Consider the following 144179-nt stretch of genomic DNA (forward strand, 5'->3'; position numbering starts at 1 on the left):
TCAGGTGAGAATGTTGACGAGCACAAGGCTGGAGATCATTATGTCAGGCTGATTGGGTTAAGATGGCAGACTTGACCTGTTAAAAGGAGGGTGATGCTTGAAATCATTGTTCTTCCATTGTTAACCATGGTGACCTGCAAAGAAACGCGTGCAGCCATCATTGCGTTTCATAAAAATGGCTTCACAGGCAAGGATATTGTGGCTACTAAGATTGCACCTCAATCAACAATTTATAGGATCATCAAGAACTTCAAGGAAAGAGGTTCAATTATTGTTAAGAAGGCTTCAGGGCGTCCAAGAAAGTCCAGCAAGCGCCAGGATCGTCTCCTAAAGAGGATTCAGCTGCGGGATCGGAGTGCCACCAGTGCAGAGCTTGCTCAGGAATGGCAGCAGGCAGGTGTGAGCGCATCTGCACGCACAGTGAGGCCAAGACTTATGGAAGATGGCCTGGTGTCAAGAAGGGCAGCAAAGAAGCCACTTCTCTCCAAAAAAAACATCAGGGACAGATTGATCTTCTGCAGAAAATATGGTGAATGGACTGCTGAGGACTGGGGCAAAGTCATATTCTCCGATGAAGCCTCTTTCCGATTGTTTGGGGCATCAGGAAAAAGGCTTGTCCGGAGAAGAAAAGGTAAGCGCTACCATCAGTCCTGTGTCATGCCAACAGTAAAGCATCCTGAGACCATTCATGTGTGGGGTTGCTTCTCACTCACAATTTTGCCCAAAAACACAGCCATGAATAATGAATGGTACCAAAACACCAGTTTGGTGAAGAACAATGCATTTTCCAGCACGATGTAGCACCGTGCCATAAGGCAAAAGTGCTAACTAAGTGGCTCGGGGACCAAAACGTTGACATTTTGGGTCCATGGCTTACATCCTACAATCTGGGTGGCGCCCCCTGGTGGTGAGTTTGAACCATGCACCACCGCCCATTTACTATGTGCTTTTAATTAGATTGTACAGCTGTATTCTACTTTGCCCATATTGCAGGCTGACAGCCTGGGAGAGGCATGTGTAGGATATAGCTGGGTGCTACTTTGCCCAGATTGTAGGCTGTAAGCCCAGGAGAGGCATGTTAGAGTAGGCCCCATCTGATTAGAAGCCACCTTGTCGTCTGGTAGATGGGCCCGACATATTTTTGATCAATTATTTGCGCAGAGAGCTTCTAACTGCCCTTGCAGTAAGTATGGCCACCAAGCAGCTATTTTTTATTCAGTGTTTGCTTGTATCTTTGCAATTGACTAGCAGTGTGCTGTTACTTGTAGTTCTACTAATCCAATTGTGTTTCAGCCAAGGTAGCGTGCACCTGCGTTCTCAAATTCACTTATTATGGAGGTGCTGGTTCGTTTGTTTTTCTTCCCTAATGACATCTGACTATTGATGTGATCTATATCACGTTTGTGTTTATAATCCTAGGCTTGGGTTAAATCTGATTGCTGATTAGAGTGATCATCATGTTTTACCTTTATGTCCATGACCATACCATGAGTGAGAACATCTCCGTCCTAGCCAGGAAACGGGAACCTCTGGGATCTGAATTGTGGAGCAAATGTTAGGAGGTTACTTGCTGAAGTAATTCTCCAGGAGATGTTGGAGGGGAGGGGGGGGGGGGCGATTCCCTCTTCTGTGGTGCACCAGATGATTGGTGTCAAGTACTTACCTGTCCACCGCTCATCAGCAGGGGTCCTGGGTGTCGGACCACCACAGATCAGATACAGATGATGACTTATCCTGTGGATAGGGCATCAGTATCAAACCCCTTTAACCACCTAACTATTTTGCCCGTCCAGGCAACTGGTCTTGTTTGAAAGCTGACATTCTAGGCGATACCAGAATGACAGCAATCTGTTCAGTACAGGGAAGCTATCACTGATAGAAATTGGGATGCTGTGAATGCAGCTGAAAGTGAAAGTAAAAACAGGTTTTACCAGCGATTATTCCCGACTTAATTTCTAATTCTCTTTTCACACCTAAACTCCAGAATATTTCCAGTTTATCAGGTCTGGCCTTTCACACATGTAGCTATCACCCCAGAGATGTTCCTTGTTGGGTACGTTCTCACTACAGAGGAAAGGTTCCAGGTGCCTAGACAAGGGGCGGGGAACTTTAGGCATGGCCACTGTACTAGAGCTCTGGGGAGAAAAAGTTAGTACTAGAGCTCTGGGGAGAAAAAGTCTGGGACTGATATCGCGGATGTGTGCCTTCACATATACAGCCCCTCCGGGTAAACTCTAGAAAAAGTCAGGATTCCACTGTAAGTGTGAATTGGGCTTAACAGTGATTTCTCCTCTGTTGCTTGGACTTTAGCTGTTATTTTGGACTTGTATGAAAGCCTGGAATGTCAGCTTTCAAACAATACCAGTTGCATGTTTCTTCCATTCAGGAGATAGCAGCATCTAAAGCAGCCCTCCCCTTCCAGTTAGCTACTTTTCCCACTGCCGGAGCTGGACTTCGGCAAAACAGTTAGGTTGTTAATTACCACATATCCGGAACATCACACAAGATGGGAGGCTCTGGAGATGCGCTGACCCAGTTTCCTGCACATCACACTTTGCTCTTACCAGGATCAGCTTCAATATCTGACTGTTCACTTGCTGAAAAAATATACCCTCCCCCCCCCCAACAGACGACATTGTCACCAGATCACATCAGTGTTATTCTCTGCACCTGTCAGTAGTATTAATGTTATGGCTGATGGGTGTATATACTGACTGAGAAGGGTGTAGCTGTCCTAGTAATAAATGTTCCTACAGAAGAGGATGAGGAGTTCAGTGATCTCTCCAGCAGAGCGGCAGTCTCTGTCATGGAGCTGTCTTCCAGTAAATGTCATCAGATATGTTTCTCTTTTTCACACTCACCATAACAGCTCCTGAGGAGAAAGGAATAGTCTTCCCATGGAAAGGAGACTTGGAGAATATAGATGTAGAGATTTCTCCAACACCCTGGTACCTGGTGGAGGGGAGACTGGGAGTAGTTGTTTCTTCCTCCGTGTACTCGGTCTGACTGATGAAGGTCTTCACTGTGGGTTCTCTCGTTAGGTGCTGGGCCCTCGGCACAGGTGATGAGGAGCAGAATATTGTTATTTCCCCCTGATAACTAAACCTAGAAGTAAAGGAGCTGAGAGAAGTGTCTGATCTATAGACAGATCTACAGGAGGCCATGTATTCAGTCACTGTGTGCTTGTGTCTCCACAGATGGATCCAGGAGGAGAAATCCACCAGAGAGATGTCCCCGTCCTCTGTATTCCCAGAACTGTCCAGAGGAGAAGGTCCCAGAGAATCCTCAGGTAGATGGAGCTGAGCCCTATACACATGTATATAGGGGGGGTCCTGCGGTCATAGAGGGGTCATAGATTGTGGGGGTCTCTTCTGTGGATCTGTTAGATTTCCCACCTGTCTGCTGTATTGTACTAAATTGTTACAGATGACAAATCAGGGGGAAGATCTGACTGATATTAAGGTGGAGGATGTAGAAGAGAGGATGATGGGCGATCCCTCGTGTAAGAGTGAGGTGGAGGAGGACATTCCAGGAGATGTCACCACAGGTATGGAATCATGAATGGAGAATGTTACTTCAGATTTTGTCCTTGGTGCCTTCAGGGCAGGAGGATAATCTGATCACCGGCTGTTGCTCTTTGATTGGAGATGTCCCCATCACATCATGAAGTGTTCCCCTTATCCAGCTGACGGCGATCTCTGATCAGATTCTTCTCTGATCCCGGCTGTTCCTGCAGGACATGAAGGTCAGTCACATCCACTGGGGATTATGGGGGCACAGCTTTTGTGTCTGTACTGTCATGGTGAGCTACATGTACGCCATTGTGCAGGAATTACATGCCGCCAGTGACCTTCATGTACCTTTATTGTGTGGGAAAGGGTTATGTATTTGGGGATTGTTAGCAGACATAAAAAAAATTTTAAAACCATACATTTTGGTGATTTCCAGCTTTAAAAAACTGAGGACAAGTGAGCTAATAAGTACTAGATGTAAGCAAATTCATTTTGTGCTGATCCTAGAAACATAGAATGTGTCGGCAGATAAGAACCATTTGGCCCATCTAGTCTGCCCAATATACTAAGTACTATGGATAGCCCCTGGCCCTATCTTATATGAAGGCTGGCCTTATGCCTATCCCATGCATGCTTAAACTCCTTCACTGTATTTGCAGCTACCACTTCTGCAGGAAGGCTATTCCATGCATCCACTACTCTCTCAGTAAAGTAATACTTCCTGATATTACTATTAAACCTTTGCCCCTCTAATTTAAAACTATGTCCTCTTGTAGCCGTTTTTCTTCTTTTAAATATTCTCTCCTCTTTTACCTTGTTGATTCCCTTTTCCCTATACATATTAAGGTCCTTTAATCTTTCCTGGTAAGTTTTATCCTGCAATCCATGTACCAGTTTAGTAGCTCTTCTCTGAATTCTCTCCAAAGTATCAATATCCTTCTGGAGATATGGTCTCCAGTACTGAGCACAATACTCCAGATGAGGTCTCACTAGTGCTCTGTAGAGCGGCATGAGCGCCCCCCTCTTTCTACTAGTAATGCCTCTCCCTATACACCCAAGCATTCTGCTAGCATTTCCTGCTGCTCTATGACATTGTCTGCCTACCTATAAGTCTTCTGAAATAATGATCCCTAAATCCCTTTCCTCAGATACTGAGGTCAGGACTGTGTCACTGATTTTATATTCTGCTCTTGGGTTTTTACGCCCCAGGTGCATTATCTTGCACTTATCAACATTAAATTTTAGTTGCCAGATTTTTGACCATTCCTCTAGTTTTCCTAAGTCCTTTTCCATTTGGTGTATCCCTCCAGGAACATCAACCCTGTTACAAATCTTGGTGTCATCAGCAAAAAGACACACCTTACCATTGAGGCCTTCTGCAATTTCGCTGATAAAGATATTAAACAATATGGGTCCCAGAACAGATCCCTGAGGTACCCCACTGGTAACAAGACCTTGGTCAGAGTATACTCCATTGACTACAACCCTCTGTTGCCTGTCCCTCAGCCACTGCCTAATCCATTCAACAATATGGGAGTGCAAGCCCAATGACTGAACTTTATTGATAAGCCTTCTATGTGGGACAGTATCAAACGCCTTACTAAAGTCTAGATAAGCGATGTCTACGGCACCTCCTCCATCTATTATTTTAGTCACCCAATCAAAAAAATCAATAAGATTAGTTTGACATGATCTCCCTGAAGTAAACCCATAGTGTTTTTCATCTTTCAATCCATGGGATTTTAGATCCTAATAAAACAGTCGGAAGATTTGATTTGTATGTTAGTCAAAGTGACAGCTATGGGTAAACGCACAGTTGACGGTGCTATAAACCTGTTTAATAACACACTGCACTGTCAGCATTGTTTTTCAAATTTAAAAAAACATTCCAAAAATTATCCCTTATCAGGGCAGATGCCTGCTGGTGTTTATACACCGACAATGATGTTGGAGAAAGCATTTGCTTGTCCTGAACAAGCGGCCCAAAAAATTCTCCCATTTTTGAGAGCAGTAGTACAGTATGGAATCTGGTGGACAAGGCAGGAGATGTTCAGCTGTGTAGACGTAATAGTAGAGACAGCACAGTATCCAACCTGACGGGCCAAGCTGGTCCTGAGTGTGACTCTATACATGTCCAGTCAGGTTAAGTACACTTATTAAATACGGAAACAGACCTAAGGGTGTATTACACCTGACGATTTTTTGGCAGATAATTAGTAAGGAGCATTAGTAGTAATGCTCATTAGCAATCCTCTGGCAGTCTAATACTGCCGCTGTTCATTGGGCAATCCAAATCTTTTGACAGGTTAAAAAAATAATCGTTTGCAGACGGCAGATCGTGGTGTTTAATCGTGATCTGCTGCCGGCAAACCGTGATTCCTTATTGGGAAGAACGATGGTATAACAATCTCTCCTCCCTGTACTGTGGAGGAGAACGCTGCATGTAATTGTAAGTCTTCGAATGTGACAATGACGATACAAAAAATGACAACCAGGCATGGTGAGCCTGGTAATCAACCCCTTCATGATCCTTAACGTACTAGTGACTGACAGCCGGGCCCCTGCTGTATCCACCAGTATCGCTGTAAACATTGCCAAAACAGCCATTATTTTTGGTCACCTTGCCCCAAAAAAAAGTGTAATATTGAAAGATCAAAAAATCTTATTTACCCAAAAATAGTACCAATAAATAACGGCAACTCTTCCCACAAAAAACGAGCCCTATACAAGACAATCAGCAGAATTATGTTTTTTTAAATCTGATTTTAATAAAATGGAGACACAAAACCACATTCTTTTAAAAACAATGCTTGTTATGTAAAACTGAAACAAACAAATAAAAATAGGCCTATTTGGTTTTGTCACATCTGTAACAACCTGCTCTTTAAAAATAACACATGATCTGTCCTGTCAGGTCAATGCCTTAAAAATAAAAAACTGTACCAGAACAGCCATTTTTTGGTAACCTTGCCTCGCAAAAAGTCTAATATCAAGTGATCAAAAATCAAATGTACCCCAAAATAGGGCTGAAACGATTACTCGAATTAATCGAGTAATTTGACACAAAAAAATCCTCAATGCAAATTTTCTGCATTGAGGATTCGTTTGTGTCATGTGACCACGGAGCGGTAGTGAAGCGCTTGCTATTACTTACCGCTCCGTGTTCACCCGCAGGCCCGTACGGCACTGCACTTTCAGCCCTGACACATCGTCAGCCCGCGGAGAAGACTGAGGAGCTGTGGAGCGGCGCCCCTACAGGAAAGGTAAGTACTGGCACTGGGGGGGCAAGCTGATAGCACTAGGGTGAGGGAGAGCTGTAAGCACTGGGGGAATGGAGCTGATGGCACAAGGGGGAGCGGATGACACTGGGGGGAACTGATGCACTTGAGCTGATCGCACAGGGGGGAACGAAGGGTGTTGGGGAATGATGGCAGGGGGTCTGATGAGTTTTTATAAAGGAAAACAGTCTATTAATTCATTTTTTCTTATTAGAGTACTTTATTAATCGTAAAAATAATCGGTAGAATACTCGATTGCTAAAATAATCGTTTACTGCAGCCCTACCCCAAAATAGTACCAATAAAACTGTTACCCTATCCTATAGTTTCCAAAATAGGGTCACTTTTGGGGAGTTTCTACTGTAGGGGTGCATCAGGGGGGCTTCAAATGGGACATGGCAACTTAATATTATCCCAGTGAAATCTGCCCTCCAAAATCCATAGGTTGCTCCTTCCCTTGCGCGCCCTGCGACGCATCCATACAGCAGTTTACCACCACATATTTGAATAACTTGAAGGGTGTAGTTTCTAAAATGAGGTATTTTATGGGTGGCTTCTATTATGTAAGCCCCACAAAGTGACTTCATAACTGATCCTTTAAAAAGCGGGTTTTGGAAATTTTGTAAAATTTAAAAAGAAATGACATCTAAAATTGTACTCTATCTAACATCCATATTATGACTACAGCTAGAGATGCTCATGAGACCTGTATGCATAAGCTAAACTAAGCTCAGTCTCTGTCCACCTATAGCTTAATCGATCAGCTCCTTTCAGTGCACCTCCTCTCCTGCAATCTCACACATGCTCAGTACAGTGTGCAGTAAACTACAGCAGCAGATGGGATTCAAAGCTATAATTGTTATGGGCAGTGGTTGTGGTACCACTTTGTCATCCCACCTGTTTGATGTTGGGTTAATCCTAAGTGTGTTATCCTGGCAGACCCCGGGTTTTCACCCTTTAACCTGCTTCAGGGGTGCCACCACATCACAAGCTACCAATGTAACATGCAATAGAGCCAGGGAGACTGCAGCTTGTACTGAGCATGTGTGAGTTTAGCAGCAGAGGAGGAGGTACACTGAAGGAGCTTGTCAGTTAATCCCCAGGTGTACATTATAGGATGGATTTTCCATATTAATCTACAAGCTTCATAATGTCTAAGAGTCCTATTTAGTAATTAATTTAGTTTGTGGTGATGGATCAGTGGGGACAAAACTGATCAGGATGCATAAGTATGCATCCGTTCCGTTTTGGTGCCAGACAAAAAAAACGCTGCAAGCTGTGGTTTGTGTCCAGTTGGCGAAATGGAACAAACTGGATTTGTTAGGTTTTTGATTTAATACAACCGGATCCAGCCGAAACTGATGTATTAAATGACACGGATCCATTTAATTCCGGTTTTGAGATCCAACAACAGTGCAGGTGTCAATATAGTCTTAATGTGATGCCCACTTGGCATTGAAGGAAGGGCCAAATGTGTTGGCAGAAGGCAGGCTCGATAGCCAGAGAGTCTACTTTTTCACATTTTTAACTGGGTTTGTGTAATAAAAGTGGTGACCAGATGTAGACTAGAATTCTGAACTTTGTCAGAGTATTATATGAAAGAAGTGGATTCAACTGAATGGCTATACCCTGTTGCATCCACTTCCAGCCTATGGTCTGCAAATTGCAGATCCGCAAAACACTGATACCAGCCGTGTTCGTTACGCATTTTGCGGAATGAAATGTCCTTGACCCTAATAGAACAGTCCTATTCTTGTCCGTAATGCGTAAAAGAATAGAACATGTTCTATATATTTGCAGATGGCATGGAATGGACAAACGGATGAGGACAGCACACTGTGTGCTGTCCACTTACTTTGCAGCCCCTTTCAAGTGAATGGATCCGCATCTGAAATGCAAAAAATGTGGATCAGATGTGGACCCAAACCATGTTCGTGTGCTTGAGCCCTAATAGTACTGTTATCTGTTTGTGTAGTTTGCAAAAAACAAATATTACATGTTTTATCTTAACAGAAAATCCCGGTAAGAATTCTGAGCAAAACTTCGTGTTATCGCTAAATTATAAAGTGGAAGATGAAGATGTCATGCAGCACACTTCAGAAGAAAACCTCATTACCGTTAACGTAAATCCAGGACTTCACAGTACAAATCAGTCATTTAATCCCCCTAATTATGAGGAACCTTCTCCTGATAAATCACAGATTGTTACCACAATTACAGGTCAGAAAGGGGGTAAAGAGTTCACCAAAAGCGCACGTCTTTCTACACAGAGAGAAATTCACACAGGAGAGAAGCCATACTACTGTTCAGAATGTGGGAAATGTTTTACATATAAATCAAATTTTGTTATACATGAGAGAACTCACACAGGAGAGAAGCCATATTCATGTTCTGAATGTGGGAAATGTTTTGCAGGTAAATCAAATCTTGTTTCCCATCAGAAAAGTCACAGCGGCGAGAAGCCATATTCATGTTCAGAATGTGGGAAAAGTTTTACACATAAATTTAGTCTTGCTAAACATGAAAGAAGTCACACAGGAGAGAAGCCGTATTTCTGTTCGGAATGTGGAAAATGTTTTACACATCAATCAAGTCTTGTTAAACATGAGAGGTATCACACAGGAGAGAAGCCATATTCATGTTCAGTATGTGGGAAATATTTTACACATCAATCAAGTCTTGTTTCTCATGAAAAAATTCACACAGGAGAGAAGCTGTATTCATGTTCAGAATGTGGAAAATGTTTTACAGATAAATCACATCTTGTTAGACATGAGAGGCATCACACAGGAGAGAAGCCATATTCATGTTCAGAATGTGGGAAATATTTTACAGATAAATCAAATCTTGTTAGGCATAAGAAAGGTCACACAGGAGAAGAGTCATATTCATGTTCAAAATGTGGGAAATGTTTTAAACGAAAATCAAGTCTCATTACACATGAGAGAATTCACACAGGAGAGAAGCCATATTCATGTTCGAAATGTGGGAAATGTTTTGCTGATAAATCATGTTTTGTTAGACATGGTAGAATTCACACAGGAGAGAAGCCATATTCATGTTCATGAAGTCTTCATGGAGTTTATTGGTGTATCATCATAGACTGGGCTATTTTTGTCCTCCATCAATATTTAACAATAAAATGGCTTAATTTGTGTTACGCAGTGATTGTAGAACCACTGTGTCAACAGAACACATACAATTTGGGGCAAATCATAAGGGCGTTAACCTGGCATTCCCTGGTTTTCACTCTTTAACCCATTATACTGGGATCTAGACTTCACTGCAGGGAAACTACCAGGCCACTACTGTTTTGTTGACAACTCACTCACAGGGGGTGAATATACACCAGTGCAGAGCATATTGCTCAGGCACCTTCCCATTGGGGAAAGTGCCTTAAATACCCCAAGGTGGCCAGCCATTGGCTGGTCGAATTAAGGTGCGCGTGTGTTGCCTTTTAAGAGCTCTAAAAAAGTTTGTCAAAGAATGTGTGTTTTTTCTTAGTCCTGTTCCACCCAACAATTTCTGTAGCTACTGTCAATGTGGAGTTTGAGATACGGTAAAAAAATAGGCTTAAACAATGGCTAAGTGAAAAAATGATTTACTGAATAATAGCAGTGAGGCACATACAGATACAGCAGCAGTTATAGCATATAGAAAAATAATCGCTTAGTCCAGGTCTATTCTTGGCAATGTTTGTGTTGCGGTATGGAAGTGCCTATGATGGCGTATAACAATGAGACATCTTGCTTAATGCTTACCCTATGTGATAAGGAACATTTCTATAGCTCAGTGCCTTCGCTAGGGTGAGCACAAGATAGTCCAGGATATTGGTTAACAGGTGTGCGCGCGGTGTACTTGTGAAAACTTTAGAAATGTGATAAAGATCACATCTGTACTAGGGGCCAGTTTTGGTATCCGCCAACTGTTGAAGAACCATTAACCCTTTATTATACAACTATAAAATTAGTTTTGGCTTGAAGGGGTTCTCAAGAATTAAGCTTTTTTGTGAGCAATCTGGTATACTCACCCGACTAAAACCTCATGCACACGTCCATGGAACACGGACCGTGAGATACCGGCCTGGATTCCTGCTGAGTGCAGGAGCACACGGCGTCATTGGTTGCTATGACGCCGTGCGCTTCGTGACGCCGCTGATGTACAGTAATACACTCGTGTGATCTATACGAGTGTATTACTGTACAGCAGCGGCGGCACGAAGCGCACAGCATCATAGCAACCAATGACACCGTGCGCTCCTGCACTCAGCAGGAATACTGGCAGGTATCTCACGGTCCGTGTTCCATGGACGTGTGCATGAGGCTTAAGGATGGTTCCAGTCCTTGATGTTCATAAGAGCCGATCTACTGGTTATATTAACCACCTAAATGTTTTGCCCGAGTGGGACTGTGGGAAAAGTAGGGCTGCAACGATTAATCAACTTTATCAATAATATTCGATAACGGGATTCGTTGTCGATGAATCCAGTTATCGAATAATCGCGATTTGTTGCTATGCGGGTGGGCGGTTTACTTTAAATCAGCGCATCTTTATTTTACCTTACAATGAAGCTCCAGTAATAGGCAGAGCGGGCGGCGGCGTAACGTCACTTACTCACGTGACGCGCCTGCTTCATTCATGAAGTAGGCGGAGCAGGCGCATCACGTAAGTGAGTGACGTTACGCCACCGCCTGTTCTGCCTGTTACTGGAGCTTCATTGTAAGGTAATAAAGATGCGCTGAGTAAAAGTTACTGCCAGAATAGTCTGCTGTCGGCAGCGGGGCCAGGGCTGTTATGGGAGGGGGGTCTGTGGATGGCACTGCTATGTGGAGGGGGATCTGTGGATGGCACTGTTATGGGGAGGGGGATCTGTGCACTGTTATGGGGAGGGGAATCTGTGCACTGTTATGGGGAGGGGGATCTGTGGATGACACTGTTATGGGGAGGGGGATCTGTGGATGACACATATAGCATAAGGTGCTATATAGTGTCATCTATAGATCCCCCCCCCCCCCATATCAGTGTCATCCACAGATCCCCCTCCCATAACAGTGCACAGATCCCCCTCCCATAACAGTGCCATCCATAGATCCCCTCCATAACAGTACCATCAACAGATCTCCTCCATAAGAGTGCCATCCACAGATCCCCATAATAGTGTCATCCACAGATCCCCCCCCATAACAGCGCCATCCACAGATCCCCCATAACAGTGCCATCCACAATGTTTTTAATATGGCCTTTGAACATAATTTTTCAAGTAAAATCATATAAACCCTTTTTTTTGCCATTTTAGTGTTTTTTCCCGATTAATCAATGAAATTATCGACAACTAATCGATTATTCAAATAATCGTTAGCTGCAGCCCTAGGGAAAAGTACTTAAAGAGTAACTAAACTTTTATTTAAGTTTTTCTTTTAAATGTCCCAAATGCCCTAAAAATAATTTTTCTAATATATACTTTATTTATTGATTTGGGGTTTTACTAAAGATGTTTCCCCCTAAAGCCATGATTTCCAGCACACTTTAAATTCACAGTTCTGGCACATCGCTGACTTCACAGCTGTGTACGGAGTACGGATTATGCACTGTATCAATAGGGCCACAGAGAACGGAGTACAGGCAGGAGCACACATTGTTGCTCCTGCCCATGCCCCCCGAGTTTGGCTTATTGCTGGCATAGCACATGGGTATCCTTAACAACGTGCTATGCCAGGATTAGCTGAGCGGCACAGCCTCCTGCCTGTGCCTGCTTCGCTAAGCTTAGAGTCCTGCATGTAAGATTTTAGCTTGGTGAAGCGGGCACAGTGCACAGTCCGTACAACAAGTCAGCTGGTCAGATCAGCAGCACACACAGGGTCAAGAAGGACAGATTCATTTAAACGCCAAGTCCACTCGTGTTTGGAGAGAAAGGGAAGATTTAAGGAGCAAAATACTGGGGCATGGTCTGACCACAGGATATTACCTATTTGTCTGGAGTCCAGCCACGAAAGAGCCGGTTGTTGGAGCAAAATGTGATCTATGCGGCTATAAGAAGAATGAGGAGCAGAATAAAAAATATAATCTTTATCCACTAGGTGCTGGAGACGCCAGGAGTCATATAGTTGTAGTTGAAGTAGCGCTCTTTTGACTTTTTTGATGGGGAAGGGAAGCGCGTTGAATTATCTAGCATAGGGTCATGGGTAAGATTAAGGTTACCACAAAGTATGACTGTTTCACGAACCAGGGGAAGGGCAGTATCAATTAAGTCTAGAATAAAGGAGGCCTAATCTTGATTAGGGGCATAAGCATTAAGAAAGGTGAATTCACGTCCACCAATCATTAATGAAAGAATCAGGTATCTGGCCCACAGTCTAGCACTTGGTGAGGCAAAGATTTATGGATCGCTATGGCGGCTCCCTTTGTCTTATTCACCGGATTGTTTACAAAGTGCCAGGCTGTGTAGTGCCGATGTCGTATGCTAGGAGCACCACCCTCTTTGAAGTATGTCTCTTGAAAACCGACAATGTGTACCTTCTGACGATGAAAATGGTGAAGTACTTGGGCTCTCTTTTCAGGAGTGTTGAGGCCCTTTGCATTGAAAGACGCAATCTTGAGTGTCATCATATCTACAGGGGGGAAAAAACACAAGAAGCAAAGGGGAGGGTGACAAACAAAAGACCAGTAAGAAATAGAAGAAAGGTAAGAAGGAAATGCGACAAAGGAGAAAAAAAAAGGGGAGAATATATAACTAGTGTGAACTAGTGGTCTAAGGAGGAAGTCACCAGGGAACTTTGGGGGAAAGTAACAGCCAAAGAAGAGCAGGCCTGCTACAATCCCTAGCAAACTGAACTGGTAAATCAATACCACCAACCACTGAGAGAGAGCAAGGAGATCACATAAGTGCAAGGCAAACAGAAGAAAGAAGCCATTATGGCTACTGGTTAACGGTCCCGATTAGGAACAGCAGGAAGTCCCTCAGGTAATGGGATAAGATGGAGATCGACGTCGAGGACCAGCAGATCGTTTCTGTCGCCATTCGCGGGGGGTTGGCATGTTCGGTCCAGGTGTTTCGGTGTTGACGGCCTGTGATGGATGAGGGTATCTCTGTGATGCGGAGGCAGGTGGGAGGGTGGATGGCCAGGGGCCAAAGTCGACTGATGGCAGGTCTAGTTGTTGGAGAAAATGCGGTGAGTCCGAAGGATTACGGAGAGCAGCAACATGTCCTTTGGGACCTGCAAATAGGGCAAAGAGGTAGCCCCATCGATAGAGAATGCCTCGATCTTTGAGGAGGTCTAGGAGTGGATGTAGAGCCGCTCGCTATGACAGAGCATGGCGTGAAAGGTCTTGTAGCAGCGTGATGACGACTTCTTCATGAGGTAGGGGAGAAATTTGTCGAGCTTTGTTCAAAATCTGCTCTTTGATGACGTAAAAGTGGATTCTGCAGATAACATCTCTTGGTTTAGCGCCATCAGGGTTAGGACCTAAGGGCTCTGTGGGCCTTATCAATCTCTATGTGAGAGTTTGGCGGGCGTCCCAGAATTCCATTGAATATTCTCACAATTGTGGGCAGCAGGTCTGCAGTCGCTATTGACTCTGGAAGGCCTCCAATCCTTATATTATTGCGGCGACTGCGGTTTTCTATATCATCTAGGCATTGTTGTAGGACATGAAATTGCGCTTCATGGGTTTGGACTTTGTCTTGTAGCGCTTTAACATTTGCTGACAGAGTTGCATGGTCTTGTGTAACAGAATTAACTCTGGCATAAAGCGTAGCTATTCCTGAGCGGACTTGAGCAAATTACCTTTTACATTTTTGTATGATGTCGGTAGCGAAGCTAGACAAATCTGCTTTAGATGGTAGAGAGCACATAAGGGTACGTAAATCCGCCATTGTTGCTGGTCTAGAGTCCTCATCAAATAATGTAGCACAGGTTGGCAGTCTCGGAGAGGGATGTAAGGTGGATCCCTGGAGGAGCCGGGCTGCAGGGTGGGAAGTGAGCTTGATATCCATTGAGGTTGCTTTTGATAACTGCGGACGGGGGTCATCCCATGAGGATCCCATGGACCAGTGTGGAGATGCTCCCAAATAAGGACCTGGGGAGTGGGAAGGGGGATGGAAGGGTTCTTGTGCAGCAGGAAGAGATGGGACATGGAGGGTTGGTCGGCTAGAGGACCTCTGATGCCGATCCAAGGGCTGGCCTTGGAGATGGGGGGCCAGAGTATGGCAGTGCCCGGTCATAAAAGGGCTCTTGATAAGTGTCAGGGGCTTCCAACACTGTGGGTGGCTTGGGTGCATGACCACTGGACCACAGATGCTGGCCTCAATACAGAGCCTCCTGGAATGGCAAACTTGGGAGCCACTAATGCTGCAGCTGGTGGGAAGAGAGGAGAGCCTCCTGTACTGACCTGAGGCAACAGAGGTGAATCGGAGCCGTTGCGCGCTTCTGGAGAGCGCGGTTAATATGCAGCCAGAGGTACTTGTTCCGGGCTGTAAGAGGGCACCGAAGCGAAGCGTCGCCTGCTTGGTTGAGGTGTCGGGCTTCAGAGAGCGCGTCTGTTGGCCGCAAGGTCCAGGTGACGGCGCCATCTTGGGAGGGCATGGCGTGATCGCACAGAGTAGGGCCTGGTGAGGCTGACTGTCAGGCGAAGAAGTGGGGAAGGTCACCTTGGGAGGAAGCCAGGGGAGCTGATGGTCTGACTGTATCCTTTTTCAAGGTCTTGCCCATCAGAAGTTGCCGGTTAGTGAGAAATTATGCTGGGGATTTAGAGGAGCTCAAGCAGAGCACGTCCTCACTCACTCATGGCTTACCAGGCCCTCTTTTTATGCTTCACCAGGTAGAATTGGAGCGCCTGGTCCGAGAGGTCTACACCTCCCATACATTTATTATAGTCTGTCACACAGACCGGTTTGTGCTTGTCAGCAGTAACCCCCCACTCCCTAACTGCCACTGTGATGTCTGCATGCACGGTGGTGAGCATGTAGACATCCTTCCTGTCCTTCCACTTTACTGCAAGCAGCTGGTCACTTGCAAGGGGGAAGGATGCTCCTTTCGCCAAACGCTTGGACATCAGCGGTTGTGGGTATCCCACTCTGTTTTTACGGACTGTCCCACAAGCCCCTGAGTTTGCAGCATATAGGGATTTATAAAGGGGTATACTAGTGTAAAAATTATCGGTGTGCAGGAATGGCGCCAATAGATCCCACACAATTTTTCCAGATGTCCTAATATTTTTAGGGCAGCCAAGGGGGTTAAGTTGGGAGTCTCTGCCCTCATATACTGATAGACCACATGTGTAGCCGTTTGTGCTCTCGCACACCTTATATCATTTTACCCCATATCTGGCGCGCTTGGAGGAAATAAACTGACTGAAGGAGAGGCGGCCTTTAAAACTAAAAAGGGATTCATCGACAGATTTTTTTCAGGGGTTCATAGTTTTAAGAATAAATCCGTAAGGAGGGAAATAAGGGGTCGCAATTTATTTAGGCCGGGTCAGTTCTAGGGGGGACTTGGGACTTGTCCGAAAAATGCATAAACTGCATTAGGGCTTCATAGCGGTTTCGGGACATAACTGCTGCAAACACAGGGGTTAAGTGGACAGTACTCGCAGCCTAATACGATCGGACAGATGGCTTTTTTACAATGCCTATGTCCAGGGTAAGCCCGAAATTTATTTTTCATTTCAGGGACACCCGTGGGGGTCCACCGTCTTATATAGATAGACGTGGACTTTTGTACAGCAAATTGTGTGGCGTACAGATTAGTCTGCTGCACAATTAACTCCAGGACTTTATCGTCCACAAGAAAATGAAAAAAATCATAAAGGGTAAAATTGGGGTACTTGGGGAGAAAATGAAGTAGCAGGAACCCATGTAGTAGAAGGGACTGGACCGCTGGGTGGAGAATGAGGTGAGGTGGCAACTTCGACCACCATAGGGCTATGGGGTCCGGGGATGGAAGCAAAACTAGAGTCCCCGCTATCTGAAGATATTTCCGCCTCTGAAGCAGTGTCGGTGGTCAGAGCAGAGAAATTCATATGCCTGCTCTGCACTGAATAATCTCTGAGCCGTTTAGTTTTTTTATAAAAAGCTCAGAAAGCAAAAGAACTGACCGTCCCTAATAGACTAGTGACTGACTCCTAATGACGGACACCCACTGACCACCAGTAACAGACAGACACAGGGTCCCTAATGAAAATAATTGACCGTCACTGACTGACGCCTAATGATGGACACCCACTGACCGCCAGTTACAGACGGACAGTTTATAAAGTGATTTATATATTTTTATTTTTTTTACAGTAAATCGCATAGCCAGGACAGAAGTCTGATCTCTCTCTGTCCTCACAGAACAACTGCACTGAGGGGAGAGAGAAGCATAGCCCATGTTCTGGCTATGTTAGTAAATATAATGGATGTGATCTCCATGATAGGGTTATCATGGAGACCATATGATCCGAGACCATTACTATTGGTCCCTAATGGTTACTGGGCTGAAGGCAGAACTGTCAGCACAGTAACCAGTGCGCATGTCTGCACCATTTAGGTTTTTTTTGGGGGGGGGGGCTCCTGCCCTTTATTAACCACTACAGGACCGCCGTACGCAGGATCGTGTCCTGGAGGCGGCCCTGTAATTCCTCCTGGACGCGCCGGCGCGTCCTCTCGCGAGACGCGAGATTTCCTGTGAACGCGCGCACGTTCACAGAAACGGCAGGTAAACGAGTGGATCTCCAGCCTGCCAGCGGCGATCATTCGCTGGCAGGCTGTAGATGCAATATTTTTTTTTAACCCCTAACAGGTATATTAGACGCTGTTTTGATAACAGTGTCTAATATACCTGCTACCTGGTCCTCTGGTGGTCCCTTTTGCTTGGATCGACCACCAGAGGACACAGGCAGCTCAGTAAAGTAGCACCAAACACCACTACACTACACTACACTACACCCCCCCTGTCACTTATTAACCCCTTATTAACCCCTGATCAGCCCATATAGACTCCCTGATCACCCCCCTGTCATTGATCACCCCCCTGTAAGGCTCCATTCAGAGGTCCGTATGTGTTTTGCGGATCCGCTAAAAAAGACCGGCAATGTGGACACCGGCAATGCGCTTTCCGCATTTTGCGGATCCGCACATTGCCAGAACTATATAGAAAATGCCTTTTCTTAAGAATAGGACATGTTCTATAGGCTCTACAAAAAACGCAGTGTTCGCCTGATCAGGCCTGATCTTGTGCGCACACTTGCATTCAGTCCCACCGCAGTGACAGAATTTTTTTTTCTGATCACTGCAAAAACACTGTAAAATCGCTGCGGTGCTATAAAAAGATCACTTTTGAGGGGCATGGCGAGTTCATAGAAGATTTTTTTTTTTGGGGCGTTTTTTTTTTTTTTTTTTTTACAAAGTCTCATATTCCACTAACTTGTGACAAAAAATTAAATCTCACATGAACTCGCCATACCCCTCACGGAATACAAATGCGTAAAATTGTTTAGACATTAATATTCCAGACTTCTTCTCACGCTTTAGGGCCCCTAAAATGCCAGGGCAGTATAAATACTCCACATGTGACCCCATTTCGGAAAGAAGACACCCAAGGTATTCGCTGAGGGGCATATTGAGTCCATTAAAGATTGAACTTTTTGTCACAAGTTAGCGGAAAAGGAGACTTTGTGGGAAAAAACTAAAAAATATACATTTTTGCTAACTTGTGCCAAAAATAAATAAAAAATCTTTTATGAACTCGCCATGCCCCTCAAAAGTGATCTTTTTATAGCGCTGCAGCGATTTTACAGTGTTTTTGCAGTGATCACGGAATACCTTGGGGCATGGATGTCAAACTCATGGCCCTCCAGATGTTGCAAAACTACAACTCCCATCATTCCCTGATAGCTGTAGTATGCCCAGGCATGATGGGAGTTGTAGTTTTGCAACAGCTGGAGGGCCACGAGTTTGACATCCCTGCCTTGGGGTGTCTTCTTTCCAAAATGGGGTCACATGTGGGGTATTTATACTGCCCTGGCATGTTAGGGGCAGTAAAGCGTCAGAAGAAGTCTGAAATCCAAATGTCTAAAAATGCCCTCCTAAAAGGAATTTGGGCCTCTTTGCGCACCTAGGCTGCAAAAAAGTGTCACACATGTGGTATCGCCGTACTCAGGAGAAGTTGGGCAATGTGTTTTGGGGTGTCTTTTTACATATACCCATGCTGGGTGAGATAAATATCTTTGTCAAATGACAACTTTGTATAAAAAAAATTGAAAAAGTTGTCTTTTAGAGAGATATTTCTCTCACCCAGCATGGATATATGTAAAAAGACACCCCAAAACACATTGCCCTACTTCTCCTGAGTATGGCGATACCACATGTGTGACACTTTTTTGCAGCCTAGGTGGGCAAAGGGGCCCAAATTCTAAAGAGCACCTTTAGGATTTCACAGGGCATTTTTTACACATTTGGATTTCAAACTACTTCTCACACATTAGGGCCCCTAAAATGCCAGGGCAGTATAAATACCCCACAAATAACCCCATTTCGGAAAGTAGACACTCTAAGGTATTCGCTGATGGGCATAGTGAGTTCATAGAAGTTTTTATTTTTTGTCACGAGTTAGTGGAATATGAGACTTTGTAAGAAAAAAAAACAAAATCATAATTTTCCGCTAACTTGTGGCAAAAAATAAAAACTTCTATGAACTCACTATGCCCATCAGCGAATACTTTAGGGTGTCTACTTTCCGAAATGGGGTCATTTGTTGGGTTTTTCTACTGTCTGGCCATTGTAGAACCTCAGGAAACATGGCAGGTGCTCAGAAAGTCAGAGCTGCTTCAAAATGCGGAAATTCACATTTTTGTACCATAGTTTGTAAACACGATAACTTTTGCGCAAACCAATAAATATACACTTATTGCATTTTTTTTATCAAAGACATGTAGAACAATACATTTAGAGAAAAATTTATATAGAAATGTAGTTTTTTTAAAAAATATTTACAACTGAAAGTGAAAAATGTAATTTTGGTAAATTTAGATTAATAACAAAAAAAGTAAAAATGTCAGCAGCAATGAAATACCACCAAATGAAAGCTCTATTAGTGAGAAGAAAAGGAGGTAAAATTCATCTGGGTGGTAAGTTGTATGACCGAGCAATAAACCGTGAAAGTAGTGTAGTGCAGAAGTGTAAAAAGTGGTCTGGTCATTAAGGGTGTTTAAGCTAGGGGAGCTGAGGTGGTTAAATACATTGGGGGCCATATTTCCCTGATCTTACTTATTATCTCTCCTCTCCTGATGAGAGAGACATACTGCAGGGGCAACGTCGGCCGGCTTATATTGTGCGCATGCGCCGGGCTGCCGCTGCCATCTTTCTTGAGGGCGGGGGGGGGGGGTGAGGATCAGGACCCAGCTTTCCCTTATGGGGAAGCTGAGGGACCCGATCCCTGCATCGGAGACTTGGGGAGGTCAGACATGGCACTCTCTACATACAGTTTATGTAATAATATAACTCCCTGTGTAATGTACGGTCAGAGGGTCTTACCAAATATAGAAATCTCCCTGCTGACATTACCTCTCCAGGGGCACCGAAAATGTCGCTCTGTGCCAGGAGCGGGGGGCGCATAGTCAATTTGTTGGGCTGCGAAGGACACGCTCCGTCTGTTAAGCCCCGCCCACACTTATAAAAGGTACGGGAGGGAAAACCACAGAAAGTCACTAATGTCAAAATAATTCCACCCAAAAACTTGGAACCTCTGTACAACAGAATCCCTGGGCATAGGGACCATGCGTCACCACCAGAGTACTTAGTACCTTCACACTGGAGTCTGCGCTTCTCCATCAGATGATGCCTGTCTAATCCTATCCTATGTGATACTGTCTACTGAGTTGTGTATGTAATCTTATCCTGTGTGATACTGCCTACTGAGCTGTGTATCTAATCCTATACTGTGTGATACTGTCTGCTGAGCTGTGTATCTAATCCTATCCTGTGTGATACTGTCTGCTGAGCTGTGTATCTAATCCTATCATGTGTGATACTGCCTGCTGAGCTGTGTATCTCATCCTATCCTGTGTGATACTGTCTGCTGAGCTGTGTATCTAATCCTATCCTGTGTGATACTGTCTGCTGAGCTGTGTATCTAATCCTATCCTGTGTGATACTGTCTGCTGAGCTGTGTATCTAATCCTATACTGTGTGATACTGTGACAAATGGGATTAAGGCGGCTCAACTGCTCAGTAGAATGGCTGAGGTGCTGAACTGCTGGTTTTGACTCACCCAGTCAAAAAAGAGAAGATTTAGAATAAGAAGGTAGCAGGCACACTCATAAATGGGATAAATATAGTGGTTTTTATTTAGTTAAAATACTAAATATGTTAAAATTGGGTAAGTATGTTAGAGAAAAAGGTGGGTGTGGTGGTCTGGGCACTTGGTACGGGTGCCAGATGGGGGGTGACTGATATCAGGTAATCTTGGGGTAAATCCGTGGAGAATGGTGGGGAAAAATAGGTGGTATTCAGTCCGTTGACGTAGGTGGTGTGGTGGAAAAAGAAAGGGATGGTCGAGAAGTAGAGTCTTTTGTGGCTGGCTCAAATAGGTGGGATAGCCTTTCCCAGTAGTTTGTGAATAGTATAGTGGTGTAGAATAAAATGAATTAAGCTAAAAGGGAAAAAAATAATCGAATAATAGATGGAATAAAAAAATGGAATAAAAATGGAAAAAAGTGCAGTCTTATAAAATATAGTTCAGCATCAGGTGGTCCCAAAGGTAGCGCTAAAAAGAAAAATTTAGAATGGTAGAGAGGTACTATACAGTAAATATGTAACATATTGTCCCATAGGTAGCGCTTAAAACAAAATTGCAGTAGATAGAGAGTGGTGCTGTTCTGTATAATATAAGGTCTTGTGTTTCTGGAAAAATATATGGCTCCTGTGTGATACTGCCTGCTGAGCTGTGTATTATTATTATTATTTATTATTATAGCGCCATTCATTCTATAGTACTGTACATATTAGGGCTGCAACGATTAATCAATGCAATCGATTATAATCGATAACTGGATTCGTTGTCGACGAATCCAGTTATCGAATAATCGCCGATTCGTTGCTATGCGGGCGGGCGGTCACTGCATCTTTATTTTACCTTTTACAATGACGTCTTTTACAATGACGCTCCTGTAACAGCCAGGCAGAGCGGACGGCGGCGTAACGTCACTTACTCATGTGACACGCCTGCTCCGCCTCCTTCATTCATGAAGTGGGCGGAGCAGGTGTGTCACGTGAGTGAGTGACGTTACGCCGCCGTCCGCTCTGCCTGCTACTGGAGCGTCATTGTAAAAGGTAAAATAAAGATGCAGTGATTAGTCCGACTAAGCATCGGGGCCGGGGCTGTTATGGGGAGGGGGGGGTCTGTGTATGGCACTGCTGTGAGGAAAGGGATCTGTGCACTGTTATGCCCATAACAGTGCACATATCCCCCTCTCCATAACAGCGCCGCCCACAGATCCCCCTCTCCATAACTGCGCCGCCCAAGATCCCCCTCTCCAGAACTGCGCCGCCCACAGATCCCCCTCTATATAACTGCGCCACCCACAGATCCCCCTCTCCATAACTGCGCCACCCACAGATCCCCCTCTCCATAACTGCGCCACCCACAGATCCCCCTCTCCATAACTGCGCCACCCACAGATCCCCCTCTCCATAACTGCGCCACCCACAGATCCCCCTCTCCATAACTGCGCCACCCACAGATCCCCCTCTCCATAACTACGCCGTCCACAGATCCCCCTCTCCATAACTGCGCCACCCACAGATCCCCCTCTCCATAACTGCGCCACCCACAGATCCCCCTCTCCATAACTGCGCCACCCACAGATCCCTCATAATAGTGTCGTCCACAGATCCCCCATAATAGTGTCGTCCACAGATCCCCCATAATAGTGTCGTCCACAGATTCCCCCATAATAGTGTCGTCCACAGATCCCCCATAATAGTGTCGTCCACAGATCCCCCATAATAGTGTCGTCCACAGATCCCCCATAATAGTGTCATCCACAGATCCCCCATAATAGTGTCGTCCACAGATCCCCCATAATAGTGTCGTCCACAGATCCCCCATAATAGTGTCGTCCACAGATCCCCCATAATAGTGTCATCCACAGATCCCCCATAATAGTGTCGTCCACAGATCCCCCATAATAGTGTCGTCCACAGATCCCCCATAAGTGTCGTCCACAGATCCCCCATAATAGTGTCGTCCACAATTTGTTTTAATATGGCCTTTGAACATCATTTTTCAAGTAAGATCATATAAACCTCTCTGTTTTGTAATTTTGTCGTTTTTCCCGATTAATCGTAGAAATTAATCGGCAACTAATCGATTATTCAAATAATCGTTAGCTGCAGCCCTAGTACATATGATAAGCGGTGCACATACATAACACAGACAATTGCACTAAGCATGAAGAAGACGAGTTACAAACTGGTACAGAAGGAGAGAGGGCCCTGCCCGTGAGGCTTACAATCTACATGGTATGGGAGAAGGACACAGTAGGTGCGGGTGAAGTTGGTCATGGCGGTATAGAGGCAGCAGGGTCACTGGTTGTAGGCTTATCTGAAGAGGTGGGTTTTTAGGTTTCTTTTGAAGGACTCCACTGTAGGCAAGAGTCTGATATGTTGGGGTAGAGAGTTTTGAGAGTGTGGGGGGGATGCAGGAGAGAAATCTTGGAGGCGATTGTGGGAAGAGGAGAAGAGAGAAGGAGGTCTTGTGAGGATTGGAGATTGCGTGTGGGGATGTATTGGGAAAGTAGCTCAGAGTTGTATGGAGGGGACAGGTTATGGACGGCCTTGTATGTATCTGTTAGTATTGTGATACAGTGAGGGGTTGTGTCTGGCAAGGCAGGTATTTTCCTCTTAGCATGTGCGGCTGGGCTGGTTTCCAACCAGGTGATGTCAAATACCGGACCGGAGTTTAAGTACCGGACCGGAGTTTAAGTGCCGGTCCGGGTTTTGGCAGCACCTGGCTGTCCTTAAATAGGCAGCTGGGCTGAGCAGAGATGTCTCTGTTTTGGCATGTGAGGCTATGTGCCGTGCTGGAGGGCTGAGAGCCGCATGCCGGGGAAACAGGCCCCCTAAAGCCTGCTGTGGATTACTGGAGACTGAACTACCAGCAAGGTGACTTGTGTTATATGAACTTTCCATTGTGTGTGAATTAACACCAAGACTGCAAAGTTACTGCTGTTTTGTGCAATAGCCTCAAGTGTAAATAAACACTGAGGTTTTGAGTTAAGAACTTGTATTTTGCCTCTGTACTGCGCCCGCTTACCCTATATACCAGAGCGAAATTAAACCAGCTGTATTACAACCAGTGCCCACAACAAACTGGACGCTATTGTGAAGGCCCTCATGGAGGCTAATCTGCAGCAGCGACAGACAAACCTGTGATGCCTTTGAAGACAGCAGGAGCAGTCCCGAGCGTCCACGATGCCCGGAAAGCAGTCTGTGCTGCGATTCCTAAGATAACCACTAATCCTATCCTGTGTGATACAGTCTGCTGAGCTGTGTATCTAATCCTGTCCTGTGTGATACTGTCTGCTGAGCCGTGTATCTTATCCTGTCCTGTGTGATACTGTCTGCTGAGCCGTGTATCTAATCCTATCCTGTGTGATACTGTCTGCTGAGCTGTGTATCTAATCCTATCCTGTGTAATACTGTCTGCTGAGCTGTGTATCTAATCCTATCCTGTGTGATACTGTCTGCTGAGCTGTGTATATAATCCTATCCTGTGTAATACTGTCTGCTGAGCTGTGTATCTAATCCTATCCTGTGTGATACTGTCTGCTGAGCTGTGTATCTAATCCTATCCTGTGTGATACAGTCTGCTGAGCTGTGTATCTAATCCTATCCTGTGTGATACTGTCTGCTGAGCTGTGTATCTAATCCTATCCTGTGTGATACTGTCTGCTGAGCTGTGTATCTAATCCTCTCCAGTGTGATACTGTCTGCTGAGCTGTGTATATAATCCTATCCTGTGTGATACTGTCTGCTGAGCCGTGTATCTAATCCTATCCTGTGTGATACTGTCTGCTGAGCCGTGTATCTAATCCTCTCCAGTGTGATACTGTCTGCTGAGCTATGTATCTAATCCTATCCTGTGTGATACTGTCTGCTGAGCTGTGGATCTGATCCTATCCTGTGTGATACTGTCTGCTGAGCTGTGTATCTAATCCTATACTGTGTGATACTGTCTGCTGAGCTGTGTATCTAATCCTATACTGTGTGATACTGTCTGCTGAGCTGTGTATCTAATCCTATCCTGTGTGATACTGTCTGCTGAGCTGTGTATCTAATCCTATCCTGTGTGATACTGTCTGCTGAGCTGTGTATCTAATCCTATCCTGTGTGATACTGTCTGCTGAGCTGTGTATCTAATCCTATCCTGTGTGATACTGTCTATGTATTTAATACTATCCTGTGTGATACTGTCTATGTATCTAATACTATCCTGTGTGATACTGTCTGCTTAGCTGTGTATCTAATCCTATCCTGTGCGATACTGTCTGCTGAGCTGTGTATCTAATCCTATCCTGTGCGATACTGTCTGCTGAGCCGTGTATCTAATCCTATCCTGTGTGATACTGTCTATGTATCTAATACTATCCTGTGTGATACTGTCTGCTGAGCCGTGTATCTCATCCTATCCTGTGTGATACTGTCTGCTGAGCCGTGTATCTCATCCTATCCTGTGTGATACTGTCTGCTGAGCCGTGTATCTAATCCTATCCTGTGTGATACTGTCTGCTGAGCCGGGTATCTAATCCTATCCTGTTTGATACAGTCTGCTGAGCTGTGGTATCTAACCTATCCTGTGTGATACTGTCTGCTGAGCTGTGTATCTAATCCTATCCTGTGTGATACTGTCTGCTGAGCTGTGTATCTAATCCTATCCTGTGTGATACTGCCTGCTGAGCTGTGTATCTAATCCTCTCCTGTGTGATACTGTCTGCTGAGCTGCGTTTCTAATCCTATTCTGTGTGATACTGTCTGCTGAGCTGAGTATCTAATCCTATCCTGTGTGATACTGTCTGCTGAGCTGTGTATCTAATCCTATCCTGTGTGATACTGTCTATGTATCTAATACTATCCTGTGTGATACTGCCTGCTGAGCTGTGTATCTAATACTATCCTGTGTGATACTGTCTGCTGAGCTGTGTATCTAATACTATCCTGTGTGATACTGCCTGCTGAGCTGTGTATCTAATCCTATCCTGTGTGATACTGTCTGCTGAGCTGTGTATCTAATCCTATCCTGTGTGATACTGTCTGCTGAGCTGTGTATCTATCCTATCCTGTGTGATACTGTCTGCTGAGCTGTGTATCTAATCCTATCCTGTGTGATACTGTCTGCTGAGCTGTGTATCTAATCCTATCCTGTGTGATACTGTCTGCTGAGCTGTGTATCTAATCCTATCCTGTGTGATACTGTCTGCTGAGCTGTGTATCTAATCCTATCCTGTGTGATACTGTCTGCTGAGCTGTGTATCTAATCCTATCCTGTGTGATACTGTCTGCTGAGCTGTGTATCTAATCCTATCCTGTGTGATACTGTCTGCTGAGCTGTGTATCTAATCCTATCCTGTGTGATACTGTCTGCTGAGCTGTGTATCTAATCCTATCCTGTGTGATACTGTCTGCTGAGCTGTGTATCTAATCCTATCCTGTGTGATACTGTCTGCTGAGCTGTGTATCTAATCCTATCCTGTGTGATACTGTCTGCTGAGCTGTGTATCTAATCCTATCCTGTGTGATACTGTCTGCTGAGCTGTGTATCTAATCCTATCCTGTGTGATACTGTCTGCTGAGCTGTGTATCTAATCCTATCCTGTGTGATACTGTCTGCTGAGCTGTGTATCTAATCCTATCCTGTGTGATACTGTCTGCTGAGCTGTGTATCTAATCCTATCCTGTGTGATACTGTCTGCTGAGCTGTGTATCTAATCCTATCCTGTGTGATACTGTCTGCTGAGCTGTGTATCTAATCCTATCCTGTGTGATACTGTCTGCTGAGCTGTGTATCTAATCCTATCCTGTGTGATACTGTCTGCTGAGCTGTGTATCTAATCCTATCCTGTGTGATACTGTCTGCTGAGCTGTGTATCTAATCCTATCCTGTGTGATACTGTCTGCTGAGCTGTGTATCTAATCCTATCCTGTGTGATACTGTCTGCTGAGCTGTGTATCTAATCCTATCCTGTGTGATACTGTCTGCTGAGCTGTGTATCTAATCCTATCCTGTGTGATACTGTCTATGTATTTAATACTATCCTGTGTGATACTGTCTATGTATCTAATACTATCCTGTGTGATACTGTCTGCTTAGCTGTGTATCTAATCCTATCCTGTGTGATACTGTCTGCTGAGCTGTGTATCTAATCCTATCCTGTGCGATACTGTCTGCTGAGCCGTGTATCTAATCCTATCCTGTGTGATACTGTCTATGTATCTAATACTATCCTGTGTGATACTGTCTGCTGAGCCGTGTATCTCATCCTATCCTGTGTGATACTGTCTGCTGAGCCGTGTATCTCATCCTATCCTGTGTGATACTGTCTGCTGAGCCGTGTATCTAATCCTATCCTGTTTGATACAGTCTGCTGAGCTGTGTATCTAATCCTATCCTGTGTGATACTGTCTGCTGAGCTGTGTATCTAATCCTATCCTGTGTGATACTGTCTGCTGAGCTGTGTATCTAATCCTATCCTGTGTGATACTGCCTGCTGAGCTGTGTATCTAATCCTCTCCTGTGTGATACTGTCTGCTGAGCTGCGTTTCTAATCCTATTCTGTGTGATACTGTCTGCTGAGCTGCGTATCTAATCCTATCCTGTGTGATACTGTCTGCTGAGCTGTGTATCTAATCCTATCCTGTGTGATACTGTCTATGTATTTAATACTATCCTGTGTGATACTGCCTGCTGAGCTGTGTATCTAATACTATCCTGTGTGATACTGTCTGCTGAGCTGTGTATCTAATACTATCCTGTGTGATACTGCCTGCTGAGCTGTGTATCTAATACTATCCTGTGTGATACTGTCTGCTTAGCTGTGTATCTAATCCTATCCTGTGCGATACTGTCTGCTGAGCTGTGTATCTAATCCTATCCTGTATGATACTGCCTACTGAGCTGTGTATCTAATCCTATCCTGTGTGATACTGACTGCTGAGCCGTGTATCTAATCCTATCCTGTGTGATACTGTCTGCTGAGCTGTGTATCTAATCCTATCCTGTGTGATACTGCCTACTGAGCTGTGTATCTAATCCTATCCTGTGTGATACTGTCTGCTGAGCCGTGTATCTAATCCTATCCTGTGTGATACTGTCTGCTGAGCTGTGTATCTAATCCTATCCTGTGTGATACTGTCTGCTGAGCTGTGTATCTAATCCTCTCCTGTGTGATACAGTCTGCTGAGCTGTGTATCTAATCCTCTCCTGTGTGATACAGTCTGCTGAGCTGTGTATCTAATCCTCTCCTGTGTGATACTGTCTGCTGAGCTGTGTATCTAATCCTATCCTGTGTGATACTGTCTGCTGAACTGTGTATCTAATCCTCTCCTGTGTGATACAGTCTGCTGAGCTGTGTATCTCATCCTATCCTGTGTGATACTGTCTGCTGAGCTGTGTATCTAATCCTATCCTGTGTGATACTGTCTGCTGAGCTGTGTATCTCATCCTATCCTGTGTAATACTGTCTGCTGAGCTGTGTATCTAATCCTATCCTGTGTGATACTGTCTGCTGAGCTGTGTATCTAATCCTATCCTGTGTGATACTGTCTGCTGAGCTGTATATCTAATCCTACCCTGTGTGATACTGTCTGCTGAGCTGTATATCTAATCCTGTCCTGTGTGATACTGTCTGCTGAGCTGTATATCTAATCCTACCCTGTGTGATACTGTCTGCTGAGCTGTATATCTAATCCTCTCCTGTGTGATACAGTCTGCTGAGCTGTGTATCTAATCCTCTCCTGTGTGATACAGTCTGCTGAGCTGTGTATCTAATCCTCTCCTGTGTGATACTGTCTGCTGAGCTGTGTATCTAATCCTATCCTGTGTGATACTGTCTGCTGAACTGTGTATCTAATCCTCTCCTGTGTGATACAGTCTGCTGAGCTGTGTATCTCATCCTATCCTGTGTGATACTGTCTGCTGAGCTGTGTATCTAATCCTATCCTGTGTGATACTGTCTGCTGAGCTGTGTATCTAATCCTCTCCTGTGTGATACAGTCTGCTGAGCTGTGTATCTAATCCTATCCTGTGTGATACTGTCTGCTAGCACTTCATACTAAAAATCTCTCCTTCTCCTCCACATGCAGCACAGGAGCTCCGCCTCTCATGTCACCTATCATCACAGACACTACTCCACCTCTTATTCTTTCCACGGTTGAGCCCATCCCCTGCACTGATCACATGACAGTGACATCACCCCAGGTCCTTTCACCACCTCTTATTTTCTCCACTGCTGAGCTCCCCACCCTTATACACTGATCACATGACAGTGATGTCACCACAGTTCCTTTACCATATCTTATCATCTGCTGAGACCTGCCCCATACACTGATCACATGATGGTGACATCATCACAGGTCCTTTCCCCACCTCTCCACTGCTGAGCCCCGCCCCTTGCACTGATCACATGACACTGACATCATCACAGGTCCTTCCCCACCTCTCCTCCTCACCACTGCAGAGCCCCGCCCCCTGCACTGATCACATGACTGTGACGTCACCGCAGGTCCTTCAGCTCTGGCAGTGCAGCAGATACTGGGCAGGTCCTGGTCGGTAGTCAGGGCTCTTGTTCTCTCTGGTATCAGCCATTCCTCCAGCCTGCAGGTAAGATGAGCTGTGAGGAGACAGTGTGGTGGAGAGCTCAGACATGTCACCTCTGGAGATTCTCCTCCATTACACACAAGGAATCCTTCTCTGCTCCTCAGCTTAGTATGATGGGGGAGTAGTAGTGGAGATAGTGGGGGTTGTCATATGAGAAATATTCGGTGCAGACACAGGAATGTATGGCAGCCAGGGGGCGCCCATCACAGCGCCAGCCCCAGTGCCCATCATCAGGGACCGCCTCCCCGGGTTTATTAGGGGGTGTGGTTAGAAGACATGTTCAGAGCAGACGTGTCACATACGTGTTCCATGTAGAAATGTCTGTTCTCTGCTCAGTGGTGGGGACACTTTACAGAAGAGAAGTGCGGAGCGGATTCCGCCAGGACAGAGCAGACGCCGCGCTTCTCCTGGGATGGCGGGAATCTGGTCAGGAGAATGATGCGGTCAGATAGCGATCTCTTAGGCCTCATGCACACGGCCGTGTTCCGCGGCCGAGAGCGGACCGTGGAAACCCGCCCGGGATTCCTGCTGACAGCATGAGCGCACGGCGTCATTGGTTTCTATGACGCCGTGCGCTTCATGCAGCCGCTGCTGTACAGTAATACACTAGTATATAGCAACCGGCGTCATAGCAACCAATGACGCCGTGCGCTCATGCTGTCAGTAGGAATCCCGGCAGGGTTTCCACAGTCCGCACTTGGCTGCAGAACACGGCCGTGTGCATGAGGCCTTATTCCGAGCTCCTCTACAGATTCCTTGTCTCCTCAGATCCGGAGAGATGTCTCGCTGTCTGTCCACATTGCTCTGTGTCATTACTGGGGTCCTGGGGTCTTACTGGTGACTAGATGTATCCGGTTGGGGGATGGGAGAAGATGTGCGGGACGTCTGTAGTCTCCTCTGCTCCTGCAAAATTTTTTATTCTCTGACCTGTTAGAAAGGTGCATGATGTAATCTGTAGTGAATGTAATTTTCTCATCAGTGACCGTATTTGTGAGTTATCACCTCCCTTCTGATCCTCAGCTGTGTCATGTGACCAACTCTCTGCTTTCCAACTGACACAGAACAGGAAGCCAGTTACTTCTCTATTCATTCCTATGAGACTGAGGCTCCCATAGGAATTCATAGAGAAAGCGACTTCCTGTCCACACATAAGATGTTGTGTCAGTTGGAGAGTCTGATTGCTGGTCACATGACACAGCTGAGACGCATTAGGGAGGTTATAACACATTCTCTACAGATTACATCATGGACCTTTCTAGCAGGTCAGAGAAGAACTTTTTCTGCGGGAGTTCTTCTTTAATGATTTGCGCTTCTTTAGGGGTACTAGCAACAGCTAAGCAGGTGTGCATGCTGGGAGTGGTAGTGGCACCACAGCTGGAGTGCTGGAGGTTGTTGTTCTATTGTTTACATGTCATCTGTAAGAACAGGGCCCCCAAAGTAAACGCGGCCTCCTCTCCATTCACTTCTATGGGATCTTGGAAAATAGCCGAGCGCCAGGACTCTCATAGAAGTGAATGGAGAGCTCACTGCGCATGCGCCACCACCTCTGCACTCACCTTTGTGGGAGTTCCAGAAATACCCGAGCCAGCACTCCACTATTTTAATAACTCTCATAGAAGTGAATGGAGAGTTGGCGTGTTTGAGCAGTGGGCTCTCGTTCACTTTTGGGGCCCCGTTCTACAGATAGATCTGAGATTGATGGCATATCCTGGCAGAATGCTAGAATGAGGCGTTAGCCGAAACTTTTTTATTTTATCCATTCACATAGCGTAGCCGCATTATTTTACACGACATACGTAGTAGGATGCTGGAAAAAATCTGTCAAAAACCGCCTGTGTGATAAAACGGACGTTACTACGTTTTTGGTTTTCTTTGTGTTGTAATGCTTTAAAAATATATAAAAACTTAGAAAAAAAATTATAATTTTTTGCTTTTTATCTTCATATTCTGGCCCCTATAACGTTTATATACGTATGTGTACAGAGCCGTGTGAGGGCTATTTTTTTGCGTAAGTCACTGTGAATGTAGGACGCTAAAAAAGAAAACAAAAAAAAAATCTTTTTAATTTTGTTAATTAAGATAAAAATAAATGAAGAGGGGAATACAAATTTTAATCTTTTTAGCGTCCTACATTCGCAGTGACTTATTTAGAAAATAGCGACGTAAATATGCGTAGAAGTTGTTATATATGTAGGATCTTTTTTTGGGGGTGATCTGTACTTTTTATCGATACCATATTGGAGTGTGGGTGATTTATTTATTTTTTTATCCCTTTTTGTTAAATTTTTTTGAGAGGTGAAGTAACAAAAAAAAAAAAAAGCAGATTGGCCATTTTGATTTTCTTTCGCCATTACGCCATTCATGTTTACGATTTATATGTTTACGTTTTAATAGTTCAGATGTGATTTGAATTTTAATATCTTTTTATTTAAATTTTTTTCAAACCTCTTTAGTCCTACTAGGGGACTTTCACATACAATCATCTGATCGCTTCTCCCATAGAATCAGTTCATATCTAACGAGCCACAGTCAAGGATTGATGTTTCTGAGCAGGCGCCATCTTTTAAACCCGGACATACCTCTATTTTCACCCCGGCAGCCCCCCTGACTTGAGCATCGGAGCAGTTCATGCTCCAATGCTCTCCTTTGCCCGGCGCTAAATCGTGCAGGGCAAAGGCATTTTCTGGAGTTCCGGTGACGAACCGGGCTCTCCATGGGGCTGCCAGGAAGCCCGGTGCTGTCACCGACACTGATGGGCGGGCTTTAGCGCTGCCCTAGCCAGTAAAACGGCTAGGACAGTGCTAAAGCGCGCCCCTCAGAGCCGGTGACGTCACCAAACACACTGCCTGGCGGAAGCAAAAGAGCCCTTGCCCTGCGCGATCTAGCGCAGTGCAAGGGAGCGCATCGGAGCATGAGATGCTCCGATGCTAACATCAGGGGGTGAAAATAAGGGCATGTCCGGGTTTAGCTCTGAAACCCGGACAACCCCTTTAAGTGCGGACTTCTGCCATACATATATACGGTGGAAGTCCTGAATGGGTTAAATATGTCTTGGCGTAGATGGCTGCAGCTTTGGCAGGCTTCTGGAAGTTTCTGGAAGGAGGTGGAGATAAAGGAGCCTGAGCTCAGCCATTGCTTCCAGTGTGTTCAGCTGAGCGGAGTAAGGAATAGTCCATGAGGAGAAAGCTTAGGTGATGGGCCCCATAGCTTGGAGGCCGGTCCTCTTACACAGGCAATTATCAGGAAAGAACCAGACATTGCCAATAATTGCAGCAGATCTCTGTTCAGACAGGTCGATCTGCTGCACAGCTCAAAGACTTGATCTCCCGATGTTCTCGTTCATCCAGTGATTGCCGGCACTTTTTACAAAGACCAGTTATCGGGAACGAGTATTTAAACAAACCGCCTTCCCGGATAATTGGCCGGATTATTGGTCTGTTTCAAATTACCTTTAGACTTCCTCCTCGGCTCAGCATCTTCTGCAGCCGCCATTGCTGCCTGTGATTTGGAGTTCTCCTCCTCGCCCCTATAACTGCAGATAAGAGCAGTTATTTGTGCTCCCCTCAGCTGGAAACTACATAGGAGGGAATCACTATTTGTGGAGTTGTATAAGGAAAGGACTTGAGATTTGGGAAACCTTGCTTCAGCTCATCCAGAACATTGCTGGGAAACTGCCTTGTAAGACTGTGCGCCGCCATCTTGTGTGGTCATTCAGCAACTCACCGCCAAGTGATGGAAACTGGGAGTCACTTGTTCAACTTCATGTCTGTCTCCAGCACTACAACTCCCAGCATGCTCTATTAAATTCTGTTGGGGCTCCAAATACAGTCAAGCAATTGTGCATGCTGGGAGTTTTAGTTTCACGACAGCTGGGATGCTGGAGGGTTCATGTACTTACTGGTTAACCTGTATTCCTTTTATTTGTAGGGGCCATCCACAAAAACAATATATCCTTTTTCCTGAAGGACCCACCAAGGATGGACAGGAAGGAGATCAGCAGAAGAATATTGGACCTCACCTTGGAGATCGTCTCCCTGCTGAGCGGAGAGGTAAACTTTTCTAGATTTCTCTCCTCTTTATTGTATTCTGTAACAAGTCAGACATCGGGAAGGAGGATCCATCATAGGAAGTGATAGGAAGAGTCCAGGGTCCTGTAGAACGGCCTCCAGACCTTCCAAGTGATGGAAAACCTTAAAGAGGACCTTTCACCGATCCTGACGTTGTGAACTAAGTATACAGACATGTAGAGCGGCGCCCGGGGATCTCACTGCACTTACTATTATCCCCGGGCGCCGCTCCGTTCTCCCGCTATGCCCTCCGGTATCTTCGGTCACTAAGTTATGGTAGGTGGAGCCTGCCCTTGTTCTGCTGTAGCGCTGGCCAATCGCAGCGCAGAGCTCACAGCCTGGGAGAAAATAACCTCCCAGACTGTGAGCTCTGCGCTGCGATTGGCCAGCGCTACAGCAGAACAAGGGCAGACTCCGCCTACCATAACTTAGTGACCGAAGTCTCCGCCTACCATAACTTAGTGACCGAAATCTCCGCCTACCATAACTTAGTGACTGAAGATATCGGAGGGCATAGCGGGAGAACGGAGCGGCGCCCAGGGATAATAGTAAGTGCAGTGAGATCCCCGGGCGCGGCTCTCCATGTCTGTATACTTAGTTCACAATGTCAGGATCGGTGAAAGGTCCTCTTAAAGATCAGCCGCCAGTATGGTGAGTGATGTATCATGTGACCAGTGACCTTTACTCATGTTGTAGGAGCCATGAGAAGGTAAGTAGGCACGTTGTACCCAGGAGGGAAGGGCTGGGAACCAGATGGCGGAGTGCAGCCTGGAGGGAGGATTTCTACCGCTAATCTGAGATCTATATAGACACATAGAAAATGACAGTAGTAGGAGAGACCATGGTACAAGTAAGAATTTTTTTTCAGCTAGGTGTCTCTCTCCATCCACAGGAGTACACAAAAGTGAAGAAGAAATCGGGAGACTGTGTGACTCCCATCATCCATCTCCAGGAGTCAGGAGGGTGGAGCAGGACCCCTCACCCCATCACAGAGCCTCCCCCTCACCCCCTGATACATGAGCAGAAGATCCTAGAACTCACCCACAAGATGATGGAGCTGCTGACTGGAGAGGTGACACTGCTGGGAATGCTGGGAAATTCTCCAGTAACAGCACTGGAGGGGTCTGGGTGATGACGGTGTCATTGTGTTGTCAGGTTCCTCTAAGGTGTCAGGATGTCACTGTCTATTTCTCCATGGAGGAGTGGGAGTATATAGAAGGACACGAGGATCTGTACAAGGAGGCCATGATGGAGGAGCACCAGCCTCTTATATTACAAGGTGAGACCCGTCATGTGCAGTGTATACACGTGTGTGCAGTGACATGTAATGGAGGAGCACCAGCCTCTTATATCACAAGGTAAGAGCCATCATGTGCAGTGTATACACGTGTGTGCAGTGACATGTAATGGAGGAGCACCAGCCTCTTATATCACAAGGTAAGAGCCGTCATGTGCAGTGTATACACGTGTGTGCAGTGACATGTAATGGAGGAGCACCAGCCTCTTATATCACAGGGTAAGAGCCGTCATGTGCAGTGTATACACGTGTGTGCAGTGACATGTAATGGAGGAGCACCAGCCTCTTATATCACAAGGTGAGAGCCGTCATGTGCAGTGTATACACGTGTGTGCAGTGACATGTAATGGAGGGGGTACACACAAGTTAGGCTCTTTTATGATCATGTTAGGGCCCTTCATTTATCTTATGAGCTCAAATATCAATAGGGCTCCATTCTTCTGACACATTGGTAAATGGGTGTCCTATTGGCAGCGGCATCCCAGAATAAAGTATTATGATTAGAGATGAGTCCTAGGACATCATCGCTCCTGCTCCCATCCTCTATGACTCTCCAGTTCTGCTCAGGGACATACCACCTGGTAACACAACCCAGTTCCTGTGGCTAAGAGGAGACGGGTCTTGGCTTGGGGTCATCACTCTGCAATCGGTGGTCATCCACATCTCCTCAAAACTGCTAGCCCGACCTCCCAAAATTACTGGTGACCTACGATTGCAGGATTATATGGCCTCTTGTTCCCCAGAACAAGACTTTAAGACCTGCAGGACTCTTACTTCCTTTTCCAGTGCCTGATCCCCTTTCACATGTAGCCATGGATTGTTTAGCCGATCTTTCTCCTTCCCCGGGATTCACTCTACCCTGGGTGGAAGTTTACAGTTTTTCTAAATCGGCTTACTTCATGCCCCTGACTGGCCTCCCTTCTGGAAATCAACTAGAAAGCTTGTTTTTATAACTAATATTTTATCACTATATACAATCCACAAAGTAACAACACCTTCACCTGGCAGTAATACTCAATTATACTACTAAACCAACAGCGTATGAGCAATACTTTGTTCCTTTAAAATTCACTTTTTCTTAAACATAATAAAAAAAATACTAATTACCGTTTCATAATTACAGTAGGGTATCAAACATATTCAATCACAGAACCATAACGGCATGATAGTATAAAGGTACCAAAAATCTTTTAATGCCCTGCATCTCATTAAAGTAAGGTATGGCCAACTACCTCTTTTTAGTCAGTTACTGACAGCAATGATATTTGGGGTTAGCGTAACACATCCAGGGCAGTTCAATACCGCCTCTGAACCAACCCCTAGATCATTACAAGTCTTTCCTTACTGTGCAATGGATGATAAAGATATAATATCATATAGTTAGACTGCAGAAGTCTGATCAGACTAAGTAAAGTGAAAATACAGTACAGTACACTATATAGTGTACTGTACTGTATTATACAGACACCAGACCCACTGGATCTTAAAAATTAAAAAAATAAAATTCCCTACACATGTTTGAAATCACCGCATCCGTGACGACCTGATCTATAAAACGGTCATGTTACTTTCCCCGCACGGTGAACACCATAATTTAAATTTTTTTTTAAACTGTGATGAAATAGAAATTTTGCCTACATTACTTCCCAAAAAAGGTAATAAAAGTGATCAAAAAAGTCGTATGTACGCCAAAATAGTACCAATCAAGCCGTCGCCTCATCCAACAAAAAATTAGCCCCTACTTGAGACAATGGCCCAATTTTTTTTTTTAAACTATGGCTCTCAGACTAAAACATGATTTTTTTTGTTTCAAAAATACTTTGTTAAACGTAAAAAATAAATAAAAAAGTTGACATATTAGGTATCGCCATAAGAATCTGCTCTATAAAAATACCACATGATCTAAACCCTGAGGTGAACACCGTAAAAAAAAAAAAAACAACGGTGTTAAAAAAACATTTTTTTGTCACCTTACATCACAAAAAGTGTAATGGCAAGTGATCAAAAAGTAGTATGCCTCCCAAAATAGTGCCAATCTAACAGTCATCTCATCCCACAAAAATGGTACCTAAACTGAGACAATTGCCTAAAAACTGAAAAAACTATGGCTCTCAGACTATGGAGACACTAAAACATGATTTTCTTTTGTGTAAAACCTAAATTAATAAATAAAAGTATACATATTAGGTATCACCGCGGTATAACCTGCTTTATAAAAATAACACCTGATCTTACTTGTCAGATGAACATTGTAAATAATAAAAAATAAAAACTGTGGGAAAAAATTTTTAGCCACATTTTCCATTTTTATCAGTTTTTTCCAGTAACAAAGCAAGGGTTAACAGCCAAACAAAACCCAATATTTATTGCCCTGATTCTGTAGTTTATAAGCTGAGTCTCCTCCAAGAGCATCAGACTCAAAGTTGGCACCCCGTTTCATTGGTCCTTGTGTGATTTTTCAGTCAGTTGAATCCTCTCTTCCTCCTTATTAATCTCTAATTTTTTCATGTCCCCCCCCCCCCCCACCCCCCCTTTCCCAAGCCATTTGTGCTCATCCATTACTTCAGCTGGTCTGATCCTGATCCTACTTCCTTTGGCACATAGTGAGTATGAGGCCAAGGGTTCTATGGGCATGAAGAAAGTCAGAGGTAAAACCTTGCTTCTGGTGGACTGGAAAGGTGTTGACCCAGAAGAGAGATGCTGGGAGCCTGCTGATAGCAGTAATGCTCCAGCCCTTTGGAAGAAATTTTTGCAAAAGACTGGACCAAAGAAGAAGGGGCATAAGGGTTGTCTGTGCCGACCACCGCTCCACTGTCCCCAATGGGCATGGCTGCTGCACTGCTCACATCACTCCTTTCCTTGAAATGAATGGGTCAGGATTCAGTCTGGTTGATATGCATTTGCTGCACACATCAGAACAGAAAACTTGCTTGTATGAAAGAGGCCTAATACCCTCAGTAACAATGCTTTACAATACACGGTGCATTGTAGAAGAGATTAGACCCTCAAAAGTTGAAGTCCCATAGTGGGACAAGAAGAAAAAGTAAAAAAGTGTTTTATAAAAATAAAAGTTTCACAGAAAAATAAGTGCCCCTTTCCCCTCATGAAGCCATTTACAATTGAAACAATAAATAGACATACTAGGTACTGCCACATCTGTAATGACCGGCTCTATAAAAATGTCTCAGGTGAACACTGAAAAAGCAGATAAATAAAATATTTAGCTAGAGCAGTTTACCAGTGCCTCACAAAAATGCATAATGTCAAGCAATCAAAAAGTCATATGGAACCGAAAATGGTACAAATGAAAATATCACCTCATCCTTCAACAAACAAGACCTCGCACAAGACCTTCGCCTGAAAAATAAATAAAAATATGGTTATCAGAAAATGGTGACACAAACAGTAAAAACAAAACTGGTTTTATTGGGTAAGCTGATCATTGGGTCATGGGAGTCTGATGTCATGTCTCATATTGATGACCTATTCTAAAGATAGACCATCAATATTTAAATCCAAAAAACTCCTTTTAATGTGTCTGCCCATGTATGGCTTCGGCTGGAGCAGGTTTCTATTGACCTTCTGCTTAGAGGCTTCTGGAAGGAGGTGAAGATAAAGGATCCTGAGCATAGCCATTGCTTCCAGTGTGTTCAGCTGAGAGGAGAGTGCAGTGGAGATGACCTATGAGGAGAAGACACCCAGGTTATGGCCTCATAGCATGGACCAGGCATGAGACTTCCACCTCGGCTCAGCATCTTCTGCAGCCGCCATTGCTGCCTGTGATTTGGAGTTCTGCTCCTCGCTGCTAGAACTTCAGATAATAGGAGATATTTGTGCTCCCCTCAGCTGGGAACTGCATAGCAAAGAATTGCTATTTGAGGGGTTGTATAAGGAAAGGACATTGAGATTTGGGAAACCTTGCTCCAGCTCATCCAGAACATTGCTGGGAAACTGCCTTGTAAGACTGTGCGCCGCCATCTTGTGTGGACATTCAGCAACTCCACGCCAAGTGAAGGAAACCGGGAGTCACTTGTTAAACTTCATGACTGTCTCCAGCACTACAACTCCCAGCATGCTCTATTAAATTTTATTGGGGCTCCAAATACAGTCAAGCAAGTGTGCATGCTGGGAGTTTTAGTTTTACGACAGCTGGGATGCTTGAGGGTTCATGGACTAACTGATTAACCTGTATTCCTTTTATTTGTAGGGGCCATCCACAAAAACAATATATCCTTTTTCCCGAATGAGCCACCAAGGATGGACAGGAAGGAGATCAGCAGAAGAATATTAGACCTCACCTTGGAGATCATCTCCCTGCTGAGCGAAGAGGTAAACTTTTCTAGATTTCTCTCCTCTTTATTGTATTCTGTAACAAGTCAGACATCGGGAAGGAGAATCCATCATAGGAAGTGATAGGAAGAGTCCAGGGTCCTGTAGAACGGCCTCCAGACCTTCCAAGTGACGGAGAACCTGAAGATCAGCCCCCAGTATGGTGAGTGATGTATCATGTGACTAGTGGCCAATAGTCATGTTGTAGGAGCCATGAGAAGGTAAGTAGGCACGTTTTACCCAGGAGGGAAGGGCCGGAGGAGAGCACATGGCCCCTGAAGGGTTTATTCCCTAAGTGTCTCTCTCCATCCACAGGAGTACACAATAGTGAAGAAGACATCGGGGGACTGTGTGACTCCCATCATCCATCTCCAGGAGTCAGGAGGGCGGAGCAGGACCCCTCACCCCATCACAGAGCCTCCCCCTCACCCCCTGATACATGAGCAGAAGATCCTAGAACTCACCCACAAGATGATGGAGCTGCTGACTGGAGAGGTGACACTGCTGGGAATGCTGGGAAATTCTCCAGTAACAGCACTTAGAGGGTCTGGATGATGACGGTGTCATTGTGTTGTCAGGTTCCTATAAGGTGTCAGGATGTCACTGTCTATTTCTCCATGGAGGAGTGGGAGTATATAGAAGGACACAAGGATCTGTACAGGGAGGCCATGATGGAGGAGCACCAGCCTCTTATATCACAAGGTAAGACCCGTCATGTGCAGTGTGTACACGTGTGTGCAGTGACATGTAATGGAGGAGCACCAGCCTCTTATATCACAAGGTAAGACCCGTCATGTGCAGTGTATACACGTGTGTGCAGTGACATGTAATGGAGGACCACCAGCCTCTTATATCACAGGGTAAGAGCCGTCATGTGCAGTGTATACACGTGTGTGCAGTGACATGTAATGGAGGAGCACCAGCCTCTTATATCACAAGGTAAGAGCCGTCATGTGCAGTGTATACACGTGTGTGCAGTGACATGTAATGGAGGAGCACCAGCCTCTTATATCACAAGGTAAGAGCCGTCATGTGCAGTGTATACACGTGTGTGCAGTGACATGTAATGGAGGAGCACCAGCCTCTTATATCACAAGGTAAGAGCCGTCATGTGCAGTGTATACACGTGTGTGCAGTGACATGTAATGGAGGAGCACCAGCCTCTTATATCACAAGGTAAGAGCCGTCATGTGCAGTGTATACACGTGTGTGCAGTGACATGTAATGGAGGAGCACCAGCCTCTTATATCACAAGGTAAGAGCCGTCATGTGCAGTGTATACACGTGTGTGCAGTGACATGTAATGGAGGACACCAGCCTCTTATATCACAAGGTAAGAGCCGTCATGTGCAGTGTATACACGTGTGTGCAGTGACATGTAATGGAGGAGCACCAGCCTCTTATATCACAAGGTAAGAGCCGTCATGTGCAGTGTATACACGTGTGTGCAGTGACATGTAATGGAGGAGCACCAGCCTCTTATATCACAGGGTAAGAGCCGTCATGTGCAGTGTATACACGTGTGTGCAGTGACATGTAATGGAGGAGCACCAGCCTCTTATATCACAGGGTAAGAGCCGTCATGTGCAGTGTATACACGTGTGTGCAGTGACATGTAATGGAGGAGCACCAGCCTCTTATATCACAAGGTAAGAGCCGTCATGTGCAGTGTATACACGTGTGTGCAGTGACATGTAATGGAGGAGCACCAGCCTCTTATATCACAAGGTAAGACCCGTCATGTGCAGTGTATACACGTGTGTGCAGTGACATGTAATGGAGGACACCAGCCTCTTATATCACAAGGTAAGACCCTCCACATGCAGTGTATACACGTGTGTGTGCAGTGACCTACAGTTGAGGAGCTTCAAAAGTTAGGCTCTTATAGCATCATGTTAGGACTCTGAATTTGCCTTATAAAGTCAAACATATCTATAAGGATCCATTCCTCTGGTAAGTGGGTATCAGCAAATCTGAAGCTTTTGATTCTGGCAAATTGTTCAAAGTGACGTCCACCAGTTTACAGATCAGAAGCTGGGAAGATGAGGAAGAAGGATCATATGATCCCAGGGGGTGCCTTGGCCGGCAGGCTTGTCCATAGTGCTTTGAGTCAGCCTCATCGTATTCTATTAATTATTAATGTATAGCAGCCAGCTAGCAGCTCAATTAGCATAAAGAAATAATAAATGTATTGGCTGAAATATTTTTATCTGTCATAGTTGCACTGGACTCTCCAATTGTGCATTTGTTTTCTAAAAAAAACCAAAAACGGTTAAAACATTTTTTACATTAATAAGTCTATCAAAACTTGCTGGACATATTTTCCAGTGCCATAGTCACAGTATATTCAGTACATATATATATATATATATATATATATATATATACATATATATATAGTGATAATTTTATTATAAGAATTCTATTCATATCAGACTAGTATTATGGCGGTATTACGGTAGACACTGCTACCTCTCTGCTGCTCCTTGGCTCCTGCGGCTTGGACCCATCAGCGTTCCCCCTCCTCCCACCCGTTGGGCCTGGTCACTGGAGTAGCAAAACTCTGTTCCTGTCTACACAGGCCGAGGTCTGTTCACACGCTCCCTCTGGCTCTTTAATGGCCAGTGCATGCACCTTACCTTCCCCAACCAGTGGCTGGCCATCTTGGGGAACTAAAAGCACCTCCCTTTCAGAGATATGCCCCCATTGTCTGTGATGGGAATACCCCTTTAAGTTATGTCTGTGTATTACTGCTGTTATATAAGCAACAGCAATTCATACCAAAAATTGTGGTCCCTAACCCCTGAAGTATGATGGAATACCATCCCTTCTGACTGTCATAAGAAACTGGATCATCTCTCAGAGCAATAATTGGAATGTGGCTTCTGTCTATGGCCTCCAGTATACATAGGGTAACCTCACTCTGCAAATTCATCTAGGGTCTTCTGAAGTTGTTCCCCTTTCAGCAGGCAAATGAAATGCTTGAGTAGGTTGTTCTTTAGAGTCAAAGTAACTTCACGCCCTAGACAACATACAGTGGAAAGTCCCACATCAAAGAGACAGCAGAATATTGTTATTTCCCCCTGATAACTAAACCTAGTAGTGAAGGAGCTGAGAGAAGTGTCTGATCTATAGACGGATCTACAGGAGGCCATGTATTCAGTCACTGTGTGCTTGTGTCTCCACAGATGGATCCAGGAGGAAAAATCCACCAGAGAGATGTCCCCATCCTCTGTATTCCCAGGACTGTCCAGAGGAGAAGGTCCCGGAGAATCCTCAGGTAGATGGAGCTGAGCCCTATACACATCTATATAGAGGGGTCCTGCGGTCATAGAGGGGTCATAGATTGTGGGGGTCTCTTATGTGGATCTGTTAGATTTCCCACCTGTCTGCTGTATTGTACTGAATTGTTACAGATGAGAAATCAGGGAGAAGATCTGACTGATATTAAGGTGGAGGATGAAGAAGAGAGGATGATGGGCGATCCCAGTGAGGTGGAGGAGGACATTCCAGGAGATGTCACTGCAGGTATGGAATAATGAATGGAGAAAGTGACCTCAGATTCTGTCCTTGGTGCCTTCAGGGCAGGAGGAGAATCCGATCACCGGCTGCTGCGCTGCTCTTTGATTGGAGATGTCCCCATCACATCATGAAGTGTTGGCCTTATCCAGCTGACGGCAATCTCTGATCAGATTCTCCTCTGATCCTGGCTGTTCCTGCAGGACATGAAGGTCAGTCACATCCACAGACCCACTTGGGGATTATGCAGACAAAACTTTTGTGCCTGGTTTAATGTCTGCCATATGCGATAACCTCGATCGTAGACATTTAACCCCTTTAAAAGGTAAAAATCTCAAAATCGCACACTTTCCAGGCAGGAACGCTTTCCCCTAGGTGAGATTGGGGAAGAAGTTCCTTAGCAGTAATAGGCCAGAGCCTGTACAAGTGGCAGCACTGCATTAGAATATACAGATTTTTCTATTCCTTAATGAATAAAATCCCATTGCTGACATTGACATATATAGCTGTGGGTAAACACATGGCTAACATCCCGTGTAAAAACACATTGTATCATTGGATTTATTAAACTTTTTAAAATTATAAAATATTCCCAAAATTGTCTCTTATTGGGGCAGATGCCTACCAGTGTTTATACACAGAATTGTAGAATTGGAAAAAGCTGTGGTTTGTTCTGAACAAGCGATCTTAAAATTTTTTGGGGAAGCACTAGCAGTACAGGATGGCTGATAAGGCAGCTATGTAGGGGTAGTAGTAGCGGCAGCAGTAGCAACACGGTATTCATACAGGTTTTATATACTTATTATTAAATGAGGAAACTTTGCAACAGGCGTATTGGGGAAAAAATGAACAATTTGACAGTGTCCTGTGCACTTATGATACTTAAAACATCATCAGCTAGTGTGATTTTGTTTTTTTTAAATATTATTTGGACGGCTAAAAGATAAAATATCATTAAATCTGCAAACGTTTCTCAGTCCATCTGAGCAAGTGAAACACAAAAAATAGTCACTTCTCTAAAACGACCTTATCTGGATGCCATGCTTTTAATTCTTGTGATAGACGCTATTTGGTTGTGCTTTCTTCTACACTTTTGTTGCTTTGCCGCTTCTTACAGTTCCACAGGAAACTGCCCACCAAAAGCTTTCACTTCCCCATGCTGCCTCCCTTCGAACTCTTCAGACATCGAATGCAATCGCACATAGTGTAGTAATCAGCAAGAAATCCACAATGCGTGGCACACCAGGTATCTGCCTAACCCAGCTTCTTCAGGGGCATACAAGGTACTTACTAAGAACCCATGCCTATTTTGCTTGCCTTAACCAAAATTATTATACAAATAACTCAAACGAGCTGAAAAAAGAAACCTCAAATTACAAAATATATATATAATTACAATATCTTTATTCCACTCCAACCAAGGGTTCCTCAATCCTTTCCAATGTCAGATCCAGGCTTGGACTGGTCCACAGGGGAATAGGTGAATCCTCCGGTGGGCCCCTAGTCCTCCATCCCCTTCCCAAGTATCACATGACACAGTAGACTGCACTACATATAGATAGACAGCGTACAGCATCTCACCCAACCTATGTTCATATAAAAAACTAGGTGGATGTGATGACTTCTAAGTACAGAGGCTGGCCAGCCATTATCCTCTTTCATCGTGGACCTGCCTTCTAAAAGTCGCTGTAGAGACCCTCATAACCAACCATGTGCGAGCAGATAATATTTGCATGTAGTTTTGCAGCAGGTCCCCCGGAATGAATTTTACTGGTGGGCCTTAGGCATCCCAGCCCGACACTGGTCAGCTGTGCATATTCATTGATCTACTTCTTGCTTTTCCTCCATGTATCTTTATTGTGGATAGCTATAGAGTTCGAAGGGAGGCAGCACGAGAAAGTAGAAGCTTTTGGTGGGCGATCTCCTGTGGAACTGCAAGCAGCAGCAAAGCAACACAAATGTAGAAGAAAGATCAACCAACTAGAGTCTGTCACAAGAATTAAAAGCATTGCATCCGGCTAAGGATGTATGCCTATGTTCATATGAGACCTTTTTGGGACAGTCATTATTTTGAGCAGTGTGAATTTGAACTATTTACTTTTTATTTGGACTGCCAGCTGATGCCCGCATATAAAAAAGTGTACGGTCTCTTAAAATGCTGGCTATGCAGTGCAGCCGTCTGTATACACGTGAACAGTTCTGGTCCTGTAACACACACAATACACTAACTGACCCTGTCCTGTCCCTAATGATACAACCAGACTTTCTATTAAGTAAATTAGGCTACCTAGTTAACTATATCTTCACAGACCCTAACACTGTCCCTGAAATACCCTAAATTGGCTGTCTTCTGACCAACATGTCCTATCACATCAGTGTTGGAGCTCTGAATGGAGTCTCTAATTGGAACCTTGCATAGAGCCTAATAGACATGTCTATATCTTCCCTCCTGATTGGCTGTGAGGCTCACTGCATTGCATTATGGGCAAGCATGCTGGCTAGACATCCCCCCACCACCTCCTCCAGGGTTAAGGTCCCTGTCTTGCTTGTACAGAATTTGATATGCAAAATGGCAGACTCTGGCTTTGTTTTGTAAGCAGATAAAATTGACTTCACCACTAAATGCCAACCGGGCCTGGTGAGCCTGGTCGTTAAGGGGTTAAATAAGTTTGGAAGATGTGTTTTTGGCTTGCTTTTACTGTACTCCAGTCTTCAGCTCCATGATTATCAGGAAGCTCTGATGTCACATGTGGTTATTGCACAGACACAGACGTCTCGGTGATGGTGACCTGCAATCACAGGACACTTCATTAGCTCCACCTTCTTAATTCTTGATAGGACCATCGTTCCCCTGAACTCTTAGTGGAATAGATCCAACAAGGTCCAGGAAATCTTTATTCCAGATTCTGATTGATAATCTTGCCCTGTCTATTCCAAAAGATGTAGAATAGAACTACGACCTGTTGGCTCTGCTGCCATTAGTCTATACAGTCCTCATTGTCATGTCCACAGATTCAGCCTCGGACATCTGCTTTACCTTATGGCGCATTATCTTGGTAAAAGTAGACTGTGGTCATAATCGGATTGTTCATAACAATATAAAAAAGGGCCTTTTTCTACAAACTGCATATCGTGTTAAATAGACCGGATGAGGCCGGTGTACTTACTTTGAAACTCAATGTTAGAATGGCTGTATAATATTTTTTGAACATATTCTGACTCCAGCTAGAGAGTAAGAGTCCTCATGAGTCCTGTATTCACAATCTAGGCTTATTTTCCATTCCCCTATAGCTTAAAGAGGCACCGCAAAAAATACAACCATACATTACCCGGTAAAGGGCCCTTTTAATCATATATTCCAAATAAAGCAACATCCGGGTATAAAGTAAATAAATATGTCTTTATTGATATATAATTCATAAAATCACATAATTAAAAACTGGCCCAGAAACACATAGGGCGTACAACGCCCAAGCAGGTGATACAGGCATATCAAACCCCAACAGTCCAGATTACATCAGATAACATCAATACATGTTGCCATACAAAAAAAAAAAGTCTCTCCCGTGTCCCAACGCGCGTTATGCTTCATCAGGGGATAAGCATACCCCCTGATGAAGCATTAAGCGAAACGCGCATCAGTTTTTTATTGGTATGGCAACATGTATTGATGTTATCTGATGTTGTAGGTTTGATGTGTGTGATATATCTGTAAGCACTTTACTTGGTACCATATACAATACTGCGTGGTTTCACCTATGCCCTAATCTTACTTATTTCTCTAGTGATACTATTCTGTAGAGCCAATAGCCTGTATCACCTGCTTGGGTGTTGCACGCCCTGTGTGTTTCTGGACCACCAACAGTTTTTAATTATGTGATTTTATGAATTATATATCAATAAAGACATATTTATTTACGTTATACCCGGTTGTTGCTTTATTTGGAATATAGCTTGAAGAGGACCTGTCACCACTACTGACATGTCTGTTTGAGTAAATAATTGTATTCTACGTGAAATGACAATTCGGGAACTTCCATTCTTATGACTCTGTGTTGTGCCATTCTTCTACTATTCTTGATAGATATTTGTGGATAAAGGTAAAGATGGTTGGGGGTATGTCTCTGCAGAGTCTGCCATTGTTCAATCGGTTCTGCCATTGGCAGACTGAGCAGACACCCCCCCCCCCCCCCCCAACTGGTAATGTCCATCTGCACCTTTATCCATAAACTTCTACCAGGAATAACAGAAGAATGGCACAACACGGAGATATAACAAAAAATTCTCCAGAATCATTACATGGGGAATGCAAGTAGTTACTAAAATGGACAGGTCCTCTGAAACTAACCAGCTCCTTTCAGTGTACCTCCTCCCCTGCTTCTGCTATCTCACACATGCTCAGTACATATAACAGCAGATGGAATTTAAGGGCTGCAGTTCCACCCTGAAACTGTTGCTGTGTCAAACAACCACTTCCCCCTGGAGTAGTTTTAGTGTGGTTAACAGCTGACCTACGGGGTCAGAGACACCTGTTCAAAGCACCAAGGGATTAAGTGGAAAAGAGTCATTATTGTGATCGGACACAATTAAGGTTAGGCGAGAGCCAGAAACTGGAAATCGGGCAGAAGTCGTGCATTATAGTGCACTTTTGCAGGATCAAGCAAGCTCATAAACCTATTGCTCAGATAGACATTGAGACAAACAGCACGGCATGTATAGCAGTTTAACACATTAGAAACAGCCTAGCAGCTGCACACAGAACCCAATGAGGGGTTATCCCTTGCAGTACTGCAGAATGAGTAATGAAGAATATCCTAATACATTTACCCAAAAAAGACACACAACACCAGTGCCCTAGCCCACTGCCGGGCAGCTGAACCTGCAAAAGACCAGAAGTAGCGGGGAAGCAGCAGGCATGGGCCTCTGATATAACATGCTGAAAGAAGGGGGGATCTCTCACTACTGAGAGAGACTGCAGCAGCAGGGGAGGAGGTTCAGTGAAAAGTCAGCTAGTCCCTAGGTGTACATTATGGGATGGATTTTTCTAGTGAATCTACAAACTTCATAAGGTCTAAGAGGCCTATTTTATAATGCAGGCAGTTTGTGTTAAAGAATTCTGTGACAGATCCTTTTTTAGTGAAAAAGAAAATTGATTCCAGCTCACCAATAGTCGCACATGCAACGGAGAAGCCGGGCTGACTTCATAGTATCAAACTTCAACAGATGAAAAATTTCTAGCACGTAGTTGAATAGAATAGAATGTGCAAGATTTCTATTCAACTACGTGCTGGAAATTTTTCATCTGTTGAAGATACTTTTTTAGCTTCTATTAATGTGATGCCCCCTTGGCACTGAAGGAAGGGCCAAATGTGTTGGCAAAAGGCATAGTCCACAAAACTGAACTTTGTCAGAGTATTCTTTAAATCTTTATAAGGCTGGAATCACACATCTAGTTTTTGATGCAGTTCTTTTTTTAAACCAAAATCCAGGAGACGATTCAAATGAACAGCTTATACCTCTAGTTCTTGCGGGATCCACTTCCAGCCTAATATGAATGTTATAACTTTGTCTGCTCTTTAGTTAAAAAAAAAACTAATATTCTTTTTTATTTTAACAGAAAATCCCTGTAAGAATTCTGTGGAAAACGTCATGTTATCACTAAATTATAAAGTAAAAGATAAAGATATCATGCAGCGCTCTTCAGGAGAAAACCTCATTATCTTTAATGTATATCCAGGACTTCACAGTACAGAGGTGTCTTGTAATCCGAAAGGGGATGAAAGGTTTCAATATGGTAAACAGTTTACAAGAAGTTCAGGTCTTTCTACACAACGAGGAACTCACAGTGGAGAGAAGCCATACTCCTGTTCAGAATGTGGAAAATGTTTTACATATAAATCAATTTTTGTTATACATGAGAGAACTCACACAGGAGAGAAGCCGTATTCATGTTCAGAATGTGGCAAATGTTTTGCAGATAAATCAAATCTTGTATCCCATGAGAGAAGTCACACAGGAGAGAAACCATATTCATGTTCAGAATGTGGGAAAAGTTTTAAACATAAATTAAGTCTTGTTAGACATGAGAGAAGTCACACAGGAGAGAAACCATATTTCTGTTCAGAATGTGGAAAATGCTTTACACATCAATCAAGTCTTGCTACACATGAAAGAATTCACACAGGAGAGAAGCTATATTCGTGCTCAGAATGTGGGAAATGTTTTATTAAAAAATCTTATCTTGTTACCCATGAGAGAATTCACACAGGAGAGAAGATGTATTCATGTTCAGAATGTGGAAAAAGTTTTACAGATAAATCACATCTTGTTAGACATGAGAGAGGTCACACAGGAGAGAAACCATATTCATGTTCAGAATGTGGAAAACGTTTTACAGATAAATCAAATCTTCTTAGACATAAGAAAGGTCACATAGGAGAAGAGTCCTATTCATGTTCAGAATGTGGGAAATTTTTTAAACGAAAATCAAATCGTATTATACACGAAAGAATTCACACAGGAGAGAAGCCGTATTCATGTTCTGAATGTGGGAAATATTTTACAGATAAATCAAGTTTTTCCAGACATAAGAGAATTCACACAGGAGAGAAGCCATATTCCTGCTCAGAATGTGAGAAATGTTTTACAGATAAATCAGATCTTGCTAAACATGAGAGAAGTCACACAGGAGAGAAACCATATTCATGTTCAGAATGTGGAAAATATTTTACACGAAAATCAAATCTTGTGACACATGAGAAAAGTCACATGGGCGAGAAACCATTTTCAGGCTCAGAAACTGAGAAATGTTTTATTGCTGAAGACAAACTTATGGAGCACAAGAGAAGTCACACAGGAGAGATTTCGTATTCATGTTCAGGATGTGGGGAACTTTTTAAGCAAAAATCAGATCTCATTACACATGAGAGAAATCACACAGAAGAGAAGCTGTATTCATGTTCAGAATGTGGGAAATGTTTTAAACAAAAATCAGAGCTTGTTACACATGAGAGAAATCACACAGGAGCAAAACCATATTCATGTTCAGAATGCGGTAAATGTTTCAAAGATAAGTCAAATCTTGTTAGACATGAGAGAAGATACACTGGTGAGAAGTCATTTCCATGCTCAGAAAGTAAGAAATGTTTTATTTCAAAATCCAAACTTTTAGAGTATCAGAGGAGTCACACAGAAGAGAAGCAGTTTTGATGTTTTATCTGTGTAAATGTTATTTGAGGAAATTAAATTCTAAAACTCATCGGATCAGAAGAAACAAATTTTTGTGAAATATGGGAAATGATATGAGACAATTTTTTTTTTATCCATGTTATTCACAGACAGGTAGATAACTGGGGCTACATGGCAACCGGTGTCATGTGACAGCAGGTCTCTAAATAGTAGCGCAACTTGCTGTTGTGCCACTTTTTTACAGCTGAGATTTGACTGTAAAAAAAAAAAAGTTGCAGTGGCACATGACTTGTGTTCGATGATAGCAATGTCTCCATTTACTGTAACCTGAGACCAAAAATGCAAGCGTTGGATTTTTTGTGACTGTCACATGCCCCAGTTTGATATAGTTGACAATCATAAGATGCAGTGTAACAATGTGACATTTCAAGTTTTAGATTTGGTTTAATTTCAAGTTTTAGATTTGGCTTTAAAATGTTGATTAATGCCGCATGACTGCTTCTAAGAAACGTCTGATGAATCTTGTATGGGAAGATAATTATATATATAATGTAGGAGAGTCCCCGGAATAATAATGGACGGACGATACGTGCCACCAGAGGTCCTGGCCTCGGTGGAGTAAGAACCGGATCATTGCGGTTACAGCGGCGAATGCTGCTGGCGCAGCGTGTCCGGGCCGGTTCTTGCTGTTCCCCACGGCCAGCCCAGGTTTTTGGTGGAGCTGGGCCTTTAAGAACCCAGCCTGCTGATGATGGGGGTGGGGTGTGTCTTGCTGTGCTGGAGATTTCCACAGACAGAGTGAGTGCTGGTGAAGGAGAGTCTGGGCGCAGCACACATTGAAAGATAGCCCTGGGACCTGTGGTGCTACGAGCCGAAGGGGCTCTGGCCTGAGGGAGACAAAGGCAGATAGCCTAGAAGCCTGCAGAACTGCTGTGGTCTGTCCAAAACAAGGTGACTCAAACCTGCTGTTTATTTTCTATGGAAGGACTTTTGTTTTATGCACTATGTGGATATGCACCTGTGTGGTCTGCACATTGCCTGTTATGCCGTTGGTGTGAATAAAGTCACAGTGTATCACAAAGACTGTCTATGATTGCCTCAATACTGCCGCCGCTACCGTAGCCTACCACGAGCACATCCCCACAATTGGTGGAGGATGCGGGCATTCCTGCAGTGAGGCAGGCCTGAGGCAAAAGTTGTGTTGGACTGCATGTCATATATCAGGCCTGCAAGTTTTATGGTTCCTGACAAGATGGAGGAGGCCATTAAGCACCTGATTCAGAGTAATGTACAGCAGCAACAGGCATTGCAGGCTCAGGAGGAAAGACATGATGAGGCTATGTGTGCACAGCAGCAAACAAACAATCTCCTAATGCAGCAGCTGGTAGCCATGCAAGAGTCGGTGCGAACATCCCTGCAAGGAGTTTCAACTGCAACAACCCCGACTGTGTCTACCGCCAGGGACAAAGTCCGACCCGCCCGGTCACAAGCCTATGACTTACTTCACCTAGTAAAAAAATGGCTTCAGCCTGAAATATTGAGCACTTCTCAGATGGTTGAAAGGGTCGTGGTCGACAGGTTCGTGCGTACCCTCCCGAGAGCCATACAGCGCTGGGTGGGACAAGGCGATCCAGGCAACCTGGAACAACTGGTTAGCCTGGTGGAGAGGTATATGGCCACTCAGGATTTGGTGCGGGACTCAGCGGTACTACCGAAGTCACGTCAGCCCCCGTTGCCGACCCGGGATCCTGAAAAAGGGATCCCACCACATAAGGAGGGGAGTGGATCTCCAGTCCGTGGGAGGAATACCCTGGGGAGGAGGGAGGCTGCGAGGGTCAGATGTTGGCGTTGTCAGGACTGGGGACATGTGGCATCCAACTGCCCTAGGGCATCCGAACCCATGGACTGCGGGTTCGCTCGCCGGTCCTCTTTTTATGCCCAACCGGTGTATATAGCTGACCCCCTGCTGGCGGCGGACAACCCTCCGGTGTGTGATGTCGTTGTTAATGGACACTCCGTGCAGGCCCTGCTGGACTCTGGGAGCCTGGTAACTCTGGTCCATGAGTCGCTGGTAACGGAAAAACTCCCAGAAAGGCGAACCCTTACCATTGTCTGTATACATGGGGATCGCAGGGAGTATCCCACCACTAAGGTTACCCTGGCAGTGTGTGGAAAGGAGGTACCACATGTCGTCGGGGTGGGGAGACGGCTCCCTTATGCCGCAATATTGGGGAGGGACTTTCCCCTGTTCTGGACTTTGTGGAGGAACGGGTTGCCTACCTATGGGGAAGGAAAATGTCCAGGTCCCGAGCCCGAGGACCCCGAGGCAGGGACCCCAGCTGTAGGGGTCACCGTAGAGGAGGTAGAGTGTAACCCTGACCGGTTTCCCCTAGAAGTATTAGCGGGTGAGACAGTAGAAAGTTCGTCCATCCTGGATCTGGAGGTACCCCGAGAAACCTTCGGGACCGCACAGCTCCAGGATTCGACGTTATTGCGGGCTAGAGAAGGTGTGTCGGTGGTTAATGGTGTTGCCCAGCGTCCCGGCGCCGATACCGTATTTCCTCACCTGGCCTATAACCAGGACCTGTTATATAGGGTAGACAAGGTGAGGCAGGAGGTGGTGGAACAACTGGTGGTGCCCCAGCCTTACCGGCGAATGGTCTTGGATTTAGCGCATGCGCATGTGTTGGGTGGTCATCTAGGGGTTAAGAAAACGCTGGAGCGAATTCTACAACGGTTCTATTGGCCTGGGATATATGAGGAAGTCCGGAGGTTCTGTCAGTCCTGTCCAGTGTGTCAGCTGACTAGCCCCCAACCTCACTATCGCAGTCCACTGGTACCTATGCCCATTATAGAGGTGCCCTTCGAAAGGATCGCCATGGATCTGGTAGGCCCCATTATTAAGTCAGCCCGAGGTCACCAACACATCCTGGTAGTGTTAGACTATGCCACTCGCTATCCGGAGGCGGTCCCATTGCGCCATACGTCGGCCAAGGTAATAGCTAAAGAGCTCATGAGTATGTTTGCCCGGGTGGGGATACCAAAGGAGATTCTGACGGACCAGGGGACACCCTTTATGTCCAAAGTAACAAAGGAATTGTGTAAGCTATTAAATATTAAACACCTGCACACGTCCGTCTACCATCCCCAAACCGATGGGTTAGTAGAACGGTTTAATAAGACCCTGAAGTCCATGCTAAAAAGAGTCGTGGCTAAGGACGGGAGGGATTGGGACTTACTGTTGCCCTATGTTTTGTTTGCGGTACGGGAGGTGCCCCAGGCGTCCACGGGGTTCTCGCCCTTTGAGTTGTTATATGGGCGACATCCCCGTGGGCTACTGGATATCGCTAAGGAAGCATGGGAGCAACAGCCTACGCCTCATAAAAGTGTGATAGAGCACATAGGAAAAATGCAGGACCGAATAGGGGTCGTGTTGCCGATCATCCGTGAGCACATGGAAGCGGCACAACTGGCCCAGAGTCGGGTATATAACCGAACCGCCCGGGTAAGGACATTTCACCCGGGGGACCGAGTTCTTGTACTCGTGCCCACGGTCGAGAGTAAATTCTTGGCCCGGTGGCAAGGACCCTATGAAGTTAAGGAGAAGGTGGGCCCAGTTGATTACAGGATATACCAGCCAGGGAGGCGGAAGCCCGAACAGGTATATCATGTGAATCTACTAAAACCTTGGAGAGACAGAGAGAATTTGTTTGCAGACAGCCCGCCCTCTGTCGGGACGTCAGGGAGTGACCCGGGGTCACCAGGTGTTCCGGAGAGCGCCGCTGGGGTGACGATAGGGGACGGACTGTCGACCAAACAAGCACAAGAGGTGAAAGAATTTGTTAGTCGGAATAGGGACGTATTCTCTGACCTTCCTGGACGTACCACCTTGATCGAGCATGACATTATCACCGAGCCCCGGGTGAAAGTCCGCCTAAGACCATACCGAGTACCGGAGGCTCGGCGACAGGCCATTTCGCAGGAGGTAAGATCGATGCTACGTCTAGGGGTCATAGAAGAGTCAAAGAGCGAGTGGGCTAGCCCGATTGTCCTTATTCCCAAACCGGATGGTTCATTACGGTTCTGTAATGATTTTAGGAAATTGAATGAGGTATCAAAATTTGACGCCTATCCCATGCCTCGGGTAGACGAGTTGATAGAGCGGCTGGGAAAAGCCCGGTATTTTTCGATCCTAGATCTCACGAAGGGCTACTGGCAGGTACCTCTGACGGAGGCGGCAAAGGAGAAGACGGCCTTTGTCACCCCGGAGGGGCTTTTTCAGTATAGGGTGTTGCCTTTTGGGTTACATGGCGCTCCGGCTACGTTCCAGCGTCTGATGGATGTCGTCCTCAAGCCCCATCACCAGTATACCTCCGCGTATCTGGATGATATAGTCGTGTTTAGCCCAGACTGGGAGGGTCATTTGTCAAAACTTCAGGCAGTGATAGATTCTCTAAGGAAGGCGGGGTTAACTGCCAACCCAAAAAAATGCTCGGTGGGACTAGAGGAAGCTCGCTATTTGGGGTATGTGATTGGACGCGGAGTCATTAGGCCCCAAGTAAATAAAGTTGAAGCAATCCGGAATTGGCCCAGGCCTCGTACGTCCAAGCAAGTACGGTCATTTTTGGGCCTGATTGGGTACTACATGAGGTTCATTCCCCATTTTGCCACCTTGGCAGCCCCGTTAACCGGCCTCTTGAAGGGTAGAAAGTCGGTGATGGTTCACTGGGGGGAGAAGGAGGAGGAGGCGTTCTCCCGTTTGAAGTCGGCCCTATGTGAGTCCCCAGTTCTGGTGACGCCCGACTTCAAGCGGGAGTTTGTAGTTCAAACAGATGCCTCGGGAGTAGGACTAGGGGCTGTGCTTTCCCAAGAGCTCAACGGGGAAGAGCACCCCGTGGTTTTTCTAAGCCGCAAGCTTACCCCAGCAGAAACCCGGTATAGCATTGTGGAGAGAGAGTGCCTCGCCATCAAGTGGGCACTCGAGTCTCTCAGATATTACCTTCTGGGGAGAAGGTTCCGTCTGGTGACCGACCACTCCCCTCTCCAGTGGATGAGTCGGGCTAAGGAGGGGAGCGCTCGGGTTATCAGGTGGTTCTTGTCCCTCCAAAACTTTAAGTTCACTGTTGAGCACAGGGCCGGCCGCTTACAGGGGAACGCAGATGCCCTGTCCCGGGTACACTGCTGTGCGTGTGTTCACCCCCTCAGGCTTGAACGGTATGTTCAAGCCCTCAGGGGTGAACAAAGGGGGGGGATATGTAGGAGAGTCCCCGGAATAATAATGGACGGACGATACGTGCCACCAGAGGTCCTGGCCTCGGTGGAGTAAGAACCGGATCATTGCGGTTACAGCGGCGAATGCTGCTGGCGCAGCGTGTCCGGGCCGGTTCTTACTGTTCCCCACGGCCAGCCCAGGTTTTTGGTGGAGCTGGGCCTTTAAGAACCCAGCCTGCTGATGATGGGGGTGGGGTGTGTCTTGCTGTGCTGGAGATTTCCACAGACAGAGTGAGTGCTGGTGAAGGAGAGTCTGGGCGCAGCACTCATTGAAGGATAGCCCTGGGACCTGTGGTGCTACGAGCCGAAGGGGCTCTGGCCTGAGGGAGACAAAGGCAGATAGCCTAGAAGCCTGCAGAACTGCTGTGGTCTGTCCAAAACAAGGTGACTCAAACCTGCTGTTTATTTTCTATGGAAGGACTTTTGTTTTATGCACTATGTGGATATGCACCTGTGTGGTCTGCACATTGCCTGTTATGCCGTTGGTGTGAATAAAGTCACAGTGTATCACAAAGACTGTCTATGATTGCCTCAATACTGCCGCCGCTACCGTAGCCTACCACGAGCACATCCCCACAATATATATATATATATATATATATATATATATTATATATTTTTTTTATTATTACAGATTTTTTAAATCTTTGTTAAATTGTTCTTATCTCAGACATTTATGGAGTATCCTCAGGCTGAGAGAGGAGGCCTGGTTACAGATACAGCCAAGCTCACTGTACTACACTGTTTCTTTAACTCCCATTGACTTTTATGGGCCTTACAGAAACAGGTAGGGCAGGAAATTTAGCTGTTTTTATAAACCCAACCAGATCATGCAGCTTCGATAGAGCAGCCAATGGGACACGGTCTGGGGCCCCCATTCTAGAGATAGCTGAAAGGCTCAGAGGTGGGACTCACATCTCATATGTACCATAAATGTCTGAAATTAGACTAAAACTGCTTATTGAAGATAATTTTATGTATCGTTGCCCTGATGTGAAGTCCTGTGTGACTATCTACTGCTCTCACCATGTACTCCCACCTGAAACTGTGTTCAAGGAAGAATTCAGATTAAGGACACTCGGGGTTCCGCGAGGTTCTCTGTAACAAGCCATTGCGTGTATTGGTTTATTGTCATATACCAGACTATTTTTGTCTTCGACCAATGTGTAATTTAAAAAAAGTTTCATTTGTCAAATTCTTTTGTGTTTCTTTGTGACATTCAAGTATGTCCTCTCTTGACCCAATTTCTTACGTTTTAATTTTAGTTTTGGGCTTGTGGTTTCTCAAGAGTAATTACAATGTCATTTTAATTTCCTGATAAAGGGATAAGTCCTCGAGATAAAGCAGTGGTTCAGAGGCTGTAGTACATAGTAAGGGTGACAGGGAGCTACCCTGAGTCGTTTCCTTGGTCAGTTTAAGGGCACCAGCACATGTTGCGGAATAAATAAGTTTTTTCCGAGCAGATTCCTGTGCTTAAAAACCTCAGTGTATTACAGTACCAGCAAAATGCGTGATATTACACAAATCTCATGTACACTTTGCAGATTGACCTGCATTGTGAATATCCAAATGTGCAGCATTGTCAATTATGGTTGCGGATTTCACCCTTTTCAATGGAAGGGTGAGATCTATGGCAAAAATCCACCCCAAAAACCACTGTTAGAAATTGCAGATATGCTGCAGAAATGCACGCAAATCCACGCAGAAATTTATGCGGATCTTATGTGCGTGGCCTCAATGGTTCTCCAAGAAAGCCTAGAGTATGGATTCGAACTTATATAGGGTAAAGATGAAAATTCCGAAATTGCACCCATCTTCCATTCCCTTGGTCTACCTGAAATGATTAAAAGCTTTCTTTGTGTGCAATGCTAGCAATGTGGTATACTCGGTTGCCTAAGGATGATCCCAGGCCTGATCTAGAACTGTCAGGACCTTGCAGTTGTTTATAAGAGATCTTTTCCCCCCAAAAAAACCTACTTGGGATGTACTGATTATTTTAAGAATCATGGAAGACAATGTATTAGCGAGTAATTTTGACAGAAGATTCAACTTAAGTTCTATCAAGGAAATTAGCTGATATGTACTTGAGAACATTAGTAATTATGTTAACTTTTGGGTCGCAGTTTGCTAAAACCACCTATACAGGAATTTTGCATCAAGCCTCTGCATAAAACATTGTTGTGATAGTTCAACCAAGAAGGATCAATTCGTTCTACCAGCACCTTATAAATTCCTACTATGTAGTCATCGGCAGGCTTGAGCTACTCAAGCTTCGGTTCATAGATCCGAAGTCAATTCGTTCAAAAACGTTGTGGTTAATGCTGTTTCCGTACAGCAGTAAAATGTATTGGCTCTGTGGAGCCAAGCTTCATCTTGCCCTAAGTCACACAAGACTTCAGTGAATTACTACTATATTCATATCTGCGTATTTAAAATTGGAATCTGAAGTGCGAATATGAATATGATCATTTGGAATCCATTGGGTCTGATAAAACTATCCTGATCTATGTATATCTGTCCTGTTTATTACAGACCTTGTCCATTTCTATCGGATAAAAAGGACAAGAAGACTTTTTGTTTATTATATCTGATTGACTGATATACCAAGGTACCACTTGGAACCGAACCCGAGTTCGGAAAATGTTTTTTTACAGTACAAATTAATTTATGAAGTTATTGCGCAAAGTCTCGCGAGACTTTGCAAAGCAATAACTTCGGCTCATCGGAGCCAATACATTCTAATACTGTTTGGAGCTCCTGCTGAAGTTTTATGCAAATCGACTTTGGATGTTTCATCCGAAGTCAATTCGCTCATCCCTAGTAAAGACCATTAGTAGTTTGCTTCATTTTCTTAGTGATGTCACCATTCAACAACATGTCCTCTACTCCTCCACCTTGGTGCACTCTAGATATCGGCGTGTCTTGGACACATGGGTGCTTCTATCTCTTCATATAAGGGAACCTTCAAATATAGACCTTGTTGTAGCCATACAGTACTTGCATCCCTCTATTGTACCAATATACAGTCAGGTCCATAAATATTGGGACAACAACACAATTCTAACATTTTTGGCTCTATACACCATCACAATTCAGGTGAACGGTGTAGGAATTACAACAGTTTGCATATATGCCTCCCACTTGTTAAGGGACCAAAAGTAATGGGACTATTGGCCTTTCAGCTGTTCCATGGACAGGTGTGTGTTATCTCAATTAGAGTTCATTTCAAGTGTGCTATTTGGATTTGGAATCTGTTGCTGTCAACTCTCAAGATGAGATCCAAAGAGCTGTCACTATCAGTGAAGCAAACCATCATTAGGCTGAAAAAACACACAAAAAACATCAGAGAGATAGCAAAAACATTAGGCGTGGCCAAAACAACTGTTTGGAACATTCTTAAAAAGAAGGAATGCATCGTGAGCTCAGCAACACCAAAAGACACGGAAGACCACGGAAAACAACTGTGGTGGATGACCGAAGAATTATTTCCCTGGTGAAGAACATACCCTTCACAACAGTTTGCCAGATCAAGAACACTCTCCAGGAGGTAGGTGTTTGTGTGTCAAAGTCAACAATCAAGAGAAGAATTCACCAGAGTGAATACAGAGGGTTCACCACAAGATGTAAACCATTGGTGAGCCTCAAAAACAGGAAGGCCAGATTAAAGTTTGCCAAACGACATCTAAAAAAGCCTTCACAGTCCTGCGTAGTGTCATGGCGTGGGCATGTATGGCTGCCAATGGAACTGGTTCTCTTGTATTTATTGATGATGTGACTGCGGACAAAAGCAGCAGGATGAATTCTGAAGTGTTTCGGGCAATATTATCTGCTCATATTCGGCCAAATGCTTCAGAACTCATTGGACGGCGCTTCACAGTGCAGATGGACAATGACCAAAAGCATACTGCAAAAGCAACCAAAGAGTTTTTTTAAGGGAAAGAAGTGGAATGTTATGCAATGGCCAAGTCAATCACCGGACCTGAATCCGATTGAGCTGCATTTCACTTGCTGAAGACAAAACTGAAGGGAAAATGCCCCAAGAACAAGCAGGAACTGAAGACAGTTTGCAGTAGAGGCCTGGCAGAGCATCACCAGGGATGAAAACCAGCATCTGGTGATGTCTATGCGTTCCAGACTTCAGACTGTAATTGACTGCAAAGGATTTGCAATCAAGTATTTAAAAAGTGAAAGTTTGATTTATGATTATTATTCTGTCCCATTACTTTTGGTTGTTTAACAAGTGGGAGGCACATATGCAAACTGTTGTAATTCCTGCACCGTTCACCTGATCTGGATGTAAATATCCTCAAATTAAAGCTGACAGTCTGCAGGTAAAGCACATCTTGTTTGTTTCATTTCAAATCCATTGTGGTGGTGTATAGAGCCAAAAATGTTAAAATTCTGTTGATGTCCCAATATTTATGGACCCGACTGTAGATTCCATGTTATCAGTCTGGATGTAAATCATCACTAACTTTCATAGAGACATATCAAAAGTTTTGATTAGTGGGGGTCTAAGTGCTGAGACGCGCTCTCTCTCCTCGCTGCACGAGACGAGCTCCATAGCAGTCTATGGGCTCATCTGTTCTGAGCAGTGAGGAGAAAGCGAGCGATGTGCGTGTGCTTCTCACCCCTTGTTTTAAGGATCGGTGGGGGTCTCAGCACTCAAACTGATCTAAACTCTTGATCAGTCTCTATCACATATTTAACATTTCCCTCACTTGAGGGTGAGATTACTCAGTTCAAACCCTCAAAATAATCACATTTATTCATAATCTTCGAAGCTTCATTTGGCTTTTTTTCTTTGAATATGTAAGTTAATGTCCATAAATAATTAATTTGAGCAAATTAAAATAGAGTAATGATATTTGAAACTACTATTTCTGGTTTCATCATCGATTTAGGACTGTAGCGTTCAACTTACCTTAAATTTAAAACCACATTAAGTCTATATATAATAGGTTGGATTGTAATAGATGTAGATGATGTTGTACTCATCAAATTGTATCAAATTTTCCCCAATGACTAGACCAGCTCCGGCCCAGAGAAGAAACTGGAATACACGGAATGATTTTAAGAACACCTCTTTTGCACTTCATTCCCTGTCTTAAAGGGGTTGTCCGGGATCAAAGTTTTTTAAAGGTATTTTCGCCATTTCTGCACGGCTCCGACGGTCCCCCACGAGCTATTTACATCTCTGTTTATTTTTGTCTAACTTCCTGCCGCTCTGCACTGTGGGTCCCAGCTCAGCACAGAATCACGTGCTTTCAGACGACTCTCATCTCTGCAGTGACTCCCCCCCCTCATTGTTATTCCGCCTCCTGCCGCACATTGCCACGTCCACCATGCATCCGCCACCCTTGAATCATATTCCGCCTCCTGACGCATATTTTCCTCCCCCTTAGTAACGCCCCTAAACTCCTCCTGGCTCAGTCCTTTGATACGTTATTAGGTCCGAGTATTGCTTCTATCTCCAGCCTGTCTGCCGCCGCATTTTCCGGCATCGGAGGCGTTTACTATGCTAATTAGCATAGTTCTCTTGCCTCTGAGTCCTTCATTGTGAACAACACGCCCTGCGTGGTGACGTCACCGGACCGGAGGGGTGTGGTTTAGCGCAACCAGTTGCCGCCGAGGTACCGCCCCTTTGAGCGCTCTGCATAATGCCTGCGGCTGATGGTGATGTCACTGGGCTCCCTGCAAAGCAGAAGAAGCGGCTTCGCTCTGCAGAAGGGACCTGGTACGTCACAAGATGGCTTTAGGCCAACTTATGGCATTAAAGGGTTACCCGATGGCATAAGTCTGGAGCCTGGAGTCTTTCTCCTTATGCCCAGGAGGATATCTGTAATGTATCTGGGGCTTCCCTGGGATTCTGCATCCAGTTCTGTTCCAGAGTGACCTGCCATGTGGATCGGCAGGTTTGCTGCATCAGTTTTTAAGACTTTTCCTCCGTGTAACAGACTTCCGGTGGAGGCTTAATATATCACTAGAATGGCCCTCATCATCCTCCCCCACCCCTAACTCATCTGAATGCCGTCCAACCTCAAAGCCTGATGCTGTGGAGGGGCTATGGGAGGCCTCAGAATTAGGTGCCCACCACAACCATTACCCGATGAAAGGGGAGCAGTTTGGGCTGCTGTCTGTTGGGCCCAGTACCATTTGAGGGCTCACCAATGGGCTATCCCAGGGATCAGTAACCTTTGACAACCTTCAGCTGTTGTGAAACTACAATTCTCAGTATTCTCTATATATTTGTATAGTAGTTCAGAGAACAGTTGATTGTGTGCATGCTGGGAGTTGTAGTTTCACAACGGCTGGAGTGCCGGAGGTTGCTGACCCCTGGGCTATCCTATTGGTTTGGAATGTGCAGTCCTTTTTAGAATGTCTCCAAAGGTGTTTCAGAGAATTTGGCAGTACATACAACCGGCCTCACAACCGCAGACCACGTCCAGGACCTCCACATCCAGCATGTTCACCTCCAGGATCGTCTGAGACCAGCCACCCGGACAGCTGCAGCAACAATCGGTTTGCATAACCAAAGAATTTCTGAACAAACTGTCAGAAACCGTTTCAGGGAAGCTCATCTGCATGCTCGTCGTCCTCATCGGGGTCTGGACCTGACTGCAGTTCGCCGTCGTAACCGACTTGAGTGGGCAAATGCTCACATTCGATGGCGTCTGGGACGTTGGAGAGGTGTTCTGTTCACGGGTGAGTCCCGGTTTTCACTGTTCAGGGCAGATCGCAGACAGTGTGTGTGGCATTGTGTAGGTCAGCGGTTTGCTAACGTCAACGTTGTGGATCGAGTAGCCCATGGTGGCGGTGGGGTTATGGTATGGGCAGGTGTATGTTATTAACAACGAACACAGGTGTATTTTATTGATGCATTTTGAATGCACAGAGATACTGTGACGAGATCCTCAGGCCCATTGTTGTGTCATTCATCCACGACCATCACCTCATGTTGCAGCATGATAATGCACGGCCCCATATTGTAAGAATCTGTACACCATTCCTGGAAGCTGAAAACATCCCAGTTCTTGCATGGCCAGCATACTCACCGGACATGTCGCCTATTGAGCATGTTCGGGATGCTCTGGATCGGCGTATACGACAGCATGTTCCATTTCCTGCCAATATTATGCAACTTCACAGCTATTGAAGAGGAGTGGACCAACATTCCACAGGCCACAATCAACAACCTGATCAACTATATGCAACGGAGATGTGTTGCACTGTGTGAGGCAAATGGTGGCCACACCAGATACTGACTGGTTTTCTGACCCCCCCCCCCCCCAGAAAGGCAAAACTGTGCACAATTCAGAGTGGTCTTTTATTGTGGGCAGTCTAAGGCACACCTGTGCAATATACATGCTTTCTAATCAGCACCTTGATATGCCACACCTGTGAGGTGGGATGGATTATCTTAGCAAAGGAGAAGTGCTCACTAACACAGATTTAGACAGATTTGTGAACAATATTTGAGAGTAATGGGTCTTTTGTGTCTGTAGAAAATGTTTCAGATCTTTGAGTTCAGCTCATGCAAAATGGGAGCAAAACCAAAAGTGTTGCGTTTATATTTTTGTTCCGTGTACTTCGGAAGTCGGGTCTTTAAAAACAGCGCCCGCTCAGCTTCTGAGCAGGCACCATAGTTGCTTGGTGCCTGAACTATTTTACACAGCAGACTCCTGGAGGCAACGTCTGTGATAAACGATAATGCTCATCATAGACATTTAACCCCTCAGTTGTGACCACAGCATCTGTGAAGGCTTTCCCCAGGAGGGCTGCACCACCAGGGCCCAAATGGCTCCCCTGTGCGGAGCTCAGGGGAACCATTGAGTTGCTGTGGCCGTCTCAGGCCCTCTAAATGCTCGGAGGCCTGCCACAACTATGTTCTTATTATGAATCTCCTATCGACTGCAGTTTTTAAGAATACAAAGATTACTAATGCCTCAATGCACTATGGTCAAGGGTGCCGAGGTATAACGTCACACTCCCAGACAAATAACCAAAATACTCTGTGGACCGGGTATCTTAAACAACATAAAATATTACTTTTACTAGATATGCCAGAAAAAAATTACCAATAACAAACATACACAGAGAGTAAATCAACAGAAACTGAATCTCTATCAAAACACCAGAATGCTGTCTGGTCAAAGTGATAGTAAGGTTCAATCCTACCATCTTCAGACGTATGGACCATGGACCAGCAGCCGTTGTGTGATTGAAATGTATCCTTAACGGCAGTGGCCAAAGGATATTGATGACTGGTGCTATGGTTGTAGGTATATAGCATGGATATTACCTATTACCAAGTTCTAATACCCTCCTTAAACAGGGTGGGGGGCTATTTCATTATCTGCCTAACAAACACAGAGGACTATATGGGGACACTATACAGGGATTATTGCCTGGAGCACAATAGAGGGTGGTATTATTACTGGGGGTCTCTAGGGGACATTATAGCTGCTGTGGACACTATAGGGACATTTGGGGTAATTTATCGAACTGGTGTAAAGTAGAACTGGGTTAGTTGCCCATAGCAGCCAATCAGATTCCACCTTTCATATTTGACAGCTCTTTTGGAAATCCAGTTCTACTTTACACCAGTTTGATAAATTACCCCAATTATATCTATCAGGGTCACTATTTTTTCAGCAGTATAGTTCCTGGGGCATTGGGGAGCACAACGGGCACAGTATTGGGGGTGGCAGGATGACACTGTGGGGACACCAGGATGAGGAGATTGATGGAAAAATTTAGAAATCTAACGTGTCTGTTACAAACTGTAGAGACGAGATGCGGCTGAAAGAATTTGCCATGGTGGTCTCGGTCAAATGGAGGAGAAGAGGAAATAGAAGGTCTACATGACAGGAGATGTCACTGGATGTAACAGTTATGTGGTGCTGTATTCTCCTCCATGTCTTTTTTATTACAATTATATGTATTTTAAATTTGACGACCAAATTTTTCAGTTTAGGACCCAATTTGGGGTATTTTTTTTTGTCTGAAGATGTCATATGGCCTAAGAAGAGACTGTGGCGCTCATAAAGCACCGGAGCCTCTTCATACAAAAAAAAACAACTAAACTAAAATGGAGGAGGGGGGGGGCCCAAGTTGGGTAGACAGCCCCGGGCCTATCATGCACTTAATCCGCCCCTGGGTATGTATAAACCACAAACACAGACAATACTGAGTAAACATGATAAAATGGGGACTGATAGGATCATACATCACCCTCCACATAAGTGGAAGGGACGTTACATCTGTCTCGGGGTCAATTTCACAAAAACGCCTTAAATAAAGCAGCTAAAATTCTGCTGTTCATTTAATCCATTAGGATGTACAGTTTTCAGATAATAGATCCACTTTGCTTCACACTGGAGAATTTTCCGATCACAGTTGCCTCCTCTTATCGATCGTTTAGTCAACTCAATGCCCATGAATGAGAGACACTCCATTTTGCCCTCATGCTCATTCCTCACATGGCATGAGACGGAGGTGTCTCTTGAATTTGCAATGTCACCCAAGTGCTCTCCTATTCTCCGCCTCAGCTCTCGTGTTGTTTTTCCAATGTATTCTTTACCACACAAGCATGTTATTTTGTATATAACCCCTTTGGATTTGCACTTTATGAAATCCCTGATCTCATATGTCCTATTGGTGTTATTGCTTTCAAACATTTTCCCACATTTCATGTATTTACAGGCTATGCACCCCGGACATCTGCAATTGCCGCACAACCGTTTATCAAACCAAGTTCTTGGTACAGGAGCAGCAGTGAAATGGCTTTTGACCAGTTGGTCACGCACACTTTGTCCCCTTCTATAAGTGATACTAGGATGCTCCTTAATTACCTCACAAATATCAGGGTCCATTCTCAGGACATGCCAGTATTTGCGGATGATGTTCCTCACACTGGTCGAGGCCTCATCATAAGTGCTGATGAGGTAAATCTCCCATGTGTTACTTTGGGCCTTCACAGTTCTTGAATTAGTGGGATTGAGTAAAGACGTGCGGTCCCGGGCCAGAGCCGCCTGATAAGCCAGTTTCAATGTGCTTAAGGGGTAACCCCGCTCTAGGAATCGAGTTCTCAAATCCGCAGATTTTTCTAGAAAATCGGAGTGCTGTGAACAGTTTTGCCGCATCCTCAAGTATTGACCTTGTGGAATTCCCTTCCTCAGTAGGAATGGATGGCTATATCTCCTACCGCAGAAGGGAATTCTTAGATGTTGGTTTTCGAAAAATGGACGTGTCTAATGTACCATCCAATTTTTGGGTGATACAAATATCCAAAAAGGGCAATTGTGTCGCACTACATTCAGAGGTAAATCATAGGCCGAGCTCATTGATGTTTAAGTTATGTTCCCAGGCAGTGAATGACTCAGGACTGCCCTTCCAGACGACAAAAACATCGTCAATGAAACGTGCCCACATCTGAATCCGCTGTGTTTCCATTTTGGTGTCAGCCCTGAAGACAGATGTATTCTCCCACCAGCCCAGGAACACATTTGCATACGATGGGGCACAAGGGCTCCCCATCGCTGTGCCCCTGAGCTGGTGGTAGAATCTGCCATTGAACAAAAAGTAGTTTCTTTTCAGCGAGAATTCAAGCAATTAAAGGACAAACTGATTGTGTGCCTCGCCATCCACGCGAGGATAAAAAAAAAAATGCTGCACGTAGGTCGTGCTCATGTGGAATAGAGGAGTATAGGCCCTCGACATCTATACTCACCAATATGCATCCCTCTTCCAATTGGATCCCTTCAGTTTGTTTTAAAAGGTCACCCGTGTCCCTGACAGAAGATGGAAGGGAAAGTAGAAAATATAGATGCCTATATTCTGGCCTAGGCTATCTACTCCCGAGACAATCGGGCGACCCTTCAACGGTTTATACCCCTTGTGCACTTTCGCGAGGCAGTAAAAGGAGGCTATCTGAGGGTGCTGCGGTAAAAGGAAATCATATTCATCCTGATTGATGAGTTTATTCATTTTGGCTGTGTCTAGGATATTTTTTAATTCCTGTTTATATTCCATAGTGGGATCTCTTGTTAGTACCTCATAACTGTCCTGTGGGGCCAATAATGTTTCACATATAGATTTGTATTGAGATGTATCAAGAATAACAGTGTTGCCCCCTTTATCTGAGGGCAGAGCATAATACAGATATGTTGTCTCAAGTTCAGAACTGACGAGGTTCAAGAATACGTCAATGCAATTTGTATCTCCTATCGGAGGCGTTTTTGTACTCTTCTTCTTTAGTGGGGTGAACGGCCCTTCGCCTAATTCCGATATATTGGAAGTGGCGAGACTCTGCAGCAATTTGACATTGCCTACCATTTCCCTAGGGACCCCCATTTCTAGGCTCTGCTTCTTTTCAATGTTCCGAAAGTGTTTAAACCACCTTAATTTTCAATACTGTAAGTTGATACTACGGTTTTAAACCGAATGTGAGCCCTTTTTCCAATATTTTTGTCTCTGATGGGGTTAAGAGACGGGACGACAGATTAATTATTTTTGGGCCTGAGTTGTTGGTACTTGTTGTTGAGTACGATTGCGTAGGGGGTAAGACGAGCTTGGGTCTAAAAAAGTTCTATTATTGGCTCTATCGTTTCTCCTACTCCGACCTTTATCCTTTCCTAGATATTTTTCATTAATATGACCCGTGCTTGGTTCTTTGTCAGAGTCCGAATGCTCTGTGTCAGTAGAGGACACCTCAATGTCCCTGTCCTCCATCCTACCTCTTACGTTGTTATTCCGAGACCTCTTGGTACAATATTGTGCTCTAGGTAATTTTGTAAGCTCTGATCCTCCCACCACGTATAGATCTTGTCCAATTCTTTAATTGCTACCTTAAAGGATGGTGTATACTTTTTTTGCCAAAAGTTTTTTTTTCTGTAAAAACCTCCTTGGCTTCTGTCAGCCAATTGTCCAAATTAAAGCCTGTGCTGAGGCGAGATGGGGCGGTAAAGCCAGGTGCATTTTAAAAGGAGGGATGGCACGCAAGTCAGCGCTCTCCCCATACATTGACATCAGCGGTGAGGCGGCGGTACATAGTGGACATTTCCCCACGCCATGACACATTCGGACCACTGTCCCATTGTGCCCACCCCTTATCTGGGATGAGACGTTGTAACTTACCAGTAAGTAGCGGTGGTTTAATTTTTATTTTTTCTGTTTTGAGAGTGACTGAGTCTCCAGTTATGACGAAGCAATGTGCTGTTTGTTTTCCTTTTTTGTTTTACAGTTTTCTTCAGGAGGCTAAGTCCCCTGATGAGTCCCAATGCAGGGATGAAACGTGGCATGTAGGGAAATAGTGAGGGTAAGCATAGGGAATAGGCCCCAAGCGAGGGACGGGTTCCGTACGGGGTTGCCCCTATCGGGACGGGTGCTCTGTGTTTGTTAGGCAGATAATGAAATAGCCCCCCAACCTGTTTAAGGAGGGTATTAGAACTTGGGCGTCATAGGTAATATGCATGCTATATACCTACAACCATAGCACCAGTCATCTATATCCTTTGGCCACTGCAGTTAAGGATACATTTCAATCACACAACGGCTGCTGGTCCATGGTCCATACGTCTGAAGATGGTAGGATTGAACCTTACTATCTCTTTGCCCAGACAGCATTCTGGTGTGTTGATAAAGATTCAGTTTCTGTTGATTTACTCACTGTGTATGTTTGTTATTGGTAATTTTATGGCATATCTAGTAAAAGTTATATTTTATGTTGTTTAAGATACCCGGTCCACAGAGTATTTTGGTTAAAGGGATATTCCCATCTTAGACAATGGGGGCATATCGCTAGGATACGCCCCAATTGTCTGATAGGGGCGGGTCCCACCTCTGGGACCAGCACCTACAAGGACAACGGAGCCGGGGAGAGTTGTGGCTGGAGGACCCCGGGTTTCCCGGGGTCCGTCCACCACCAGGCGCAGCTCCCCGTCTCTCCCATTAAAGAGAGAGGGAGCGCACCTTACATGCGCGGCCACCGCTCCCATTCATTTCTATGGGGCCGACGGAAATAGCCGAGCGCTATTTCGGCGGCTCCATAGAAATGAATGAAGGGCGGCTGCGCATGCGCGGTGCGCCCTCCTCAACTTTCTCCGCTCCATTCTCCTTGTAGGTGCGGGTCCCAGAGGTGGGACCCGCACCTATCAGACAATGGGGGCATATACTAGCGATATGCCCCCATTGTCTAAGATGGGAGAACCCCTTTAAGTTTTTAATAATAAATAAAAGAATATAAAATTTAAATCACTCCCTTTCCCTATATTAACAAATGTATCCCCTTCAGTGAATGCGTAAAGAAAAGAAAGAAAAAACAAAATTACGGATTTCACACTTTAGTCGCTTCACCTGCCCAAAAACATTGAATATAAAGTGATGAAAACGTCATACACACTCCAAAATGGTGTCAATAAAAATGAACCCTCACACAGCTCCATAGACCTAACTGTAAAAAACGTTATGGGGGTCAGATTACATTTTTTTTTTAACACAGGAAAAACTATATAAATGTGGTATCGCTGTGATCGTACTGACCAGGAGAATGAAGAGAACAGGTCAGTTTTATCTCATAGGGAACGCTGTAAAAACAAAACCCGTAAAACTGTGATGGAATTGTTTTTTTTCCCCCAACTGGGCCCATTTGGATTTTTTTTTCCCCAACTTTCCACTACATCGTAAGCACATATTAAATGATTGTTTTTTGTCCTGGGAAAAAAAAAATAATAATCCCTCATACAGCTACTAAAAAAAGTTCTGGTTTCGGAAAGGCTGGGATTAAAAAACAAAACTGCAAAAATGGAAATTCTAAATCCTGAAAGGGTTAATCAGAGTCCACTGCAGCTCGTATGGCCGCGTGGTCGTACCCTTACACACAACATGAAGAGATGTCACACAACCTCAGAATGGTGAACTTCCAGATGGACGCCGCTCTGCTTACTGTCCAGAGGAGAGAGTGAAAACACCTCAGCCGTGTTAGCCCCCCCATATCAAAATTTTTGAACAAAACATATGCAGTTGGTTAGATCTTTGTTAGATCAATTGTTGTTTGCGTTAATATCTCTACTTCTGTGTGAGATCTAACAGTTATTTGCAGGGGGGGCTAACCCATCATCAGCCCCCCCCCTTATCAAAAAATTTACCAAACAATTAGCTATTTTGGAAGATATTTGTTAGATCCGGTGTGATCAACTAGCTGTTTTGTTAGATCTCACATAATTACAGACTTATTATGTGATTAATGAGGGGGGCTAGCCCCCCACATGCAATTTTCAGATAAAATTTGATGCAGACTAATAGGCCCTCGTTAGATCCGGTAAGATCAAGTGGTTTCTACGTTAGATCTCGTATAATTACAGAGATATTTCACATGAAAACACAGATATTAGGTAGAATTAAATAGGGGGCTAGCCCCCCCTTATGTGATACCAAATGTCCATAATATCTCTGTAATTATATGAGATCTAACGTTGAAACCACTTGACCTTACCGGATCTAACGAAGGCCTATTAGTCTGCATCAAATTTTACCTGAAAATTCCATGTGGGGGGCTAGCCCCCCTATTTAATACTACCTAATAGCTGTGTTTTCATGTGAAATATCTCTGTAATTATATGAGATCTAATGTTGAAACCACTTGATCCTACCGGATCTAACGAAGGCCTATTAGTCTGCATCCAATTTTACCTGAAAATTGCATAAGGGGGGGTCTGTAATTATGTGAGATCTAACAAAACAACTAGTTGATCATACCGGATCTAACAAATATCTTTCAAAATAGCTAATTGTTTGGTCAATTTTTTGATAAGGGGGGGCTGATGACGGGTTAGCCCCCCCTGCAAATAACTGTTAATATCTCTACTTCTGTGTGAGATCTAACGCAAACAACAATTGATCTAACCTGATCTAACAAAGATCTAACCAACTGCATATGTTTTGTTCAAAAATTTTGATATGGGGGGGCTAACACGGCTGAGGTAGTGAAAACGATGAACCAACAACTAAGGAAGGAAGTACAGACCATCCACCCCCAACCCAGCAGCATCAGCCAGCTGATCACATGACAGTGACATCATCACAGGTCCTTCTCCTCAATGTATCCTCTCCACTGCTGAGCCCCGCCCCCTGCACTGATCACATGCCGGTGACATCACCGCAGGTCCTTCAGCTCTGGCAGTGCAGCAGATACTGGGCAGGTCCTGGTCGGTAGTCAGGGCTCTTGTTCTCTCTGGTATCAGCCATTCCTCCAGCCTGCAGGTAAGATGAGCTGTGAGGAGACAGTGTGGTGGAGAGCTCAGACATGTCACCTCTGGAGATTCTCCTCCATTACACACAAGGAATCCTTCTCCGCTCCTCAGATTAGTATGATGGGGGAAAAGTAGTGCAGATAGTCGGGGTTGTCATTATTCAGTGGCCCCTGACTGTCCTGGTGAGATCCAGTAGGAGAATGAATGGATCGGGGGCCCGACCTGAGCTCAGCTCTCTCCAGTCTCTTCTCTAGGAGTTGTGGACACAGCTGAGCACAGCCCAGAGGTGGGACCTGCATCTATCAGACATTTATCTCCTGTGAAGCCAACAGAAATCTCCATGTTGGGGCCCGTGGAATCCTGTGGTGGGGGCTCTGAGAAGTAGGGCCCCTCCAGGCTCAGGAAGTGCGGTTCTGGAGGTGACATCTGGTCTTGTCCCCTGAATGATTTTCTCTCCTCTTCTCAGAAAGGTGCCTGCAGTACTAGAAGCCTCCAGCTCCTCCAGTTCTCTCCTCTTCTCCTGAATGACCACCAAGAATGTACAGGAAGGAGATCGGCAGAAGAATATTAGACCTCACCTTGGAGATCATCTCCCTGCTGAGCGGAGAGGTAAACTTTTCTAGATTTCTCTCCTCTTTATTGTATTCTGTAACAAGTCAGACATCGGGAAGGAGAATCCATCATAGGAAGTGATAGGAAGAGTCCAGGGTCCTGTAGAACGGCCTCCAGACCTTCCAAGTGATGGAGAACCTGAAGATCAGACCCCAATATGGTGAGTAATGTATCATGTGACCAGTGACCAATAGTCATGTTGTAGGAGCCATGAGAAGGTATGAGAAGGTAAGGTTGTACCATGAGGAAAGGGCTGGGAACAAGATGATCAGATGGCGGCCTGGAGGGAGGAATTCTACCACTAGTTGGACATCTATATAGACACAGAGAAGATGAGAGTAGGAGGAGAGACCAGGGTCCATGTAAGAATTTTTTTTCAGCTAGGTGTCTGTCTTCATCCACAGGAGTACACAATAGTGAAGAAGACATCGGGGGACTGTGTGACTTCCATCATTCATCTCCAGGAGTCAGGAGGGCAGAGCAGGACCCCTCCCCCCATCACAGAGCCTCCCCCTCACCCCCTGATACATGAGCAGAAGATCCTAGAACTCACCCACAAGATGATGGAGCTGCTGACTGGAGAGGTGACACTGCTAGGAATGCTGGGAAATTCTCCAGTAACAGCACTGGAGGGGTCTGGGTGATGACGGTGTCATTGTGTTGTCAGGTTCCTATAAGGTGTCAGGATGTCACTGTCTATTTCTCCATGGAGGAGTGGGAGTATATAGAAGGACACAAGGATCTGTACAAGGAGGCCATGATGGAGGAGCACCAGCCTCTTATATCACAAGGTAAGAGCCGTCATGTGCAGTGTGTACACGTGTGTGCAGTGACATGTAATGGAGGAGCACCAGCCTCTTATATCACAAGGTAAGAGCCGTCATGTGCAGTGTATACACGTGTGTGCAGTGACATGTAATGGAGGAGCACCAGCCTCTTATATCACAAGGTAAGAGCCGTCATGTGCAGTGTATACACGTGTGTGCAGTGACATGTAATGGAGGAGCACCAGCCTCTTATATCACAAGGTAAGAGCCGTCATGTGCAGTGTATACACGTGTGTGCAGTGACATGTAATGGAGGAGCACCAGCCTCTTATATCACAAGGTAAGAGCCGTCATGTGCAGTGTATACACGTGTGTGCAGTGACATGTAATGGAGGAGCACCAGTCTCTTATATCACAAGGTAAGACCCGTCATGTGCAGTGTGTACACGTGTGTGCAGTGACATGTAATGGAGGAGCACCAGCCTCTTGTATCACAAGGTAAGAGCCGTCATGTGCAGTGTATACACGTGTGTGCAGTGACATGTAATGGAGGAGCACCAGCCTCTTATATCACAAGGTAAGAGCCTTCATGTGCGGTGTATACATGTGTGTGCAGTGACATGTAATGGAGGAGCACCAGCCTCTTATATCACAAGGTAAGAGCCGTCATGTGCAGTGTATACACGTGTGTGCAGTGACATGTAATGGAGGAGCACCAGCCTCTTATATCACAAGGTAAGAGCCGCCACGTGCAGTGTATACACGTGTGTGCAGTGACATGTAATGGAGGAGCACCAGCCTCTTATATCACAAGGTAAGAGCCGCCACGTGCAGTGTATACACGTGTGTGCAGTGACATGTAATGGAGGAGCTCCATAGTTTCTTCTAACATTACATTAGAGGCTCCGTGTTCTTTATATGTTAGTCATATCTATAGGGCTCTAGTCACATGATGGGAGCGTGTCCTTCTGGCCTCCATCGTGCCAGTATAGTAGACTACACTGCAGGGGTGTCCTATAAAATCTGTGTTCCGCAGCGTATACAGTGTAGATTATACATGGAGCTGATGGGCAATGTCCGCCCCTGTGTGACTGTATAGAGCCTGATGTCGGAGCTTCTGTCAGAGGGAGATATTAGGAAACCCTCTGAACATATGTTCTGCTGGAGGCTCAGACGTGGTGTGAACAGGCCCTTACTTTGAATGTCTGTAGGAATGGAGATTATGAGGAGACATGAAGTACAGAGGAGGTGGGGATGTGAGTAATGAGCAGCAACTCTTGTATGCAGTCTCTCACTTCAGCAAGTGGCATTTACCATGTAGAGAAAGTTAATACAATGCCACTTACTAATGTATTGTGATTGTCCATATTGCCTCCTTTGCTGGCTGGATCCATTTTTCCATCACATTATACTGTATTCGTTACCACGGTTACGACCACCCTGCAGTCCATCAGTGGTGGCCGTGCTTGCAGACTATTTGCCGGCCTCTCTAGTGACCAGGACCATGGGAGAGCACATAGGCTAGTGCTTTTTTTTTTTATATAGTATGCAAGCACAACCACCACTGCTGGATTGCAGGGTGGTCGTAACCATGGAAATAAGCAGTGTATAATGTGATGGAAAAATGAATCCAGCCGGCAAAGGAAGCAACATGGATAATCGCAATACATTAGTAAGTGCCTTGTAGTTACTTTCTCTACATAATAAATGCTAATTGCTGAAGTGACACAACCCCTTTAAATATTTAAATTTTCTTAATTCCCGGAGAGCCCCTTTAATCTCGCGCATACTCAGTTACTGTGCATTAATGAATATAATCCTTTACGAATCCCAACCCAGATTCGTTCTGATTGTGGTGCACGCCACTAATCCTGGGTCCATATTAGTGATGAATTATATTTGCACATGCTCCGCTACTCAAGGTAACGGCACATGCGCCAGATTAACATGGTCTCGCTAGACCGGCGGCCATCTTCATCTGCTCTCATTGTAGCAAATACAACTTAACAGCGCAGTGGGGGGGGGGGGGCGTGGCCTAGCAGCGCATGGAGCAGGACGCGTGAGCTCCGAGCTCCGCCACCAAGCCGCAACATTAGGGGCCTTGAGTCCTCAGCACAGACCCCCACATGGGCAAGAAGCTGCCCAAGAAGCCCCCACAAGGGGTCATACCTCCTCCGGACCCCCGCACCAAGTGACGCTTCGGGACTTCATCCTGCGCTCAGGAGAGAGCGCGACGCCATCTTTCCCGCCCGAACTGGCTGCTACTGAGAGAGTAGTGGATGCATGGAATAGCCTTTGTGTAGAAGTGGTAGCTGCAAATACAGTGGAGGAGTTTAAGCATGCATGGGATAGGCATAAGGCCATCCTTCATATAAGATAGGGCCAGGGGCTATCCATAGTATTCCATATATTGGGCAGACTAGATGGGCCAAATGGTTCTTATCTGCCGACACATTCTATGTTTCTATGTCATCAGTATCTAATCGGTGGGGGGTCTGACATCCGGGACCCCTGCTGATTAGCTTTTTGTGAAGGCAGCGGTGTTCCTGTGAGCACCACTGCCTTCTCGCAGCTTACCAAGCACAGCGCCGTACATTGAGAGAAGAGAGCAGAGAGAAGACCTTGGTGCTCACAGGAGCGCCGCTGCCTTCTCAAACCGTTGATCATCGGGGGTCCCGAGTGTCGGACCCCCACCGATAAGATACTGATGACCTATCCTAAGAATAAGTCATTAGTATTAAAATCTCGGAAATTTATTTTTTTAATACAGATGTCTACTTAAAGACTCCTCTCAGTGCTCCTTTACAGACAGCAGTCTTATGCCTGATTCACACGACAGTGTTTGGTCAGTGTTTTCCATCAGTAATTGTGAGTTTATTAACCCTTTTGCAGTCTCCTGGTAATTAAAACATATCCATTCTTGGCCTGATTACTGTGCGGACTCTTCGTCAAGCTGCAGCGGGACCCTGTTCCTGGTTTAGCTCCATTCAGTGGACCTAAACCTGGAGCAGATCCGCATGAAAACCAACAACAGAAGCTGCTGCGCTTTGTTGTTGAGGTGAGAAATAATTACCCATCACCACTAGAACACCCTGCTTATAACTATTTATAATATAGAGACAGGAGAGAACACAGGAAAGGTGAGAACTGATTATCTATCACAATAGAACACCCTGATTATTACTGTTTATAGTATAAGGACAGGAGAGGCGAGAACTGATTATCACAATAGAACACCCTGATTATCACTGTGTATGGTATAAGGACAGGAGAGAACACAGGAGCCGTGAGAACTGATTAGCTATCATCACTAGAACACCCTGCGTATCACTGATTTTGATAAATAGGGGCATTAGATTGATATAACATAAAATATATTCATGATTAACTTTTCTAAATGTGTATGAAAGTTAATAAATTACACAATATTAATAACAGATAATATTTTTTTACATGGAGTCAGTACATTTCTTCTGACTCCAACTTCACTCAAAACTATCTTTGACTGACTTCACAGCCCTGATTTTCAGTGTCTGGGCCTGTGAGCACAAGAGAGTTGCGTCCTGCTCCATGAGCAGGAAGCCGGGCTTCCATAACTGTCGATGTCTAATGAATCTTCCTACAGAGGACAATGGAAAATTCGGAGATCTCAAGGTTCCTATCCAGCAGGACGGCAGTCGCTGTCATGGGCTCACAGTAAATCTCATCAGATATTTTTATTTTTGCTTCCCTGATTCACCTTAGCAGCTCCTTATCAGAAAGGAATTGTATTCTCAGGGAGAGGAGACTTGGAGTGGGATATATATGTAGAGCTTTCTCCAACACATCAGAGCCTGGTGGAGAGGAGACTGGGAGTGTTTTTTTTAACTTCCTCCATGTACTTTGACTGATGAAGGTCCTTACTTTGGGTTCTCCCTCTAGATATTTACCTCATAAGCAGAGCTGTGCCAGGACAAACCTTTTGGTTAGTAGGGTACTGCAGGGCCCTCTTAAAAATGCCCCACCTGCACCTGGTCCTAAAATTGATAACTTTGTCCTCATCCTCCAAACATGGCCAAAAGTAATATTTGCTGTCATAGACCAGTGGTTACTTCGGGCCTGTAGTCTGCTAGGGGCTGGGACCTCGGCACAGGTGGTGAGGAGCAGAATATTGTTATTTCCCCTTGATAACTAAACCTAGAAGTGAAGGAGCTGAGAGAAGTGTCTGATCTATAGACAGATCTACAGGAGGCCATGTATTCAGTCACTGTGTGCTTGTGTCTCCACAGATGGATCCAGGAGGAGAAATCCACCAGAGAGATGTCCCCGTCCTCTGTATTCCCAGGACTGTCCAGAGGAGAAGGTCCCAGAGAATCCTCAGGTAGATGGAGCTGAGCCCTATACACATCTACAGGTCCTTCTAAAAAAATTAGCATATTGTGATAAAGTTCATTATTTTCTGTAATGTACTGATAAACATTAGACTTTCATATATTTTAGATTCATTACACACCAACTGAAGTAGTTCAAGACTTTTATTGTTTTAATATTGATGATTTTGGCAAACAGCTCATAAAAACCCAAAATTCCTATCTAAAAAAATTTGCATATCATGAAAAGGTTCTCTAAACGAGCTATTAACCTAATCATCTGAATCAACTAATTAACTCTAAACACCTGCAAAAGATTCCTAAGGCTTTTAAAAACTCCCAGCCTGGTTCATTACTCAAAACCGCAATCATGGGTAAGACTGCCGACCTGACTGCTGTCCAGAAGGCCATCATTGACACCCTCAAGCAAGAGGGTAAGACACAGAAAGACATTTCTGAACTAATAGGCTGTTCCCAGAGCGCTGTATCAAGGCACCTCAGTGGGAAGTCTGTGGGAAGGAAAAAGTGTGGCAGAAAACGCTGCACAACGAGAAGAGGTGACCGGACCCTGAGGAAGATTGTGGAGAAGGACCGATTCCAGACCTTGGACCTGCGGAAGCAGTGGACTGAGTCTGGAGTAGAAACATCCAGAGCCACCGTGTACAGGCGTGTGCAGGAAATTGGCTACAGGTGCCGCATTCCCCAGGTCAAGACACTTTTGAACCAGAAACAGCGGCAGAAGCGCCTGACCTGGGCTACAGAGAAGCAGCACTGGACATTCGGAAATCAAGGTGCCAGAGTCTGGAGGAAGACTGGGGAGAGGGAAATGCCAAAATGCCTGAAGTCCAGTGTCAAGTACCCACAGTCAGTGATGGTCTTGGGTGCCATGTCAGCTGCTGGTGTTGGTCCACTGTGTTTTATCAAGGGCAGGGTCAATGCAGCTAGCTATCAGGAGATTTTGGAGCACTTCATGCTTCCATCTGCTGATAAGCTTTATGGAGATGAAGATTTCATTTTTCAGCACGACCTGGCACCTGCTCACAGTGCCAAAACCACTGGTAAATGGTTTACTGACCATGGTATTACTGTGCTCAATTGGCCTGCCAACTCTCCTGACCTGAACCCCATAGAGAATCTGTGGGATATTGGGAAGAGAAAGTTGAGAGACGCAAGACCCAACACTCTGTATGAGCTTAAGGCCGCTATCGAAGCATCCTGGGCCTCCATGACACCTCAGCAGTGCCACAGGCTGATTGCCTCCATGCCACGCCGCATTGCAGCCTCCTGGGCCTCCATAACACCTCAGCAGGGCCACAGGCTGATGCCTCCATGCCACGCCGCATTGAAGCAGTCATTTCTGCAAAAGGATTCCCGACCAAGTATTGAGTGCATAACTGAACATAATTATTTGAAGGTTGACTTTTTTTGTATTAAAAACACTTTTCTTTTATTGGTCGGATGAAATATGCTAATTTTTTTTAGATAGGAATTTGGGGTTTTCATGAGCTGTATGCCAAAATCATCAATATTAAAACAATAAAAGGCTTGAACTACTTCAGTTGTGTGTAATGAATCTAAAATATATGAAAGTCTAATGTTTATCAGTACATTACAGAAAATAATGAACTTTATCACAATATGCTAATTTTTTTAGAAGGACCTGTATATAGGGGGTTCTGCAGTCATAGAAGGGTCATAGATTGTGGGGGTCTCTTATGTGGATCTGTTACTGAATTGTTACAGATAACAAATCAAGATCTGATTATTATTAAAGTGGAGGATGAAGATGAGAGGGTGATGGGCGATCCCCCGTGTAAAAGTGAGGTGGAAGAGGACATTCTAGGAGATGTCACCACAGGTATGGAATAATGAATGGAGAAAGTGACTTCAGATTCTGTCTTTGGTGCCTTCAGGGCAGGAGGAGAATCTGATCACCGGCTGGTGTGTTGCTCTTTGATTGGAAATGTCCCCATCACATCACGAAGTGTTCCCCTTATCCAGCTGACGATGATCTCTGATCTACTCTTATCCCGGCTGTTCCTGCAGTTCATGACGGTCAGTCACATCCAAGCTCCCACTGGGGATTATGCAGGCAAAGCTTTTGTGCCTGTACTAATGTCTGCGATAGGTGATAACATCGATCGCAGACAGATGCTGTGGTCAAATGTGACAACGGCATCTGAAAGGTAAAAAACTCGAAAATGCACACTTCCCAGGGAGGAACGTTTCCCCTTGCTTAGATCGGGGAAGAAATTCCTTACAGTAATAGGCCAGAGCATGTACAAGGTTTTTAGGCCTATTAATAGTATATTACAATGCAGGCCTGCATTGCACTTCTTTAGAATATACAGATTTTTGTCAGTATAAGTGTTCCCCTTATCCAGTCACACCTACTGGGGATTATGTGGGTCCATGATGAACTACGTGTACACCATTGTGCACGAATTACATGCTGCCAGTGACCTACATGTACCTTCTTGTGCAGGAAAGGGTTAAGTATCTTGTTGGGATAATTTGGGTGTGGTCCTAGAGCTCCTATAACATGTGACATAAATAAAACTGTGTCCAAATAATATTTGCCTTGCATTAAAGGGGTTGTCTTATCTCGCCATTACTAAGGTGAGATGAGACCAAGTCCTGACCAACAGGTGGCAGGGAAACAGAAGAGTGCACCATCACTTGCTGTTTCAGTAGCATACATTGCAGTTCATGGGAGCTAGGGAAACCGCACTGTTTCCCGGCCACCTGTTGGTTAGGATTCTAGCACTTTAGTAACCGCAAAATAAGGCAACCCCTATAATTTTTTCAAAACACTTGTGTGGTCAAAATGCTAACTCCATTCTATGGTAAAAAAATAAAAATTAAGGGGTGTGGTTTCTAAAATGGGGTCACATCTTGAAGGTTTCTTTGATCTTTTTCAATCTCAGAGCCTCTGCAGTTGTTGACCAGTGCTGAACAAATCACCAAACTAGGTCTAAAAAACTCAGGGTGCCCAAACAGGAGTATTGTCTGGCTCGTGAAAAACTGTGTAACAAAATTAATTTGGGTGCTTTTTCTCATATAATCACTTGTGAAAATGAAACATTTGAGGCTAAAACCACTTAAAATTGAAATACAATGTAATTTTTATGTCTGAATTTTAAAAATTCTATAAAACACTTGTGAGGTTAAACCAATCACTATACCCATAGGTGAATTCCTTGAGAAGTTTAGTTTCCAAAATGGGGTCAGTTCTTGGGAGTTTTACACTATAGGGGTACCTCAGGGTCTCTGCATATACAACATGGCACTCAAAAACGATTCCACTGAAATCTGCACTCCAAAAGCCAAATGGCGCTCATTCCCTTCTGAACCCTGAAGTGTGCCCATACGGCCATTTACACCTAGAATAATTCCTTGAGGGATGTAGATTTCAAATTAGGGACTTTTGAGAGGTATTTCTTATACTTAGGCAGCTCACGGCCCCTGCAAACCTGACATGGTGCCAGAAAAACACCATGGCCATGGCCGCCCTGTGCGGCCGCACAGCTCGCACACCCCATTTATCACAGTATTAAAGGACCATTAATAAATCAGACTTAGCTAAAAGTGACTTTGGACATATGTAAAAGTGGAGTAAGATGTAAGTGTAATGATAAATCTGGCTCAATATTTTTATAGGACTTATCTCCAGGGCTCCAGATGGCGACCAAAATGGTTGCAAACGTGACCTAGAATTGCAAAATCGTGACAAGACTTTGTAGTCTTGTCGCCATTTGCGCCTAGACGCTCTGCCGCATTAAGAAGAACGGGATTTCATACAGCAGGCAGACGGCAATCTAATAACAGAGCGCCGCACAGTACAGAGCTCTGTTATTAGAGAGGAGGCTGCTGATTGGTCATAGTAACCGCGGGCTGCCCTGCCATTGGCTGCTCCTCTCACACCCCCATTCTCCCGCGCTGAACACAGTAGCAGCTTGCTCTTCAGTCATGAGAACAGGGAGCCACTCCATGCCGACTGCTCCACAGAACAGGTTAGCTTGAGAAGTTTTTCAGCACATACTTAACATTCTACAAACAGTCACAGTCACCCCTGCGCTGCTAAAGGCTAATCCTTGTCTTTACGACCCTGATAATACTCAGGGGGCCGCTGCTGGTGCTCCGTGTGAGCTCCCTGCATGGGCTCACAAAAATTATCTTAATAAGGGAAGAAAAGGGTTAATAGGAGCCCCGCGCTGGTCAAGACACTAAAAAGCCAGTGAACCATATCTCTTTCAATAGTCCGTGCTTAGTAGGAGGAGATAACCTCCCTTCCTACTAAGCACGGACTATTGAGAGATATATGGTTCACTGTTTTTTTAGTGTCTTGACCAGCGCGGGGCTCCTATTAACCCTTTACATACTTAACATTAGCAAGTGGAGAGATGACTGATGATCACCTCACTACTTGCTAATGGCTGCCGCTGCCCAGTATCCCCCCGCCTACCTAACTCTCTCTGCGAGTTTCCTATTTTATGCTGAAGTGTGGGGGGGAAGGGGGGCTTTTCTGTTGTGAGCCCGATAAGTGCGATTGTGATCAGTTCCATCGGTTGGCGCACGTATGAGGGAGCACTCCGCCATTCGTACAGCCTACGATGCGGAGATGCCACCACGCTGGGGTGTTGTTGTTTTATTTTATTTTTTATTTTTTTATTATTATACCGTAATTATATGTATTTTAAATTTGGCGACTAAAAATTTTAATTTGGCTCCTAAATTTTTCAGGTTAGAAGCCAATGGCTCCTTGATATTTTTTTTTAGTATGGAGCCCTGATCTTTCCTTTCTATAGATGGATTAGCTAAATATTCCCGTTCTCCGCAACCCATTAAATTTTCTTCAGTCTTCTAATGTAAGCCTTTGTGGCGCCCCCACTACTGGGGTAAAAGCAGTCCCAATATTATCTTCCAAATAATTTCCTACTTTATCCAGAATTCCTGCTGCTTCTTAATCAAGTTCTAGTGAGCACACCAGAGCCATCAGATCTAAAATGTATTTAACCCCTTAACGCATGTGCATGTATGACATTTGCGTGCAGAGGATGTATGAAGTGGGCTCTCACACTCAGCTCGCTCCATTCCGGGCATAATACATTCCTGGTATTATACAGCTAACAATCCCAGTCATTTAGCCCCTAAGGTGCTGCTGTCAATAGCGACCATGGCATCTGTGGGGTTAGACAGAGGGAGGGGCCTCTGTCCTCCGACCGTAGCCTCCCTATGCTATGACGTCCTGGGGTCTTTTGAAAGTTCCCAGGCCTGTCATAGCAAACTGCCTGCTAAGCTGTGTCTGAGGCACAGCTCGGCAGGTAGCCTGTCAGAATCCTATAGACTGCAATTGTATTCTATTGCAGCCTATGGTACAAGCAATCAGAACATTGTATGTATCAAGTCCCTAAGTTCCAGAATTTTTTATTTTTTTAACTCCTTAAGGACACAGCCTTATTTCACCTTAAGGACCTTATTTTACCTAAAGGACTGGTCAGATTTTTGCAAATCTGACCAGTGTCACTTTAAGTGGTGATAACTTAAAAAACGCTTTGACTTATCCAGGCCATTCTGAGATTGTTTTTTCATCACATATTGTACTTCACGACACTGGTAAAATGGAGTCAAAAAAATAATCATTTTTATTTATAAAAAAATACCAAATTTGCTAATTTCCAAATTTCAATTTCTCTACTTCTATAATACATATTAATACCTACAAAAATAGTTATTACTTTACATTTCCCATATGTCTACTTCATGTTAGGATCATTTTAGGAATGACATTCTATTTTTGGGGGACGTTACAAGGCTTAGAAGTTTAGAAGTAAATCTTGAAATTTCTCAGAAAATTTCAAAAACCAACTTTTTAAGGATCAGTTCAGGTCTGAAGTCACTTTGTGAGGCTTACATAATAGAAACCACCCAAAAATGACCCCATTCTAGAAACTACACCCCTCAAGGTATTCAAAACTGATTTTACAAATGTCGTTAACCCTTTAGGTGTTCCACAAGAATTAATGGAAAATAGAGATACAATTTCAAAATTTCACTTTTTTGGCAGATTTTCCATTTGAATATTTTTTTTCCAGTTACAAAGCAAGGATTAACAGCCAAATAAAACTCAATATTTATGGCCCCGATTCTGTAGTTTACAGAAACACCCCATATGTGGTCGTAGACTGCTGTACAGGCACATGGCAGGGCGCAGAAGGAAAGGAACGCCATACGGTTTTTGGAAGGCAGATTTTGCTGGACTGTTTTTTTGACACCATGTCCCATTTGAAGCCCCCCTGATGCACCCCTAGAGTAGAAACTCCAAAAAAGTGACCCCATTTTAGAAACTACGGGATAGGGTGGAAGTTTTGTTGGTACTAGTTTAGGGTACATATGATTTTTGGTTGCTCTATATTACACTTTTTGTGAGGCAAGGTAACAAGAAATAGCTGTTTTGGCACAGTTTTTTTGTTGTTGTTATTTACAACATTCATCTGACAGGTTAGATCATGTGGTAGTTTCATAGAGCAGGTTGTCATGGATGCGGCGATACACAATATGTATACTTTTTTTTTATTTATGTAAGTTTTACACAATGATTTCATTTTTGAAACAAAAAAAAAATCATGTTTTAGTGTCTCCATAGTCTGAGAGCCATATTTTTTTCAGTTTTTAGGCGATTATCTTAGGTAGGGTCTCATTTTTTGCGGGATGAGATGACGGTTTCATTGACACTATTTTGGGGTGCATATGACTTTTTGATCACTTGCTATTACACTTTTTGTGATGTAAGGTGACAAAATAGCTTTTTTTACATAGTTTTTATTTTTATTTGTTTTTGGTGTTCACCTGAGGGGTTAGGTCATGTGATATTTTTATAGAGCCGGTCGATACGGACGCGGCGATACCTAATATGTATACTTTTTTTTAATTTACTTAAGTTTTACCAATTTTTTTTACTTTATTTGGGGAAAATTAAGTTTTTGTTTATTTTGAAACTTTTAATTTTTGGGGGAGGGTAAACTTTATTTTTTAATTTTTTACTTTATTTTTTGTCCCACTTTGGGACTTCAACTTTTGGGGGGTCTGATCCCTTTTACAATGCATTCCAATACTTCTGTGTTGGAATGCATTGGCTGTATGAGTAATACTGTGTGTATCACTCATACAGCTTCCGGCCTGTGAGATCCAGGGGGCTGGATCTCACAGGCTCTTCACCGGAAGGCAGCGCAGATGCCTAAGGAAGGCATCACGCTGCCTTCCATGCCATCGGGTCCCCCCTACAGCCGCATGGGGACCCGATGGCACCTGCGCCCGCTGCCACCGAACCATTGAAAAGCCGACACGATTTTGCCAAGGTGCCTGCTCAATGATTTGGAAATACACAGGGCGTACAGGTACGCCCTGTGTCCTTAAGTACCAGGACATTAGGGCGTACCTGTACGCCCTGTGTCCGTAACAGGTTAAAAAAAGATAAAAAATACAAAAAATATTAAAATTACAAATCGCTCTCTTTTCCCATTTTTACATATAAAAATTAACAATAACAAATAATCATAACAGGCATCGCCGTGTCTGAAAATATCTGAACTACAATATCAATATATTTTTTCTACACGGTGAATGCCGTAATGAAATAAAATGTGTTCCCTTACGTCCTAACCAGCAGCACAAGTGGGGAGTTCCCCCCTGTGAAACTAGTAGGACAGGTGGAATTTTTGATGACAAAAGTTTTTCCTACCAAGCAATAATTAAATAATTAGTAGAAAACCCACCCCTATAAAGGGCAGACTGCCCATACTTTAGTGCTTTTTTTCTCTGTCCTTGTGGACAGTAGGACGGGTCAGGCTGTGGCCTGATACCTTAAAAGATTCATTTTCTTTCTTTGATACAGAGTTTTCCTACCACTTGATCTTAGCTCCTGGCCCCAAGTCGTCCTCGGTCCCTCCGCCGACGGTATTGTAGTCCGCGATTCGTTACTGCTTCAGTAGCGGCAGTCCAGGCTGCAGGGGCGGAGCCTAGTGGCACTCTCTCCGTTGGTAAGGCTGTCGATCGCCGGCATCTCCATTGCCGACTCCGCTGCACGCCGATACACGGCCGACCGGAAGTGCGTCATCGACGACTTCCGGTGCTCACGCCAGGTTTGTTATGCCAGATGCAGATGGTTTTTCTGCAAAATAAGCTGCGCGGACTACACAATTTAAAAAAACATTGTCGGGTATTTATCATATATAAGATATGAAATTATAAAAATTATGATTTCATACATTTTTTTTATGAAAAAAAATAAAATAAAAAAAAAAATAAAAATGGAAATTTAATTGGCGGACATATAAACGCCAGTTCTTTTATTGATGAGATCTAAAGTTAATTTGTGCAGCTAATGAAACAGGGTGCAATTAATTATACAAAATATAATTTATTATAAATACAAGCAGTATAAATGGCATACAAATGAATACAAAGATATATCAAAATTGACCATAAGATGGTGCTCCACCGTTTACAGGCTGACTTAAGTACAATACAATACTACTTTTCCTTTTTATCAAATTATTACCGATTAATATACTGGTAATCAAAATATTATAATGCAACAACAACAACAAAAAAACAATATAGAAATGAATCTGTGGAAAATCCCTTATGCTCAATCAGAGAATATGGCAGTAAGAGACACCTTATAAATACGCCCGTTGACCTAACTACGGATAATAAAATCCGATCAGAGATTCCACTCTGATAGCAATATTACAGGAATTCTAATGATGTGCACGTTCATTAAAATTTCCCATAAAATTAATGTTAACACTATTGACCCACTAATAATGGGGTCTCAACTATATGCCAATTGGAGCGATTTATAATTACTGCAAATAAAATGGATTATACATTACCCCTTGCTTTGGGATAAAGAGCTTTTAGAAGGGACCCAGCTTTCCAAGATTCAGATCTATCCCGTCCTGAGGTACGTTCCTGACGTGTGAAGTGATGCTGATGAATGAATTCCCAAGTGTTCTCCCTGAAGAAGTTCCAAGTGATGTTTGGCTCAAGTCCTCTTTGTCTCAAGTGATTTTTCAAGTGATCTTAGTTTTTTTTTTTTCTCCCCAAAAACTGGTTTAGATATCCACATCCTTATCTATGCCCATCCCCTCTTGGATTAGGGATTTCCAATTAGATAAGGTGGGTGTTACGTATGGTAATCATGGGGATGATGTCATTTAATTGGCATTCCTTCTGCCCATCTACCACTTGATGGCACTGTTGTATCATATAGCAATTTTTAGAATTAACATATATATCCGGCTTTATTACACCTCTTAACCTTTGGTCTCTCCCAACTTAAATCAATTAGGAGGTACTCTTTCTGACACTTTAGGATCACTTTCCCAGACATCACGGATCCATTTTGACAGTCAACAGACCATCTTATTTATGGTCAGATAAGAGAACCATAAACTTCTAGCTTTTGCCCTGGTTTGTATACACCTAATTGTCACAGCTATTCGAGTAATGATGTTTGAAATACCATCAGTTCCTCTGAATAGATCCTTCTTTAAGAACATACAACTTAGCTCTCTATATTCCCTCAGTGAGATACAATACAAAAAGATACATTATTAATTGGTTATAGTACATTAATATTGCATAATATATATGAATCATTAACAAGTTCAAACGCTAAATAAATGCACACAGGAATATATATATATATATATATATATATACGAAAAGATACCTATTCCACACCAGATGTGTTTTATGGATGTCTCTTATCAGATCTGGCTTAGCTATATAACACCCATTGTTCCTCAGACTGATATGTTTAGAGAAACCAGTGTTTTTAAGCAATAACCTCTCTTGACCCCGGTAGTTGAGACAGTTTATGTGAGACCCATTACATTCTCTTAAGATACCACATCTGTTGGCAATAACTTTTAAAACAATATACATTGTATGCCAGTGACCATCATGATCTTCTCTGGCTTATTCCAACAGAGAGTTTGGCCTCTTAAAGGTAATGTGAATCTCCATTTTGGTTCTAATATTGTCAGACCTTAATGTGCAGATATAAATATGCCCGACAAATCCCCCTTCATTCCAAAATATTCCATAAAAATGTGAATGCATTTGGAATGTAATAAAGGGCTTTCCATATATTTTCTTTGATGCGTAGACTTGGCTCATAGTGTTCCAACCAGAGCTTGGTTAAAGTTCTTCTGGAGAACCTTATCTAACGCATGACTTGGATGGGACACAAATTCAAACATCCTATAGATCCTGCAAAACAGGATATAAGTTCGATAAAGGTTTGTTTTGATTCTCCATCTCCACATGAATGTTTAATAGGTTCCTTTTCAATGAACCAACTTCAAGTTCCAATGTCTTGATAGAGATGGAATCGGCAACTGTCACACCGGTAGTAATAACAGTGCCCACTATGCCAAAGATTATGGCGGCTACGATCGCAAAAATATGAATCGCTTTGGTCTGTAGAAAACTCTTCTCTGGTCAAGGTCTTCCTTGCTTGTTCCAGGATCTGCGTAATCCGTTCTTGGAAATATCCGATGTGCATCTGATACCAGGATTGGAGCTCCGGCGACAGGATCTCAGACACGTTGAGTTGTTTTCCGACGAAGACACGAGGATCCAGGCTGATGTCGATCTTCTGGGATAGAATCCTCTTGTTCGTCAATATGAACCCCGCGGTGTCCTGTAGCATGATTCCGGACGAAGGACCTGGCACAGCAATCGGCTCAGCGTGGAACTTCTTCCCCAAGATCAGGACGACGTAGATAATGGCAATCATCTTTGATGACATCTTACGCCCCTAAAATATTGTATGACACATATGAGTACATACACTTTTCAACTTTATCCTGCAAGAAAAGAGTTACTAATACCATATACCTCTGATTGGCATAAGTTCTTTTCTTGGACAGAGTAAGTTCTGGTTTCAGAGGTGAGTTAGGAGACATTTTGTTACAGAGGAAACATACATCAGGATGGGTTAGTATGAGTTAAAGATGTACAATAACAGATAACACTTTTTAGTTCATACGATACCAATCCTTATTTCCGTCTTTAGCTGGAACCATAAAGTCTCTTCACCTCTTTTCATCCAACTCCTTCAATCTCTCGAAGTCGTGCACTAGGGTGACAAACACGTAGCTGATTAATGTGCACCCATTTTTCAATAAACTCATCCCCCTTAGGGATTTTGATCTTGTAGACCACTGGAGATAATTTGTCAGTGATGACATAGGGACCTTTCCAGGAAGGTAGGAATTTTCTCTCCTTCACTTGATCCCGAGCGAAGTTATAGAGATATACCCGATCGGAAATTTGATACTCCTTCTGTGTAGTCTTCAGATCGTAGTATGTCTTAGCACTCATTGCGGCTTTCTCTATATTCTTCTGTGCGAACGCAAAAGCATGCTGAAGGTGCTTGCGTAAATTTTCCACATACTGATGCGATGTTGTAGCATTGATCAAGTTATGGTCCGTTGTTCTGTAAAGTAAATGCTGGGGTAACACCATCTTCCTTCCCGTGATCATCTCGAAGGGAGAAAGCTTAGTTGCTGCGCTTGGGGTGGCTCTGATGGCCATAAGCACCAAAGGCAACTTGACATCCCAGTCCTTACCAGATTCATTGACAAACTTTTTCAGGATGTTTACAATGGACTGGTTGTAACGTTCTACTCCACCACTAGAGGCTGGTCGATAAGCTATATGTAGCTTCCTCTTTACCCCCAGGATTTCCCACATCTTTGTCATCACCTCACTGGTGAAGTGACTTCCACGATCGGATTCAATGCGCTGGGGAAGACCAAATCTAGAAAATACGTGGTTAATGAGCAGAGATGCACATACGCTTGAACTGCATGTTTTGCACGGCAAACATTCCACCCATTTGGTGAACAGACAAGTTACGGTTAACATATACTTGTTTCCTTTTGATGAGGTTGTTACTGGTCCAATGAAGTCAATTTGGATGTCTGACCATGGCATGGACATCCCCCTTTTCATCAGCGGTGCCCGATGAGTGGGTCCTTGTGGCTGGAATTGAGGGCAGATTAGACATCCGTGACAATATGTTCGCACATCTTGTAACATATGTGGCCAGTAAGCGTAGTCCCGTAGTAACTCGTACGTTATTTTCTCACCTCGATGACCAGCGGTTGGGGCATCATGTGCATGTTGCAACATCAGACCTCGGTATGCTGCAGGTACTACCCATTGTGTGATACCGTTCTTCGAGGTCCTTATCAGTAATCCATCCTGTAATGAGAATTGGGACTTACCTTTCATCAAAATTCGTAACTCCTCCTTATCCATACAGTCTTCCGTGGTTATGGGACAGTTGTGTGGATCCTCAATGTACTTATAAAAGAGACCAATAATCGGATCCCCCTTTTGGCTCGCAATGAGATCTTCACTAGGGGAATCTTGGCTCCACTGTGCCACATTGGCTTCAGCTCCCTTTTGGGCCTGACTCCTTGTCATAGCATCCACTTGGACAGTTCCCATGAGGTCATCAACGTCAAAGACTTCTCCGTCAATGGCTGCTTGCTTGGCAAGGGAATCCGCTAGGTCATTCCCCTCTTTATCCATGCCTGGATACTTTGAATGACCTCTTACCTTCTTCCAATAAATGATAAGACTGTGGACGGTAACCATCTCATCAATTTTACAAAACATCTTACCATGCTTTACTGGCTTGTTATTACTTCTCATCATGTTGGATCTTTTCCATCCGGGAAAGTACTCCACAAAGCTGTTACGAACATAATCAGAATCTGTGATGATTACAAACTCCTTAATATCATATTCGATAGCCATTTGTACGGCTTTGTACACAGCAGTAAGTTCTGCAACCTGGCTGCTTTTAGAACCAATTTTGTATCCAACAGACACATCTAGGAATGTATTATTCCACACGACTCCAATACCTGCAACCAATGTACGTTCAGATCCTTCCTCGGCATGGAAGGAACAGCCGTCTACAGTACACACATGGTAACGATTTGCAGTACTCCTCTTCATAAGATTTATATGGTGATGATGATTGTTCCTCCAGGAAATCATTTTCCGTTGTCTCACCTTTACGTTCCGTATTGGTACAGTCATGGAGTTCTGCTAATCCCTGAGCAACTGGGTTTTTATTATTTTGTTTGTACCTGATCTCCAATGGCCATCCCATTAAGGACATTGTCCAGGCGGTTATCCTGCTGTTTGACAAGTTTCCATCTCTTATACGATCACTCTGCAAGTATTGCAGCGGCTGGTGTGCGGTCTCCACAATGATCCTTTCGCCTTGGATAAAACTCCTAAAATATTGCAAAGCCCATACAGTTGACAATAATGCTTTTTCACAGCTATTGAATTTTACCTCTACCGGTGACAATGACTTGCTGGCATAGGCGATGATCTTGTTTCGGTTTTCCTGTTTTTGGAAAAGAACTGCACTTATGCTTTTATCAGTGAAACCTGTTTCCACAAAGAAAGGTTTTCCCCCTTCTGGATAAGCAAGGCATGGAGCCTGGATAAGTTTGGCCTTGAGCTCAGTTACAGCTTGCTCATGACGCTCGCTCCATTCCCATTTTACTCCTTTCTTTAGCAACTGCAAAAGAGGTTTTGTAATTTCGGCATAATTATCTATGAACTTACGTGAGTAGTTCATCATACCCAGGAATGATCTCAACTCCTTGAGATTTGTAGGAGATTTTGTCTTGGTCACTGCTTCCACCTTCTTTTTCTGTGGGTTAATTCCATCCGCAGTGACTTCATGACCTAGGAAATTAACCTTGGTCCGGCACCATTGAGCCTTCTGCAAAGAAAGTTTTACACCTGCTTTCCTCAGCTGGGTTAGTACATGCCTCAACTCCTGAATATGTTCCTCAAAAGTTGTACTTTTGATCAGTATGTCATCCACATAGGATAAGGTACCTCGTTCAGCGGCATCAGGCATTGCCTTATGCATGAACACTGCAAACTCATGGCCCGCATTTATGTACCCGAAGGGCAATCGGGTCCACGCATACTGTCGTTTGCCAAATGTAAAGGCCAGTTTGTACTGATCCCTTTCATCCACCTTAATCGTCCAATATCCTTGTGCACAGTCAAGGGCAGTGAAGATTTTGGATCCTTGTATTTGTGCCAAACTTTGGTCAATATATGGCACGGGCCATCCGGACATATAAACACGTTTGTTCAACTGTCTTAGGTCCGAGCAGAGACGAAATTGACCGTTAGGTTTGAGGACTCCAAGTATCGGATGATTGAATGAACTGTGTACTGGACGGATGATACCCCTTTCCTCCAAGTTCTTGACGATTTCCGATAGTGACTCGTAAGCCGCCAGCGGAAGTCGGTATTGTTTGACAAAAACAGGGGGTGCATCGGGATCTGTTTGGATTCTTGTAACGTGTAGGTTTGTTTCCCCACAGTCATAAGAATCCTTGGCAAACATCTCCTGGAACTCTGCGAAGAGCTCCTTTAGCCGTTGACGCTTCGACTCGTCGGAGCATGCGTCAGCCATGGAGATTTGTTCTTCCACCCGCTCCTGAAATTCTGGGAAAATCTCAGGCTGACTTAACTCGTAAGCTTCTTCAAGCTCACTAGTTAGATCATTCTGGGTGTAGCGTACCTTATCCTTTCCTTGCTGGTATGATTCATACTCTTTTTCATCGATCTCATGGTTGAAAACTAATGATGACTCTTCGATGTGGCATGTACCTTCTTCAGAGCTGAAAGGATAAACAGAGTGTATGTTAAATAACCCCTCAGGGGTTGAGGAAAAATGTTGTTCCACTGTTTGTTCCTCTGTCAGGTATTCATCAGGAATTATTCCAATAACATCATTTTGGAATCCAAACGTGTAGTATTCCGAATCCATAGCTAAACCAATTACGGTGTCCTTTTGTAGGGATATGCTATGGGGAACCATGTTATGAATTACCATGTGTAACTGATCCTGATGGATGTTTATCAGTGGAGTAGGTTTTACCTTTAGGCCGAGTTGCTGCATTCTGTTGGATAAACAGATCAACGCGTCTGCGTTCTTCAGCTTCTGTCCCTTCTTTACTTTAATGGGGAGAAGAAATGGTTTGCATCCTTCAGGAATTTCAACTTTCTCAGCAACCATGATACTTACGGCATAGGGCATCTGTTGTCCCCATCGTAAGGCTTGTTCTTCATCCTGGAACCCCTCTGGGTTTCCCGGCAATCTGGACCATAAGGTGTTATTTACCATGTCAATCTGTATGGCAAATCGGTGCAGAAGGTCATTACCTATATACATTTGATACCGTGATTCATTTATCACGATGAAAACGTGCTCCGTAGTTTTACTTCCTATGGAGATAGATAAAACACATCTTGCAACAACATTATGACTCTGGAAATCTCCATCCAGATCATGAATCCATTGGTCCTGTGGAGAGGAACTCTTAATCATTTTAGGGTTGGTGATCTGTTTTAAAAGTCCTAGGCTTATGTAACTCGCTTCGGATTTCAGATCCAACTTGGCATATTTCACCCGGGCCATATTGTTTACCTGTACGGGAATCAATAAATTGTCATTGACCTTTTCAATCCGTACCATCGATTGAATGTGCCTGGTCAGGTCCAAGACTTCTTGATTCCCCCTTTCAAGAGAAATGGTTAATATATCATCATCCAGAGTTACCTTTTTGATTTTGTCCCTCTGGATGGTAATGGTGTGAGCAGCACCATTGATATCTTCCTCGGGCTTACCATTCTTCAGGATTGTGACCTCCGGTATTTGATTGTTCCTGAAATGCACTTCAATAGAGTTAGGTTTCTCTTCAATCACATGACAACTGCGTTGTGCTTGTGTGTTGCAAGAGTATTCATAGGCAATGGGTGCCTTCACCTGAGTCCATACTGCTTCATTAATGAAATCAACTATGGGACTCAATCTTTTTAATAAATCGATTCCTATGATCATCCGATCATATGGAAGATCCACAATCAATGTGGGATGTCTAATTGTCTTCTTGCCAATCTTAAATGTCAACCAGGATGTTCCTTTTACCTGTAAGGCATTTCCACCTACACTTATCAAAGAGCCATCAAATGACCTTAATCGTGGCTTCTTTGATGTTAAATCTGAAACTTGTTTGAAATAGGTGTAAGATAAAATGGTGGCTTGTGATCCAGTATCTATTAATCCTTTGATTGGTCCGATAAGTTCATTTTGTAGATATATGTCCACAAAGTATCGGCCATCCACCTGCAACAAATCACAGAGAAAGTTAGGATGTTTACCCATCTGCTGTCTGAGAGGTTGACCTCTCTGCAGCTCCGTGACCTCTGCATTCCTGAGTCTCCCAGGACAAGCTGGAGGAGCAGCGTTAGCCCCCCCCTTTGGGACAAGCTGTGTGACATCACAAATCACAGCTGGCTTATGGCTAGATGCTGGGACGATGTGATTATACACTGGAACAGACATCTGGTCAACTGAATTGACATCATTAGACTGCAAGACAAATGACATATTAGACATTTCCCCCCTGGCCCTAATTTCAGGGTCAGGGGTACTGCAAGGAAATAAAGAATTAGGAATCACATCAGATTCTACCACAATCAATTTAATATCCTTACAGTGGCCTGGGTTTTGACCCGGCCCAATCTGCTTTATGCTGTTACATTGCTGGGACCGGCAGTTGCCCCTAAAAAAGGATTAGGCTGTTTTTCTGGGGATAACTGGGACAACTTATTTACCATATTGCTCAGCTGGGCCACTTGCTCTACCAGCTGATCAAACCTGTTTGGTTTGGGCACATTTTGGCTTTGTTGGGCACCCTGGTTATTGGTAGGTGACCTACTCCTGGGTGAATTCAAGGATTCCTGCCTATCTTCCCTCTGTTGTCTGGGCCTATTATCCCAACGTCTATAACCCTGATAAACTCGATTGTTATAGGGCCTATATCCCTGGGGACCGTATTGTAATAGGGACGGTAGTTAGACTTCCCATTACCTGAATTATTCCCCTCTGATCCATTATTATTTTGGGGTTTGGTCTGTTTGGGCGGTCCTACCTGTTGTTGCTGGGCTTGTTGAGAAGGTCCTGTAGACTGAGGGAACCTTCGTGGCTGGCTTTCAAATCCCAAGTTAGGGTTTACCTTAGCTTCAGCTACCTTTTGCTCTGGGGAATTTTTAAACCTTCTCTCACCTGTTGTATGGCACTCACTGATATTATACAGCGTGGTGGCAGCCGTCACCAACCTATCCAAGGGAGCATCAATATCCAGATCTCTGGCTAAGTTAAGTTTGATCTGGGTTGGCATAGCATCATAGAATAACTGCTTGAATTCTTCAGATTCCCAATTTGGGGATCTATATGCCAACCCATAGGCATTTTTGAGGACAGAGAGGAATTCACGGGGACTCTGATTGGGTCTACACGTAAGGCTATATATGTCCCGTTTTGCAGCAGTAGTGGTTCGGTATGGTCCGAATTCCAATTTAACCTCATGCAAAACACTTGGCCAATCTTGTACTCCTCTCTCCTTAAAGGATGTAAAGTAATGACGATATCTATCATCAAATGCCCATGGAAGGAACCTAATCCGGTCAGCATCAGAGTATAACTTTAAAGAATCCATAGTGGATTCATACAGTTCTAAGTGATTGGCTATCTGAGAAGAACCTTTCTTGGAAAATTTGGATACTGTACTATTTAAAAACTTAATTATGCTGGAGGAGCTCTGATCCTTTTCTGAATATTGGGAATTTTTCTTCCTAGAAACCACCTCAGCATATGTTGGTCGCCTGTGATTCTGTGGCAAGGAATAAGTCACACGCTTCCCCACATCACCGTCAGACTCACATGCACTTTCACAACTTTCATGAGACTTATATCGCACAGGTGATTTAACCCTAACCCTAACATGTCTATCCAGGGGAGTATGAGGAGAGACACTTCTAGGGGCTTCCATGATATCAACACCTAGTAAGGTGGTTACAGTTTGGAATGCCCGACCTAATTGGGTTAATGCCTCCTGTTTAATCATGCCAACACTTTCAGGTTGCTGAGTGTTTTGGATGGGGTCTGCTGTAAAAGCATGTGATGACATGTCTGGATATTGGGGAGTAAGAAATGGAGGGTCAGGAGATCTCACAGTGTTAGATGGATCCCTTTCAGCATTGACTATATTATGGGCTGATTCATCTGTCTGTTTAATTTTGGAATACTGGAGATATAAATCCTCTAAATCACTTTTTGCCTTTTGGTATGCATCAAGGCTGAGACTAAGGTTGTACTCTAAGTCTTTGACCTTCGCTTCTGCGGATTTTAGTTCTGATTCCATTTTGGATACATATATTTTTGTACCCATTATAGACTCATACCTAGCTTTTAGAAAGAGTATTGACTGCCAACAATGCATACAAAACAGGTGGCAATGCACATAAGAGGTGTTGGTCCCTCTTGGTATTATCATTTGCCAAATCCATATAGGTCAGGTATCTATCAACCATGCCACCTAACTTCCATACATCACAACGTTCTTCAAAGGCTCTCGCTTGCAGTTCATTAGTCCATTCATCTATATTTTTATCTAACTTCAAACGGGAATAAACATAATTGATAACCTTAGAGATTATCTTTTCTGGGTCAGATGGATTATCTGCTAAAACCTGGCCATTACCTGGGTCGCTGTTTGTTACACTCATGATTCTGATCAATAATCAATAACAACAACAATTTGACTTGCCAATAAGGATTAAATAATATTTTCACTAATTGCACAAATTGGTTATAGAAATATCTCAATCAATCTCGGTGGGACCTCCATATATGTCGGGTATTTATCATATATAAGATATGAAATTATAAAAATTATGATTTCATATTTTTTTATGAAAAATAAAAAAAATAAAAAAGAAATGGAAATTTAATTGGCGGACATATAAACGCCAGTTCTTTTATTGATGAGATCTAAAGTTAATTTGTGCAGCTAATGAAACAGGGTGCAATTAATTATACAAAATATAATTTATTATAAATACAAGCAGTACAAATGGCATACAAATGAATACAAAGATAATATCAAAATTGACCATAAGATGGTGCTCCACCGTTTACAGGCTGACTTAAGTACAATACAATACTACTTTCCTTTTATCAAATTATTACCGATTAATATACTGGTAATCAAAATATTATAATGCAACAACAACAACAAAAAAACAATATAGAAATGAATCTGTGGAAAATCCCTTATGCTCAATCAGAGAATATGGCAGTAAGAGACACCTTATAAATACGCCCGTTGACCTAACTACGGATAATAAAATCCGATCAGAGATTCCACTCTGATAGCAATATTACAGAAATTCTAATGATGTGCACGTTCATTAAAATTTCCCATAAAATTATTGTTTAACACTATTGACCCACTAATAATGGGGTCTCAACTATATGCCAATTGGAGCGATTTATAATTACTGCAAGTAAAATAGATCATACATTACCCCTTGCTTTGGGATAAAGAGCTTTTAGAAGGGACCCAGCTTTCCAAGATTCAGATCTATCCCGTCCTGTGGTATGTTCCTGACGTGTGAAGTGATGCTGATGAATGAATTCCCAAGTGTTCTCCCTGAAGAAGTTCCAAGTGATGTTTGGCTCAAGTCCTCTTTGTCTCAAGTGATTTTTCAAGTGATCTTAGTTTTTTTTTCTCTCCCCAAAAACTGGTTTAGATATCCACATCCTTATCTATGCCCATCCCCTCTTGGATTAGGGATTTCCAATTAGATAAGGTGGGTGTTACGTATGGTAATCATGGGGATGATGTCATTTAATTGGCATTCCTTCTGCCCATCTACCACTTGATGGCACTGTTGTATCATATAGCAATTTTTAGAATTAACATATATATCCGGCTTTATTATACCTCTTAACCTTTGGTCTCTCCCAACTTAAATCAATTAGGAGGTACTCTTTCTGACACTTTAGGATCACTTTCCCAGACATCACGGATCCATTTTGACAGTCAACAGACCATCTTATTTATGGTCAGATAAGAGAACCATAAACTTCTAGCTTTTGCCCTGGTTTGTATACATCCTAATTGTCACAGCTATTCGAGTAATGATGTTTGAAATACCATCAGTTCCTCTGAATAGATCCTTCTTTTAAGAACATACAACTTAGCTCTCTATATTCTTTCAGTGAGATACAATACAAAAAGATACATCATTAATTGGTTATAATACATTAATATTGCATAATATATATATGAATCATTAACAAGTTCAAACGCTAAATAAATGCACACAGGAATATATATATATATATATATATATATATATATATACGAAAAGATACCCATTCCACACCAGATGTGTTTTATGGATGTCTCTTATCAGATCTGGCTTAGCCATCAAGCACCCATTGTTCCTCAGACTGATATGTTTAGAGAAACCAGTGTTTTTAAGCAATAACCTCTCTTGACCCCGGTAGTTGAGACAGTTTATGTGAGACCCATTACATTCTCTTAAGATACCACATCTGTTGGCAATAACTTTTAAAACAATATACATTGTATGCCAGTGACCATCATGATCTTCTCTGGCTTATTCCAACAGAGAGTTTGGCCTCTTAAAGGTAATGTGAATCTCCATTTTGGTTCTAATATTGTTAGACCTTAATGTGCAGATATAAATATGCCCGACAACATACAATATATATGTTGTCCAGAGCTAATTTTCCTGAGGGTTCAGGAAAAGTTAGGTTAAGGCGGGCTTATCGGGGGAGGGGGCCGAGCTAAGGTCAGAGGTGGAGCTAGTCCACCTATATAAGCCCACATTAAGAGGAGTACTTCCTCTTCTGAGCAGAGAACTAAGGCTACAGTTCTGTGGCTGCTACTACTACTTGAGCAGAGAGCTAAAGCTGCAGTTCTGTGGCTACTACTACTAAACTTAAAAGTTTTTTTCTAGATGGCGTCCCCTAACAGTGATCAGCGCGGGAAATCCGCCCACAAGCAGAGACATCTAGTCTGCGCTTCCTGCGAGATGCCAATGCCGGACTCCTATGAGTACAATAGGTGTCCGTTATGTCGTCCCCCTCCGTCGCAACCCACTGTAAGCGACATGTTTGGGTGGATGAAGGACTTTATGGGAAATTCTATTTCTAAAATTAAAAGCGCCCTCGCCTCCAAGAGATCAAGAGCATCATCTCCAGATTCGATGCCTATGCTGGAAGCAATCTCCGTGGACGACCATTCTTCCTCTTCATCGGTCGGCAAAGACTCACTGTTCCTGTTTCCAGCTGAAAAAACTCAAAGGCTTTTACGCTCCATCCGGTCAAGGGATCGTGATGTTGAGCAAGGGGAAGCTCCGCCATCCACCTCTAGGGGGTTAAGAACCTTCAAAGTGGACGAAACCCTTAAGCGTTTCATGCTTACTGAATGGAAACATCCGGAGAAGGGTCCAGTCCTCAACAAGAGGTTTAAACTCATGTTTCCCCTCCATGAATCGGAGTCCAACCTTTGGGTACCGCCTCCGAAGGTCGACATGGCAATATCCAAATTATCCAAAAGGACCCTAGTCCTGTCAGATGACGGTAGTCATCTCCAGGACCCGTTAGACCGTAGGGTCGAATGCACCTTAAGGCGCAATTATTCCGCTGCGGCAGCCTCCGCGTCAGTAGCTGTTGCCTCTTCTGAGACCGTGGACTTTGTACGCTCCCGCATCCAAAGAATTCAGGCTGACCTAGAGGCCGGAGCGGCCAGAACGGACATTCTGGATCAATTTAAGACCCTCCTGTTAGGAGCAGATTTTCTATGTGACTCCTCTGCGCAGCATTTGAAGCTGGCTGCGAAAAGTATGGCGCTTTCTTCTGCCAGCCGTAGGCCCCTCTGGTTACGACCCTGGGTTGCTGATAACACCTCTAAGTTCAACTTATGCGGCCTGCCCTATGAGCCAAGAAGGCTATTTGGTTCTGAGCTAGACAAGCTCATGGAGAGCTTGGCAGATAAAAAAAGGGAAAAATCTCCCTCAACAGTCCTTTCGTGGTCGCAGTAGGTCCAGAAACACAAGACCTCAGGGCCTCTCGAGATCCCAGAGACGTCAGGCGTCCTCCAGACGCGGACGTGGTCGTGGGACAGTGAACGCAAGGCGGACCTATGACTCTCCCACTTACCTTCCCCCTTCGTTTCCAGACCCTCCGTGCGATACACAACTTCCAAGTGTTCCTTCCTGTCGGAGGTCGTTTAAGTTTTTTTCAGCAGACTTGGCTGCAAGAAATTCCGGACCAGTGGGTCCTAAATATAATTTTGTTCGGTTACACGATAGATTTCGTGTCTAGGCCTCAGGAGAAATTGTTAACCCGACTGTTACTCCAAATCAAACAAAATATCCTGGAGGACGCGGTCCTCCTTTATCTTCACAAAAAAGCCCTGGAGGAGGTTCCCTCCCACGAACGAGGGCGAGGGGTGTATTCCCCCATATTTCTAGTCCCAAAGCCTTCCGGAGACTGGCTCATGATAATAGATCTACGCTATCTAAATCACTTCATAAGGCAGAAGCGCTTCAGAATGGAGACCATCCGCTCTTTAATCAATATCCTAAATCCCGGAGACCTCATGGTCACTATAGATCTAAAGGACGCTTATCTTCATGTCCCTATTCATCCAACCCACCGAAAGTTCCTGAGAGTTGCGGTCTCCATAAAGGGTGTGGTAAAGCATTACTAGTTTGCTGTTCTAACCTTTGGCATCTCTTCCGCTCCCCACACCTTTACCAAGGTTGTGGCTCCGGTCGTTGCCAAACTCAGGCTTCAAGGGCTAGAAATCGTGCCATATCTAGACGACTGGCTTTTAAAAGCCGCCTCTCTAGATATTCTTCAAACCTATCTTCATCTGGCTCTTCAGACTCTCCAGCAGTTAGGCTGGCTGATAAATTGGGAAAATTCCCAAAACCTGCCTTCTACTTCCAGGGTATTCCTGGGATTTATAGTGGATTCTCAGAGAATGACACTCTCTCTCTCCCCAGAAAGGAAAGATCGAGTCATAAGAGCCGCTCAGTTTCTCATAGCACCTCGTCGAGTGTCCATCAGAATACTTATGAAAATGTTGGGCCATATGTCAGCATCTGCAGAAGCAGTTCCTTGGGCCCTTTGGCACCTCCGTCCACTTCAAGAGGAAGTGTTAGCAGTCTGGAACTACAACTCACTCCCTGTCTGTCAAAGTCCGGTCCTTACTTAAATGGTGGAGGAACCTCTCAGATGGGAGGTCCTTGATTCAACCTCGTTGGATCACGTTGACCACAGACGCCTCCCTTCTAGGTTGGGGAGCCCATCTGGAAGACAGTCCAGTACAAGGTATCTGGACTCCACAGGAGAGGCTTATCTCGTCCAATATGAGAGAACTAAGAGCTGTACATCTAGCTCTTTATCACTTTGCTCCTCTCATCCGCGGAAAGGCAGTGAGAGTCCATTCAGACAGCACGACTGTGGTCGCTTACGTCAACAGACAGGGAGGTACGAGATCTCAACCTCTTCTCCAGGAAGTTGGTCTAATTCTCTCTTGGGCAGAGCTCAGTCTATCCCACCTTTCCGCGGTTCACATCAGGGGAGATCTCAACATAGTTGCGGATTGACTCAGCCGGGGACTACCCGTTCCAGGCGAATGGTCACTGAACAGAGACATCTTCTCCCAGATCACTCTACAGTGGGGCACTCCAGAGATTGACTTAATGGCGACCCGCTTGAACGCGAAGGTGGACAAGTTCTGCTCCCTCTACAAGGAGGACAACTCTCTGGCGATAGACGCTCTGTCCATTCCATGGAGGTTCAGGCTGGCATACATATTCCCTCCACTTTCCATGATACTAAGGGTATTGACGAAGATCAAACAAGACCAGACCCCGGTTATTGCAATAATACCGTTTTGGCCGATTGAGGAAACTCAATCTGACAGCCTGGAGATTGATAGGTCCCTACTAGAAGCTAGAGGGCTTTCTGCGGAGGTCTTGAGAACTATTTCACACTCCCGTGTGGAGTCTACAAACAAGGTGTACTCAAGAATTCACAAGATCTTTCTTCAGTGGTGTGCTGTTAGAGGTAGTACCCTCAGATCCTCCTCTTTCAGCTATTTTACAATTCCTGCAGGATGGCCTGGACAAGAGTCTAAGCCAGTCTACTCTCAGAGTCCACATCAGTGCTCTCTCTGCCTCTTTAGGCAGACCATTATCTCAAGACCCCCTACTCAGAAGGTTCCTCAAGGGAGCCGAAAGATTGAAACCTAGAATCCTGAGACCTATCCCTGAATGGGATCTATCCATTGTTCTAAAGAAGCTATCCTCTCCCCCCTTTGAACCCTTAGAGAATGTAGATCTTAAGTATCTGTCCTTAAAGGTCACATTTTTACTGGCCATAACATCGGCCAAGAGGATTGGAGAATTACAGGCCCTAGTGGCCGCTGAGCCTTATACCCTCTTTCTCCATGACTCTGTCCTCTTGAGATTTTTACCAACCTTTGCTGCTAAGGTTCCCTCATTCGGTAACCGAAATCAGACCATTTCCTTGCCGGTCCTATGTCCTACTCCATCATCTCCTGAAGAAGAAGCTCTTCACTCCTTGGACATTTCCAGGAATCTAAAAGTCTACCTGAACAGGACTGCGGACTTTAGGAAATCAGAACACCTGCTGCTCTCCTTCTCCGGTAAAAGCAAAGGTCTAAAATCCTCTAAACCCTCTCTAAGTAGATGGGTAAAGGAGGCAATCCGGAAAGCCTTTTTATCCCAAGGCTTGGCTCCTCCATCCTTTGTTACCGCCCACTCCACGAGGGCAATATCTACTTCCTTTGCGGAAAAAAATCTAGTTCCACTTGAACAGATTTGTGCTGCGGCTTCCTGGAGCTCCCACAGCACTTTCATTAGACATTATCGCCTAGACTCTAGGCGCTCGGAGGGTGTAGCATTCGGACGTACCATTCTGTCTGCCGCCCTCTCATAAAAAAAAATATTTAAAAAAAAGGGGACGGTATTATGTACCTATGAAAAGGCCCTCCCAATTTGTTGTGTTGCTTGCTAGGTCCCCACTTGTGCTGCTGGTTAGGACGTAAGGGAAGCGTTAATCTTTAACGTAAATTTGTTTTCCCTTAGTCCTAACAGCAGCACACAAATTTACCACCCTTGTCATGTTTCTACTTGTTATAAAGCACTGAAGTATAGGCAGTCTGCCCTTTATAGGGGTGGGTTTTCTACTAATTATTTAATTATTGCTTGGTAGGAAAAAATTTTGTTATCAAAAATTCCACCTGTCCTACTAGTTTCACAGGGGAGAACTCCCCACTTGTGCTGCTGTTAGGACTAAGGGAAAACAAATTTACGTTAAAAATTAACGCTTATCCTCAATTTTTTTGGGTCACTTTGTCCCCCCCTGAAAAGTGAAGAAAAAATGGTACATACCCAAAATAGTACAAAAAAAAATTCCCCGCAAAAAAAAACTCACACAACTCTGTAGTCAGAAACATTTTAAAAACCATGGAGAGATTGGGGGGGGGGGCGGGGGGGTTCAATTTCACCCTACACAGAAGTTTTTCCCATTCTCCAATACAAGATTTAGTAAATAAATGGTGGCATTTAAAATACCTTTTTGTCATGCAAACATAAAAAGTTGTGGCTTTTGGAAGGTAGAAAGGAAAAAACAAAAATGCAATAACTAAAACTGGCCCAGTCATAAGAAAGCAGTTTGTGTTGAGGAATGTGGTGACTGATCCTTTTATGTGAACTTATATTAAGTGATGCTGAAGGCCAAAATATGTTGGGCTTTTTAAATTTTGGAGTTTTATCAAGATATGATTGACTGTATGTAATAATAGTCATGACCAGGTATGAATGAGAATGCTGAATTTTTTCAGGAAGTTACAGAAAACTTTACAAGACTGGAATCACATGTGCAGTTTTTTTTTTTTGCCCAAACTAGGAGTGCATTTAGAGTAAATGGCTTATTACTTCTCCGTCCTGCTGGATCCGCTTCTTGCCTAATAGGAATATTATAGGTTTGTCTTCTATCTAGTTTGGAAAAAAAACACAAATTTGTATTCATCTTTTTTTTATCTTCACAGAAAATCCCAGTAAGAATTCTGAGGGAAACCTCATGTTATCACTAAATTATAAAGCAGAAGATGAAGATATCATGCAGCGCACTTCAGGAGAAAACCTTAATGTTCATCCCAGACTTCACAGTACAGAGCTATCATATAATCCCCCTAATCATGAGGAACCTTCTCCTGACCAATCACAGATTGTTACCACAAGTACAGGTCAGAAAGGGGGTAAAAGGTTTCAAAGTGGTAAAGAGTTCACAAAAAGCTCAGGTCTTACTACACACAGAAGAATTCACAAGGGGGAGAAGCCATATTCATGTTCAGAATGTGGGAAGTGCTTTACAAAGAAATCGCATCTAGTTACACATGAGCGAAGTCACACAGGGGAGAGACCATATTCATGTTCAGAATGTGGGAAATGTTTTACACAGAAATCACATCTTATTACACATGAGAGGATTCACACAGGAGAGAAGCCATATTCATGTGCAGAATGTGGGAAATGCTTTTCAGATAAATCAAGTCTTGTTATACATGAGAGAACTCATACAGGAGAGAAACCATATTCATGTTCAGAATGTGGTAAATGTTTTACACGGAAATCATCTCTTGTTACACATCAGAGTTTTCACACAGAAAGAAAGTCATATGCATGTCCAGAATGCGGAAAATGTTTTACACGTAAATCAAATCTTGGTAAACATGGTAAAATCCACAGGGGAGAGAAGCCATACTCATGTTCAGAATGTGGGAAACATTTTGCACATAAATCAAATCTTGTTACACATGAGAATACTCACACAGGAGAAAAGCCATATTCATGTTTAGAATGTGGGAAATGTTTTGCAGATAAATCAAGTCTTGTTAGACACGAGAGAATTCACACAGGTGAGAAGCCATATTCATGTTCAGAATGTGGGAAGCTTTTTTCAGATAAATCAAGTCTTGTTAAGCATACAAGATTTCACACAGGAGAGAAACCATTTTCATGTTTAGAATGTGGGAAATGTTTTACACAGAAATCACATCTTGTTACACATGGGAGAATTCACACAGCAGAGAAGCCATATTCATGTTCAGAATGTGGGAAGTGCTTTTCAGATAAATCAAATCTTGCTATACATGAGAAATGTCACATGGAAGAGAAAAGATTTCCACAGATTTTAACATATCAGGTTATTTATGGATCTTAATAGAAGGTAAATTTTTTTGTGGAATTATCTTGGATCTTCCAAACAACTATGGTCAACTGTGATTAAGATCCACAGAGGAAAAGTATTGTGGAGATAAGGAACAGAAGAAGAGCCTTGTTTACTTCCAGGGTAGTGAAGATGAATTGTCCCCATGAACCTTACATCTTATCACTGTATTCATGCCTCCACCCACACTGCGGGAGAATCCAGAGTGAAAATGGAGAAAAGTAATGGCGCTCCATGTAATTGTTTTATAATGTATGTGGATGTATTTCATCTTCATCCAAACAGTACTTAACCACTTCCCGACATTCACTATACATTTACGGCACATGTCGGGTCTCTAATGATGGCTCCCCCTCTGAAGCGGAGGGAGCACCATAGCAGCCGGGTGCCTGCTGTTTCATACAGCAGACACCCGCGGCTAATGTCCGCAATCGGCAGTAATGTTGACTGCGGACATTTAACCCCTCAGATCCCATGGTCAGATGTAACCATGGCATCTGAGAAAGCTAAGACCCGGCATCACTTTACTTCCCAATAAAATGGAATAAAAGGTGATCAAAAATCCATACACATCCCGAATGGTATTAGGAAAAACTACAGATTGTCCCGCAAAAAATCAGTCCTCACACATCTCCATAGACATAACTATAAGAAAAAGTTATGGGGGTCAGAATATGGCAATGCAAAGAAAAATAAATGTTTTTAAAAAAAAGAATTTGTCAGTATTAAAACGAAAGAAAAATTATGCATATGTGGTATCACCATAATTTTACTGGAAAATGAAGAGCACAAGTTAGTTTTAACCGTAAAACTGTGGTGGAATTGCATTTTTATTTTTTTTACAAATTCCACCCCATGTGGAAATTTTTTCCCCAATTCCCACTACATTGTATGCAATATTAAATGGTAGCATTAGAAAGTACAACTTGTCCCACAAAAAAAAACAAAAAAAAAACAAGGCCTCATACGGTTTTGTGAGCTGAAAAATAAAAAAAAGTTATGGCTCTGGCAAGGCAGGTAGTGAAAAACAAAAATGGAAAATTGCTGCTTCAGGAAAGGGTTAAAGATAAAATAAAATCTATTTCCTCCACGACAGCGTCACCATTGTCACTGATAGACATTGTCTTTTTGGCTCATATATTTTCTCCTAGCGCTGTGACCTTCATTGCTCCTACAGACTAACCCTCCTGTGCGGAGACGGTGATATTGGTGGCATGATGACTATATCACTGATTTATCTGATCGGGTGATCTGTGATAATTAACCCCATATGTACATTCCTGCGGTTTAATGGTAAACCTATCTAGATACTGGAGCTGAGTCATATATCGGTGGTGGGAATCGCTGGTGATGTCACATCTGTTAATTAACCCCTGAATAATGGGAACATGAAATCAGTGACCAAGTGATGCTCATATATGTGTTTCATATGTATCCTGCCTCCTGCTTTATTACCTGCAGAGCATGAATGGAGACATGTGGATAAATTATTAGTATCTTGTTTGTCTCAGGTAAGTACTGGTCAGTAGGTCTTCAACTTGTTTAGGCTCTGCTTGTTGAATAGCAAATATAATTATTTTTATCTTTAACAACACAATTTTCTAATTTTTTTCAGACAAAATATATAAAATACTAAAACTATATAAGAAAACATGCACATGAGCAACACGGTTATATGGCTATATAGTCATAATATATGCCAAACAATATTACTCTGAGAAATAGTTTTCATTTCAGGTTGAATATTTGGATTTAAAAGGTTCATTGATGCCACATGACGGCTTCTGGAAACATCTGATAAATCTTATTTAGTGATTCATAGCAGATACTGTACGCTGCCATTTCTTTAAAGGCTATGTAGACCTTTGGAGGCAATTTTTATTATTATACTCATTTTGAGCTAAAAATAATTTTTTGATTGGTCTTAATTACAACTATGGAGCCCTTTTTTTCTGTACAGGGCTGAGATGCTCTAATAGAGGGATCTGAATTTTCTGTCTGCTCTGTCAGCCAGCTAATCTGACGGGCTCCTTATCTCTGCTCTCTGACCTTTATAAACACTCCTTATAGCTTAGTTCTTATCTTACTGATTAGAATGTGGCTTAAATAAGTGTTTATGACCTCTTAGTAAATTAGAGATTAGATTTATTAGATGACCGGCACAAAGTGAAAGTAACAGTCAGCTAGAAAAACACTGTTTGTGACAGAACGGCTCAATATTTTTAATAAAGACCAATTGAAAAAAATATTTTTAGCCCAAAATAAGTAAAATGCAATCATAATTTTTTTTTGCCTCTGAAGATAAACATAGCCTTTATAGAGATGTCGCGAACATAACATTTTCCGTTCGCAAACCGGGCGAACCGCCATAGATTTCAATAGGCAGGCGAATTTTAAAACCCACAGGGACTCTTTCTGGCCAAAATAGTGATGGAAAAGTTGTTTCAAGGGGACTAACACCTGGACTGTGGCATGCCGGAGGGGGATCCATGGCAAAACTCCCATGGAAAATTACATAGTTGACGCAGAGTCTGGTTTTAATCCATAAAGGGCATAAATCACCTAACATTCCTAAATTGTTTGGAATAACGTGCTTTAAAACATCAGGTATGATGTTGTATCGATCAGGTAGTGTAAGGGTTACGCCCACTTCACAGTGACTTCACAAACTCCCTGTTTAACGCACCGCAAACAACCGCAAACAGTCCATTTGCACAACCGCAAACTCCCCATTTGCACAAGGTTGGATACCAAGCTAGCCATGTCCCGTTCCTTGTCCTCACTGATGTCATTGAAGGTCTCTTCCTCCACCCAGCCACGTACAACACCAAGGGTCCCCGAAAGGTGACAACAAGCCCCCTGGGACGCCTGCTGTGTTTGGTCTTCCACCTCCTCAAAGCCACCTTCCTCCTCTGACTCCTCTTCTTCAAACTCCTCTCTCTGCATTGCCTCTCTCTGCGTTATTATAAGGTGAGTTAAGTAGTACTATTCCTATCAGTTTAATCCCTGTTACGTCCCCTATCAGGGGACGTATATGGAATAGATTTTAGGAACCGGGAGATGGAAAAAGATGCTTGGTTGGTCCTGCTACTTCCAATTTGGGTAACTGCACGCGCGCCGTGCAATGTACTGTGCCACCAGATATGAGTGGTGTGTTAAGTAGTACTATTCCTATCAGTTTAATCCCTGTTACGTCACATATCCGGGGAAGTGTATGGAATAGATTTTAGGAATCGGGAGATGGAAAAAGATGCCTGGTTGGTCCTGCTACTTCTAATTTGGGGCACTGCACGTGAAATATACTGTGCCACCAGATAGGAGTGGTGTGTTAAGTAGTACTATTCCTATCAGTTTAATACCTGTTACATCCCCTATCAGGGGACGTGTATGGAATAGATTTTAGACAACCGCAAAGAGTTGTCAATAGTTGACACACTCATGACATAAATTTTATTCCTCTATGCGTCAATCTTGGTGTAGTGATGACTGTGCTCGTGCGCACGTTTGGGAGATTGCAGGCGATGGAGTTTTTTCAAAGCCTATGGTCGTGCTGAGGTAGTTCAGTGATAGTTAAATGACCCAGAAAACAATGATTCTGCAGTGTGGGCCCATTGTTGGCCTAGTAGGCTTTAATGATCACAAAGAAAATTAATGTTTTTTCTATGCAAAATTATCCAGCCGATCACTTTTGGTCTGTTCACAATGAAGCAACAACCTTATCATCTGGGGTGTGCCAACATTGCCATTGCCAACACACTCATAGAGGTGGTCGCTTCATTGTGATACGCAAGCCCCTTCACCACAACAAGGTAACGCCCACGAAGGGGAATTGACATATGTATGTGCCTTTTTTTTGTTTGGTTTTTGCAGCCACAGTGCAGCACCAGAGGCCAGAAAAATTAGGCATGTACACATGCCTGAAAAATTAGGTATTGTTGCAGCCGCTGCTGCAGAAAAATTGATGTTTCCCAGGCAGAAAGTGCCCTAAAACATTGCGGCTTGAACCCTAGTTGGTGGCGGATAAGTCACGCAAGTCATCCGGCATTCAGAGATAAAATACAGCAGTGTGTGGACCATTTTTAGCCCAAGGCAGCTCATCTCATCAGGCCTTTTTTAGTCGAATGTATCGCCCACTGTCAGTATATTCGGGATCCATCCCTCATTCATCTTAATAAAGGTGAGGTAATCTAGACTTTTTTGACCTAGGCGACTTCTCTTCTCAGTGACAATACCTCCTGCTGCACTGAAGGTCCTTTCTGACAGGACACTTGAAGTGGGGCAGGCCAGAAGTTCTATCGCAAATTGGGATAGCTCAGGCCACAGGTCAAGCCTGCACACCCAGTAGTCAAGGGGTTCATCGCTCCTCAGAATGTCGATATCTGCAGTTAAGGCGAGGTAGTCTGCTACCTGTCGGTCGAGTCATTCTCTGAGGGTGGACCCCGAAGGGCTGTGGCGATGCGTAGGACTTAAAAAGCTGTGCATGTCCTCCATCAACAACACGTCTGTAAAGCGTCCTGTCCTTGCCGACGTGGTCGGAGGAGGATTACTTTCACCTCTTCCCCTGTTAGATTCTCGTTGTGCTGTGATATTAGCCTTATACGCTGTGTAAAGCATACTTTTAAATTTATTTTGGAACTGTTGCATCCTTTCCGACTTCCGGTAATTCAGTAACATTTCAGGTAATTTTATGCTTATACCGGGGGTCTAGTAGCGTGGCCACCCAGTACAGGTCATTCTCCTTTAGCCTTTTTATACGAGGGTCCCTCAACAGGCACGACAGCATGAAAGACCCCATTTGCACAAGGCTGGATGCCAAGCTACCCATGTCCCGTTCCTTGTCCTCACTGATCTCACTGAAGGTCTGTTCTTCCCCCCAGCCACGTACAACACCATGGGTACCAGATAGGTGACAACGAGCACCCTGCTGTGGTTGGTCTTCCTCCTCATCAAAGCCACATTCCTCCTCTGACTCCTCTTCCTCAGACTTCTCTTCCAGCGTTGCCGCAGGTCCAGCAAGCGATGCTCATAAGGCTGTTTCTGGTGGTGATGATGGTGACCACAACTCTTCCTCTTATCGCTCATCTACGGCCTGATCCAGCACTCTTTGCAGGGCACGCTCCAGGAAGAAAACAAATGGGATGATGTCGCTGGTGCGACTGACTGCCTTCGGTGCGACTGACTAGGTTTGTCACCTCCTCAAAAGGACGCATGAGCCTACAGGTATTGCGCATGAGCGTCCAGTAACGTGGCAAAAAAATTCCCAGCTCCGCAGAGGCTGTCCTAGCACCAAGGTCATACATATACTTGTTGACGGCTTTTTCTTGTTGGAGCGGGCGGTCGAACATTAGGAGTGTTAAATTCCAACGTGTCGGGCTGTCACAAATCAAGCGCCTCACTGGCATGTTGTTTCGCCACTGAATGTCTGAAAAGTGCGCCATGGTCGAGTAGGAACGCCTGAAATGGCCACACACCTTCCTGGCCTGCTTGAGGATGTCCTGTAGGCCTGGGTACTTATGCACAAAGCGTTGTACGATCAGATTACACACATGTGCCATGCACGGCACATGTGTCAACTTGCCCAAATTCAATGCCGCCAACAAATTGCTTCCGTTGTCACACACCACTTTGCCGATCTCCAGTTGGTGCAGAGTCAGCCACTGATCCACCTGTGTGTTCAGGGCGGACAGGAGTGCTGGTCTGGTGTGACTCTCTGCTTTCAGGCAAGTCAACCCCAAGACGGCGTGACACTGTCGTATCCGGGATGTGGAATAGCCCCTGGGGAGCTAGGGGGGTGCCGTTGATATGGAGCAAGACGCAGCAGCAGAAGAGGACTCAGCCGAGGAGGTTATCGAGTAGGAGGAGTAGAGGAGGTGGCAGCAGGCCTGCCTGCAAGTTGTGGCGGTGTCACCAACTCTTCTGCAGAGCCACGCATTCCATGCTTGGCAGCCGTCAACAGGTTTACCCAATGCGCAGTGTAGGTGATATACCTGCCCTGACCGTACTTTGCAGACCAGGTATCAGTGGTCAGATGGACCCTTGCCCCAACACTGTGTGCCAGACATGCCATGACTTCCTTTTGCACAATAGAGTACAGGTTGGGGATTGCCTTTTGTGAAAAAAAAATTCGGCCGGGTACCTTCCACTGCGGTGTCCCAATAGCTACAAATTTTTTGAAGGCCTCAGACTCCACCAGCTTCTATGGTAAAAGCTGGAGGGCTAAAAGTTTCGACAAGCCAGCTGTCAGACGCCGGGCAAGGGGGTGACTCTGTGACATTGGCTTCTTACGCTCAAACATGTCCTTGACAGACACCTGACTGTGGGCAGATGAGCAGGAACTGCTCAAGGCGAGAGGCGGGTGGTTGAGAGGGGGCAAGGAGGACAGCAGTGGTTGACGTGGCTGAAGATGCTGGACCAGGAGGAGGATGGTGGTTTTGAGTTTGTGTGCTGCTTGTACTCATGTGTTGATCCCATAGGCGTTTGTGATGTGAGATCATGTGCCTTCGCAAAGCAGTTGTACCTAGGTGGGTGTTGGACTTCCCACGACTCAGTTTCTTTTGCAAATGGCATCGCTGTTATCAGAGGCAGACACACAAAAAAAAATGCCACACTGCTGAGCTTTGCAATGACGGCATTCTGGTGGTGGCAACAGCATACGTTGATTGACGTGCTGTCTAGCTGACCCCTGGTGCCGATACATGCTGTCTGACTGTGCCACTAGCTCCTTGAGACGACCTCCCCCTGCTTCCAACTCGTCTCCTCCTCCTCCTCTCCCCATCTGAACTTTCCCCCTGTTCTTCTTCTCTTCGAGCGGGCACCCACGTGACATCCACGGACACATCGTCATCATCAACTGCTTCACTTGTATCTGACAACTCAGCAAAGGAAGCAGCAGCGGGTACAACATCATCATCATCATCACACCGTACGTCCATGTGTGTAATGCTGCCTGACTGAGACATATCCCTGTTATCTACATCCTTTTGCAATAATGGTTGCGCATCACTCATTTCTTCCAACTGATGTGTAAATAACTCCTCTGACAGATCAAGTGAAGCGGCTGTGGTGCTAGTGTTGGTGGTGGCGGCAGGCGGGCGAGTGGTAACTTGAGAGGTGCCCGAAGCTGAGCTGGAGGAGGATGGTCCGTCAAGGTTCCGAGCGGAAGCTGTAGAAGATTGGGTGTCCTGTGTTAGCTAGTCAACTATTTCCTCAGAACTTTTTTCAAGTTCAGGGTACGTGGCCTCTGAACACTGGGCATTATTCTAGGGCCAAAGGGAATCACAGCACCACGAAGGCCCCTGCGGGGTGGCCTGCCTCTGCCTGTCATTTTTTTTAGATTAGTTTAGTTGTACTATGCGTGCAAGCTACTGTGACACTAGATATGAGTGGCACTGTGCACTGGCAGAAGTTGGCAGAGTAAACGCTGTAGGCCTGACACACACACTTGCAGACAAATAACTGCTATTCTATTACAGTCAAAATAGTTTTTGTTTTTTTTATGTAATCTACTGTGATGACACCAGATATGAGTTGCGCTGGTGACACTATGCGCTTGCAGGGCCTGAAACACACACGCGTGCAGGCAACTGACTGCTATTATATTACAGACAAAAAAGTTGTGTTTTTTTTTAAATGCAAGCTACTGTGACACCAGATATGAGTGGTGGCACTGGGCAAGTGGGCACAGTATACGCTGTGACCCTGACACACACGCTGGCAGGCAACTGCAATTAGATTACACAGGAGAAAAAAAAAAAGCAGACTGATGTTCTAGCCCTAAAAAGGGCTTTTTGGGGTGCTGTCCTTACAGCAGAGATCAGATAAGTCTTTCAGGACTGTAGTGGACACTGAATACACTTGCCTAGCTATCGATTTCCCTATTAGATCAGCAGCAGCTACACTGTCCCTCCTCTCACTAAGAATGCAGCTTCCGAATGAATCTAAAATGGATGCTGTCCAGGAGGTGGGAGGGTCTGGGAGGGAGGGTCTGCTGCTGATTGGCTGGAATGTGTCTGCTGACTGTGAGGTACAGGGTCAAAGTTTATCCAATGATGATTAGTAGGGGGCGGACCGAACATCGCATATGTTCGCCCGCCGCGACGAACGCGAACAAGCTATGTTCGCCGGCGAATAGTTAGGGACATCTCTGCAAGGAGTTTGGTTGTATTTGCAAACTTAACCAGATCTTTCAGCTTGGGTGTGGCAGGACCCAAATTCTAGAGAAAGGTGCAGATCCCAGAGATGGGACCCACACCTCAGATATCTTATAAATGTCTGAAATGAGAATAAAACAACTTTGCTGTTTTAATTATACTGAAGATAATGTTATGTATCGTAGCCCTGAAGTGAAATCGTGCGTTACTGCTCTGACTTGCTCCATGTGTTCCCACCTGAAGCTGTGTTCAAGGAATAATTCAGCTAAGGACACCTAGGGTTCCCCCCTAGATTCTCTGTAACAAATCATTCAGTGTATTGGTGTATTGTCATAGGCTGGACTATTTTTGTCCTCCACCAATGTTTAACAATAAAAGGGATTTCATTTCTTAAATAATTTAGGGAGTTTCCTGTTGCTGTTAAACATACACAAAAGTTAGGGATATTTGGCTTTCAGGTGAAATTTATGGAAAATGTAAAACGTTCCGGCTCCATTGATATTTTATGATGAAAGTCGGGTGTTTAAGTAGAAGCCGCAATGGTGATTTCCTCATCTCAAGCAATTGATTGAAGAAAAAAAAAAGCAGACACCAGTGCTGAGTATACCTCCACAAAATGTCAGTGTCTCATTAACTTGTCCTGTGGACTTTGAGCATCAATTACAGCTACACAACAACATCTCCTGCTGTTCACAAGATTTATTGTCTGCTGAGGCATGGCATTCCACTCTTTTTGAAGGGCGGCCCTCGGGTCATTGAGGTTCTAGGATACAGAGTTACGAGCCTCTACATGGCGACTCAGCTGATCCTATAGGTTTTCAATAGGATTTAGGTCTGGAGAAAGTGCAGACCACTCCATTTTAGGTACCCCAGTCCCCAAGCTGTTCCCTAATGATGCAACCTCAATGATCTGGTGCATTGTCATCCATAAAGATGAAATTAGGCCTGTGTTGTTCCTGCAGAAGCACAATGACTGGATTAATGATGTTCTTCAAGTAGTATGGGCTTGTAACTGGACCATTCACAAAGTGTAGGTCAGTTCTGTATTGACTAGACACACTTGCCCTCACTGTAACATCACCACTAAAAGCTTGTTTGGTGACAACAGAGGCGCATAGCGCTCTCCTTGACGTCTCCAACATCGTTGTCACCCATCATTTCTGCTCAGCGTGAATCGACTTTCATCAGTGAACAGCACTGAAGCCAACTGGTCCCTCGTAGATGCTCCCTCTCCTATGCAAGACCATGTCGCCTTTGCCTGGTGGTGTGGTCAGGTCCCCTTGCAGGTCATATAGCACACAGACCATGCTTATGTAAACGGTTTCGAATGGTCTGACATGACACTTGGGTGCCTTTCACCTCTCTTAAATGTGCCTGGAGTTGTGTGGCATTCATCATCCGATTCCGCAGGGCATTGTTCACAATGAAGCGGTCATCAGTGTAGGATGTGGCCATAGGAATTCCATGTTTATGCCTTTCTGTGACTCTTCCAGTGTCACGGCCAATTTATGTTTGACCGTGACGCTGTTGCGTGCAGACTGGTTGCCTCGGGCAACGTGTAGGTTTCTGTTTGCACGTACACTTTCCTTTATTTGGTGCTTTCCCCGTTTTGGTTGTCACGGGGTGTATTTAGGTGTGTCTGCTAGGTGTGGTGGGTGTGACCTCAGGCCTCTTTATAAGATGGTGTGTTGGAGCCTGTGGTCATTCTTATTTTGTTGTCTGCCTGTGTATGAGCTCTGCTCCCTGGCGGTATGTCTTTGTGTCTGTGTGAGTCACCCTTATTTATTATATTGATTCCTTACCCTGGCTGTGTGTCCCCTCCGGTGTGTCTCTGTTTTCCTCCCCCCCCCCTGGTGTATGTTGTATTGGTGTGGTTGGTGTATGGAGGTTTTCTGGTGGTGTCTTTGCTCCGGAAGGGGCGTGCTTTCCCGGAGGGGTTAAGCGAAGGCAAGACCGTGGGTTTCCCAGCCTGGAGCCTCCGTCCATCTTGGCTGCGGCAGGTAAGAGTAGATAACATTGTTATTTTGCTGTGTGACTTACCTGCCGTACTGCTTTACCCATGTTCTTGCTTCCTGTCTGCCACTGGGTCTCTGGAGACACCTTTTCATCCGTTGTGTAGGATGAATGGGTGGTCTCTGCCCTGTCATCAGGCCTAGGGCATAGCAGGGATAGCAGGGTCCTAGGTTGGTGAGCATGAGCCCCCTAACCTTATGAGGCGGCTCATGCGCTAGGAGTCTAGGGAGAGCGTTTAGGGTTACGTGAGGAGGTGACCTGCTCCTAGTTCCCTGCTATCTGGCATAGCAGCCTCAGCAATTGCACGGTGGGGAGTTTTCCCCACTCCCCGCCGTGACATCTAGTCTCTCTATATCTCTGATACAACCTGCTGATGACACTCTGTGACACTCTAAGCTCAGTGGCCATTTCCGTCTGAGAACATCACGCTTGAAGCCTTGCAATGGCGAGGTACTGTTGATCATTTTTTTGTTTTTTTCTTGGTCTCATGATGTCAAAATGTGAACAGCATGATGAGGAGGACTGTTTAAATACCAATTCTAATTGAACCAGGAAATTTATTGGGCGATTCATGAATCAAACACCTGTTGTTAATTTTGTCGTTAAGCTCCTTGTTAGAGAACGGCAAGTTGTACAGAAAGTACTGAAACATTGAACAGTTGGACATGTGCATTCAGAAGTTTAAAGAAGGTCACATTAAGTTCACCTGTAAAGGTTAAATTTCACCCACATGCCAAATATCGTGAACTTTTTGTGAGTAGTGTGTATATATACACTCACCTAAAGAATTATTAGGAACACCTGTTCTATTTCTCATTAATGCGATTATCTAGTCAACCAATCACATGGCAGTTGCTTCAATGCATGTAGGGTTGTGGTCCTGGTCAAGACAATCTCCTGAACTCCAAACTGAATGTCAGAATGGGAAAGAAAGGTGATTTAAGCAATTTTGAGCGTGGCATGGTTGTTGGTGCCAGACGGGCCGGTCTGAGTATTTCACAATCTGCTCAGTTACTGGCATTTTCACACACAACCATTTCTAGGGTTTACAAAGAATGATGTGAAAAGGGAAAAACAACCAGTATGCGGCAGTCCTGTGGGCGAAAATGCCTTGTTGATGCTAGAGGTCAGAGGAGAATGGGCCGACTGATTCAAGCTGATAGAAGAGCAACGTTGACTGAAATAACCACTCGTTACAACCGAGGTATGCAGCAAAGCATTTGTGAAGCCAAAACACGCACAACCTTGAGGCGGATGGGCTACAACAGCAGAAGACCCCACCGGGTACCACTCATCTCCACTACAAATAGGAAAAAGAGGCTACAATTTGCACGAGCTCACCAAAATTGGACTGTTGAAGACTGGAAAAATGTTGCCTGGTCTGATGAGTCTCAATTTCTGTTGAGACTTTCAAATGGTAGAGTCCGAATTTGGCGTAAACAGAATGAGAACATGTATCCATCATGCCTTTTTACCACTGTGCAGACTGGTGGTAGTGGTGTAATGGTGTGGGGGATGATTTCTGGGCACACTTTAGGCCCCTTAGTGCCAATTGGCCATCGTTTAAATGCCACGGGCTACCTGAGCATTGTTTCTGACCATGTCCATCCCTTCATGACCACCATGTACCCATCCTCTGATGGCTACTTCCAGCAGGATAATGCACCATGTCACAAAGCTCGAATCATTTCAAATTGGTTTCTTGAACATGACAATGAGTTCACTGTACTAAAATGGCCCCCACAGTCACCAGATCTCAACCCAATAGAGCATCTTTGGGATGTGGTGGAACGGGAGCTTCGTTCCCTGGATGTGCATCCCTCAAATCTCCATCAACTGCAAGATGCTATCCTATCAATATGGGCCAACATTTTTAAAGAATGCTATCAGCACCTTGTTGTATCAATGCCACATAGAATTAAGGCAGTTCTGAAGGCAAAAGTGGGTCCAACACCGTATTAGTATGGTGTTCCTAATAATTCTTTAGGTGAGTGTGTGTATATATATATATTCACCGAATGAAGAGGCAGCACTTCCAGTTATTGGTGATAGGGTGACGACCCCAAACTTTATTCCCAGCAACGTTTCGGCCTTCTCACTGGGAGTAAAGTTTGGGGTCGTCACCCTATCACCAATAACTGGAAGTGCTGCCTCTTCATTCGGTGAATATATATGTTGGAGGACAAGCCAGCCTCTGTGAGGAACATTGCACCCAGTGCACAACGTCTGACTGTGCTGCTGCATTATCTGTGGTATTATATATATATATATATATATATATATATATATACACAGGGTGATTCAAAAATAATTTAGCAAAATTATAACCTTAGTATTCATAAGAGGAGACAAGATAACACAAATTTATTAACATGAAGACACACTTTATGGGGTATGGGGATGGCACATACACAGTTCTTGGGGCTCCACAGAAGGAAGTTGCAGAGTGTTAGACCTGGTGATTGTGGAGGCCAGCACAACATTTGGGAATTGTTTATTCCGATGCGTTTATTCCTTATATTGTATATTTTATACTTTAGCTCCCAGTGGTAGTAGTTCCTTAAATGGGTTATCTGCTTTTTTTTCTATTGATAACCTATTCTCAGGAGAGGTCATCAATATTAGATCAGTGGGGGTCCGACACCTCTGCTGATCAGCTGTTTGAAGAGACCCCAGCGCTGGAAGACACGCACTGCCTTCTCTTCAGTTTACCTGCTCGCAGTCGCAACTGCAGCGGTGTAATCACAATTGCTCCGTCCCCATTCACTTCTATGGGACGGATTTGCGGCATTTCAATGAATAGGAAGGAACCGTTCCATTGAAGTGAATGGGAAGGCTTCTTGTAATTACACCTGCTGGCTGCAGTTGCAACGGTAAACAGTGAAGAGAAGGCAGTGCTCGTCTGAGGGGTCCGCGCTGATCTAACATTGATGACCTATCCCGAAGATAAATCGTCTACATAAAAAAAGTGGACAACCCCTTATGGGCATTGGGGAAGATTTATTAAAGGGGGTTATCAACCCCTATAATGCCCCCTCTAATGCTCGGGCCCCTCACACAGATTGTACTTACCTCGCTCCCCGGCACCTGTGTTGTTTCTGATGCCGGCACGGCCAGTGCTGAACGCTAAGGAATAATCAAGGAAGGAAACAGGCCAGCACTTCGCTCAAAATTGCACGCTGCACGGGAGAGGAGCAACAGGTAATAGAGCAGTGAATCCCAGCAGCTGTGTCTTTTGCAAGTAGGTTTCTTTTTATTTCATTCAAAAAAGAAAATGTCCTATAACCAGGACGCGTTTCGGCATGCAAGCCTTTCTCAACAGGTACATCCAACAAAAAATATCACAGACTATATAGAGGTCTAGTACTGCCCACGGGGACGTCCCCACCCTTTTTAGTGCGTGGTGTTTATAAACTTGTCAATCAGATAAAAAAAGAAACAAGAAAGAAACAAAACGACATTTGGTAGAGATTATTCCTACCTTATGGGAGAATCTAAACATCTTTTCATCATGAGGCAGAAGTCTAGAAGGGATACATGAAAAGTATATTAAAGGGATTCTGGCACCTCTCATAACACAAATTCAGATTTAAAACCAGTCATGCTCCACAGATTACCTTGAATCGGCTTTGCTGTTCTATACTGTAATCCGTCCAGTAGTTTTGCTGAAAAACGACTTTTATAATTATGCTAATTAATCCTGAAGGTGCCCAGAGGGGCGTTATGTTCCACTTTGTGTGCCCAGTAACGCCCCCCTGCAGTGCCAAAAAAACGCCTTCCTCCTGAATCCCTAACCGCCCACAGCGTCTCATCCCTCTCCTCCCCCTCCCTGACGGCCGAGGGAAGTCTCGCGCAGACGCAGTACCCACTGAGGGCTGCGCCAGTGCGATTTGCTGGAGACTGAGGGAAGAGCGAGCATCGGATGTCACTGGGCTCGGCGCATGCCCAGTGATGACGATGAAGCTCCTGCCCTCAGTCTCCAGCAAATCGCACTGGCATCTGATGCCGCTGCAGACTGGAGTTACAAATACCAGTCTTGATATGTCGTCCCTAATATAAACTAAAAAGGTCTTTGATCTCTGTGGTGTACCTGGTGAGGGCACATGGTGTGTCCGAAACACGTCAGCACTTTAGTGATGTGTACACATGGGGGTCACTTGCTAATCTATTTATGCCACTTTTATGGCGTAAATTTTGTCGCACAGCATTTGTGCAGTAAAATCTGTACAAAGTGGTGAGAAAAGGGGACGTGGCGGGGGTGGGGAAGCGGGCGGACCAATAGACCCAGCTCATCTGTCATTTTCCATGCCGTTTTTTTGTTGTAGAAAATGGCTTAAATCTACGCCAGCAAGAGGCCATACGATAACTCAGTTCATCAGTGGGTGGTTATACTCACCACATCTAGATTTCCACCTTTCTTCTCTGATTTGGCATCTTCTCCTTTTGTCAGGCACTCACTTCCTTCTCCTCACCCGCTTTTACAGATACTCTGGTCAAAGCTCCTAAGGCCACCTGCAAAGAGTAAAATAAATAAAAAATAATAAAGACAAAATAATAATAATTTAAAAAAACCGCCACCACAGTGCAGCTTCTAGCCCCGTTACGCCACCGCCTGCTCTGCCTGTTACTGGAGCTTCATTGTAAAATAATAAAGATGCAGTGATCTAAAGTTCAAGGACCCGCAGGCGTAGCGCCTGACCGCCCACATAGCAATGAATCGGCCGATTATTCGATAACTGGATTAGTTAACAACGAATCCCGTTATCGAATATTATCGATAACGTCGATTTATCGTTGCAGCCCTAGCGATAATATAATTGTAGGTTCATCTCCATGTATCGGCCTAAAACAAAAATAGGAAATGTCAGTCCTGTGTCCCAATACGGACAATTACTTGCGCTGCTGGTTCCGGTGTGGTGTGGTGGGTAATTCACACTAGGAAATCATATAATAAAAGTTTGAAACCGCGCTGCTTCAGACTCTGTCATCCGATACACAGGTGAATGAATCAGGGTATTAGCCTCTATCCTCCTCTCAAAGGCTTCGATCCTCCTCAGACCGCCTCCTCTGCAGGGTTAGACAATCAGCAAATAGTATAGTACCCTCTTAGTAGTTGGTATAAAAGGTTTTATTCTACTTACAAACGTTGGTAGACAATAGGCATATCACAATAATAAAATCTGTAACGTTCCTGCCCGACCCGGGTTTCGCTCTCTGGCTTCCTCAGGGGTGACAACTGCGCATGTCCGCAGTGGGGCCCTTTAAATAGCCCAGCTTCCCAAGTTACGGGAGCCACCACTCGATCAGATACTTCAGTACAAATAATAATTTCCACATGGTTTTCAATCCATATAATAAAATACTTCATTCCAAACAATAATATTCACATATATTGATAAAAAGAATCCTCTCCTAATCAAAAACACCTTTTTTCCTATATTCCCCCTCTCGGGTTACCGCAGCTTCATGATATAAGTAAACCTCCTTGGTCCTTTCTATTAAACTCTTTTATCTAGATGTCATATTATCTGTTCTTTTCGTTCCCTTTATATTCATACAGCCTTTATCCCAGGTTTCTCAAACAACCTCTCAAATCATAAACTTCTCACTTTTCCTATACCATACATGATGCAGTCACCTACTTACTTCACCGCCCACAATTGGTCCCGTCATCCAGGGAACTCTCAACCCCACCTCCCTCCCCTCATGACGCCCACATCACATGGTTCAACCGCCCAATGAGCAGCCACACCTCATGACATAGTCCGAAGGTCCTCAAGAGGAAAGGTAAAGAGCTCACCGGATAACGTCACCAGTTACTAAATACTTCTTATTCCATATCTATATTAAGCAAGGTTTCAGATCAAACTCTATGTTCAAGCCCCCCGGCTGCAAGGTCCCTAATTGGTAGATCCATTGAACTTCTTTCCGGTTAATTTGTAATAGTGAGTCGCCACCTCGCCAGTGTGGTTTAACCACTTCCACTCCAGCGAACTTCAAACCCCCCAGATTTTTACCATGAGCGAGTTTGAAGTGAGCTGACACACTGTGGCTCATCAGGCCTTTTTTGATATTCCGTATGTGTTCCTGGATCCTTATTTTCAATTTCCTCACCGTCCTACCAACGTACTGGAGTCCGCACCAACTTGGTTCTAATGTTGGATGCCTTCCTAAAAATAAAAGAAGGGTTATCAGGTATGACTTTTCCTAATATTGGGTCATTTTTGAGCGTACCCCAATTCTTTTTTACCGCTTTTTTTTACAATATCCGACATTGAGCAGTACCTTGTTGTGAAGGAGAATCTATAATCCCTCTCATCCTTTTTATCTTTTTCTTTTATATGTTCCTTCTCCTTCTTTTTTTCCTCTTCTACAGTCTGGATGCACGCATCCAGGCTGTCCTCTTCATACCCCCTTTCAAGGAATCTGTCTTTCAACACCTTACATTGTGATCTATAGTCTTCCACCACTGTGCAATTCCGGGCCATTCTTTTAAATTGCCCTTTAGGTATATTTTTGAGCCATGGTCCATAGTGGCAACTTTTCATGTCGATATATGAATTCACATCTGTCTCTTTGAAGAAAGAACTAGTTTTAAATGCACCGTCCTCTATCCGTATGCATAAATCCAAAAAGTTTATGGAAACATTGCTAATCTCCCCCACAAACCGCAAATTCCATTCATTATTATTATTAAGCTGGTTGATAAAACTCTTGAGTCCCTCCCTCTCTCCTTCCCACACTAGGAGACAGTCATCGATATACCTCCTCCAGAGGGTTAACTTACCCCCTGGGCTGTCTTCTCCTAGTGTGGGAAGGATGGTGCTCTCCTCCCATGCCCCCATAAAAATGTTGGCGAAACTGGGGGCGAATTTCGCCCCCATCGCCGTACCATTGCACTGTACATAATGGGAGTCCCGGAACCAGAAATAATTGTGGTCAAGACAATATTCCAAACATTTCAGGATAAAATCCCCCTGCAGAACACCTATTTTCGGGTTCTTTTCGATTCTGCTTCCTACCGCTTCTATGCCCAATTTCTTCGGAATTACTGTATACAGGGATGCCACATCAATTGTGGCCATCCATGTATTCAGTGTAGGCGGGCTTAGATCTTTTATAAGTTGTATCACTGCCCCCTGTATCTTTCAAATGTGAGGGATTTTGCGTTACATATCCTTGTAGATGGAAGTCTATGTATTCTGTGACCTTACATGTCAGGTAGTTTAACCCCGAAATTATGGGCCTCCCCGGGGGGTCAATCAGGCTCTTGTGCACCTTTGGCAGGTGATATATCACTAGCACTATAGGGTGTGGAACAGTTAAATATTCAAACTCAGAACAGTGAGCAGCATGAGGTAGGACGTGCTGCGGGCTCCCTCCCCTCTGCTGCTCTGGGCTGCCCCTCCTCCCCCCTCGAGGTGAACTCTGTACCGGCCAGCGTTTTTTTTCACTTACCTGATGTCTGGAGCCGGACTGCTTGTTGGTATGCACGGCGAGCAGTGAGAGGGCTCGTGCGTGCGGTCAACATGATGTGTGATTCCTAGGGGGGAGCCTCGGCTTGCTGTGTAGCAGGTGAGCAGAGGAAGCTGTTGCTTCAGCTGTGTGTGGCTTGGACTTGGTTGTGGGAAGCTGTGGAGCCGTGCTGCTGTGAAGTTTGTGTCTCCAGCTGTGCATCGGCCCCCTACACCAACAAGTGAACTTCTGCAGCCCCTGCAGGAAGCTGTCCATGGAGATGTCGGTCCGGATCCAGCAAATCGCTTGAATTAAGGACGGGCAAGTTTGGTGAAACGTATCTGTTTAAATGCCTGTGGTCATAACATCTAACTTACTGAATAAGGGCAAAAAGCCGTGGTCTGTCTGCTAACAACATTAACAAATATTAACATTAACAAATAGCACAAGCTGAATCCTTGTTCAAGGCCCTATGTGTTTTCTTGCTTTTTTTTTGGGCTCTAGCAGAAGGCTTCATTATTCTATATCTGAGGGGAGCCCTGACAGTGTTGTGCTGTCGTAACAGTGAGCCCACAGCACCTTGCCGTGTAGGCAGCGACTCTATGGTGCCTGATGCCTGAGTAGTGACTCTATAGTGCCTTGCTGCTCTGGCAGCGATTTAGTAGTACTCTGCCGTATTGGCAGTATCTCTATGGTGCCCTGCTGCTTAGGCTTAGGCAGTACCTCACCGCTTTAACGGTGACTCTACGATATCCACGGTATCCTGCGTGACCTCTACAGCGCCTCATTGGGCTGGCAGTGACTTTATAGTATTTTTGCTGCCCCGGTGGTGATTTTGTGGTGCTCTGTCGCTTTAATAGGGACTCTACAATATTCTGCTGTTCTGAAAGTGACCTTCCAGTGTCCTATTGCTTTTGTGCTGACCCCATAGTGCTTTACTGCCTAGGTTGTAACCCTCATAGTGCCTCGTCTTTTTGGTAAAAACCTTGTGGTGCTCTGCTGCTTCTTTGACAGTGACTTCATAGTGTTCCATTGTTTTTTGAACATGGCCCCTAAAGCACAAAACAGGAAATCCTTGGGCACCTCAGCCTCTGAAGGCGTAGACGGTAAAAGTCCTAAAACCAACATTGAGAGGTACCTAAGATCCTCCCCAACTAAAACAAGAGGCGCTATGAAACCCCTCGCGCGCTCAGAGGAGAGAGAAGAAGCTAGAAACGCTGTAATGTCTCCTGAAAATAGTGAGAAAGAGGCCATGGATAATCAGACATATAAGCGAATGGAAACAATAGAGCAAAAATTGGGCGACATTCTGGAGGCCTTAAAAATAACTAACCAAACCCTAGGCACATTGACAACTACAGTATCCTCAATGCAATCTGATATTTCTCTCATTAGGGACGATATGGACAAAATACGATCAAGAGTTAGGGAAACAGAGCTATCCCTAACCACCACCAAACATGTAGTCTCCTTGATGGAAAAAAAAAGTCAAAAGATTGATGTAGAACATAAGGCCCTTAAGGAGAAACTAACAGACTTGGAGGACAGGTCACGTAGAGGAAATATCCGACTGATAGGCTTTCCGGAAGGATCGGAGGGGGACGACCCAGGGGGATTCATCCAGAAATGGTTAATGGACTCCCTGGGCCGAGAATCTTTCTCATCTCTATTTATGGTTGAACGGGCACACCGGGTTCCTAATAAAAAACTGCCTGTTGGAAGCCCCCCGCGTAGCCTGCTGGCCTAGGCGATGTGTAAGAGGCGCATGGGAATTTATTGTCCTGTGCACCATGGGGAAGGGGGGGGGTTGTTTTTCTGCTGCGGGGTCCAACCTAGAATTTGGGAGAGGGGCGGGAGGGCCTGGCCATGTCACGTATACTAACATGGAATGTCCGCGGATTGGCGGACAAACTTAAACGGAGGGTGGTATATGATATCATTTCTAGACATTTACCTGCTATCGTGGGGTTGATTGAGATGCATTTTACTGCTGAAAAATTGAAATATATGCGAAAACCTTGGACGCAGTACGAATACCACTCCCACTACTCGGCCTATTCACGAGGCGTCAGTGTTTACATACATAGGAATGTGGATTATGAGCAATATGATCAATGGATTGATAAAGAGGGAAGATTTGTATCCCTATATGGCCGGTGGAAGGGACTGGTGTGCGTGCTTGCGTTTGTATATATCCCTCCCCCTTTCTCCTCAGAAGTACTTAGGAAACTTGCAGAGTATTTATGTAAGTGGGATCCGTGTCCTATATTAGTGTCGGGAGACTTTAACTCTATTATGGATAATAGGGACAGGGTATCCGAGTATAGTGGGAGGGGGAGTATTAATGATCAACCCACGATCCTCAGCGGTATCTGCCAGGAGATGGGTCTTATAGATGTGTGGCAGTTCTTGTACGGGAAAAAAAAAATGGAACTGATTCAAAAAATGAAGTACGAACCACATGGTATATCTGATCATACTCCGATGTTAATTTCGAGGGCTGACTCTCTACCCTCTGTGGGGAAAAAACCCTTTAGGTTAAACCCACATTGGATACAGGTGGTCGGTGACCAAGAAAAAATTGGGAAAGATATTACAGAATTTTGGGCACTAAATTATGGATCCACACACATATATTATGTGTGGGATTCCTTGAAGGCCATGATAAGAGGGGCATATAGTATGAGGATTACGCAGAAAAGGGCAGAATATGCTAATACTGAAAAGGGATTGGTAGAGAGGGTCGGGCGCTTGAGGCGGCCTTGGCCAAACAAAATGAGAATGGCACTCGATCATTACTAATGGAGGCAAAGAGGGAATACCAGAATTTTCTTTATGAAAAGGCGCAACATAGACGCTTTTTCGCTGGACAGCAAGATTTTTTTGAGAAAGGCAAGACTGGTAGAATGTTGGCATCGGTGATTTCTAGTCAAAGGGCCCAAATCCCAAAAAAGCAAATAAAACTTCCAACGGGTGTACTAACTAATGACAGCATTAAAATCAAAGCTGTAATTGTAGAACACTTTACTAAAGTATATCGGTCGGACCTCGGGGTGGATGACGGGGCCCAGGCTCTTTTCTTTGAAGGTATGGCACTCCCTTGCCTTTCCGGGCAAGATAGTGCCAAACTAAATTTGCCACTCTCTCTTGAAGAGGTGGAGAAAGCTGTTGACAGCATAAAGGGCAATACGGCTCCGGGAAGGGATGGCATACCCTTTGAATTTTGCAGAGCATATCGTAAAACCGTATTGCCTCTTCTTTTGCAAATGTTTAATGAATCTTGGAGGAGTGGTTAACTTCCCCCCTCCTTGAGGGAAGCCTCCATTTCCTTAATCCTGAAGAAAGATAAAGATAAGACAGAGGTGGGGGCGTATCGCCCTATTTCGCTACTTAACACCGATTACAAGATACTAGCGAAAGTGCTTGCAAATAGACTAAGGGGGGTTGTTCACCGTCTGATCCATTCGGATCAGACGGGTTTTATCCCAAAACGAGACATACAATCTAATATCCGCAGGGCCTTTCTAAATGTATATGTTGGGGAGGGGGAGGATCGCTCCATCCTGTCTTTGGATGCCGAGAAGGCCTTTGACAGGGTGGAGTGGCCCTTCCTGTGGGCGACTTTGGATAAAATGAACTTGGGCGAACATTTCATTAAATGGATACAGTTACTTTATTCAGATTCTAGGGCCAGGGTTAAGATAAATGGGATTGACTCAGAACAGCTCCCCCTACAGCGAGGTACTCGACAGGGTTGTCCCCTTTCACCTCTGATATTTGCCCTAGCTCTGGAACCTCTCGCCTGTAAAATCCGGCAGTCTAGTCAGATTGTAGGATTTGGAGGGAGAGAAGAGGAAGATAGGATTAGTCTATACGCGGATGACATTCTCGTATTTCTGAGGCAGGGATGGAAGGCCGTTACACCTGTAATGAATATCTTGAAAGAATATGGGGCGATATCGGGGTATAAAGTAAACTGGGATAAATCTGAACTTCTCCCTCTGGTTCGAGTGCCCCCTGATAGGTCCTTAGGCATTAAGGTCCTTGGATTAAATGACTCCATCCGATACCTGGGTATCAGCATAAGCGCGGACCTGTCCCGATATAACTCCTTAAATATAACTCCTATGATTAATAAGATCAGGGAGAAGATCCGGTCCTGGCAGAAGCTGCCTTTGTCACAGGAGGAAAGGATTGCATTGATTAAGATGGTGGTCCTCCCTATTGCATTATATCCTCTGACAGCATGCCCGATATGGATTGATGACTCCACTTTTGGATTAGTGGACAAATTGATGAACGACTTAATCTGGGGGAGGGGAAGGGTTAGGATTAAGCAAAAATATCTTTGTATATCGGAGAGAAGGGGTGGCCTTTCCCTTCCATTCCTCCAGGGATATTATATTGCAGCACAGATAAAGTGGTGTTTGGGAGGGGGGAGGGAAGATAGTCAGGCCGCTTTGCTGTTGGGTATTCTCTCAAGGGATTTCCAGGGGCCATGTGGGGACTTTTTTTCTGTCTTGGAGACTGGTCATTTGGACATGAGGAAAAAACAATGTTTGATTAGCGATACACTAAACAAGGTTTGGAATAAGATAAAAAAATTACTGGGTGAGACATTCCCTACTCACTTTACTCCACTTTGCCACAATTATAATTTAAAAGAATTTAAGTCAATTGTAGACTATAAATATTGGAATTCACGTGGAATTAACCGCTTAACTCATATAATATCACATGGTAATATTATCCCTTTAGATGCACTAATAAAAGGTACACCGTCTTTCTTAGATAGATATAGGTATGCACAAATTAGTCACGCATATATGAGCACTCAGGACAAAAATTTATTGGCCATTAGGACAAGCCCCTTTTTGGATTATTGTTTTAGATTTAAGGATACTCAACTTACACTCTCTCAAATATATCATAAACTCCGGGACTGTTTGGGGGAAATAACCACATTTAAAAGTGAGGGAAGCTGGGAAGCTGAATTGGGCGAGGGGAACAGCTTGGAATGGGATATCGTATATCAAAACATAAAAAAAGTATCGATCTCTCAGAAATACAGATTGATACAGTTCAAGATTGTTCACCGCCTATACTACTCCCCCTCCTTCCTCGCCAAGATATACAAGGAAAGGAAGGACCTGTGTTGGAAATGTTCGTCAGAAAATGCAGGGTTAAGTCACCTACTATGGGATTGTCCGGAAGTGTGGGGGTATTGGGCTAGCATTTATGAGGAACTATATAAAAGATATAAGATCAAATTGAAGCGAAGTTTTACGCAGGCAATATTGGGTCTCTTCCCCCGCTCTGAACTGACCCCCTACCAATTACGAGTTAGCATGGAAAGTTTTATGGTCGCAAAGGCCTTGATAATTAAATATTGGGGTACGAAGAATAGTCCTAGCTTTAATGAATGGAGGGCTCGGCTAGACACCATTGAGGCCTATAGAAGAATGGCAAGGAAATTGGAGTGATGGCTCCCTGCGGGGGCAGGCGCCCTTACTCGCTTCAGGCCCCCAGGATTCCTTATATTGGGAATTTCTGGATACAGAAGTTAAGGTAGATATTAAAATGTGGATAGACCCCGCAGCAGGGAAGCAAAAGGGATGGGGTGAGTTAAAAGGAACAAGTGTATTAACTTGTATAAAGTATATTTGTAAATTTTAACTGGTTGATATGAGAATTTGTATATATGTTCCAGAAAATAATAAAGGATTTAAAAAAATAAAAATTCAAACTCTTTTTTATTTAGTATCCCTTTTTTTAAAACCATCAACCAATATTCCATCAAGGTTTTTTTTATATTCAATTGTGGGGTTACTTTTCAGTTTCTTATAGGTGGCTTCATCGGATACCAATCTTGCCATTTTACATTCATATTTATCTTTACTCATCACGACCACCCTTTATCAGCGGGCTTAATTATTATGTCTGGATTTTGTTCTAGATCCTTTAGGGAGACATCGGATACCTAGTTCTATTGCTTTCAGAAGGGTAGTAATGGTCAGCTGTGGGATGTCTCTGAGCCAGCTGGTCAGGGCCGTCCTCATGTTGGTATAGTCTACAGGGGTGTGTATGAATTTATAGTATTTAGTTGTGTGGCCTCGCGTGGTTGGGGGATGGTTGAGATCGTTTTGTAATGCTGCATTCCATTCTAATGATGATAGTTCTGACAATACTTTGGTTATGTAACTTAGTATCTTGTGTGTGGCGTTGTCTGTGAGTTGTCCTATTTTATAGAGGCCTCCTTCACACCAGGAATAAAATTCCCTGTGTATTTTCCATCGCTTAGATATGCGGGAGGGCATTGGCCCCATATAGTCTCGTAGGGGATCTTGTTATAGTGACACCCAAATATGTTATTGAAGTCGATCGCCACCAAAATGGGAAAGGGGAGGCCCATCGTGGTTTAGTTGGGCCCTTTAAAAGTTACGCCTCTGATTTATCAGGATTCAATATACAGTACAGACCAAAAGTTTGGACACACCTTCTCATTCAAAGAGTTTTCTTTATTTTCATGACTATGAAAATTGTAGATTCACACTGAAGGCATCAAAACTATGAATTAACACATGTGGAATTATATACATAACAAAAAAGTGTGAAACTACTGAAAATATGTAATATTCTAGGTTCTTCAAAGTAGCCACCTTTTGCTTTGATTACTGCTTTGCACACTCTTGGCATTCTCTTGATGAGCTTCAAGAGGTAGTCACCTGAAATGGTCTTCCAACAGTCTTGAAGGAGTTCCCAGAGATGCTTAGCACTTGTTGGCCCTTTTGCCTTCACTCTGAGGTCCAGCTCACCCCAAACCATCTCGATTGGGTTCAGGTCCGGTGACTGTGGAGGCCAGGTCATCTGGCGCAGCACCCCATCACTCTCCTTCATGGTCAAATAGCCCTTACACAGCCTGGAGGTGTGTTTGGGGTCATTGTCCTGTTGAAAAATAAATGATGGTCCAACTAAACGCAAACCGGATGGAATAGCATGCCGCTGCAAGATGCTGTGGTAGCCATGCTGGTTCAGTATGCCTTCAATTTTGAATAAATCCCCAACAGTGTCACCAGCAAAGCACCCCCACACCATCACACCTCCTCCTCCATGCTTCACGGTGGGAACCAGGCATGTAGAGTCCATCCGTTCACCTTTTCTGCGTCGCACAAAGACACGGTGGTTGGAACCAAAGATCTCAAATTTGGACTCATCAGACCAAAGCACAGATTTCCACTGGTCTAATGTCCATTCCTTGTGTTCTTTAGCCCAAACAAGTCTCTTCTGCTTGTTGCCTGTCCTTAGCAGTGGTTTCCTAGCAGATATTCTACCATGAAGGCCTGATTCACACAGTCTCCTCTTAACAGTTGTTCTAGAGATGTGTCTGCTGCTAGAACTCTGTGTGGCATTGACCTGGTCTCTAATCTGAGCTGCTGTTAACCTGCGATTTCTGAGGCTGGTGACTCGGATGAACTTATCCTCCGCAGCAGAGGTGACTCTTGGTCTTCCTTTCCTGGGGCGGTCCGCATGTGAGCCAGTTTCTTTGTAGCGCTTGATGGTTTTTGTGACTGCACTTGGGGACACTTTCAAAGTTTTCCCAATTTTTCGGACTGACTGACCTTCATTTCTTAAAGTAATGATGGCCACTCGTTTTTCTTTACTTAGCTGCTTTTTTCTTGCCATAATACAAATTCTAACAGTCTATTCAGTAGGACTATCAGCTGTGTATCCACCTGACTTCTCCACAACGCAACTGATGGTCCCAACCCCATTTATAAGGCAAGAAATCCCACTTATTAAACCTGACAGGGCACACCTGTGAAGTGAAAACCATTTCAGGTGACTACCTCTTGAAGCTCATCAAGAGAATGCCAAGAGTGTGCAAAGCAGTAATCAAAGCAAAAGGTGGCTACTTTGAAGAACCTAGAATATGACATATTTTCAGTTGTTTCACACTTTTTTGTTATGTATATAATTCCACATGTGTTAATTCATAGTTTTGATGCCTTCAGTGTGAATCTACAATTTTCATAGTCATGAAAATAAAGAAAACTCTTTGAATGAGAAGGTGTGTCCAAACTTTTGGTCTGTACTGTATATAGACCCAAACAAAATAGGGGAGGTGTTCTATGAGTACTATAATGATCTATATAGAGCAGGCATCCTCAAACTGCGGCCCTGGAGCTGTTGTAAAACTACAACTCCCACAATGCCCTGCTGTAAACTGATAGCTGTAAGCTGTTTGAGCATGCTGGGAGTTGTAGTTTTACAACAGCTGGAGGGCCGCAGTTTGAGGATGCTGATATAGAGCTTCACCCACAAATACGGAGGACATTAATACATTCCTAGATAGCCTCCAGCTCCACCATCTGACCGAGGAACATAGAAAGGTCTTGGAGGCAAACATCACAGAGGACGAGGTGAGAGGGGTAATAGGGTCATCCTCCAACAAAAAAACTACCAGGCCCTGATGGGTTTAGCAATGAATACTATAAAATACTAAACCTGGAACTAACACCTCTCCTGACAACACTGTACAATGGGATATACACTCAGAACACCCCAGTTGATTTATTTCTGGATTCTCTGACCATTTTTCTCCCCAAGCCCAATAAAGACCATACTCTTCCCAAATCATATAGACCAATATCACAGCTAAACAGTGACTATAAATTTCTAACTAAGATTCTGGCTAGTTGCCTCCAAACCTTTCTACCAGATCTGATACACCCAGAACAAAGGGGTTTTGGCAAAAACAGACAATCCATAAAAAATATCAGAACTGCCATCTCGGCCACAGTGGAGGCAGGTGACCCGGGATTACCCACCACCCTATTACTCAGCCTTGACTCAGAGAAGGCATTTGATCTGGTCTCCTGGCCCTCCCTATAGGCTGCAATGACGAAAAGGGGTTTCAACTCAATATTCTGTGATTTTATAAAAACACATCCAAACAGACATTCAAACCACGCCCAGAATCAATGGCCGAAATACAGCACCTCTGGACATATTCAGAGGAACACGCCAGGGCTGCCCATTATCCCCTATCCTTTTCAACCTCTCTATTGACCCACTACTTTATTATTCACAACCATTATCTCCCTCAAACACGCCAAACTCCTTCTCAAATGACCTCAAAGTGACCGCATTTGCTGACGATATCTTAGTGATTATTAGAAATCCCGCACAGAATCTTTGTAGGACAACTCTTAGGATATACAGTACAGACCAAAAGTTTGGACACACCTTCTCATTCAAAGAGTTTTCTTTATTTTCATGACTATGAAAATTGTAGATTTACACTGAAGGCATCAAAACTATGAATTAACACATGTGGAATTATATACATAACAAACAAGTGTGAAACAACTAAAAAATAGGTCATATTCTAGGTTCTTCAAAGTAGCCACCTTTTGCTTTGATTACTGCTTTGCACACTCTTGGCATTCTCTGGATGAGCTTCAAGAGGTAGTCACCTGAAATGGTTTTCACTTCACAGGTGTGCCCTGTCAGGTTTAATAAGTGGGATTTCTTGCCTTAAAATGGGGTTGGGACCATCAGTTGCGTTGAGGAGAAGTCAGGTGGATACACAGCTGATAGTCCTACTGAATAGACTGTTAGAATTTGTATTATGGCAAGAAAAAAGCAGCTAAGTAAAGAAAAACGAGTGGCCATCATTACTTTAAGAAATGAAGGTCAGTCAGTCAGCCGAAAAATTGGGAAAACTTTGAAAGTAAGGGCTATTTGACCATGAAGGAGAGTGATGGGGTGCTGCGCCAGATGACCTGGCATTCACAGTCACCGGACGTGAACCCAATCGAGATGGTTTGGGGTGAGCTGGACCGCAGAGTGAAGGCAAAAGGGCCAACAAGTGCTAAGCATCTCTGGGAACTCCTTCAAGACTGTTGGAAGACCATTTCAGGTGACTACCTCTTGAAGCTCATCAAGAGAATGCCGAGAGTGTGCAAAGCAGTAATCAAAACAAAAGGTGGCTACTTTGAAGAACCTAGAATATGACCTATTTTTTAGTTGTTTCACACTTGTTTGTTATGTATATAATTCCACATGTGTTAATTCATAGTTTTGATGCCTTCATAGTCATGAAAATAAAGAAAACTCTTTGAATGAGAAGGTGTGTCCAAACTTTTGGTCTGTACTGTGTATGTATATATATATATATATATATAGGAAACGAAAAAAGGACAGCACTCCAAGTAAAAGTGATGATGATTTAATCACCCATGTGCAGGCAACGTTTCAGCTCATACAAGAGCCTTTGTCAAGCCTTGACAAAGGCTCTTGTATGAGCTGAAACGTTGCCTGCACATGGGTGATTAAATCATCATCACTTTTACTTGGAGTGCTGTCCTTTTTTCGTTTCCTATTGATGGGGTAAGCTGCTACATCCCTGGACATAGCACCCTTTTTGTATTCCGGTGCCGCCATTGCTTTCCTTTTTTATATATATATATATATATATATATATATAATTTTTTCTTTTTTTTCCCCTGCTTAGATTTCCCTTTTTTGTCTTTCTGAGTCAGTCTCCAGGGAATTTAAAATGCAGAGACTTAATATATATTTTGTACTGTGTTCCTGTGAGAAGTGCAGGTTTGCAAGCTTTTATCCTGGGCACCGTGGAGCAGGGGGGATGGCTGTGTGCCGGGCTAAGGACTGTGTACTTCTCTCCTACACATCACCCATCTGGCAGATTTATGGGGAGCTGCTATATATTTTATGGGGAGCTGCTATATATTTTGTACTGTGTTCCTGTGAGAAGTGCAGGTTTGCAAGCTTTTATCTTGGGCACCGTGAAGCGGGGGGGAAGGGGGGGGGGGGCTGTGTGTCGGGCTAAGGACTGGAGACCTTCTGTTATCTATGCCCCAGCTACTTCTCTCCTACACATCTGGCAGATTTATGGGGAGCTGCTCTGCAGGTGTCTGTGCCAGTCCCACTCTGTGTGAGCCTCCGGTGGGAGTCACTCGTCCCTCTGTCCGTCCGTTGCCTGCTGATCCCTGACAGGCACTGTAAATTTAGAAAGCTCCTGCTCCACATTAAGGGTGTTCCCCTCTTATCAATGTCTCTGGCTCCGCTGTGACAGCACAGATCAAGCACTCTGTGATGATCTTGGGGTTAAGATGGCGCCTATTACTTAGGGCCTCAAACCCGTGTGGCGGAGTTTGTCCGCTGGCTCTGGGAGTTTAAATTTCGGCTTACCTCTGCTCTTTATTACCTTAGTGGGATCCCGAGGTATGTGTAGCCCCTCAAAGGCCGTGGGAGCCCACTTTTTCAAGGGTTTGATTGCCAAGTCCGAGGGAGCTCTCCTAAAATGCAGCCATGCTTGATTCCCTGCCTCCCGGAAGTCCAATAGTGCCCCTATATATAAAATGCCTCCCAATAACATTGGGGGCAGTTTATAAACAGCGGGCACCAGGGGCGGACTGGCCATAGACCCTACAGGGAAACTTCCTGTTGGGTCAAGGCCCTGCTGCCAGACAATGATCTGATGCTCCCCTCCTATCATTGGAATTGAAGTGTATTGCCGTCCTGAGGCAACTAGAGTAGGACAGAAGATGGCAGCTGTGCTGCTCACCACAGTGGTGCAGTTTTTTGGTGGTATTATGTGATGCACTGTGGTATTTGGCTCTGTTGGGGTGGTATAAGGTGCCGCAATATGGTATTGCTGGCTCCGCCTACTTGTGCTGGCCCTGCCTTCAGTCAATTTGGACCCCACTACAAAATAGGGCCACTTTAAGTTCCCAATTTGCTATTGTGGTGGCATTTTATACTGGACAGGGGGACTATTGGGCCAACAGTGCCCTTTGAATATAAACTGCCCCTGAGTATAAAATGCCCTCTAATAGTGCTGCCTTGTATACAAAATGGCCCTCCCAGTAGTGATCCCCAGTATCAGATGGCTCCCAATACTGCCCGCCCAGTATTAAATAAGGCCCCCCGCAGTGCCTTCAATTTTGCCCAGATCGGAAAAAAAAACCTCTTCAACTTGAACATGCTGACACTTGCTCTGCAGTGGAAGTAACAAGGAGGAACTGACGAGAGTTTTTTTTCTTTTTTCACAAAAGCAGACTAGGCTGTACTAATGAGCACTAAACAATGGAGGCGCTAGTGAGTAATGCCTGCCCGGCGACGCCTCCCCCACACAGAAGCCCAGAAAAGTATTCTGTAACTCCCTGAAAGGAGGACATGTCCAGCAAAAAGAGGACAGATGGTTACCCTGCCGTATACACATTAAAGGTAGGGTTACCTCTAGTGATGGACGAACATCGGCCTGGACATTTCGCGAACGCGGGCTCGTGATCAAATGTTCGCGAACTGTGCGTTCGCAGCGGTCCCCATTCACTTTAATGGCAGATGAACCTGAAAAACCTTCAGGTCATATTTGCAGCCACCAAATACTTGCACAAATAGTCCCACATAATGGACAGTGACATACCAGAGGGGGGTCAATGGCAAAAAATTCCCACCAAAAATATGTCTTTTAATCAGGGGCCATTTTTATGCGCCTTAAAGGGAAATTCTTAAAAATGTGCCCTGCTGGAGCCTAGAAAATTTTTATTTTAGGCCACGGGAGTACAGGCCCCAAAAATTAGACATTTACCTGACAGAAAAGAACTTGCGATTATGTGGCTCGCGGTACATTAGGCGGTCACTGGATAAAATTTTTACTGTAGGCCACTGGAGTAGAGGCCCTAAACATTAGGCATTCACCTGACAGAAAAGAACTTGCGATTATGTGGTTGGAGGTAAATTAGGCGTTCACTCGATAAAAATTTTACTGTAAGCCAGTACAGGCCCCAAAAATTAGGCTTTCATCTGACAGAAAACAACTTGCGATTATGTGGCTGGAGGTACATTAGACGTTTACTTGCTAAATAAATCACAGGGGGCCTGATGGGATACACCCAAAGCTATTAACCGATACACCCAAAACCATTAACAGATTTATTTAACCAATCACTGGCAACAGGAGTCGTCCCAGAAGATTGGAAATTAGCAAATGTTGTGCCCATTCACAAGAAAGGTAGTAGGGAGGAATCGGGCAACTATAGGCCAGTAAGCCTGACATCAATAGTGGGGAAATTAATGGAAACCATACTTAAGGAGAGGATTGTGGACCATCTAAAATCCCATGGATTGAAAGATGAAAAACAGCATGGGTTTACTTCAGGGAGATCATGTCAAACTAATTTTATTGAATTTTTTCATTGGGTGACTAAAATAATAGATGGAGGAGGTGCAGTAGACATCGCTTATCTAGACTTTAGTAAGGCTTTTGATACTGTCCCACATAGAAGGCTTATCAATATAGTGCAGTCATTGGGCTTGGACTCCCATATTGTTGAATGGATTAGGCAGTGGCTGAGGGACAGGCAACAGAGGGTTGTAGTCAATGGAGTATATTCAGACCAAGGTCTTGTTACCTGTGGGGTACCTCAGGGATCTGTTCTGGGACCCATATTGTTTAATATCTTTATCAGTGAAATTGCAGAAGGCCTCAATGGTAAGGTGTGTCTTTTTGCTGATGACACAAAGATTTGTAACAGGGTTGATGTTCCTGGAGGGATACACCAAATGGAAAAGGACTTAGGAAAACTAGAGGAATAGTCAAAAATCTGGCAACTAAAATTTAATGTTGATAAGTGCAAGATAATGCACCTGGGACGTAAAAACCCAAGAGCAGAATATAAAATCAGTGATACAGTCCTAACCTCCATATCTCCAGAAGGATATTGATACTTTGGAGAGAGTTCAGAGAAGAGCTACTAAACTGGTACATGGATTGCAGGATAAAACTTACCAGGAAAAGATTAAAGGACCTTAACATGTAGAGCTTGGAAGAAAGACGAGACAGAGGGGATATGATAGAAACTGCTAAATACATAAAGGGAATCAACAAAGTAAAAGAGGAGAGAAGATTTAAAAGAAGAAAAACTGCTACAAGAGGACACAGTTTTAAATTAGAGGGGCAAAGGTTTAAAAGTAATATCAGGAAGTATTAGTTTAGTGAGAGAGTAGTGGATGCGTGGAATAGCCTTCCTGCAGAAGTGGCAGCTGCAAATACAGTGGAGGAGTTTAAGCATGCATGGGATAGGCATAAGGCCATCCTTCATATAAGATAGGGCCAGGGGCTATCCATAGTATTTAGTATATTGGGCAGACTAGATGGGCCAAATGGTTCTTATCTGCCGACACATTCTATGTTTCTATGTTAAAAAAATTTTTGTAGGCCAATACAGGCCCCAAAAATTAGGCATTCATCTGACAGTAAAGGCCTTTTATGCCGCTGTATATACATAAGACAAGGACCATTCTTTGTTTTGTGTGGTAGCGGATATGTGTGGGCTGGCATGAGGAAATTCAATTACACGTGGTCGTCACAGGTGTTGAATTCCTCAGAGATCCATGCCTCATTCATTTTTAGAAATGTGAGGTAGTCCACACTGTCGAGAGCTAGGCAAGTGCACTTATCGGTCAAGATCCCCCATGCTGCGCTGAATGTCCTTTCAGGACAGGACACTCGACGAGGGGCAAGCCAAGAGTTCCATGGCAAATTGTGCCAGCTCTGGCCACAGGTCAAGCCTGCACACCCAGTAGTCCAGGGGTTCCTCGCTTCTCAGAGCGTCCACATCGGCCGTTAACACTTCGGTCTAGGCGTTCCCTGAGGCTGGATCCGGAGGGCAGCTGTCGATGGGTTGGCTGCAATAATGATCTCATATCCGAAGTGACCAACACATCTTCAAACCTCCCTCTACTTGCAGGCGCGGTAGGATTGGTACCCGCACCTGTTTCGCTGTGGGTGGAAATTCCTCTGCCACCACCCGCAACAGCAGAGTGCAGCTTCTCTCGCAGCAAGGCCTGAAAATGCTGAATTCTGCAAGCCCTCTGTGATGCTGGTAACATGTCCGCCATTTTGTGTTTGTACCGGGGGTCTAAGTACGTTGCCACCCAGTACTGGTCCTTGCCCTGGCTCCTGCTCATTGCCCAGGATAATGTCATCCTCGGTCTCCTCCCCCCAGCCACGGACAACACCCGGGATCCCCAAAAAGTTTAAATTCCCCCTAAAAGCCTGCTCTTCTTGCTCCTTCTCCACCCCCAGCCACCATCCTCCTCTGACTCCTCTTCAGACTCCTGCTGACTTGTCTCAGATGGAGTAGCCCCCCCCCCCCCTGGGAATTCATTCAGCATTGCGACTTCCTCATCTTCCAGCTTCTGCTCCTCGACGGCTTGATCAATGACACGATGCAATGCACGCTCCAGAAAGAAGGTGTAAGGTACGATGTCACTGATGGTGCCCTGGCTGCGATTGACCAGTTTGGTGATCTTATCAAATGGCCGCAGAAGTCTGCATGCGGCGCGCATGAGCATCCACTGGCGCGGTAAAAAGAAACCAAGCTCCCCAGAACCTGTCCTGCCGCAGAGTTCATACAGGTAGTTGTTAACGGCAAGTTGCTGCTGGAGAAGCCTATGAAGCATATACAAGGTGGAGTTCCAGCGCGTCGGACTGTCACAAATCAGACGTCTGACGGACAGGTGGTGTCGCTGCTGAACGTAAGCAAGGTGAGCCATGGCCGTGTAAGATCTTCTAAAATGGGCAGAGATTTTCCTGGCCTGCCGCAAGACGTCCTGGACCCCGGGATATATGGCAACCAATCGCTGCAAGACTAAGTTCAGGACATGTGCCATGCACGGCACGTGTGTCATTTTGCCCTGTTTCAGCGCGCTCAGCAGATTGGCACCGTTGTTGCACACCACTTTACCAACTGTCAAATTGAACGGGGTTAGCCACTGATCGGCTGTGACCACAGAGCTGAAAGCAGTGCAGGACCGGTGTGGCTCTTGGCTTCGAGGCATAACAGCCGCAGCACAGCATGGCAACGTCTCACCTGGCATGTCGAATAGGTTCTGGGGAGCCTGGGGGGTGCAGCGGAAGAGGCGGTAGCAGTGGAAAAGGAGGAGTCTGCCGAGAAAGAGACGGAGGATGGAGTAGGAGGAGGAGAAGAAGAGGCAGGCATGCATGCAATCCGTGGCGGTAACACCAAATTACATACTTGAAGTCCGTCAGAAGGTTCACCCAGTGGGCAGTAAAAGTCATGTACCTTCCCTGCCCGTGTTTGCCCGTGTTTGCTAGACCACGTGTCTGTGGTCAGATGTATTTTGGCTAGAGATGGCCTTGCGGTTCGCCGGCGGTCGTTTCGTGGCGAACTTTGCGTGTTTGTGATTCGCCGAACATATGGAGAAATTCGCGCCCGCCATATTCTTTTACATTGTGAAGAACTTTGACCCATGACACATCCATCAGGTGGTACAGGACAGCCAATTGAGACATTTCAGCACTACCCCCTACCTTATAAATAAACCTGATCTGGCCGTGATTTTACATTCAGTGTTTTGCCAGTGTAGGGAGAGGTTGCTGTGTGGAGCAGGGACAGACTGTTAGGCCCCTTTCACACGGGCGAGTTTTCCGTGCGGGTGCGATGCGTGCGGTGAACGCATTGCACCCGCACTGAATCCTGACCCATTCATTTCTATGGGGCTGTGCACATGAGCGGTGATTTTCACGCATCACTTGTGTGTTGAGTGAAAATCGCAGCATGCTCTATATTGTCCGATTTTCACGCGACGCAGGCCCCATAGAAGTGAATGGGAAGCGTCAAAATCCCATAGTATCCGCAAGCAAGTGCGGATGCGGTGCGATTTTCATGCACGGTTGCTAGGAGACGATCGGGATGGAGACCCGATCATTATTATTTTCCCTTATAACATGGTTATAAGGGAAAATAATAGCATTCTGAATACAGAATGCATAGTAAAACAGCGCTGGAGGGGTTAAAAAAATAAAAAATAATTTAACTCACCTTAGTCCACTTGATCGCGAAACCCGGCATCTCCTTGTGTCTCCTTTGTTGAATAGGACCTGTGGTGAGCATTAAATACAGGTAAAGGACCTTTGATGACGTCACTCCGGTCATCACATGGTACGTCACATGATCTTTTACCATGGTGATTCACCATGGTAAAAGACCATGTGATGACCGGAGTGACTTCATCAAAGGTCCTTTACCTGTATTTAATGCTCACCACAGGTCCTATTCAACAAAGGAGACACAAGGAGATGCCGGGCTTCGCAATCAAGTGGACTAAGGTGAGTTAAATTATTATTATTATTTTTTTAACCCCTCCAGCGCTGTTTTACTATGCATTCTGTATTCAGAATGCTATTATTTTCCCTTATAACCATGTTATAAGAGAAAATAATACAATCTTCAGAACATCAATCCCAAGCCCGAACTTCTGTGAAGAAGTTCGGGTTTGGGTACCAAACATGCGTGATTTTTCTCACGCGAGTGCAAAACGCATTACAATGTTTTGGACTTGCGTGGAAAAATCGCGCATTTTCCCGCAACGCACCCGCCTCTTATCCGGGCCAAAAATAAGACGCCCGTGTGAAAGAGGCCTTAGGGACACCAAACGCTAGCTAATAGGGTCACAAAAGTCCCTTTAAGGACTGGTATAGGTGTGCTATCGATAGGTGTGATACACAGAGGGGTACGATATACTTATAATATACTTTTATAATGAGTCAAAAACACATAGATCTATATGCTGATCACCTGAAAGTCAGGGGCCTAAGGGCTAGGGGCTTACTAGGGCCATTTTTATATAGGGTAAGGTTCCGGACGGGGTCGCTCTTATCAGGGGGGTGGTCTGTGGTTAGGCTATCGGGGCCAGAATAGCACCCCCTGTAGGGCAATATCAGGGACAGTTCTTTGCCCACCCTGTCCTTCAATACCACATCATCATCTAGCCCAGGGATGGATGTTTTTTGCTTTCCCTCTGGGATTCATGGATGTGCACTGGAACCCCCCGGATTGTGGTAGGACATATGGTTTCTGATTTGGTGCGGCCGAGCACCTGATTTAGTGCTGCCGAGCACTTGTTATTGCTTACACCACATCTATGCTTTTTGCTTAACTTTAATAATTTTATTTATTTTCATTTTGAGGGATATCTTTTTCATTCACACGTCCACAAAATGGGTCCGCATCCGTTCCGCAAAAGCAGACCCATTCATTTTCAATGGGGCCGGAATGTGCTGTCCGCATCCGCACTTCCGCATCCGTGCTTCCGTTTCTGCAAAAAAAAAAATAGAACATGTCCTATTCTTGTCCGCAATTGCAGACAAGATTAGGCATTTTCTATTATAGTGCCGGCGATGTGCGGTCCGCAAATTGCGGAATGCACGTTGCCGGTGTCCGTGTTTAGCGGATCCGCAAAACACTTACGGACGTGTGAATGGACCCTCATAGTAACATTATTAAAGGTTACGTTTTATCTTTATGTATATTCTAATGGATGCCTTCCTTGTACAATGTTATAATACACTTTCTATGTTAGTACATTATAGTGCATTTGTATTGTGCGGCAGCTGTGTGCGGTTCTGCTGCGATACTGCAGGTATATAGAACAAATAATTTCTACTGGTGCGATATACCAGTCGCCCCCCCAAGCGGGGTGTTATATACCAATATACTTTCTTTATAGTGCATTTTGGTACTGTATAGTGCATTTGCGCATGCGCGTACGTGAAAATTATATTGCCGATATTTTGCATTGAAAAAAAATTATGAATGGAGATCGTAATTCGAATAATTCATCTGGTCGGTCACTGTCCATGTTGTGGGACTATTTGTGCACTTCTAGTAAAACTTGCAGTTCGCGAACATTTGATTGTGTTCGCGCGATCGCGTTTGCGAACCGTCCTGGCAGATGTTCGTCCATCACTAATCTTGGCATCGACACTGTGTGCCAGAGATATATTCACTTGCCGGTGAACAGGGCCATATAGCTCTGGGATCCCCTTCTGGGAGAAATATTTCCTTCCGGGGACCTTCCATTGCAGTGTGCCAATGGCCACAAATTTTCTAAAGGCCTCCGAGTTCACCAGTTTATATGGCAGTAGTTGGCGGGCTAGCAGTTCCGACAAGCCAGCGGTTATCCGGCGTCATCAACTTTTTACGCTCAAACTGCCAGAAGAACGCAACAACGGCACGCTGGAAGGTGGAGTGGAGGAAAAATGGGAGGAGAAGGAGAAGAAGCAGGACGTGGAGCGACGGGAGTGTGGCTTTGTGGGTTCTGACGGCATTGCTCCCACTGGGCTCGGTAATGGGAGGCCAGGTGCCTTCTTAAGGTGGTCGTCCCTAGGTGAGTGTTTGGGTTTACCGCGACTTATGCGTTGACAGCACAGGCTGCAGTTGGCAACACTATTGTCAACAGCTAACACATAAAAAAAAGCCCACACTGCGGAGCCATGTGCCGGCGTCCTGGGAGCACAAGATGTGACTGTGCATCGTTGATGGCTCGCTCGCAGATACATTTGCAGTCTTATTTTTGCCTCCTGTGCACTGCGAGTTCTGCCTGCTTCTCCTCCCTATCTGCTGCTCCGTCTCTCCCTCTGACCTCCCCTCCTCTTCCTCTTTCGTGGGCACCCACGTGACGTCCATCGACACGTCATCATCGTCACCTTCACCACCACTGACTTTAGAGATCTCGGAGTAGGCAGCAACAGCGGGGACCACCCTTCTTGGGGTGATCTCGGTACTGTAGTCAGATCGCTGGGTGGCGGCCGTTGCTACCTTCCCTTCCTCATCCGATGCCAAGAATGGCTGCGCATCGGTAAGGTCTGGGAATGGATGGGAAAATAATTCCTCTGATTCAAGTGGAGGGGCTATGGTGGGGGTGGTGTCTTTGGGGGTGTACACAGTAGAGAGTGAAGAGGGTGCAGATACAGAGGATGAGGAGGGTGCAGAAGTGAAAGGCTGAGTGAGCCACTCAACCAACTCTGGTGTGTCCTTTGACGTAATCGCACGCACCTTCTCCAACTTCCCACTTAGGCTCCGGCCTGGTGCACCTGCCCGACCCCTACCACCCCTGTGGAACGGCCTGCCTCTTCCTTTGCCTGTCATTTTCAAAATGACCCTGTGCCAAAGTCCCTAGAGAAGAGCAATATTTGTGGAAACAGGTATATCGCAGGCCTCAATCAGTATTTGGTGGAAACAGGTATATCAATCCCCTTAATCGGTATTTTGTGGAAGCAGGTGTATTGTAGGCCTCAATCAATATTTGGTGGAAGCAGGTATATTGCATCCCTCAATCAGTATTTTGTGGAAGCAGGTATATCAATCCTCTTAATCAGTATTTTGTGGAAGCAGGTATATCAATCCTCTTAATCAGTATTTTGTGGAAGCAGGATTATCGCAGGCCTCAATCAGTATTTGGTGGAAACAGGTATATCAATCCCCTTAATCTGTATTTTGTGGAAGCAGGTATATCAATCCCCTTAATCACTATTTTGTGGAAGCAGGTATATCGCACCCCTCAATCAGTATTTTGTGGAAGCAGGTATATCAGTCCCCTTAATCAGTATTTTGTGGAAGCAGGTATATCAGTCCCCTTAATCAGTATTTTGTGGAAGCAGGTATATCGCACCCCTCAATCAGTATTTTTTGGAAGCAGGTATATCAAACCCCTTAATCAGTATTTTGTGGAAGCAGGTATATCAATCCCCTTAATCACTATTTTGTGGAAGCAGGTCTATCGCACCCCTCAATCAGTATTTGGCGGAAGCAGATATATCAAACCCCTTAATATGTATTTTGTGGAAGCAAGTATATCGCACCCCTCAATCAGTATTTTGTGGAAGCAGGTATATCGCACCCCTCAATCTGCATTTTGTGGAAGCAGGTATATAGAACCCCTTAATCAATATTTGGTGGAAGCAGGTATATCACACCCCTCAATCAATATTTGGTGGAAGCAGGCATATCAATCCCCTTAATCAGTATTTTGTGGAAGCAGGTATATCGCAGGCCTCAATCAATATTTTGTGGAAGCAGGCATATTAATCCCTTTAATCAGTATTTTGTGGAAGCAGGCATATTAATCCCTTTAATCAGTATTTTGTGGAAGCAGGTATATCGCACCCCTCAATCTGTATTTTGTGGAAGCAGGTATATAGAACCCCTTAATCAATATTTGGTGGAAGCAGGTGTATCGCACCCCTCAATCAGTATTTTGTGGAAGCAGGTATAAAAAAAACCCTTAATCAGTATTTTGTGGAAGCAGATATATTGCACCCTTCAATCTGTATTTTGTGGAAGCAGGTATATCAAACCTCTTAATCAGTATTTTGTGGAAGCAGGTATATTGCACCCCTCAATCACCTGGGGGCACCAGGTTTATCACACCAGTTGCAATTAGTTACTCAAATAGCGTTTGTCCCTCTATATAGCTGCGGTATCGCAGCAGAACCGCACACAACTGCTGCACAATACAAATGCACTATATACTTTCTATGTTAGAAAGTATATCACACCCCTCAGTATATCACACCTATCGATAGCACACCTATACCAGTCCATAAAAGGACTTTTGTGGCCCTATTAGCTAGCGTTTGGTGTCCCTAGCAGCCTGTCCCTGCTCCACAAAGCAACCTCTCCCTACACTGGCAAAACACAGAATGTAAAATGGCTGCCAGATCTGGTTCTGTTATAGGGCGGGGGTGTGTCCGTGTGCTGAAACGTCTCAATTGGCTGCCCTGTCCTACCTGATGTGTGTGTCATGGGTCAAAGTTGGGCACAATACATAAGAATATGGTGCCTGCGGACATCGACATATGTTCGCATGTTCAGCAAATTGTGAATGCGCAAAGTTCGCCATGAAATGACCGCCGTTCGCAAGGCCATCTCTAGTTACCACCCAGCTGCTATCTCACTGGCCAAGCCGGTATTTTCCTATATGGACTGTTACTAATGAGCACTTCCATTGTGGAGCGCTCATTAGTACAGTCTTTACCCCCCCAGTAGTGCGCCCAGTAATAGTAATGCCCCCAAGTAATACTAATGCCCCCAGTAGTGCCCCATAGTAATGGTAATGCCCCTATTAGTGCCTCTCAGTAAAAGTAATGCCCTATTAGTGCCCCCCAGTAATACTAATGTCCCTATTAGTGCCCCCCAATATTAATGCCCAAATTAGTGCCCACCAGAATTAATAATGCCCCCATTAGTGCCCCACAGAATAAATAGTGCCAACCAGTAATAGTAATGCCACATTAGTGCCCCACAGAATTAATAGTGCCAACCAGTAATACAGGGAGTGCAGAATTATTAGGCAAATGAGTATTTTGACCACATCATCCTCTTTATGCATGTTGTCTTACTCCAAGCTGTATAGGCTCGAAAGCCTACTACCAATTAAGCATATTAGGTGATGTGCATCTCTGTAATGAGAAGGGGTGTGGTCTAATGACATCAACACCCTATATCAGGTGTGCATAATTATTAGGCAACTTCCTTTCCTTTGGCAAAATGGGTCAAAAGAAGGACTTGACAGGCTCAGAAAAGTCAAAAATAGTGAGATATCTTGCAGAGGGATGCAGCACTCTTAAAATTGCAAAGCTTCTGAAGCGTGATCATCGAACAATCAAGCGTTTCATTCAAAATAGTCAACAGGGTCGCAAGAAGCGTGTGGAAAAACCAAGGCGCAAAATAACTGCCCATGAACTGAGAAAAGTCAAGCGTGCAGCTGCCAAGATGCCACTTGCCACCAGTTTGGCCATATTTCAGAGCTGCAACATCACTGGAGTGCCCAAAAGCACAAGGTGTGCAATACTCAGAGACATGGCCAAGGTAAGAAAGGCTGAAAGACGACCACCACTGAACAAGACACACAAGCTGAAACGTCAAAACTGGGCCAAGAAATATCTCAAGACTGATTTTTCTAAGGTTTTATGGACTGATGAAATGAGAGTGAGTCTTGATGGGCCAGATAGATGGGCCCGTGGCTGGATTGGTAAAGGGCAGAGAGCTCCAGTCCGACTCAGACGCCAGCAAGGTGGAGGTGGAGTACTGGTTTGGGCTGGTATCATCAAAGATGAGCTTGTGGGGCCTTTTCGGGTTGAGGATGGAGTCAAG

General features: G+C 44.4%; 2 protein-coding genes and 3 long non-coding RNA genes across 7 annotated transcripts; all 5 read left to right on the forward strand.

Moving 5' to 3' along the window:
• The first annotated feature begins 3239 nt into the window (after positions 1-3239).
• On the forward strand, positions 3240-50540 carry LOC122930591 (zinc finger protein 585A-like). Its single transcript, XM_044284085.1, has 5 exons — positions 3240-3289; positions 3427-3547; positions 8804-9852; positions 42810-42861; positions 48470-50540. Exons 2-5 carry the CDS (start codon positions 3427-3429, stop codon positions 50059-50061), a joined length of 2814 nt encoding a protein of 937 aa, XP_044140020.1. The 5' UTR covers positions 3240-3289; the 3' UTR covers positions 50062-50540.
• On the forward strand, positions 29585-34742 carry LOC122925071. The gene is made up of 3 exons (XR_006387505.1): positions 29585-29643; positions 33568-33689; positions 34600-34742. It is a non-coding gene; the product is annotated as an uncharacterized LOC122925071 (long non-coding RNA).
• LOC122925079 lies at positions 34929-39693 on the forward strand. 2 transcript variants are annotated; one of them, XR_006387514.1, is made up of 3 exons: positions 34929-34986; positions 39212-39333; positions 39649-39693. It is a non-coding gene; the product is annotated as an uncharacterized LOC122925079 (long non-coding RNA). The 2 variants fall into 2 exon arrangements; XR_006387513.1 differs by lacking the exon at positions 34929-34986 and adding an exon at positions 35040-35065.
• Positions 50541-70512: 19972 nt separating the features above from the next.
• On the forward strand, positions 70513-71636 carry LOC122925083. Of its 2 annotated transcripts, none has more exons than XR_006387516.1 (3): positions 70513-70572; positions 71029-71171; positions 71579-71636. It is a non-coding gene; the product is annotated as an uncharacterized LOC122925083 (long non-coding RNA). The 2 variants fall into 2 exon arrangements; XR_006387517.1 differs by having other exon boundaries at positions 70515-70572; positions 71033-71171.
• A 4609-nt stretch (positions 71637-76245) lies between these two features.
• On the forward strand, positions 76246-104339 carry LOC122925080 (zinc finger protein OZF-like). Its single transcript, XM_044276600.1, has 3 exons — positions 76246-76301; positions 78034-78148; positions 102390-104339. Exons 2-3 carry the CDS (start codon positions 78088-78090, stop codon positions 103562-103564), a joined length of 1236 nt encoding a protein of 411 aa, XP_044132535.1. The 5' UTR covers positions 76246-76301; positions 78034-78087; the 3' UTR covers positions 103565-104339.
• The last annotated feature ends 39840 nt before the right edge of the window (positions 104340-144179 follow it).

This window comes from Bufo gargarizans, chromosome 1, assembly GCF_014858855.1.
Source record: "Bufo gargarizans isolate SCDJY-AF-19 chromosome 1, ASM1485885v1, whole genome shotgun sequence".
Lineage (NCBI taxonomy): Eukaryota > Metazoa > Chordata > Amphibia > Anura > Bufonidae > Bufo > Bufo gargarizans.

Bases quoted from the DNA above. Each gene is read 5' to 3' on its own strand.
- LOC122925080 (XM_044276600.1), top strand. From the start codon at position 78,088: ATGGGCGATCCCCCGTGTAAAAGTGAGGTGGAAGAGGACATTCTAGGA. The intron at 78,149-102,389 runs GTATGGAATAAT...TTATCTTCACAG, and splicing joins TCTAGGAGATGTCACCACAG to AAAATCCCAGTAAGAATTCT.
- LOC122930591 (XM_044284085.1), top strand. From the start codon at position 3,427: ATGACAAATCAGGGGGAAGATCTGACTGATATTAAGGTGGAGGATGTA. The intron at 3,548-8,803 runs GTATGGAATCAT...TTATCTTAACAG, and splicing joins TCCAGGAGATGTCACCACAG to AAAATCCCGGTAAGAATTCT. The intron at 9,853-42,809 runs TCATGAAGTCTT...GAAGAGAGGATG, and splicing joins GAGAGAAGCCATATTCATGT to ATGGGCGATCCCAGTGAGGT.